This window comes from Pinus tabuliformis, chromosome 6, assembly GCF_031772625.1.
Source record: "Pinus tabuliformis cultivar Carrire ecotype Pingquan chromosome 6, CPIR1, whole genome shotgun sequence".
Taxonomy (NCBI): Eukaryota; Viridiplantae; Streptophyta; class Pinopsida; order Pinales; family Pinaceae; genus Pinus; species Pinus tabuliformis.
Genome location: NC_142292.1, coordinates 2,008,894,819 through 2,009,038,997, shown reverse-complemented (window position 1 = coordinate 2,009,038,997; position 144,179 = coordinate 2,008,894,819). Strand labels below are relative to the sequence as shown.

General features: G+C 40.1%; 1 protein-coding gene across 3 annotated transcripts; it reads left to right on the top strand.

Moving 5' to 3' along the window:
• The first annotated feature begins 36,177 nt into the window (after positions 1 to 36,177).
• On the top strand, positions 36,178 to 133,701 carry LOC149267315 (large ribosomal subunit protein bL19cz-like). Of its 3 annotated transcripts, none has more exons than XM_089432195.1 (7): positions 36,178 to 36,362; positions 36,736 to 36,888; positions 55,281 to 55,362; positions 55,579 to 55,929; positions 56,211 to 56,297; positions 56,510 to 56,643; positions 133,281 to 133,701. In XM_089432195.1, exons 3-7 carry the CDS (start codon positions 55,339 to 55,341, stop codon positions 133,387 to 133,389), a joined length of 705 nt encoding a protein of 234 aa, XP_089288321.1. In that variant the 5' UTR covers positions 36,178 to 36,362; positions 36,736 to 36,888; positions 55,281 to 55,338; the 3' UTR covers positions 133,390 to 133,701. The 3 variants fall into 3 exon arrangements, with proteins under 3 accessions (XP_089288321.1, XP_089288314.1, XP_089288305.1); XM_089432188.1 differs by having other exon boundaries at positions 36,713 to 36,888; XM_089432179.1 differs by lacking the exon at positions 36,736 to 36,888.
• Positions 133,702 to 144,179: the final 10,478 nt, after the last annotated feature.

Here is a 144,179-nt window from a genome sequence, read left to right as displayed (position 1 = left end):
ATAAGGTCATAACATGCATTTTTTATATGGCCTTGCCTTGATGACTGAACCCTACATAGAAGGATGTTTATGTGTTGATTCATTTATTTGATAGATGTCTATAATCTATTATGATTATGCTATATATGTATCACGTTGATTTGATGATAACGCAGACAAGTTATCCTCCTCGAATTATGCTAAGGTACCTTGGTTTATTGTGATTTGGTTTAGTTGACATAATATGCCTTGCAGGAAAGAGATCAATGGCTTGCAAGGTGGTAGACTACATAGAATCTCCCTATGCATCAGATGAGCATGGTGTGGGGAATTATTTTGATTTGGCAGACACATTAAGAAGCTTGCGGGAAGAAATAAGGAGTTGCAAAGTGGACAACGATAAAATCATGCAGGCACAAGAGAAACAAGCAGAGCTGAATGCGATACTACTTTAGAGTTTGTCAGATTTGCAGTGACAGGGACCACTTCGGATCAGCCATGGAAAGAGGACAAAACTCATGGGGCATATGGCAGTAGGTCTCCTAGTAGACACATGTCTTATGGTGGGCACAAGTCGGATAGATCTGACATGATCAGAGATGGAAAGTTGTTGGACACTTCGAATAGGAGAGGTATTAGACATAGGTACTATTCTAGTTCTGGTTCTGATAGACATCATGATCATCATCGTTATCATCCTTACAGGAGGAGTGATAGGGGATACTTGTCGAATGAGTTCAAGAAGGCGAAGCCACCTACCTTTAATGGAGAGATGAAGAAATCACAGGATGCAAAGGCATGGTTGCTTGGTATGAGGAAATTCTTTAGATTGCATGATTATTCAGAAAACATGAAAGCAAGGATAGCCCTTTTCAATCTCAAAGGTAAAGCAGATATTTGGTGGGAAGATGTGAAGAATGTTAAAGGTATTGATGAAGATGATTTGACTTGGAATGCATTTGAAAGGCTCTTCAAGAAGAAGTACTTGTCTGAGAGGTACTATGATGACAGAGCTAAGGAGTTTTATGAGTTTTGGATGGGTTCTATAACAGACGAGGAGTATACTAGCAGATTTGTGGAGCTATTGAGATATGTGCCTTACCTCAAGGAGGAGAAGGCCAAGGTTTAGATATTCATCAGAAGACTTCCAATAGCATATAGAGACCGGATTGAGTTCGATGAGCCTAGGTTGTTGGAGGAGGCCATCTGAAATTTGAAGCATTGTTATGAATAGTCGAGGTGCAAAGTTGAGCCGAAGCGTGACTTGAAAGGAAATGAGACAGCTAAAGGAAAATGGCTACCAAAGCGAGGAAGACCTTAATATGTAGGTGAGAAATAAAATGCAGTTCCTTATAAGGGATTCAATACAACTGAGAAAGGACATGGAGAGCAGCAGGTTAGAGGCAGTGGTAGTGAACCACTGCAGCATTGGATATGTGGTAAGGATCATCGTAAGAAGGATTGTCCACAATATCAGAGTGGTGGTAGACCCCTGATCTACAATGCTTAGGAGGCGCATACAGTTGGTGATGTTGATCGTATCAGTCCTCAGATCTATGCAGTTGTGGACAACATGCAGGAAGATCACTAGGCATCGATCATTAAGATGGATGGTAAGCTTTGTGATCATGTTGTTCCTATTTTGATTGATCCTGGACCTAACTATAGTTATATTAATCCTGACCTGGTGGATAAGTGTGGTTTTAGAAAAGAAGTGCATGCATAATCATGGTTGGTACATTTGGCTACAGGTACAAAGAAGTGAGTTCACCATTGGGTAAGAGCTTGTGCATTTGATTTAAATGGTATACCTACAACATCACATTTGAATGTGTTGTAATTGGGATTGTATAACATGCTTTTGGGTATGGATTAGTTATACCTTCACAAAACCAAGGTGGATTGCTTCGACAAAGCCATTGAGTGCGTGGATGATAGTGGGGAAAAGAGGACTTTGCAGAGAAAAAAGAAGCCTACATCAATGAGTATGGTTACCGCTATGCAGGCTAAGCGTAGTCGTAGAAAAGGTTGTGTGATGTTTGCAGTGCACATTTCTAGTGACAAGGGTAAGGAGGTTGAGGATGCAGATGTGTTGAGTAGGTACCCAATTTTGCAGTAGTTTCAGGATGTATTCCCTGAGGACATTATAGAGTTTCCACCTCACAGGGAGGTAGACTTTTCTATTGAATTAGTGCCAGGGGCGGCTCCAGCATCAAAAGCACCTTATAGGATGAGCACACCTGAGTTGGTAGAGTTGAAGTTGCAGCTAAAGGAGATGTTGGACAAAGGATACATTAGACCTAGTGTATCACCTTGGGGCACGCCAGTGTTGTTCGTAATGAAGAAAGTTGGTACTCTCATATTGTGCATTGATTACAAGCAGTTGAACAAGGTAACGATCAAGAACATGTACCCTTTGACGAGGATTGATGATTTGTTTGATCAGTTGAAGGGAGCAACAATTTTCTCTAAGATCGACCTGAGATCGAGATACCATCAGGTAGGCATTAAGGAAGAGGATATCTTCAAGACTGCGTTCAGGACTAGATATGAGCATTATGAGTTTGTTGTTGTTCCCTTCAGTTTGACTAATGCTCCAACTACATTTATGTGCTTGATGAATAGTGTGTTGCATCCTTATCTAGACAAGTTTGTTATTGTATTCATTGAGGACATACTGGTATATTCTAAAAATGAGGAAGAGCATGCCGAACATTTAGCAACAATGTTGAGTTTGTTAAGAGAGCATCAGTTGTATGCTAAGCTTAGCAAGTGCAGTTTCTTTCAGACTGAGGTACACTTCTTGGGACATGTTGTCTCTAAGGAAGGCATTGCAATGGATCCAAAAAAGATAAGGGCCATCATGGAGTTGGCAGCTCCTAAGAATGTAGACGAGGTGAGATGATTTATGGAATTGGTAGGTTACTATAGGAGGTTCATCATGAACTTCTCACGCATTGCATATCCTATCACATCATTTCAGAGGAAAGGTAAGAAGTTTGAATGGATAGAGGAATGTGAGACTAGTTTTTAGCAGCTTAAGAAATTGTTGACACATGCACTAGAGTTGAAGATTGTGGATCCAGACAAGGAGTTTGTAGTGTGTATAGACGCTTGCAAGAGAGGACTTGGTAAGAAGTTTGAATGGATAGAGGAATGTGAGACTAGTTTCGAGCAGCTTAAGCAACTGTTGACACATGCACCAGTGTTGAAGATTGCGGATCCGAACAAGGAGTTTGTAGTGTGTACCGATGCTTGCAAGAGAGGACTTGGTGGAGTTCTCATGCAAGAAGAACTTGTAGTGTGCTATGAGTCACAGAAACTGAATGACCACTAGCAGAACTACCCAATGCATGATCTTGAGCTAGCAGTGATTATACATGCATTAAAGATGTGGAGGCACTATCTTCTTGGCAGGAGGTTTACATTGATGAGTGATCACAGTGGGTTGAGATATTTATTTGATCAGCCGAATCTGAATGCCAAGCAATCTAGATGGTTGGCTACCCTTAGTGAGTTCGACTTCGAGATCAGATACATCAAAGGGAAGGAGAGCCAAGTTGCAGATGCTCTTAGAAGGAAGGTACAGGTAAATCATATAGAGACTATGAGATCTTATGGGATAGAGTTACAAGATAGGATCTTGCAAGCAGGACAACGAGATGAAAAACACATGGAGATCATGCACAGGTTACAGCAGAGTACAGGTACATGTGATCAGGATGTAGACTATCATCTCATGACATATGGTTTGGTGAGATTCATGGATAGGATCTATGTGCCGAATTGTAGTGAGCTCAAGAAGCTTATCTTGAGGGAGTTTCACGCCAAGCCATACTCAGGTCATCCGGGATATTAGAAGACGTTGACGGCAGTGAAGAAGTTCTACTATTGGCCGAATCTGAAGAAGGAAATGGCAGAGTTCATGGCTAGATGTTTAGATTTTTAGCGAGTCAAGGCAAAATGTAAGAATTCAGGTGGTCTACTACAGCCTATTGCGATTTCGGAATGGAAATGGGAGGTCATTTCCATGGATTTCATCACAGGTCTTCTGAGGACAATCAGGCAACAAGATTCTATTATGGTCATGGTTGACAGGTTGAGCAAGGTAGCTTACTTCATTCCAGTAAAGACTACATATTTAGCCAGTGAGGTAGCACAGGTTTTCATGAAAGAAATAGTGCGACTGCATGGTGTTCCAAAGAAGATTGTGTCGAATAGAGATGTGGAATTCACTTCCAAGTTCTCGAAGGAGCTATTTGCAGGCTTGGGTATGGTGACCTTCAGTACATCTTATCATCCGTAGACATATGGATAGACAAAGAGGGTTAACAGGATTTTGGAGGATATGTTGAGGATGTACGTGATGCACCAACAGAGGAAATGGGAGGATTATCTTCCTTTGGTTGAGTCTATATACAACAATGGTTATCAGGATTCATTGAAGATGAGACCTTTTGAGGCATTGTATGGGCGGAGTTGTAATACTCCTATCCGTTGGAGTAATCCAGTGAACAGGGTAATTATTGGACCGAATATGCTGGCAGACATGGATTGGGAAATGCAGGTTATAAAGAGGAATTTAAAAGCAGCGCAGGAAAGATAAAAGAGCTATGTAGATAGGAACAGGTTGTTCAAGGAGTTTCAAGTTGGGGATCATGTGTATTTGCACATCAAGCCCAAGAAAATCTATTTGAGGATTGGCTCATGTGCCAAGTTGGCACCATGGTATTGTGGACCTTTTGAGATCCTTGAGAGGATTGGACCAATGGCATATCGACTTGCACTTCCTCCAACAGTGAAAGTCCATGATGTTTTCCATATTTCATTGCTTAAGAAGTATATAAAGGATGTTGATCATGTTATTGATTGGTTTGTATTGCAGGTTGAGCAAGAAGGAGAGTTCCAGCCGAAGCCTCAATGCATATTGCAGCGGAAACATCGCATGCTCAGGAACATAGCCATAGAGTAAGTTAAAGTGCGGTGGAAGCACTTTGGGCCTGAAGTAGCTACATGGGAAATGGTGGATCAAATGTGGGCCCTGTATCCTTTATTGTTTGCTGGTTGAGGCAAAGCAGTTGTGGTTTGATGTTGGTATATGTTTGGCATATGTCTTGCTGAAGTTTTGGTATATGTATGTATATATATATGGATGTAAATATTGCCATGAACTAAGTTGTAAAGCTCCAATAAGTGGTATGGGTGTCATATTATTATGGTTGTTATATTGTCATGTTGTCATGATGTTTTGCATTTGAGCAGGTCTTTCATTGTAAATACTACAACGAGCTAAGTTATAAAGCTCCATGGGCAGTATGTTTGCTTTTCAGCGGTTTTGCTGAGGTCATGGTGTGGTTTAACACTAAGGGTAGTGTTCCCCAAGGGGGGTAACAACCCTGGTGAAAATTTCATGTAATACAAGTTAATAAAGGCAAAATAAGACCACGGTTAAGGGACACTTATTCCAAGCTTAGTGTTGGGCAAAGACATCCTAGTGGGCATCACTGTATGTGTGTTTGGGCTAAGGAAAATTGACAAAGGCTAAGGCAAAAAGGAATTTTTGGCATGATTATTTATGAAAATAAAGGAAATTAGGAGAAAAGTAAGGTGAAAGGTCATAGGTTGCATGGAAGGAGGAAATTGAAGGAAAATAATGGAAAATGAAGAAATTAGAGGCCTCATGCATAAAAAGGCTTCTAAGGATCAGGGCATGGCTTTTTTAAATTTCAAGTTTGGAGCTCTCTCATTATTCTCTCTCTCACTCTCTTGGTCACTTAGAGTTTTCTTGGAGCACTTTAACTTTGGATCAAGGAAGGAAAAGCAAGCAAAGGGAAAGGAAGGTAAGCAAGGATCAAGGAAAGGAAAGCAGGATCAAGCAGCTTCAGTAGGAATACTTGCAGGTAGCCTTTTGTATGTGTGATTTCCTAGCTAGTTTGGAAATGCATGGCTTTACATGTTGGTGTATGGTTTTACCGGGTTATGACAGTGGTTTTCAGCCTAGCCTTTCCTTTTTCTGGATGCCATGGTGTTGGGATGTTTATTCAATTTTTTGAGCTTTGGTTTGCCGGATGGATTTCGGAATCCGGGACGGAGGTGGTCTCAAGTTCCATTCCCAAAGGCCTAGGAATCCCTTGACTAGTTTTGGCAGGACACATGATAAATCCTGAGGGAGATGTCTCGGATTAGGGCCTAGTGATCTGGGTTTAGATTGCCGTAAAGGCTGAGAGACAAGGAGATGGAAAATTCCTCAAGGATAGTGATGGATTTCGGATGGCATTCCAAGTTCTATTCAGTTGTGATCGGAGCACCGGTTTTGGTGTGATCACAGTTTGATGAGGGTGGAGGTGGTTTAACCTTTGGATTCCCTTGGTTGTTCTTGGATTAGTTGTTCTATGAGATCCCACATTCATGCTTGGAATATGGCACGGGGGTGACTGGCTGAAAGAGATATTTGGTTCAACCATGTCTATGGTCGGGTGGTACATGGAAGTCTCGAACTTGGTTGGATTTGCCTATGATTAATAAAAGCTAAGTTCTCTTACTTTTGCACTAATTTATATGTGGATTTAATGGTTTTCGTATCTCTAATATTTACATGGTTTTGTTCTGGTTATAAGCATGGTTAAATGATTGGTTCATGTCATGGTTATTTCAGGTATTTACTTGTAACTATTAAATGGATTGTTGCAAGACCTAATTGATTATGTAGTAGTTCAATGGAGAAGGAGGTGATCCTTCTGGTTATGTTTCATAAGTTGTTTCAGTCATTTATTCTCTGTCTTGTATCCTAAACCTGTAGGTTGCACTAATGCCAAGTGTTTGACAGAATGTCAGTCCCAGTTGGGGATGCTTAGGCATAGTCCTAAAGTTAATTTTGAATGATCAACATTGTTATCATGTCTTTAATGAATTCTGAAGGTTGTAGCAAGTTTTGGGTAAAGGTCGGGATTCTAGGCTAGAGAAGTGGCTTAAATCTCGGGGTCTTTGGCACAGAACTAGCAATTCTGGTCCACAGTCACTAGCAAGCATGCCTGTTAGAACGACTTTAGGTTGTTGGTCACTCCCTTGCCCATAACATGAGAGTGACTGTGGCCTAAGAGATCCAGAACAAAAGTGGGACTGAGGGACATGCTATCTGAGTGGCTGACTTGTCTCCTGAGGGTTCTGTTGATGATGTTGGATGATTGTGTGTGATGTTCCGTCTATTCCACTTTCTAGGGTCACATAGGAGGTTGAATCTGATCATAGTAGCCTCTCATCTCATGTTTACCTTGGTTTTCATGGTTACGTTGGGTACTCCTGGGAGGGGATGTTACATCCCCATTGTCATCAACACGCTCAATGGATTTGTCATAACAATCTACCTTGGTTCTATGAATGTATAACCAATCCATGCCCAACAACATATTGTATGAACCCAATGGTAATACATTCAAATGTGTTGCGGTAGGCATACCATTCAAATCAAATGCACAAGCTCTCACCCAATGATGAAATCTCTTCTTCGTAATTGTAGCCAACTACACTAACCAAGACTCTGCATGCAATTCCTTACTCAGACCACACTTATTCACCAAGTCGGGACTAACATAGCTATAACTAGATCCAGGGTCAATAATAATAGAAATAACTTGATCACAAAGATTACCGCCCATTTGAATGATAGATGCCTGATGATCTATCTGTTTGTTATCCAATGCTGCATAGATACATGGAATACTTTGACAAACATCTCCAACAGTCTATGCCTCCTACGCACTGAATATCTTAGGCCTACCATTTTGGTACTATGGACAATCCCTCATGCGATGATCTCCTCCACAAGTTCAACATTGCATGGGCTCCTTATTCCGCTCCTCAAATATGTGTCCCTATCCTCTATCTAATGCATTGAACCTCTTAGGTGGTGCAACATTTTCCTTGTTACCTAAATCCTGTAATATTACTCGCTTCTTGTCCCATTTTCCTTTATTCTTTGCATTACCTCTCTAATTTGGCTTAGTCTCAGTCCTGCGCTTCGATTGTTCATAGCAATGCTTCAGCTTTTGGATGGCCTCTTCTAATGATCTAGGCTCATCAAACTCAATCCTATCTTTAAATGCCATCAGTAACCCACTGGTGAATCTCTGAATCTTGGCCTTCTCCTCCTTGAGGTAAGGCACATACCTCAACAACTCCAAGAACTTGCTAGTGTACTCCTCATTTGTCATGGATCCCATCTTTAGCTCATAAAAATCTTTTGTTTTGTCATCAAAGTATCTTTTCAACCAATACTTCTTCTTGAATAGCCACTCAAACTCATTTCAAGTCAAATCTTCCTCACGTATACCTCTGACATTCTTCACATCTTCCCACCAGATGTTCACTTTACCTTTGAGACTAAATGTAGCCACTCTAGCCTTCATGTTCTTTGAATAGTCATGTAACTTGAATAACTTCTTCATGCCTGGCAACCATGCCTCTGCATCTTGCGATTTCTTTACCTCTCCATCAAAAGTAGGTGCCTTTGATTTCTTAAACTCATTTGTAAAATACCCCTTATCACTCCTCCTGTAAGGATGATAACGATATCGATCATCATGCTTGTCGGAACCAGAACTAGAATGGTACCTATGGCCATCCCTTCTCTTATCTAGAGTATCCAACATTCTGCCATCTCTGACTATGTCATCACTATCCTACCTGTGACCACCATGCAACCTACCGCCATATGCCCCCATTAGTTCTGTCTTCCTGCTCATATTTGATCCGACGTTGTCCCTCTCACTACAAATCTAACAAACTCTGAAGTATGACTGCATTTACCTCTGCTAGCTTTTCCTGTCCCTGTATGATTTTGTCATTACTTTCCTTACAACTCCTTATTTTTTCCTTTAAGCTCCTCAATGTGTCTGCCAAATCAAAAGAGTGCCCCACACCATGCTGCTCATCTAATTCATAGGGAGATTCTATGTAGTTTACCATCTTTCTAGCCATTTGATCTATTTCCTGCAAGGCATATTATGTCATATAAACCAATTCATAATAAATCAACGTAACTTAGTATATTCGGGGAGGATACCTTGTCTGCAAGATCAACAAATCAACGTGATACATGTATAACAAAATCATGACAACATATAGAAATTAATACATAAGAATATGACCATGCAATCGTCATTCTGGCTAGGGTCCAGTCATCAATGCATGACCTCAACAACAACACACACCATGGCCTCATGCACAACAACCACCATCATTATGTCACCATATACTTGACGACATGCAACCATTAACATGCATAAGTGACGCATAACCATCCACACACATGCATAAACACATATGATCAAGCATGAATGAACAATACTTGAAATCAAACTTGCAGGATTGATACATGCAACCACGCATACAAGAATGTAACCAATCATGCAAGAATGTAACCAAGCATACTACAATGATACATATAAGTGACATAAATCGACATGTAACCAGTCATATGATCACGACGTTGCATTCCACCACAACAACCTCAAGTTTCACATGACGACATCACTACAACCATAAACAACACCATGCAAATGCAACAAGCACATGAAATGCAAGTGTGAGATACACACATGCAACTGACATGCATACATGACCAACACATAGCCCATCTAGTTCAAGGGGTGAATCATGCTCTGATACCACTCTGTAACACCCTCCTCCCACATCTACCCAAGCAACCGACCAGCCGGGGTAAACATGCGACAAGAGGCCACTATGATATGATTTGACCTCCTAAGTCACGTTAAGGAAGTGGAACCGACATAAACACACCATACAGACATTCAACATCAGCTACAGGAACCTCAGGAACCAATCCTATACCTTAGACAACTTACCCTCAGATCCCACTGAACTTTTGGACAACTTAAGCCTCAGTCACTCTCATGCTATAGGCATGACAATGACTAGAAATCCAAATTCGCTCTCAGAGGCTTGCTTGCCAGTGACCAAAGACTAAATTTGTCAGTGTTATACTAGTGAATCCAGGATTTGAGCCACATTTTCATGCCCAGAACCCAAGGCACTGCCCAGAATTGAACCATCTCTTCATATTAGTAAAATAACATGGAAATGAAAGTAATAAAGCAAATGCTTGTGTAAGACCTTGATTGGACCCCTACTAGCCATGATAGGCATTTCGTTAAACATATCAGGAATATGTAATATACAGGTGTAAATAACAATTTTGAGCATAGGGGTCTCATACTTAGCTAGGAATCGCTAAGAACCATTGATGCCTCAACACATCAGTTCCATTCCATCCATTAGGTCATAGATACATTGATCATTCAATTACAAGTAGAAATGTGATTAAATCCATACATAGTTGTTGTCATAAAACACATACATAACTAGAATAATAGCAACAAAAATACTCATGAAAGTACAACCATATAGACCACATATAATCCATCAAAATGGTCATAGAAATACAAGGAGAAATAACATTTCATTAATGATGCAAAATCCAAACCTGAGATGGGACTTCCACGTTCCACACGACCGTAGAATGGCTGAGCCAAATCTCTCTTCAGCCACTCACCCACGTGCCATATTCCAAGCATGAATGTGGGATCTCATAGAGCACATCAATCAAAAAACATCCAAGGCTTCCAGAGGCCATCCACCTCAACCCATCAAATAATGATTCGACCTCAAGGCCAGACATCACCAAAACCATCATTAGATGAATCTCTATCCCAGCCATCCAGGGCTCCAGAGCGTTTGTCCAACCAAGGCTCTGGGACTAGTAACTCAACCCACAACTTTTACCGAACTCGAGAGATTTTGTCCAACCAAGTGTTACAGATCCATTTGGGCACATCAATCCCATCATCCAAATCAGTGTTTTAGGGCTCATCAAACCCTAATTTCAGTTTCTACATGCCCTCAACAAGTCACCCCTTTGAATGCCTCCTTCCGAGACAATTTCATGACTTGAAGACATCCAGAAATAGCCTCTAATGGGACTAGCGTAGGTAGGCCCATGTAAGGGTACGCTACAGAGCAGTTAAGTCCATGCCAGGGTGCTCTACAGAGCACTTAGGCTTCCTTTCACCTGCGCTGGGCGAGATTGAGCAAAATTCTCATAGGGTTTGGGGAATATTCTTATCTTTTGGAGTCATCTAGAAGGTTCCCTCACATATCAACTCCTATGAGCTTGAAAATGGATGAGGAATGAGTTAAGGTGCATCCTATCTTCTCATCCCTTCCTCCATGGAACTAATTCTAAGTATGGAAGGCCATTCAATGCCACCATTTATGACAAAACCTCCTTCATCTTCCTATAAATTAACCACTCATCTAAGTGATCAGGTGTTGGACTATGTTGAATTGTAAGGAGATAATGTTGCTATGAGATTTGGCTTTGAAGCAAGTATTGTAATGCTACAAGTTTGTCATGCTTTTTATGTGATGTGGATGGGATCCAAGCTGGAGGAATGGCTTTGAATCAAACACAAATTGTTGTAATTCCTTCTTCTATAAAATAAAGTGTTTGAACCTTTCTCCCATATGTTTGTATTGTTTTATAATGCTTATATGTGTGAAATGTATCTGATTCCATTCACTTATATTCAATAGATCTTTTGCTTTGATCGATTCTTTGTTTTATGTTGTGTTTACAAGTACTTCTCAAGCGTATTAAGTACGAGAAGGAGCGATAGGACCGATACAAAGGAGACGAGAGGAAAGTGGAACTACAAGTAGGTCTTCTCATCCTCTCATCTTATCTATTGCTTATAGGAAAATACTAAAACACTTTAAACTGTTGTTCTAGATATGGTTACTTATCCAGTTGGGCACATCAATCTCATCATCCAGATCAGTGTTTTAAGGCTCATCAAACCCTAATTTCAGTTGCTACATGCCCTAAACAAGTCACCCCTTTGAATGCCTCCTTCCTAGACAATTTCATGACTTGAAGACATCCATAAATAGCCTCTAATGGGACCAGCATAGGTAGGCCCATGTAAGGGTACGCTGCAGAGCAGTTAAGTCCATGCCAAGGTGCTCTGCAGAGCACTTAGGCTTCCTTTCACCTGCGTTGGGCGAGATTGAGTGAAATTCACACAGGGTTTGGGGAATATTCTTATCTTTTGGAGTCATCTAGAAGGTTCCCTCACTTATCAACTCCTATTTGCTCGAAAATGGATGAGGAATGAGTTAAGGTGCATTCTATCCTCTCATCCCTTCCTCCATGGAACTGATTCTAAGTATGGAAGGCCATTCAATGCTACCATTTATGATAAAACCTCCTTCATCTTCCTATAAATTGACCACTCATCTAAGTGATCAGGCGCTGGACTATGTTGAATTATAAGGAGATAATGTTGCTATGAGATTTGGCTTTGAAGCAAGTATTGTAATGCTACAAGTTTGTCATGCTTTTGATGTGATGTGGATGGGATCCAAGCTGGAGGAATGGCTTTGAATCAGACACAAATGGTTGTAATTCCTTCTTCTATTCAATAAAGTGTTTGAACCTTTCTCCCATATGTTTGTATTGTTTTATAATGCTTATATGTGTGAAATGTATCTGATTCCATTCACTTATATTCAATAGATCTTTTGCTTTGATCGATTCTTTGTTTTCTGTTGTGTTTACAGGTACTTCTCAAGCGTATTAAGTATGGGAAGGAGCAATAGGATCGATACAAAGGAGATGAGAGGAAAGCGGAACTACAAGTAGGTCTTCTCATCTTCTCATCTTATCTATTGCTTATAGGAAAAGACTAAAACACTTTAAACTGTTGTTCTAGATATGGCTACTTATCTAGGGAATTAGTATTTATCTGTAGATACCAAATTCTCCAAAACAAATTGGCAACCATACTGGGGAAGATCCTCTTTCCTAGTAGCTTATCCACCTCCTAGGACATCCTTGCAGACCCTACATGTGTTCATTGATTGTAATTCAGCTCTTTGCATTGAAAAATTGGTCAAAACTGTGTCAAATTACCTCTTGAAATGGCTCACTGTCACCAACGCAGGCTTGTGAGGGACACAATGTGCTGCAGAGCACCCCTGGCTTAGGGACAATGCTCTGAAGCGCATTGTCTCCCATTCAGGGCTGTGTTGATCCTCCTAGGGTCAATTTCCCACCTTTGGAAAGTGTTTTTGCCAACTTTTCTCTGTTTGTTTGTTTGTTGATTGATCAATGAATGTTATGTCTCAGAGAACAAGTTTCTATCTCCTTGTCTAGCCCTACTTTGATTTGATTGATTAATGTTTCTTTAATGTTTTCTTTGTCATTATCGATCTATAGTCAAAGTTAGAATATAGTTGATTAATCTTCATTCAAAAGAAAGTGTCGTAAAGTCTTCTTTTCCTTCGAAACAGAACTGTCGTAAAAGTCTTCGTTCTTATGAAAGATTGATTGATTGTATGTGCATATTTCCTTTTGTTCATATTCACATTAAGGAAATCGAAAATAAATACATGCATGTTGCATTGAAAAAGTTTGTGTGTGCTCATAGGAATAGTGTAGGGAAATTGCATTAGTGTTGGGTTGTGTTATATTCTCCCCCCTTCGTTGCGCCGATTGCGTAGCGGGGGGGGGTCACAGGGGGGGCGGCAGCCCCCCCTGTCCGGGGGGTTTGAGGGGGGCGGGTAGCCCCCCTCTACGGGGTCCGGGGCAGCGCCCCGGGAAAATTTTTTTTGGACCCTATATTAGGTTGGGCGAACCTACCTATGGTTTTGTGCATGATTTTCGCACATGGTATTGGACGCGATGGTTTTTCGGTCCATGGTATTGGATGCTTCGGCATGTATAAATATGTATTGTAACATTGAAAGGAACATAATGAAAAATCAAGCTGGTAGTCCCGGTTTTGGGATCTAGGGAAAAATCTCTGTGCATATGTGTTTTATGGGTTATGCTCTCGCATTGTTTATTTTCTTTGTTTAAGAATTCGTATGCAGGTAATTTTTGTACAGGGTTAAAACCTACATTTGGTATCAGAGCTGTTTTGGCTTCAAGGGGACGCCTTTGTTGCTGAGGGGTTTCGCTCGGGCCTGTGGTAGACCCTGTTCAGTGGGAGATCTGCGAGATCGATTCTGGTGGTGAAAGAAGATGGCGAGCAGTGGAAAGATCGAGATTGAGAAGTTCAATGGTCAGAGTTTTGAGTTGTGGAAACTCAAGATGGAGGATCTGTTGGTCGATAAAGATCAGTGGATCGCGGTAGATCCGGGTACTAAACCATCGGGAGTGACCGATGAAGAATGGAAGAAATTGGATCGAAAGGCAAAGAGCACAATACGATTGTGTGTCTCAGATTCAGTATTGCTGAATGTATCAGGGGAAGCTACGGCAAAGGCTTTGTGGGTCAAGTTAGGGACTTTGTACCAATCTAAGTCTCTGGTGAATAAACTGTTCCTGCGGAAAAAGCTGTATAACCTGAGGATGAAAGATGGAGACTCGGTGACAGAGCATCTGAATGCGTTTAATACTGTGGTAAGTCAATTATTATCTGTTGATATTAAAATTTCAGATGAAGATAAGTGCATCAGTCTATTGTGTTCTCTACCAGATTCGTGGGATAGTCTGGTTATTGCAATAGGTAGCAATGCAACTGCTTTGCAGTTTGATGAAATAGTCTCAGCCTTGCTGACGGAGGAGATGAGACGGAAGAATATGGACAACCCGAATGGTGATGCCTTGTCTGTACGAGGAAGGTCCCAGAACAGAAACAAAAATAAGTCATCGAGTGGGAGATCTAAATCTAGAGGGAGATCTAAATCTCCAGGAAAACCTACAAAGGTGGTGTGTTGGAAATGCGGAAAGGAAGGGCACTTCAGAAGGGATTGTAAATCTAAAGCTCCTGATAAAGGAAAGGGATCTGATGATGCTCCTTCTGCAGAGGCGAAAACCACCTCAGATGAAGGTGGGGATGTGTACTTGGCTTCTTCAAGTACACATGTAGATCATGAGGCATGGTTGATTGACTCAGGTGCATCCTTTCACTTCACTCCCCATAGAGAGTGGTTCTGCGAGTATGAGAAATACGATGGTGGTGATGTCTTCTTAGGAGATGATAGGAAGGCTAGAATCATTGGTCAGGGAAAAGTAAAGTTGAAGTTGCAAGGTGGAAGGGTTAGAACACTTCCGGGTGTTCTACATATTCCTGCATTGGCCAGAAATCTGATTTCTGTAAGCAAGTTGGATGATGCAGGTGTAAAGACGGTGTTCGAGAAAGATACCTGCAAGATGGTTCGAGGAGCACTGATATTGATGCAGGGAGTTCGGATTGGAACTCTGTACAAGCTGCAAGGTAGCACTGTTGTTGATGGGTGCAATAGTTCTATGGTTCCTGAAAATGGAGTAGAAAATCTAGTGGTCTCTGGAGAGAAGACCATGTTGTGGCATCAAAGGCTTAGACATATTGGAGAGAAGGGCCTTCGAATACTTCATGGTAAAGGTATGGTAGAAGGTATGAATGATAGCTCTCTGGATTTTGATTTCTGTGAAAATTGTGTGTATGGGAAGCAGAATCGAGTGAGTTTCCCCTCTGGTGCTAAGAGGACGAAACAGATATTAGAGCTTGTGCACAGTGATGTGTTTGGACCTGTGAAGGTTCCATCACTGGGTAAGTCTGTGTACTATGTATCATTCATAGATGACTTCTCAAGGAATACATGGATATATTTCCTTAAGAAGAAATCTGAAGTCTTTGACAGGTTTAAAGAATTTAAGGCTCTGGTGGAAAATCAGACAGAGAAGAAGATAAAGGTGCTAAGGACAGATAATGGTGGAGAATTTTGCAGCAAGGAATTTGAAGAATTTTGTAAGAAGTGTGGTATAGCACGGCAGAAGACTACTCCATATACACCTCAGCAAAATGGAGTCGCAGAAAGAATGAACAAGACGTTGATGGAAAGGGCAAGAAGCATGCTCAGTGGTGCCGGGTCAGGACAGGAATTCTGGGGAGAGGCGGTGGATACTGCACGTTACCTGATCAACAGATCACCCTCATCAGCGTTGGAGGATAAGACTCCACAAGAAGTATGGACTGGTAAGAAACCCTCTCTTTCACATCTGAGGGTATTTGGATGTGATGCATATGTACATGTTCCAAAGGAGAAACGAACCAAGTTGGATAGTAAATCTGAAAAGTGCATCTTTATTGGGTATAAGGATGGTTTAAAGGGTTATAAGCTTTGGAACCCAGTCACACGGAAGGTTGTGTACAGCCGAGATGTGGTGTTCAGAGAGGTAAAAGATGTTATTCAATCTGAAGTCCAACCAAAGGAACCTGAGAAGATAGAGTTTGAGCCAAAGGAGGAAGAATCAGACTCTGCAGTAGAGGAGGAATCAGAAGATGAAGAGCCACAAACTCCGGCTGTGAGAAGATCGGGTCGAGAAAGAAGGCAGCCAGAAAGGTATAGTCCATCTGCTTTCAGTTCAAATTTTGCTTTGTCTGTTACTGATGATGATCCCAGAACTGTGAAGGAAGTAGTGGATTCAGAGGATGGAAAACTCTGGAAAGAGGCCATGGTTGATGAAATGGCATCTATGCAGAAAAATGAGGCTTGGGATCTGGTAGAGTTGCCGGCTGGAAGGAAACCCATTGGCAGCAAATGGGTGTTCAAGAAGAAGACTAATGCAGAAGGAAAGGTGGAGAAATACAAAGCTCAGTTGGTAGCAAAAGGTTATTCCCAGGTGCCGGGAATTGATTTTGGTGATATTTTTTCTCCTGTTGCCAAGGTAGCTTCTATTAGATTACTTTTATCTGTTGCTGTTGCTTTTGATTTTGAGGTAGAACAGATGGATGTGAAGACAGCATTTCTTCACGGGGATTTGGAAGAGGAAATCTACATGAGGCAACCTGAAGGCTTTGCGGTGAAGGGTAAGAAAGAACTGGTATGCAAGTTAAAGAAGTCTCTGTATGGGTTAAAACAGTCACCAAGGATGTGGTATCAGAAATTTGATACATTTATACGGGGACTTGGCTTCACCAGAAGCAAAGCAGATCATTGTGTGTATTTTAAATTAATTGGTGACCGTGTTATTTATCTGGTCTTGTATGTGGATGATATGTTGCTGGTTGGAAATGACAAAGAAATTATCCAGGATTTGAAGACCCAATTGTCCTCCAAATTTGACATGAAAGATCTTGGTGCTGCAAACTATATTTTTGGCATGGAAATTAAAAGAGATCGGGCAAAGAGGAAGCTTTGGTTAAACCAGAGGAAGTATTTCGAGACAATACTGCAGAGGTTTAATATGCAGGATAGTAAACCGGTGAAGGTTCCTATTCCTGTAGGTGTGAGGTTATCTGCTGAACAGTGTCCCAAGACACAAGAAGAGGAAGAGGACATGTCCCGTGTTCCATATGCAAGTGCAGTCGGTAGCCTGATGTATGCAATGGTCTGTACTAGACTAGACATTGCACATGCAGTGGGAGTATTGAGCAGGTTTATGTCAAAACCTGGGAAGGAGCACTGGACAGCAGTGAAGCGGGTTTTCAGGTATTTACGTGGCACTAGTGATTATGGTTTGTGCTACCAAGGAAGACCAGGATTGGACAGAGTGTTGGATATTCATGGTTTTGTTGATGCAGACTGGGCTGGAGATCTGGATCAGAGAAGATCTACAAGTGGGTATGTGTTTAACCTATTTGGAGGTGCAGTGAGTTGGATGAGTAAGAAACAATCTGTAGTGGCACTATCAACTACAGAGGCAGAATACATGGCAACCACTCATGCAAGCAAGGAAGCAGTTTGGTTGCAGAGATTGTGTTCAAGTATGGGGTTAGTACAGGGAGCTATAAGAATAGACTGTGACAGCCAAAGTGCAATTTTCTTGGCAAAGAACCCTGCTTATCATTCAAAGACAAAGCACATTGATGTTCAGTATCACTTTCTGAGGGATATGATAGAAGACAAAAAGGTGTTGCTGGTAAAGGTGGACACTTTGAAGAATACTGCAGATGCATTAACAAAATCTGTGAGCTCTGAGAAGTTCTCTTGGTGTAGAGAAACAATGGGTGTTTCAGGGCTGGAAAAATGACTAAGCTCTCTTGTGGCCCCCTATGGAAAGAAAACAACAAGTGGGAGATTGTTGGGTTGTGTTATATTCTTTCCACGACTAACCTACGTAGTTAAACGGGGGGTTAGAGGGGGGCGGGTAGCCCCCCTCTACGGGGTCCGGGGCAGCGCCCCGGGAAATTTTTTTTTGGACCCTATATTAGGTTGGGCGAACCTACCTATGGTTTTGTGCATGATTTTCGCACATGGTATTGGATGCGATGGTTTTTCGGTCCATGGTATTGGATGCTTCGGCATGTATAAATATGTATTGTAACATTGAAAGGAACATAATGAAAAATCAAGCTGGTAGTCCCGGTTTTGGGATCCAGGGAAAAATATCTGTGCATATGTGTTTTATGGGTTATGCTCTCGCATTGTTTATTTTCTTTGTTTAAGAATTCGTATGCAGGTAATTTCTGTACAGGGTTAAAACCTACAATTAGATTGTGCTCTTTTCTCTTTGTCAAAGATCTAATTGCTTTATCCCTACTATCTAAGGTTTTGATTGTTCAATTGAATGAGAATAATGCTTATCATATTAGTTGCATTTTAGGAATTGCAAACATACATCACGTGGTGAACCTTAAAAGGAAAATTCTAAAGAATATCAACTTAAAATTTATCTGAAATTACCTAATGGAGCATTGTCACCTAACGAAAAACATTTAAAGGTCTAAGCTAGAGACGTGTTTCGGTGTCGTAAAACAAAGCAATTGTCCCTAACTTGTCTATAATACATCCCGAGTGTGAAACATCATTCCACGTATGTGAGTATATCGTTGCTCGTCCACGTACCTTTGGGTATATAGGGCGGTGTTACAGTACATAAAGTATATGGGAATGCTCTCACTGTGCGGTTTTGCATTAGACAATGCTTATACGAATTGGGCCTCCACATAATTTTAGATATATATGGGAGGACAACACTACGTTGTTATCCATCCTTAGATAGCCGAGTCGGCTGCCTTGTACACTATGATACACTGAACACAACATTCGAGGAGATTGCCTGCCCGTACTTCTCGGTTCACCGGGAGGTATTCTGCTATTCACAGTTGCTTGGTAAACATTTTGCCTAGATTATCCATTTTTTTTGTTATGTTACTTTGATTAAAATAAAAGTAATTGACCGCAGATAACATCCTCCACGCTCACTCCTTAGTTGATCTTAGGTTGAAACATATGGCAATAAATCCGAATTCCATCGATCAGGGAATTCCTTTTTATGGGAATCCTAGTCCTTTTCCTCCTTTCAGAAATATTAGTGCTACTTATATGGCTACATTATCCCTACCAGGACTTACCATTGGCTTGCCAGTATGGTTGTTTTCAACCTCCTTGGTTCAAAATGTCGTGATTTATACGCATCAAGAACTCCTCCAACTGGACAAAATCAACTTCCAGTTGACCCTTTGCCTTCTTCCTTGGTTGTTTCTTCCTCCCCTTCTTCCTCTTCGCCTGGTGAAAGTACTAGTACTAGTAACTAAGTGGCTAAGAAGAAGAAGAAAGGGGAGAAGAAGAAGCAAATTCAGTAGAGGGGCAACCAAGCAACCATTGCTTTGAGTGCAACATCTGATGAGAAACCGTCCATCAAGCCTCAGAAAGTTCGATATCCGTGCAAACTTTGTGCGGGAGACCATCTTCTTCGAATTGTTCATGTATTCCTCAGATCTTAAAAGAATGGTCTTCTTTTTCACATCATCTTGTGTCATTAACTTCTTGAGATCATGTTGGTGACACACCATCAACTAGTAGTAGTTCATGGAAAGAAGGGTACAGTTAAGTTTCCCTGTAGGTTATGTGAAGGGAATCACCCCATTCACCTTTGTCCCTATTTGGATGAAGCCAAAAAAGTGTTGGATAATCGTCCTGCTTCTCCGCAATGACTTCCATCTAGTTACAGGAGACTCTCCCTTAATCCTTCACTAGTTGATGAATTGACTGACTCAAATCAACCATCAGTCAAACCCACTCTCTCTGAAAGTGAATCCTATGAGTCTATACCTGACCCAAATCAACAGGTCAAGGAAATAGTTGACCCGATTTCACCTTCAGTTAATCGTACCTTTCCCGAAGAGAGTGAGTATGATACCACTCAAGTTCTTTTCGTTTCTTTAGATTCAAATGAGCTTGCAGGCAATCCTCCTGTTCCATCAAAACAGGAGGAAAATCCCCGCGTTCTAGTAACTCAAGGAGGTAATTCTCCCATTATTTTAGTACCCCCTCCAAGTAGTCTAGGAACTTCCTTTGATTAGAATTGACTGGCAGGGTTTCGTCTTCCTTCTTATGTGCCTTTCCAGATCATAGTACAGGTTTGTAATATGATTGTATCTGGCATTATTATAGATGAAGGTGCATCTGTGAGTATCCTTTCCTCCACTGCTTGGCAAGCACTCGGTTCGCTGTCGCTTGTGCCTATTACCCAGAATCTGTTGGCTTTTAACAGAGGAACCAGTCAACCATTAGGGATCCTTCCTCAGTTACCTATTAATTTGGGAGGAAAAATTGTTTATCTCAATGTGATGGTAGTCCCAGGCCCTTTAGATTACAACTTACTTCTTGGGCGCAATTATGTTTATGACATGGGAGCTATTGTTTCAACACTCTTTCGAGTGATTTGTTTCCCGCATGAAGGCATAATTGTCACTGTTGACCATCTTTCATTTCCCGGTCCAAATATGGCTTCCAGTCAACCATCTTCCCTAAATGGTCCTTTTGTACCAATGGTATCATCCCCGCCACAGGTTAATTATGTGGCAACCCGTTCCATGCCTACATCAACTGACAATCAATTCAGTGATGTTGTACATTATGTACTGGGGGCATTAGAACCAGATCTCAGATTCCTTGCTACGGATCCCTTCCAGAGCATTGTTCTCCCATCTGATGAGAACCTCTTGGAAGTCATGACCTCTTATGGGCTATGAACACAAGGAATGTGAGGATAGTTCCTGGTCTTGTGTCAACCTCATTAAAAAATGAAACAAGGAATATGAGGATAGTTCCTGGTCTTGTGTCAACCTCATTAAAAAATGAAACAAGGAATATGAGGATAGTTCCTTGTCTTGTGTCAACCTCGTTAAAAAATGAAACCAAGGACATGAGGATAGTTCCTTGTCTTGTGTCAACCTCGTTAAAAAATGAAACAAAGGTCATGAGGATAGTTCCTTGTCTTGTGTCAACCTCGTTAAAAAATGAAACCAAGGATATGAGGATAGTTCTTTTACTGTGTCAACCTCGTTAAAAAATGAAACAGGCCAATGAGGATAGTTCTTTTACTGTGTCAACCTCATTAAAAAATGAAACAGGTCACATGAGGATAGTTCCTTGTCTTGTGTCAACCTTGTTAAAAAATGAAACCAAGGATATGAGGATAATTCCTTGTCTTGTGTCAACCTCGTTAAAAAATGAAACCAAGAATATGAGGATAGTTTTTGGTCTTATGTCAACCTCGTTAAAAAATGAAACAAGGAATCTAAGTAGAGTTCCTTGTCTTGTGTCAAGCTCATTAAAAAATGAAACAAGGTCCCTTGGAGCAAAGTTCCAAGTCGATTCTTTGATTAGATCTCGTAAAATCCCAATTGAGTCTTTCACTTGATCTCGTAAAAGAACCTTCATTCCATCCACCTGTTAGCCACGAGTAGTCTACTTAGGTGAATGTAATGAAGCTTAGGGGGCATGCACCTGATGGTAAAGTTAAGTTTCCTTGTAGGTTATGTGACGGGAATCAACCCATTCACCTTTGTCCCTATATGGACGAAGCCAAAAAGGTGTTGGATAACCGTCCTGCTTCACCACAATGACTTCCATCTGGTTACAAGAGACTCTCCCTTTCATCATGCTGGGGGCATGTAAACTAATCTCAAGCATATTTTTTCATTTCAAGCTTGTGTAAAAATGAAACTGAATTCAAGCATAGTTCTTCGTTTTAAGCTTGTGAAAAAATGAAACAGAATCCAAGCATAGTTTTTCGTTTCAAGCTTGTGTAAACATGAAACTAAATCCAAGCATAGTTCCCTATGGTTCAAGCTTGCGTAAAAAATGAACATATTTCTATTTTTAACCCTCATGATTGCCATTCTATCAGCCTCTTTCGTCAAATGAGCATTGGTTGTTTTCATCCCATTGCTACCATCCCTTTGGCCAATCATACACTTTCACTTGGTTGTTTTACCTTTTTGAGGAACAGTTGCAATGAGTGGTCTTATTAGCCAACCTCTTCACATAAATCAACATGTTTTGAGAAGTTCCAACATCACCGGAACTAGTTGCTACCCTAGACAACACTCGTTCCTCAAAATGGAGTCCTCTTTAAGCTCTTTTCAGACTCTCGAAATATGAAAGATTGTCGAGCGCTTGTCCTTTTCAGCTCGTTAACAGATTGGAAACGACATCTACTCAGTATAAGTTTAACCCTTTTCCGGACTGAGATAGATTATTTACGAAAAAGGAATACGTTGACTGAACATGGTCAATAGGTTCTCTCTCGTATTGTTTTACGCTTTTTCGGGCTTGAGAGACAAATCAATGAAAAATAACTTGTGGAGTTTTCTTTTTGTCCCTTTTCAAACTCTCTAAACATGAAAAGGACCGAGTTATCTTTGTCGTTAAACTCGTTAAAACATCAAATAGCGACAAACTTATCCATCTAGACAAGACCGAGTTTCACCTTCGCTAGACTCGTTAAAACATCACATAGCGATGGATTCACCCCGAAGGGTGGAATTATACAACAAGCATATGTTATCCTCCTCAAGCTTGATAAAAATAAAGAGGTACTGGTCAGCAATGACTGGGGAAAATGGGAAAAAGGGGAAAACCACTTTATGGTAGCAGGTCGCTCTTGAACATGACACTTTCACTCCATCATCGTGACTATTTAGGTTGGGTTATTAGCTTGATGGTTATCATACCATTGGTCTATCATACCATCCATTACCTTGTTTTGGGTCAATGCTACCATTTCATTTTAGTGTCACCAACATGTCCAAGAGAAGTCATTCAATCAAAATTCAACCTTTGCAATACCATAAACCTTCATTTCCATGACCGCCATTCCTGAACCTTGTGTCGTCAATCAAATTCCATCTCCAAAATCACTACACTCATTTCGTTTCATTGATGTGGGATACATCAAGGCCCTCCTGTGACGAGTCGCTTCTTGTCGACATCAGCACATTATCCAAGAAGTTGACTTAGAAACACCCTTCCAGTACCTTGAGGCTTGCATGCATCAATGGCAGGTTTCTCGCTTCCGGCAATAGGTTGACATCAATGGCCTTTGACCAAAAGACTTTGTATGGTGTTCGACATCAAATCATCCATTCACACCATGCAAAATGTACTACAGTACCTTGAGGATCATTATCATTATCGATGATTTCTCTCGCGTCTGTTAACAACTTACATCATTGGTTGGTAATCAGATGGTGTCTTCCCATGTTCGACTTCAGATCACATATTCACATGGTTAGACTCGTACTTGAGCGAATGATTGAATGAGATAGAAGACCCCAGATCTAGTTTCATCCATTTGGGCTGCGATTTCAGGAGTACTAAATCATATGTACAATGACTTTACATTGATGGTCATTCTGATCATGGGTCTATATCTATAGACGATTGTTTATGTACATGTAATGAAAGTTTATAAGCTGAGCATGGGTATGCCTTCCCTCAGCAATTCATGTAAAATCAAATATCATGATATATGTATTGTAATTGATGCAGGTCACCTTCCACTTTGATACCTCCTCATCACATCGTAAAGCATTTCATTCGACATTAGCATTTTTACGACTTCATGCTTTAGGGGGGCATTGTTACAGATCCATTTGGGCACATCAATCCCATCATCCAGATCAGTGTTTTAGGACTCATCAAACCCTAATTTCAGTTGCTACATGCCCTAAACAAGTCACCCCTTTGAATGCCTCCTTCCCAGACAGTTTCATGACTTGAAGACATCCAAAAATAACCTCTAAAGGGACCAGCGCAGGTAGGCCCATGTAAGGGTGTGCTACAAAGTAGTTAAGTCCATGCCAGGGTGCTCTGCATATCATTTAGGCTTCCTTTCACCTGTGTTGAGCGAGATTGAGTGAAATTCACATAGGGTTTGGGGAATATTCTTATCTTTTGGAGTCATCTAGAAGGTTCCCTCACTTATCAACTCTTATGAGCTCGAAGATGGATAAGGAATGAGTTAAGGTGCATCCTATCCTCTCATACCTTCCTCCATGGAACTAATTCTAAGTATGGAAGGCCATTCAATGCCACCATTTATGACAAAACCTCCTTCATCTTCCTATAAATTGACCACTCATCTAAGTGATCAGGTGCTGGACTATGTTGAATTGTAAGGAGATAATGTTACTATGAGATTTGGCTTTGAAGCAAGTATTGTAATGCTATAAGTTTGTCATGCTTTTGATGTGATGTGGATGGGATCCAAGCTGGAGGAATGGCTTTGAATCAGACACAAATGGTTGTAGTTCCTTCTTCTATTCAATAAAGTGTTTGAACCTTTCTCCCATATGTTTGTATTGTTTTATAATGCTTATATGTGTGAAATGTATCTGATTACATTCACTTATATTCAATAGATATTTTGCTTTGATCGATTCTTTGTTTTCTGTTGTGTTTACAGGTACTTCTCAAGCGTATTAAGTACAGGAAGGAGCAACAAGATCGATACAAAGGAGACGAGAGGAAAGCAGAACTATAAGTAGGTCTTCTCATCTTATCTATTGCTTATAGGAAAAAACTAAAACAATTTAAACTGTTGTTCTAGATATGGCTACTTATCTAGGGAATTAGTATTTATTCGTAGATACCAAATTCTCCAAAACACCAAGGCTACGGGACTAGTAACTCAACCCACCATGGGCTCCAAAGCATTTTTCCAACCAAGGCTACGAGACTAGTAACTCAACCCAAGTTGATCCAGGGCTCCAGAGCATTTGTCCAACGAAGGCTACGATACTAATAACTCAACCCAAGCTAAGGAAACATGAGAACCAACCAAAAATAAAAAATGAAAGTAAACCCACAATCACGATGGCTATCTAGGAAATGGAAAGGCTAAGTAATCCACTGTTAATCCAGACCATCCTCCATGCCAATGACAGATCACAACCAACAAACCACATGCATATGCCATGCATACCAAAACTAGTGAAAGAAACATACATGCAACTCGGTACCTGCAAGCAAATTTGATGTAGTTGTTGATCCTGATGCCCCCCTGTGCTTTATTTCTCTTTCTTTGCCTTATGCTCCAAGAATCTAAGTATGACACACCCTCCAAGAGTGCTCCAAGAAAACTCTAAGTATCCAAGAGTATGAGAGAGAGAGAGAGAATAATGGGGGAGCTCCAAAATTGAATTAACAAAAGGTTACCAACTGATCCTCATAAGCCTTTTTATGAATGAGGCCTCTATTTTCTTCATTTTCCATTATTTTCCTTCATTTTCCTCCTCACATGCAAATTGTGACCTTTCACCTCCTTTTTCTCCTAATTTCCATTATTTTCATAAATAAATGTGCAAAAATGCCATTTTTCCTTTCCAAAGCCTTAGCCACTGCATTTGCCAATTTCCTTAGCCATAACCAATCATAAGTGATCCCCATCACTAGATTTTGCCCAACATTTAGCTTATAAGTGTCCCATCATCCGTGGTTATTATTTTGCCTTTATTTACTTTTATTACATGAAATTTTCACCAGGGTTGTTACAATCTTTGGGTGAGGTTCCTTTGCATAAGTGATGAATGATGATAAGTGAGTCCCCCAAGATTCTAATATTGTACACTTGTATGGTTATGGCCAGTATCAGACCTTGCAACAATCCATGCATTTTTGCCTCATTGTTTTTCATTTCTCTGAATCCCCATGCATACCTCTTAACTTGATTTCCTTCGGGGTCATAGAACACCACTCCCCCTCCTGCCATCCCTAATAAATAATAATAATTTAAATAACTCTTAATAATTAATAATAATAATAATAATAATAAATTAACTATTAGTAATTAATAAATAATAAAATTCTTAATTACCTGAATTACCCGTATGGAAAATAGCTTGTTGACACTTGTAGGTTGGTGACGACGACATGCACACAGATGAAATGACAACTAAGGAGTATCAACAACAAAGGAAAACACATATAGGACATCAAAAAATATAGTCACAACAAATGACAATAGAACAACATCAAGAAGAGAAAGAAGAAATTGAATGACGAAGAGCACATCAGAGATAATATCAAATAGCATATCGACAAAGAAAGATGCAACAAACAACAACATAACAAGAAGAAGAAGAGGTGAAAGAATAAATTGAATGACATAGAGCAAGCTAAAGAGAATATCAAAGTGCATATCAAGAAAGAAAGGCACGACAAATGATAATAGAACAACAACAACAAGAGATGAAAGAACAAATTGAATGAAAAAGAGCACATCAAAGAGAAATTCAAAGAGCATATTGAGAAAGAAAGGTGCAACTTATCGATTTTGCTAACCTTAGAAATGTGGAAAATGATCAAGTTATGATTTTACTATCAGAAAAGATAAAGTATTACGTGCATTGAATTATGAGATTCATATTGATCCATATTATCTCGGAGTTCAAGTTTATGCAAAGCACTTCAAGAAGTGCCTAAAATTGCAATAGGTGTATCACATTTTATTAAATTTCTTACATTACTAGATATAGACAATGACACTAAATTTGAAATATTGGAAGGGGTTCCAGGGATTGATGATGCATTATATGGCTTACAAACACCTTCTTTTGCAACAAATCCTCCAAATGCACAAAAAGAGATTGATATTATTTGAGATTAGACAAATAAACCTAATGTAGAGGAAAATTACCCAAATGTAGAGGAAGTGCTTAGTTGGCTTGGCATTGACTATGTGACAACCCCGATTATTTTCCACTTATGTATACAATGTAAATATTTGAAGAAAAAAATGGGTTGAGTCAAGGGACACAAATTCCAAAGCTAAGTGGGTTACTTGCTTGGGACATTTTAAAGGATTCCTTACAGTAGGAATCTGAGCTGGTTCATGGTAGCTAATAACTGTGTAAAAGGGTCAATTTGTATTTTCTTATCAGCTAAGAGCAAAGGACAAAATGTGTGCTTCTTACAACAACATACAAGGAATCAGGGACAAGAATTAAAAGGAGAAAATGGGAAAATTGCTAACTCGTAAGGTGTGTAGATCACCCACTGCAACAAACTAACCAACAACAAACAAATATCGGGGACATATAGGTAGGTGGCACCATTTTGATAGATGAAAAGATTTTGAATAAAAGTAATTGTCTTAATGTTGCGCAAGGGATAAAGGGGAAAGGATGATTCAAGTAGGCTGGAAATGTGCAAGGGACAGAGAAAAAAATCATTTGAACAACCTGGTACATGGGGAGAAGTTTGTTCTGAAGTGGGGTGTTGGCTAGAAAGAGGGAGATAAACGTTGATGTAGGGGAGAAATTGACTTTTCAATTGGAAAGAAAGCAAGAGAAATTACTCTCAGGTGGGAAATAATGTCCTCTTGATTCCCTATTAGCCAGAGGGTGGAGATGGTTTTCTCCAAAGGCCCTTGATGGATGGGGTGGAGGGTTTCTCCTTGGATTCCTGAAAGGAGGATTTTTGAAGGCCATTCTTGTTGTGATTATTTTTATAGTGGTATTTGGATTTCCAAGATGGATGAAACCACTATGTTGTGATTTAAAGGGTGGACGTAACAGGTCTTTGGAATCCTTGTGTATTGTTTTTTTCTTAAAGAGTTGAAGGGTGGAGTTGGTAGATCCTCTAGAACCCCTATTTCAACTAGCAGTTGGAGTTTAATCCCTGACCAAGTCCTCTCGGTCTCTGGAATCTAGCTCGGGGGTGAAATCTACAAGTGAGCACTGGCTGCAACTTGTCTATGGTTGGGTGGAGAATCATTGTCCCAGACTCAGTTTCCCAGTCTTAATTTGAGACAAGTGTGCCTCTAGTTTTGTTGGGTCCCTATAATACTAGTGATTACCCCATTACTATTGTAGTTTCATCCCTTATTAATATTGTTGTGCCCCTATTATCCCCATATTGTTATTACTGTGCCCCATAGAATCCCTCTATTGTTATTTTTGTGGCTTTATATTATTATTGTTAGGTCGGCTGGGTTATATTGTGACTCCTTAGACTCCTATATATAGAAAGGAGGTTTTGTCATTTGAATCATCCAAGAATTGTTCATTTATGTAATGTAAAGGAGGTTGCTCCCCAAAGAGGGTGAATTCTAAGGCGTTGATCTATCTTTTCTATCTTTTCTTGAGCTGGTTTCATAACAAGTTTGATCTGTATAATGAACTTCAAGTTATGCTTGATATGATTGTTTACATGTTTTTGGATACTAATATTTTATAATGCTTGTATAATGTTGAATGTGATGGAATTCATAGTTGTTGAGATACTTGAACATAAGACACTTAGATCTATATGTGAATGAGTTGAATGATGATTGGTTGGCTTAACAAGAAACTTTGGGCCTGGAAATTGCTTGGAAGAGAATTTACAACCTTATATTTACTTATGTATATATGTCCTTGTGAAATAAAAGGAAATAATTGTAGGACTGTGAGTTTGAATCCTGAAGCATGCATATGTGTACAACCTTTGTTCCTCTCATATTATGACAAAGCCCATACCTCGCTAATTGTAATGAAAACGTTCCTACACTAGTTATAGGAGGATACACACACACATTTATGTTTATATGCACACACACACACACATATGGAATAGAAGTGATGAGACCTTGTCCCTTACCAACCTTAGTGATTTTATGATTAAGAGACAAGCGATATTAAGATTTCCAAGTCATTATTTAGGCCATGAGACTCATGTCGAGGAAGGAAAGTGTGAGATTTTGTATGAGGGCCAAAGTTAGATCCACCCTAACCGTTTTATTAATTCCCTCTAACGTCCTCTAAGTTGCAAAATTAATTGACTACTCTAGTAACCATTCTTGAGCACCTAAAGGTGTACAATCTAAATAATAAATAGAATATTCTGTAGCATATGAGTAGCCCACCAGGTGCATGCAAAATATGCGCATAAGGTTAAGTCTACTCATTGGGTAGGATGCCAGGTGTTATTGAAGCCTCCACATGTATATATATATACATATATATATATATATATATATATATATATATATATATATATATATATATATATATATATATCTATATATATACATATATGTATGTATATATATAGATATATATATATATATATATATATATATATATATATATATATATATATATATATATATATATATATATATATATATATATATATATATATATATATATATATATATATATGTATATATATATATATATATATATATATATATATATATATATATATATATATATATATATATATATATATATATATAGATAGATAGATATATATATATATATACATATTTGTTGTGAAAATTTCTAGCAATGAAAGAGGCAACAATAATGTTGAGAAATATGATAATGAGGTGTTGAAGAGATGCCCTATTCTTCATCAATATGAAGATGTGTTTCCAAAAAATGTTCCTGGATTACCTCCTCACAAAGAGGTATATTTCTCTATTGAGTTGATGCCTGGAGTAGCACTAACATCCAAGACACCATATAGGACGAGTACTCTTGAATACATTGAACTAAAGCTACAACTTAAAGAGATGCTTGATAAGGGATATATAAGGCCAAGTGTGACCCCATGGGAAGCTCCAATTCTGTTTGTGAAGAGAAAGGATGGTACACTTAGACTATGCATTGATTACAGGTAAAATAAAGTGACCATCAAGAATTGGTATCTGTTACCACATATTGACGACTTATTTGACTAGTTGAGAGAAGCAACAATTTTCTCTAAGATTGATTTGACATGTCAGACTATCACTAATTATGCATCAAGGATGAAGATATCCATAATACTGCATTCTAGACAAGATACAAACATTACGAGTTTGTGGTGGTACCCTTTGAGCTTACTAATGCCCCTGCCACTTTCATGTGTTTAACAAACAATGTGTTGCATCCTTACTTTGACAAATTTGTGATTGTCTTTGTTGATGATATTTTAGTATATTAAAAGACTAAAGAAGAACATGAAAAACATTTAGTTGCAATGCTACAACTGCTAAGGGAACACAAATTTTATGCAAAACTCAGTAAGTGTTATTTCTTCCAACCACAAATACATATTTGGGACACATCATGTCCAAGGAGGGGATACCAGTTGACCCATAAAAGATCAAGGCCATAATGGAGTGGCCAACATCGCAAAAAGTGAATGAGATTAGATCATTCATGGGGTTGGCAGGCTACTACAAAATTTTCATCAAAAACTTCTCCAAGTCAGGCCACCAAATCACTTCCTTGTAGAAGAAAGGAAAGGAATTCGAGTGGACAGTTGAATGTGAAACAAGCTTTGAACAATTGAAACAATTTCTCACTAATGCACCAGTGTTAAGGATTGCAGATCCAAACAAATATTTTGTGGTTTGTACAAATGCCTACAAGGAGGGGCTCGGTGGAGTCTTACTGCAGAAAGGACATGTAGTTTTCTATGAGTCATGGAAGCTAAATGAACACAAAGCAAACTATGTATCTCATGATTTGGAGTTAGCTACCATTATCCATGCATTGAAAATGTGGAGGCATTACCTCCTCGACATAATATTTACACTTATGACAGATCATGGGGGACTCAAATATTTGTTTGATCAACCTAAGTTGAACGCGAGACAAGCTAGATGGTTGGCCATACTTAGCAAGTTTGACTTTGAAATCAAGTACATCAAGGGCAAAAGAAATAGGGTTATTGATGCACGTAGTGGAAGGATTCAATTAAATCACATGGAAACCATAAGTTATTATGGATTGGACCTAGGAGAATAGGCCAAACATGCAGGGAAACATGATGAGAACCATCATTAGATAAAATAATAGCTACAAAAAGATGGCAAGGGTGGAAAGGATGAGGAATATCATCTCACAGATAATGGTCTAGTTAGATTCAAGAATAGAATATATGTGCCAAACAATGATGATTTGAAAAGGATAATAATGAGTGAGTTCCATGTTAAACCATATTTCGACCACTTAGGATACCCAAAGATTCTCATGGACATCAAAAGGTTTTACTATTGGCCTAATTTGGAAAGGGAACTAGCTGATCTTGTTGTTAAATTCATGGAGTACCAGCAAATGAAAGCCGAATGTAAACACCCAACAAGTTTATTACAGCCAATTCCCATTCCAGAATGGAAGTGGAAAGTGATCTCCATAGATTTCATTACTGGTTTACCAAGAACCTCCAGAGAACATGATGCAATCATGGTTGTAATTGACAAGTTGAGCAAAGTGGCTAATTTTGTAGTAGTCAAATCCACTAATTTGACTAGTGAGGTGGCTCAAACTTCATAAAGGAGATTGTGAGGTTGCATGGAGTTCCCAAGAAAATAATCTCAGATAGAGATGTTATTCAAGGTTTTGGAGGGAACTATTTGCAGGCTTGGGGACAAAATTGGCCTTTAGTACAACTTATCATCCCCAGACGAATGCGAAAACAGAGAGGACAAATAGAATCGTTGAAGACATGTTGAGGATGTATGTGATGCACAAGCCAAAGAAGTGGGAAGAGTATCTTCCACTTACAGAGTATCAATACAACAATGGATACCAAGAATCTTTCAAGATGATCCTATTTGAGGCACTTTATGGAAGGATTTGCAATACTCCTATCAATTGGAGTGATCTAGTGAACAAGGTATTTTTTAGGCTTGATGTGCTAAAAGCGATGGGGCAACAAATGAAGATCATCAGGTAGAATTTAAAGGTGGCACAGGACAAGCATAAAAGCTATGCAGACCAACATAGGGCGCGTAAGGAGTTCAAAGTTGGGGAACATGTTTTCTTGAGAATTAGACCCAAGAAAAGTTCCTTGAAGATTGGGTCATGTGTCAAGTTGACACCATAGTTTTGTGGGCCTTTTGAGATGCTTGAAAGAATAGGGCCAATAGGCTGGCCTTACCTCCATGACTAAAATTCCATGATGTTTTCCATGTTTCTTTACTTAAAAGATATGTACAATACCCTAATAATGTGATTGATTGGTCTGTGCTACAGGTGAAACTAGAGGGAGAGTTTTAGCTAGAGCCATTATGCATTCTAGACTTGAGGAACCTCGTGCTCTGGAATCGAGCAATAAAGAAAGTCAAAGTGCAATGGAGGCACTTTGGGCCCAAGGAAGCCACTTGGGAAATGGCTGATTCAATGCATGCATCATATTCTTTTTTATTTGCTGGTTGAAGCAAATGTGTGTAAATTTGTAAATATTGTACAAAGCTGTGTATATAAAGTTCCATAAACAATATGTTTGTTTTTAAGCATGTATTTTGTGTTGTATATAGATAAAGAACACTGAGGATGGTGTCCCCCCAAAGGGAAGGGATTTGTGATAGCCTTGATTATTTTCCATTTATGTATAAAATGTAAATATTTGAAAAAAATGGGCAGAGTCAAGGAGCACAAATTTTAGAGTTGGGGAGGTTACTTGCTTGGGATATTTTAAAGGTTTCCTTACAACAAGAATCTGAGTTGGTTCATGGTAGCTGACAATTGTGTAAAAGGGACAATTTGTGTTTTCTTATTAACTATAAGTAGAGAACAAAATGTGTGCTTATTGCAACAACATACAAGGAATCAAGGATGATAATTAAAAGGAGAAAATGGACAAACTGCTAGCTCATAAGGTGTGTTGGCCACCCACTGCAACAAACTAACCAATAAAAAACAAATTTGGGGGACATATAGGTAGGTGGCATCATTTTGATAGGTTGACAAGATTTTGGCACCGACATAAAGAAATAAACTACCATAAGGAGGGGAAACTGAACATAATTGCATTGAATTATTATCGAGGAAACCTACAGACAAGTAATTTTACAAGTTCCTATCAAGTGGAATGAGTGTATTACCACAAGTTCTCAGTCCCGTGTAAATGGTGGAATACTTAACTAGCTTAGAACTTGAATTAAAATATGGTCATACATCTCATTTGCGCCCCACGTTCTTATCCCTACACCAGTTGCGAGTAATCCTATTTTCACAGATGGTGGAGATTCATTTATAAGATCGACAACTAGGGATAATAGTGCCACCCCCCACCCTGTGCCGTCAGCAAGGGGAGGGGGTGGTGCTATTGAGTTTAGATCGTAAGATAATCTAAATCATGGGGAACCATCAAATGAACACCTTGTAACTGTGAAGCAGATTTGTGATAGCGATGCCCCTCTATGATGTCAGCAAGCAGGGGGGTGGGCTATTGAGTTTAGACTGTTGGATGGTTTAAGTCGCAAAGAACCATCAAATCACCACCTTGGAACCATGACGTGGAACCAAGACAGTAACACCCCCCTTTGTGACGTCAGCAAGGGGAGGGGGGTCGGGTTTTAATTGTAGCCGGTGATTGAGTTGTGGGAAATCAATGGTCATAAACATAGCGGGGCCTTCCCCCTTGTGATGTCAACGATGGGGGGGGGGTCACGCTTTTGATTATAGCCATTGATCGAGTCGTTTAATCTAGTCCGTCGGATGGCGAAGGACGACAAGGGGTGGGTCCACCATTAAATTCATGTGAGCGTTGATAGCTAAAGGCGTAGGTGCTATATATATATATATATGCCACCATTATAGGTAGAGGTATACATATATGTATGAATGATATGACCACATGTGACATGTCACGTAGGCATGCACAACAAGATCCTCAAGAGCCCTCAACCATGTGGCAGTGTAGTGACATGCCACATGGCAGGAAAATTGAGATGGTACAATTGATTTAGTAATACTTTAAAGCACCATAATTTGTAATCTTGGAGTCTAATTGGGACAAAATTTATGCTATTAGAAAAGTCTTGCTGAGACGAAAACGATGGCGACATCCAAACTAAGTTCTATAACATTTGAAGAAGTCAAACAAAAAATTTACCCCATTTCCATAATTGTACCGGGGAAATTGGGTTAGAATAGTAATACACTCCCAAGGGTAAGGGGATGTGTTTATAGGCTCATCTCTAATCAATGAGTATAACACTCTGGGATTATTCAATATGCCATTTCCAACATTGTTCCCAAATGGTGAAGGATATTGGTTGCAAGCACAGAAGAGAAATGCCCATCTTAACCCCATATCTATCAAGCATCGAGAGGGATCAAATCTTCCGAGGTGCAAACTTTTCCTCAAATTTTGCACTAAAAAAAGATGTTTGCACATTGAGAAATTTGATCCTTCTTGAATCTTTTTAGATTTAGGGTTAAGATGGATTTAGACTAGTAATAAAAAAGTGAAAGTTTCAAGTGACACCTTAGCTTAATCCTATACATAAAACTAGAGACTAATATCAATTACACTTTAACCTTTTGTTAAAGAAATCATTAACTTATCTTTATTGCTAATCTTTAAATATATTGATTTATTTTTAATCCTTATTATTAGTCCTCGCCAGGGAAGACTATCAATCGATTTGCCAATTGATCAATATTAATTTAGCATTGACCAATGCAACTTATAGTGTTTAACTTTGAAATATAAATATTTATTTTTCAATATTATTAAAAAAACTATTTTTCAAACATTTGACCATAACTTGAAGGCCTTATTGTAGCCTTTGCACAATATAATGTTATCACATATTTTATGCTATAATTTATGGTTATGATTGCATTATTCATGCATGATTTTTAGATATATGTGTTAGTGATTTTTATTCTTAAGCTTTGAAGGAAAACCATCCAAAAATAAAATCCTTGAAAATAAATCATACTCACCTAAAATACATATTTGCTAGCAATTACTTCTCACTAAAATTTAAGTGACTTTTTGCATAAAAAATGGATAAGAATAAGATGTAAATAAATATATTTACCACGAGTTACTTCCCACCATTATTTATGTTTAATGTGTAGGCTTACTAGTGGTTATTATCCACCATGAATAAGAATAAGATATAAATAAATATATTTACCAGGAGTTATTTTCCACCATTATTCATGTTTCACCAACAAAATTAATTCAAGCAATTAATTTATTCACTTCACATTTCAATTTATTAGTTGCAAGACTATATGATTCGATTTGGGTATTGACAACTATTAATTTAGCATTGACTAATGTAACTTATAATTTTTTATATAATTTTCCTAGAGTTAATTTCTAGGGTATTGACAACTATTAATTTAGCATTGACTAATGTAACTTATAATTTTTTATGCAATTTTCCTAGAGTTAATTTCTAACTTGAGTGGCGGGAACCAAACCGCCTCGCATCATTTGTTATAATTGTTATGAAAAAAATCTCCTTGTGAGACAATTGAGTGGTTAGAATGGGATGCTATCCTCTCCATTACTTGTTATAATTGTTATGTAAAAAATCTCCTTGTGAGACAATTGAGTGGTTAGAATGGGATGTTATCCCCTCCACCTGGGAACCAAACTGCCTTGCATCATTTGTTATAATTGTTATATAAAAAATCTCCTCGTGAGACAATTGAGTGGTTAGAATGGGATGTTATCCCCTTCACCTAGTTTCAAATCTCGCGGAGGACATCTTTGACTCCTTGTGAAAAGGCTCAACGAGTAGGCTACCCTACCTTTGTGGAGTCTAGACTCTTGCTAAGTCATAAATTCTTGGTACTATCTTCGACTTGGCCCAAATTACTCCAACAATTACCATTGCTTTAATGTTATATTCAACTAAAATTTGATCAAATCCGAATCCAAATTGGAGTTGTCTGAGGAATCGTTGAAAGAAGTGGCCAGAATCCGGCCAAAAAGTTTTCAAAAAATCTCACAGTGATAGTATTTGAATTATGTTTTTGGTGGTGAAAATGAATTAAGCGCCATTGAAAAAAATAACTCTGAGAAACTAAAAATCTTGAAATTTGACGATGGTAACCTCGATTTACATAAAAACCCTATCAAATTTTATTAAAATCTTGCCAAAATTTCCATAATACCTCATCCAAATTAGACAATTAGACCCTTCCTTTATTATAAAGCTTAAGATGGTCACAATGTTAAACTAACTGCTATTTCTTGGATTGAAATATGGTAGATTCATTTAGCGTGGATGTTAGTGTGTATATGTCCTGATAGGATAAGGCTGGAGTGGTTTAGTACCCATTTTCATAACTCAATACAGTAGAGAAACCAGCTGGACTGCTGCATCCGATGTTCGTCTGTTTATGAGAGATATACAGGTGAGTTTCGGGTTTCTATTCTTTTGTTACAGTAGGTGTGCAATATTTGTGTTTTAGATTTTCTGTGATGAGCTTTCCTATCAGAGTGCAGCAGATTTTTTTTTTAATGGCGATGTGGGTATTACATAGTTTACATTGATGCTGGATTGTTCTTTACGTGGGATAGCTTGATAATGTGTTTTATTCATCCTCTGTTTTACTGGATTGGCAAATTGGACGTAATCTTTCCTCCCATGGCTCTCTGGGTTCAATCTTGTTCTCGTTGTGCTTTTGGGTTATAGAATATTTGAATTTTCAGGTCTTTTCCAAAGCAATTGCTCTCCGCCAATTTGACTCAGGGCATTTTACAGTTTCCTCTGCCTCTTCTGCCCAGTTTTCTTGCGCGCCTAGTTTGCTGTTGCTAGCATGGGGACTATCTGCTGCTTGCGCAGGAGGGAGCAGAGGTCCAATCCTCTAGGACTTCCACAAGATGGTTGAGCTCTAGCTGCACTTTGCGGGCTTGCAGCCATATCTACGTGAGGCAAGGGTCAGTTTTCGAATCTTATTATGAGGAACCAAACAAAAATGGACCAAAACGAATTTTCTTTCCACAATTCTTAAAGTATGTCACCATATTTCAAAGCTGGCGATTCCAGTGTAATGTGTTTGAAGCTTCCAAGGCAATATTTAAAAAAATGTACCCTTAACCTGCGATACGATGTTCCATCTGCTGAACCTATATCTTTATGTGGAATATGCTAATGGTTAAACCTGGTTGGGAGAGTAATGATTATAGCTTGAGATTACTAAGGGTAAGGTTTCAACTTCAAAAAGATACAAAAAAGTCTGCTGAGAGCATACAACGGGCACCCCACGACAGTAATATGATGAACCCAGAGAATGCAGAAAAGTTTTATCTGGGCATGGGCACGGAAGGGGCTGGAGCTAAAACTGTTTCTGCCAGCTTGTGGGTTATAGGGAGAGGAATTTCCGAATGTGTTGCTTGATTGATCCTAAATTTTTGGCTGAGTAAATTGGGCCTGAATTTAATTCCAATGGATTTGTTAGTGCTTGAAACGAAAGAGCTAATATAATATACAAATTAAATGAAATTAATTTTTTATTAATGTCCACTGATGACCAAAGTAGGTCAACAGGGCTGGGAAGTACTACATACCAAAATGGCAATAAGGGGAGTGAAAAAGTAATTTCCCAAGAGCAAAATAGAATACCTGAAGCTAAAGGAATAAGAAGAAAAACAGTACACATTATAGGGAGTCAGCGATTAATACAACATTCCACCAAGTTTCTGGAGTGTGGCAACGTGAAAGTGGGGAAACACACCCAGGGCACATGTGGAGACACCCCCGAAATTTCATTGAGTATCATGGGGATGTTGATGTCCCTCGCATAGGGGACCCTATCTTTATAATTATATACAAAAATTCAAAAGATATGAAAACATAAAATGATCTAAAGACTAATTGCCAATTGGAGTTCATCAATAATGATTCATCATTGTAAAAATCAAATGAGAAACAGATATACAGAAAGTAGAGTTATTTTACCAAGGCATTAGGCTTTTTATTTTTAAAACTTTTAAAACCTTTTTTTGAAAATATGAAGGAGGATTTTTTCTTCTTCTTTTTTTTTGGGGTGTGGGGTGTGGGTTGGGGGGCCTTGTGAGTTTCACTTTTCGTGGGGGGCTGCCTTGGTACCAGCCCCTTAATGTGAAAGTTCCCTTATTCTTGGTCAAATGTTTCATTTTGCATTTCACAAATTGGGGGATACAGGGAAGCGTTTTGCAGGGTGTCATAGGGATTTGGGGGCGCCTCCTAATGTAAAACTGATATATACAATCTCGAAGTAGTGGAGAGATAGGTTGTAGACACAATTACCAAAATCATTTATATAGGTGGTTTCCTGTTCTCGATACATATTGGTATTAACTTTTGGGGTTACTTTGAAAGTGTTTATGCTTGGGGTGCTTCATGAGATTTGTGGTACATGGTGTATGTTCAACACTTGGATGGTTTGAGATGGATTGGCACACGAGAGATAGTCCTTGATGGATTTACACAATTGAGATAGCTTTTTCAGTGGATGCTTAAGCTTAGATAGTTTTTGAATAGCGTTTTCCCTTACACATTGGAATACTCTGGATAGTTTGGTGGACGCCATTGAGCCCCCATGAATGATCCACTTGCTTGGAGGGAACCCTATATAGGATGAGGAGTGTTGTGCAACTTGTAGGAGGGAATTAGGCTCTAGTTGGTATGTGGCAACTTGGATTCTTGTTTTTAATTGGAGATGGCTCAGGGACTCAGCGCTTCAATTGTATTCTTCTAGGGGCAATTGACCTAGTTGAGTATATTGCTTAGGAGGATCAATGGGATTCATGTAGGCCTGTGATGGAGGGATGTGGATTTGCCTTGCATAGCTACATCACCTTGGTGCCATTATTGTGCATGGTATCACGTTGAAGCACGATACATGATTTTAGAGTGTAGAGTCTCCCTTGTTTTGGTAGACAAATTTTTGTCTTTTGAGTCGCTAGGGTTTCTAGGTCTTCTTGGAGTATCTTAGAACATCTTGGAGGTCTAGGGTTAGGGTTTATTCATTGGATATTGGAGATTAGGGTTTTAAGATAAAACCCTATGATGGAATTGTGAAGAAGAATGAGCAGATGCAAACCAATGTAGTCTTGTAAGTGTTCCCATCTGGCCTTGTACAACCCAATGTTTATGCTTGGGGTCAAGCCATATGAGGACCCCTTCTTCTTAATCGAATGAGCCTTGAAAGCTCTCCAAACAGTGATGTTTCAACCGCTGGAGCAAGTGCCTAAACACAAGGTTAAATAGCTTTCAAGCAAACGCCTTAAGTGGCTTGAAAGCAAAAAGGATTTCCTTCGGCCAATGATACATCACTTGGGTTAACTTATTTGCAAGTCAAAAGATGTCATCCGACCAACGATACTAATCCAGATTGGATCATTATATTATTTATCATCCATCTCAATGCTTCTAGAGTGGAAAAAATGGAGGAATAAGCTCACAAGACCATTTTTACCAGCAAGTCCCAGTTTGGAAAATTGGGATTTGAAACCTTTTGCAAGCAGTTTGAGGCATCAAACAACCTTTTTTTGTAGGGTAAAACTTTGTCTCTTAAGTGCAATGTCCCCTAGTGCTATTCTACATAGTTACCTTTCCAACGGTGCAATAATTGCCTGAATTGAAGTTCGTATGCAAAAGTTATGCCACCTGAAAGTTGACCTTCTTGTCTTGACCACCATGATTTGAGAGGATGCCACGTCAGTCCCCGTTATTCATGGAGAAGGGGCTGGCCATGTGATCACGATGAAGATGACTCTAGAAGAGTCAATATTGTAACTCTAGTTAAGAATTGAAGGGGTCAAACTTAACCACTAGTAGTCTATTGGGCTATGTTATAATCAAGTCACTAGGAGAAAAAGGGATTCCATTCTATTTGAGTGCATTTAGTTCTATATGGGGCCGGAGTAGCCGAGTGTGGATAGGGAGAGAGCAAACAGAGAGGGTTTGTGTAGTGTAGTAGCCCACGGGGCAACAAGTCTCACTTCTTTGTACTTGCATCCATTTCAAATTCAAACAAAGAAAGAGTGGAGTAGCCTCACCTTCTAGTTGGGTTTTCTCTCGAAAGGGTTTCCCATGTCATATTTTGTGTTATTGTTGTTTGTGAATGATTATTCTCTATTTTCAGCATAATTATAATTTGCATGCATACACAATAAACAATAATTAACAAATCTAGAAATCTAAGGAGAAATAAACCCTCTAGTGTAGATTTCAAAATTTCTAATATATTTAGTAGATCTATTGTGACGAATTGTTCAATGGAATACACATTACAATTTATGGATCATATTGCTATTAGAGCAGTTTTCTTTGGGTATAGGGGAGTTGAAGGGGATCCAGATCGGTTAAGTTGAAAGTCACAAAACCCTAGTCCCGATTGACGAATTTGTGAATAACCCTCAAGATCTCGCAAAGGAGAGGTTTGTACAGCTAGAAGTACAAGTTGCATTTATAAAACATAATGTGAGCTTCCTTATGGCCCCTTGATCAATAAGCTCTAGCTATTCGAAGAAGACGGATATTCTAATGCAAAGGTCGAATCAGAGGGGAAATCGACAGATTGGGAAGAATCGAAAGGGAGTCTAAGAAAGAACCTAAAAAGGATCAACCTAGTTCGAATGTTGTGAACCATTCACAATCCCTATTCAAAATGGAAGGGAAGGTTGACATGAGGCCATATCACGGTGAGACTAATGCTCTAAAGTTAAATAGCTGGTTACAACAATTAGAAGTTTATTTTAGTGTTCATCATATAGAGGAAGAACAAAAGATTTTGTTTGCTCGACTGAAATTAGAGGGTCATGCCCTGACCTAGTGAGAAAGCCACACAAAGACCTTGAGGTTGGAGGGAGATCCTCTAGTGACTAAGTGAGAGGATTTCAAAACCCTCTTAAAGTCACAATTTTTACACCGTCGAGTATGTAAAGGGCCAGTGGATCCGATGGTATTACTTTAGGCAGAGACGGGGGTAGAGTGTACAAGGGTACACCACAAAATTTAGAATAATGGCCATAATACTGGGTATGTCACCAAAAGAACCCATACATACTTCTAAAGTATCTAAGAGGTTTACACAACCATTTGTGGAAGCAAGTGATGCTATTTAAGCCTAGATTGGTGGACGAGGCTTGTGTACAGGCACAATACCTAAAGAACATAGGCCTGAAAAAAGGGAAATCAAGTGTATCAAAGCAGAGAGAGCACCAAGAAGCTTTCAAAGAGGAGAAGAAGAAGGGGAGAGTGTTAAAATAGGGAGAGTGTTAAAATTTCTAAGTCTGACACGTCAGAAATTCCTACTGCATTATCTGGTTTATTATCTCCTACTTGTTCTTTCCATTAACAAGTTATTTATAAATATAAATACCGAAATAAACACAAATGCAGCCTCAACACATATACAGATCAACAACTGAAATAACTAAGACAATCACACAAGGGACACTGTTATTTTTTGACAATCATCCCCGGAAAAACCCAATGCGAGAAACTAGTGCAACAGATATGAGGGTTTTATTACTATGCAGTTTCTGAATACAACTAGGGTGCCAGAAATGGCTCACCCTTCAAAGAATTTCCTTGGCAGAAGTACCTCTCCTCGGAGACAGATATTCTGGCTGATCAGCCACCAGATGATCGATCCCACAACAACTACGACAACTCCTTAGCTGGACAGCGAAAGCTGTTCCAAGCTTCTCCACTGCTCTGCGTCACTCTCTAGGGACTGTGTCACCCTCTCAGCTCCAGTCTGCCCCACGAAAATCTCCAGCGCTGCCTCTTGGCCCTGTGTCAACTCTGCTAGCCTCTGCGTCAGCCACTTGGCTCTCTGCGTTAGCCCTCTGGCCCTCTGCGTCACCCACGTTGGCCTCCTCAGCCACTGCGTCAGTCCCAGTTGCCTCTGTGTTAGCCTTCCCAGGCTCTGCACTGTCTCTTTGGCACTATCTCTGCCTCTCTGCTATGTATTCTCGGCCTTCTGCCGAACTGCCCCTCGCTGCAACAGATCACTGGTTCAATTCTCTCAGCAAACCCTACTCCTTAAATCGAACTGACTGATCAATTTGGTGTATCTCCAACTGACCCTCAAGCCTCCTCTTATAATTTTCCTGTTGAGTCTTCAACGGCCGAGATTAAGTCCCTAATCAACAGCTAAGATTAGATTTGGCTTGATCCTTGTCTCTTGGAACCTTCTAACCCAAAATTATATTAATACACATTAATATTTTAATTTTCCTAAGTTTATACTTAGGACCCCATTAAAAATATTAATTATTTTAATATCTCCTCATCCGGGTAGAATTTCTCCAAACAATTTCTGGGTTTTGGAGATCTCATGTGCTTTAGCCTCTCCACCAATTTTCATGGCTAGAGCACATTCGATGCTACCACAAATCAACAGAAAGGACAAAAAGGTGGAAACCAAAACACACCACTGAAAAAATCCCAACTACCACTACAACCACTGTAACATTGACGGTAACATAGAGGAAAACTGTTGGAAGTTGCATCCAAAGCTCAAACCAAAGAACAAAAAGAAGGATACTAAAGAAAAAAAACTCATGGTCACAAATATGAGTAATCAGGTGGAAAGCAACTCGAACGTGGATGAGAAGATTGTCTGCACATCAGTGCAAAAAGGGGTGAATCTGAGTAGCCTTCAACAACAGGAAGAGAACGAAAAAACCAGACTCTTCCATATAAAAATATAGGTTTAAAAGACAAATATTGATGCTTTGTTTGACTCAGGGTCATAGGCAAATCTCATTGCAGTAGAGTTGGTCAACAAATTGGGACTGGAAGTTCATGATCATCCAAGCCCATATCCATTGGGGTGGGTAAATAAGGATGAGGAGATAAAGGTAATCGAACAGTGGAAAATTAGATTTGTTATCAATGTTGATTTTATTGATGAAGTTCTCCTTGATGTATGTGTAGTGGTGTTTAGAAGTCCCTAATACCTATATGTACATGTAGGGTGAAATATTCATGCGAAGATGCAATCAATACTGCCTCATCAAGGATGGGCAATCCTTCATCAACTCACATAAGGGCAAGTCCAAAATTTCACTGGTAAGTGTCAAACAAGCCAAGAAATTGATCAATTCTAGCAAGAAGTATGTTTTATTGTTTTTAAGAGAAAATTAGTTTAAAGAAGAGTTAGTAAGAGTAAAGTATCCTTGGAGAGGTGTACTAAGGAACATTTTTTTTGGAAGAGTTGCTACATGCATAGAAGGGTGTGTTCCGGGATCCTAAAGGGTTATCGCCTAAGAGGGAAGTGAAGCACGAGATCCAGTTGTTGCCAGACTCCTTGTTCGCAAACATTGGGCTTTAGAGGCAGTCCATTATAAAATCAAATGAGGTGAAGAAGCAATTGCAAAAACTACTGGAACAGGGTGTCATTTGACCAAGTACCTCACCATGTGGGTCACCTATCATCATTGTGCCAAAAAAAGGATGGGACTTGGAAAATTTGTATTAATTATAGGACATTAAACAAAATCACACTTAAGAACAAGTACCCCCTGCTCTTGATAGATGAGTTGCTGGATCAATTGCAACAAGTCAAATACCTCACGAAGCTAGGCTTAAAGTCAGGATATCATCAAGTTCGGGTTAGTGAAAAAGATACTTGGAAGACCGCCTTCAAAACCGGGCAAGGTTTCTATAAGTGGTTAGTCATGCCATTTGGCCTATGCAATGCACCAACTACGTTTATGAGGTTAATGAATGAGATACTACACCCTTTTATAGATTCATTTGTTATTGTCTATTTGGATGATATACTGATATATAGTGCTATCTGGGAGGAGCACATCTCACATTTGATGTAGGTTCTAGAGACATTAAAGAAGCACCAACAACTGAAAAATCTCAAGAAGTGTGAGTTTGCAGAATAGGCTTTGGTGTATATGGGGTATGTGATAGGTGGAGGAGAGCTGAACATAAATCTTGGCAAGATGGAGGCCATCATGAAGTGGCAGGTTGCTACTAATGTTTTTGAGGTCATGAATATTGTTGGGGAAGCACAATACTTGAGGAAATTCACAACCTTGCTTTCAATAGTAGCAACACCACTCCATGCTGTAATAATTGTTGAAGTTTCTAAGTTTACTTAGTTTAGAAACCCTTCATGCACTTTTTCTGATTTATTCCTACCTACTTGTTATTTTTCTTTAACAAGTTATTTACAAGGTAAATACTGAAAATAAACACCGGTGCATGCTCTACATATTACAGATCAGCAACTAAAAGAAACAAGAACAAACAGACCACATGACACCAGTATTTTTGGACCAATGTCTCCGGAAAAATCCAATGCGGGAAAACTGGTGCAACTATCTGAGGGTTTTCTTATTAAGCAATATCAGAGTACAATCTGGGTGCTGAAACTGGCCTACCCAACAGAGAATTTCCTTAGCAGCTATACCTCACAATTTGAGAGAAATCTCTTGGCTGAAACTCCGGAAAACCCTTCCGGCAGCTCCTCAGCACAAAACTGCTCTGCAACCCCAGTGTCTGCCCAAACTGGACTGCGTCAGCCCCTCTCTGTCTCATGCTGGCCCTGCATCAGCCCCAGGAGGCCCTGCGTTAGCTCTGGGAGCCTTTGCGTTAATTGCGCTGGCCCCCCTGGTGCTCTGCGCAACACTTGGCTGCCTTTGCGTGGCCCTACATGAGCCCTTGCTGGCTTTGTGTCACCTTCCTTGGCTGCTGCGCTGCTCTCCCGGCACAATCTCTGCCTTCTCTGTTTTTCTGTACTCAATGCCCCTCAGCTGCTCTCCCGATCATTGATTCTATCTCTCTTAGCAAACCTCGCTCTAGAGAATAGAATGACTGATCATCTGGTGTACCTCTCCAAGTGACCCTCAAGCCTCCTCTTATACTTTTCCTGTTGACATCTCAACGGCCGAGATTAAGTCCCTAATTAACGACTAAGATTAGATCTGGCTTGATCCATGTCTTTTGGACCATTCTAACACAGATTCATATTAATACACATTAATATTTTATTTTCCCTAAGTTTAGACTTAGGGATTCCATTAAAATATTAATTATTTTAATATCTTCCGATCTATTTAGAATCTGCCCAAACCCTTTCTGGGTATTGGAGATCTCATGTGCCCCAACCTCTCCACCAAATTTTGTGGCTAGAGCACATCCGATGCTACCCCAAATCAACACTCCCTCTTAGCGAGGACTGTGCTCTAGCAATACTCCTCACTGAGTATTACTCTGATCATCCGGCATCGGTACTTGTGCTGATGCTAGGCCTTCCTGCCCAACATCCTCTGCACTGCTGCCTCCTGTACTGCTGCCCATGGTTCTGCCACTGCCACTGCTGCATTTGTACGACAACTCCCTCTGCATCCGTGCTGCTGTTGGTCCTTCCTCCCAGCACTGCATCTGCACTGCACCTCCTCTCATCATGTTGCATCGTGCTGCCCATTGCTGCACTGCAACTCAGTTACTGAGAAGTAAGTAACTGATCTCCCAACTGACCTCCCTGTTGGGCTAGAAACACCCACTAATGCTGAAGCTCCCTCTGTCGCTGACAAGTGCTCCCTCTCTCTGACCTCTGCGCTACTGCAACAACTCCCTGCATCTCGCATCGTTGCACACCTCTCTGTGCCGTCCTGCACTGGTGCAACACTCCTGTGTCTCTCGCACTGCTGTAGCCTGCTAGCTCTGCGCTGTCTTGGGACTCCTGCACTGTAGCTCTCTCTGCTGCTCCATCCGCATCCGTCTTAACCCACCCAGCCAATCCTGCTACTCCTCGTCAGGGCCCCCGTAGCAAGGTCTAATCTAAGAGGCTGGGTATCTCAAGGATCCTGCCCCTCATCGCCTGTAGTCCACCTGATTATAGCTCGATGTCTCCCCACTTTTGCTCAAGTGGTGCGTGTGCACTCATGGCACAATCATCATCTGTCAAAACGTCCTTCTCTGCCTGTGCTGGCGCTGCCTTAGTCTTGGAAGACTCTTCCTTACTCTTCTTCCTTGGGCACTGGGTCGCATAATGACCCATCTCCCCACAGTGGAAGCACTTGATCTTGGAGAGATCTTTCTTTTTCTGCTTCTCCTGCTTTCCCTTAGATGCTAGGGCCACATCCTCCTCCTCCTGCTTGACCTTGATCCCTTTGCTGCTGCTACCTGTCTTTGACTGCTATCTGATCTCTTCCTGGCGAAGAGCTGCCCACATCTCGTCCCAAGGTAGGAGAGTCCCTCTGCCCAGGATGCTCTGGACAAACACTTCCCACTCTTTTGAGACAGCATTCAGGGTTGTCCTCACCATAAGCTCCTGATCCGGTGTCGCTCCTATAACAGTCAACTAATCTCGGATCTCATTCAGTCCTCCGAGGAAGGAGTCAATCGTTTGACCCTTCTTCATCTGATACGACCTCATCTGGTTCTCGAGCAACATTCTTCTCTGCACAGAAGTATGCTGGTACAGGTTCTTGAGAGCCTCCCACATCTCAACTGCTGTTTCCTTCTCGGCTATATGTGGTACCACATGATCCTTGACCCCGTCAAGGATAATGCACTTGGCCCTCGCCATCGCCTCTTCGTACTTGTCATTATCATTTGGGTCGACTGGGATAGCTATTGTCTTCAAGGCGAAGTTCTTGACACGATTCTTGTCAAGCATTGATAAGATTCTGGCCTTCTAGACTGCGAAGTTCGATGCTCCGTCCAGTCTATCCTGGTCTCTTACCCCGTGTAGTGCCATGATGCTCCTCTACTTCCCTCCTGGAAGTTCTTTGTTCGACTCCTCTGAGTCTCTACTTCCTGTCTGGAAGTTCTCTTCTGGACTCCCTTTGAGTCCTGATTTCCCTCCTGGAAATCCTCCCGCCGCTTGTTGAGATGCCCCCTACTTTGATCGTCTTGTGCAACTGCACTACTGATCCAAGTTCCTCGGCTAGAAACCCTCGGTAACAACTCCTCTGGCTCTGCTTTGTCAGGTACTGTTCTGATTACAATACCTCACCAGCTCCACTCTGCAATATTTCTGCAGCCTTCTAGACTCCAACAACTGCCTCTCTGTGAATTGCGTCAGCCCCTATCTGCCTCATGCTGGTTCTGCGTCACCCCAGATGGGTCTGCGTCAGCCCTGGGATGCCCTGTGTCAGCCCTCTTGCCCTTTGCGTCAACAACACTGGCCTCTCTGAGGCTCTGCTCAACTGTCGGCTTCTTCTGCGTGGCTCTGACTGGCTCTGCGTCACACTTCTTGGTATCTGCGCTGCTAGAAACAACTTCTGTCACTCGGGACAACTGTTTTCTACTACTATTGCTCCGCTCGACTGATGTCTTTTAGTCCTCATGTGATCTGCAATCACGCTCTGATACCATGTTGAAGTTTCTAAGTTTACTTAGTTTAGAAACCCTTCATGCACTTTTTTTGATTTATTCCTACCTACTGGTTATTTTTCTTTAACAAGTTATTTACAAGGTAAACGCTGAAAATAAACACCAGTGCATGCTCAACATATTACAGATCAGCAACTAAAAGAAACAAGAACAAACACACCACATGACACCATTAGTTTTGGACCAATGTCCCCGGAAAAACCCAATGCGGGAAAACTGGTGCAGCTATCTGAGGGTTTTCTTATTAAGCAATATCAGAGTACAATCTGGGTGCTGAAACTAGCCTACTCAATAGAGAATTTCCTTAGCAGCTATACCTCACAGTTTGAGAGAAATCTCCTCGCTGAAACCCTAGAAAACCCTTCCGGCAGCTCCTCAGCACAAAACTGCTCTGCAACCCCAGCATCTGCCCAAACTGGACTGCGTCAGCCCCTCTCTGTCTCACGCTGGCCCTGCGTCAGCCCTAGGAGGCCCTACATTAGCTCTGGGAGCCTCTGCATCAGCTGCGCTGGCCCCTCTGGTGCTCTGCGCAGCACTTGGTTGCCTCTGCATGGCCTTGCGTGAGCCCTTGCTGGCTCTGTGTCACCCTCCTTAGCTGCTGCGTTGCTCTCCCGGCACAATCTCTGCCTTCTCTGTTTCTTTGTACTCAATGCCCCTCAGCTGCTCTCCCAACCACTGATTTTATCTCTCTTAGCAAACCCCGCTCTAGAGAATAGAATGACTGATCATTTGGTGTACCTCTCCAAGTGACCCTCAAGCCTCCTCTTATACATTTCCTGTTGACATCTCAATGGCCGAGATTAAGTCCCTAATCAACGGCTAAGAGTAGATCTGGCTTGATCCATGTCTTTTGGACCATTCTAACACAGATTCATATTAATACACATTAATATTTTATTTTCCCTAAGTTTAGACTTAGGGACTCCATTAAAAATATTAATTATTTTAATATCTCCTGATTTGTTTAGAATCTTCCCAAACCCTTTCTAGGTATTGGAGGTCTCATGTGCCCCAACCTCTCCACCAAATTTTGTGGCTAGAGCACATCTGATGCTACCCCAATCAACAATAATGAATGGCAAGAGTTTCTAGTGGGGAAAGGGTCAATAGAGGGCCTTAGAAGAGTTAAAGAAGAAGATTAGTTAAGCACTACTTCTGGCTTCACCGAACTTGAAGCAACCCTTCAAAGTGGAGACAAGTATGAGTGGGTCTGCTGTGGGAGCAGTCTTGATGCAGGAAGGAAGGCCTGTATGCTACCATTCTGAAGTATTTCATGGGGTAGTTCTCAACTACGTTACCTATGACAAGGAGCTCTATACCCTGGTGCAAGCTGTGTAGAAGTGGAAACACTATTTGATGGAAAGGAGATAGTAAATCACATAGTTCATCAACCACTACAGTACCTACAAGCCCAAAGTAACCTAGAACAGACCAGGCATTACAAGTATCTGATTTTTATAGCAGTTTCATTTAGTGATCAAGTACGAGAAGGGTAGGACAAACAAGTTGACCGACACGCTTTCAAGGTCATTCACATCAAAGATCACAACTTTGGGAACTCTTATGCACATGGAACTTTTCATCCATGATGCATACAGAGAGGTATATATAGACGATGAGGACCTCAAGGAGGTGTTTCAACAATTGCAAAGGTAGAATCATGTGCACGATGGTGACAACACAATTGACGACCATCTCCAGGATGGGTTATTCTGTAAGTTAGATAAGTTATGTGTTCCTAAAGGTGAGTGACTACAACTGATTAGAGAGGCTCACACCTCCAAGGTTACAAGGCATTTTGGTGTAGGGAAGAAAATGGTCAACTTGCAGAGATATGTATATTGGTCCAAGATGCAAGAAGAGGTAGCTAGGTTCATAAGAGGAAGCATGCTTTGTTGTATCAGCAAGCCTAGTAACATGAAATAGGGTTTATATCATCCCTTGCCAGTACCCACTTGTCCTTGGGAACATTTCCATGGACTTTGTGGGAGGTTTACCAACAACTAGGGAGGGACATGACTACCTGTTCATGGTAGTTGATAGGTTCAACAAGATTTGTTTTCTAATGCCCTGTAAAAAGACCATCAGTGGGCAAGAAGTAGGGAACTTATTCTTTGGACATGTCTGGGTGCACTTTGGAATACTGAGGAGCATTGTTTTAGACAGGGACACAAGATTTCTCAGTGCATTTTGGGCTACATTGTGGGAGAAGATGGACACGAAGTTGAAGAGGTCTACATCATTCTATGTAAATATAGATGGGCAAACAAAAGTAGGCAATAGGGTTTTGGTGCAAATTTTGAGGGCATACAATCAAAACCATCCGAAAACCTCGGATAAAATTCTGGTATACATACAACACTCTTATAACAAAGGAGTCCACACTTCTACTGGTAAGTCGCCATTTGGAACTTGTTTTGGATATTTTCCAACTTCAGCTTTGGAAATTGCATATGGGCAACAAGGAGGAGTGAGGGAGGATAAGGGATGCCTGAAGGGCAGAATAATTTGTGGAGAAGATCAAGAAAATCCATCTAAAGTTACAGGAGGCATTGCAGAAGTCACAAGAAAAATACAAGGCTAGGCATGATCAAAACATGACGAAGAAGTCATTCAAGGTGGGAGATAGTGTGTGGTTACAATTGAACAAGGAGAGGCTATAAGGTCGTGGTAAGAATCAAGGGTCTGTGATATGGTGTCCCTTTGAGATACTATAGAAGGTGGGAGATAACATCTATAGACTCAGTTTATGCCTATGTTGCACAAAACTTCTAGGAACTCGACGTTCCAGGCCATACCCATACCCAAAACACCGAAACTTGACGGTCATGTAATCATCTATGGGAGTTAATATAGACTTGGTCTCCTTCTAAATTATCAACTATGGTTCATTTTCCCCTTTTTCTTGCAAGATAATGTGTTATTCACTTATCTCTCTCTCTCTCTCTCTCTCTCTCTATATATATATATATATGATGTTTTAGCTGATGTTTCACTTGACGTTTCCATTTTTGGGAGGTGACGTTTCTAAACAAATCCGTTTTGGAAAACTCCGAAACGTTTCGGCGTTTCGTGCTACTTAGGTCTATGCCCATACATGCTCATTTACTTAGTGTTGAATGTAGAGAATCTGAAATTCTATGAGCCTTTCGTGCTAGATCAGGAAGAGAAACAGGTCCTACCTTTTGTAGAGGATTTGGCACTAGATGCTCAGGCAGAGTTGACAGAGGATACAATTTTGCAGAAGAGGTCTAGAACTATAAGACAAAGGCAACATGGCCTTTGGCAGATTGGGTTGAAAGGACAACTTCCAGGAAAATCTAAATGGTGCACTAGAGAGAAGGTGGAGGAAAAATTTCCTCACATCTTTTAGTAGAAGTTTGGGGACCAAAAGCCTCCCAAAATGGGGAGTTGTGATCTGTATTGGATCATTATATTTTTTGTCATCCATTTTGGTGCTTTTAGAGTAGAAAAAGTGGAGGAATTAACTCACAAGGCCATTTTTACTAGTGGGTCCTAGTTTGGAAAATTGGGGTTTGAAACCTTTCGGAAGTAGTTTGAGGCATCAAACAACATTTTTTGGGGGTAAAACTTTGCTGCTTTGTGTTGTACCTTTAGTGCTATTCTACACATATACCTTTCCAACAATGCAAGAATCGTCTTAATGGGAGTCCGTATGCAAAAGTTATGCCACTTGGAAGTTATCCTTCTTGTAATGACCACCATGATTCGAGAGGATGCCGTGCCAACCCCCATTATTCGTGGAAAAAGGGCTAGCCACATGATCATGATGAAGAAGACTATAAAAGAGTCAATATTGTAACACGAGTTAAGAGTTGAAGGAGTCAAACTTAACCACTAGTAGGCTGTTAGGCTAGGTTATAATTGGGCCATTAGGTGGAAAAGGGGTTCCATTTATTCGAGTGCATTTTGTTCCATAGATGAGCAGAGTAGTAAAGTGAGGATAGGGAGAGAGCAAATAGAGAGGGTTTGTGCACTGTAGCAGCCCATGGGCTAGAGGTCTCAGTTTTGTTTACTTGCATCCATTTCCATTTGGAGAAAGAGTGGGCAACTTCACCTTCCAACTAGGTTTTCTCCTGAAAGGGTTTCTCAGGGCATATCTTGTGTTATTATGGTTTGCGAGTGATTGTTCTATTTGTTCTCTATTTTCTTCATAATTATAATTCACATGCACAGACAATAAGCAATAATTAAGGATCCAAAAATCTGAGGAGAAATAAACCCTCATAGTGTAGATTTCAGATTTTCTAACATAGTTTAGTAGATCTATTGTGACGATTTGTCCAATGGAATATCCATGGTAGTTTATAGATTAGATGCATTGCTTGGCTTAACTGATTTGCAAGTGAAAGATTTCCTACAATTGGCGATATGTTACTTACCTTAAGCGATTTGCGAGCAAAAAACGATTTCCTTGGGCTAGTGATACATTGCTTGGCTCAATCTTTCTTGTAAGTGGTGAAGATCTCCTCAAGCTAGCGATAAATTGCTTGGCTTAATTGATTTTGTTTGCATAAAGATTCCCTCATGCTAACAATACATTTGCTTGGGAAGGTTGATTATGTTTGCAATAAAGATTCCTTCAAGCCAAGAATACATTGCTTAGCAGGGTTGATTATGTTTGCAATAAGGATTCCTTCAAGCCATTGATACGTCACTTGGAAATGTTGATTTGAATGTAGTATGGGTGTGGCTGGCCTCAAGATGAGGGCTTGAGATAGGAAGAGAACACCGCATAGAAGTAAGAATAATCGCGACAAGAGTATCGTAGTTCAAGAAGCGATGAAGGGAGCCATTGCTACAAGAAGTTTTGTTGGATCTAGTGTATCGGAAACTAAAGATTACCTAGATGCAATATAGATATACAATCGACGATAACCCTATAAATGCGATAGATTTAAAGTGACACTGCCAAAACTAAACTTAGAAGCCTAAAGACTATGAGGTTCATAGCCATGAAATTAAAAGGAGTGCACAAGCCGATAAGTCCAATAAAACAAAGAGGAACACGTAAGGTTATGCCTTGATGAATGTGCCCAACACTCGATGACATGGTAGGGTGTGATGCCACTTGCTCTCACTAGAAAGCGATTGACAAAAATAAACTTCTGAGCTAGCATAAGGATAATTTTTTTTTGTGACTTCCATCTCGTTGAGGGTGTCTAGGGGGTTGGGTCTGTTACATTTGGTTTTAGAACATTGTACATAATACTTATGCTATGTAAATATGTGACGTATGTGTGTGATTTTACATTGATGTTGAGTCAAGGGCACTATAGTCATGTAAATTATGTAAACACATGGTACAATTTTGTGTGGTTATCTACAACTCCTAGCAAGAACCCAAGGCCAAGACTTTGCTAATGAGTTTATACATAGCGATGAAGCCACAAGTCTAGATTTGCCTTAATGAGGCCTAATGACAATGATGTAAATATCTGTTTGTAAAGACAGGTAAGTGCCTATTTTCCCTTAGGTAAACTGTTAATATTCTATTGTAAAGTATGTAAAAGATAAAATTTACTGGATGTCTGCAATATATTTGATGAAATCCTTGTGATTGAGTAATTTGAATATTGCTTAAATCCATCTCGTGATTAGGCAATGCGAATATTGGTTAAATTCTATGCCTATCTTGAGTAAATGATTAACTTAGCCAATTGTTATATATTGTAAAGGAGCCAACTCAGTGGTCTCCTTATGATCATGGCCACTATAGGCACTGTAAGTTGAATTGCTTGTAGCTTGATACATACAAAAGCATGCATGTTCCGATCATTACGTGATGTAGAATCCACATTTTTGTTCAAAATTCAAATGTACCTGTGAATTTTAATTTGTAGAGCATACCGTTGGGGTTGAATATTTGGGTTCTTGAGTGTTCCCTCGTTAGAGGCAAAGGGGGGTTGGGTGCATGACATCATTGAATTGTTAGGATATGATATCAATAGCAAATCAGATAGGCTAATTGGATTATATTTCATCCTCTTGTCCATGTTTGTATCCTTCATTTGAACACAGACACAGATATGATAGGCACATGGCCTAATCATGTCCCATTTTAGGGCACGTGTCATGTGAAAAAGGGCTCGCAAGTCACTAAAAAGGTGATCTGCCCCTCGTTTTTTCACATTTTTCTCTTGTAGGTTGGAGCTCTGAGATTTGTTGGTGTACAGTTGAAGCGTTTGTTGCAAATTTGAAGGGATTCCAAGTGCTTGGTAGGTGGATTGTCAAGTAGATTGACAGCTTTTTCCTACAACAATTAGTCATGGGGATCCTTTCTTAGGTTACTTCATCCTCTTGTTGTGAGAGGAATTGGACCATATATGGGAATTTATACAGTTTGATGAAGAATAAACTTGAGTAGTCTAGGGCATAGACAATGGTGTTTGTGCACACCAACCTCCATCTTATTATAGGTAGAGTGGGGAGTGGTGGATGGGAAAGACAATGATGTGTGATGTGTTTCATGATGATACGAGTTTAGACTAGTGTGGAGTTGGCATTAGCTAACTAGGATCTTAATGATCTAGTGCTAGAGCCGGTCACTTTTGATGATTGTGATCCTTTTGAGGGGTCCTCCTCCACACCAGCAGATGCACAGATTGGATTGGGTATAGAGGAGAAGGAGGAGGAGGAGGGAGAGGAAGCAGTGGCAGTGATGCTAATTTTGATGATTTTGACATGGAGGACTATTAATAGTCACAACCTATGAGATTCTTCCATCTATGGTTCTAGTATCTACCCTATTTTGTATTTGCCATTGGCATTCCCACCTATAGTAGCAGTGACTTAGTATCTATGTAATACATTTTGATTTTGATGACTTAATGAAAAAACTGCAGTTTATGGTTCTAATTTCTTGTGTGTTTGTCATTTGATCATCATTGATGTAGCAGTAGTAAGTAGAAAGTAGTTGTATGATTGATGTGTGTAATGTAAATGTTCTAGTTTCTAAGAAAATTGGATTCTTTATGTCTATATTTCATTTTTGTATATATATAAACTAAATATATAATAATAATAATAATCATCATCATCTAATTTTAAGGACATGGCCAGCCAAGCTAGACACAAAATTGGTGTATGAGACCCTCTTGTTTGTGGGACAAAGGTCCCACCTCTGTGCAGCGATTTGACTGCTAAAGTTTACAAAAGTGTACATACTCTACCCTGCTCTGGATTTGAACCTGTGACCTCTTACAATGAGGCACATGTTCTTAACAGTGCCCTTGTCCTGTTTCCAAGCAGGGGGTTCACTGTTTCTCATGTCATACACTCATATTTATGTCCTTCTGTGTCTTGTGTCATCATCTCATGTGACTTAGGTGCTTTGGATAACAATCTCTAGTTGATGTGGTTTTCTATCAGTTTCCAACAAAGTGCTCTTCCTTGTTTGCATCTTTTTTTATCTCATGAAATTATTTGGAAAGGAGAAATGATGGTACGCTCCCTAATCTTCCAGCTTGTATTTAGTGGATTTGGTACTATTCATGATGGTAGAAGACTACCAGTGAAGTGAGGATGATTGTAGGCGTGCAGATAAAAGACTATAATATTGTATGAGTTAGACATCAAAGTGTGGTTAGCCTCATCATTGTCCACATTCATTTATGTTTCAATCACACAATTTATTCAGAGTTTGAACCAACATGTTAAGCAAACATTCTTCATTTTTAAAAATTTGATAGCTTCTCGTCTTTGACAAGTCATCCTCATCATTAAGGTAGTGCAATGCCATTACATTACATTTTCTGTGAAATGCCATTTTTGCATCTAGTTGGTAGATGTATTGACTTCTAGAATATTCATCAGCATATATTTTTATTGATTTGAAACCCATATATCATTTTATCTTTATCTGATATGCATTAATGGTTGGCTGATCTGTTTATATTTTGTCTTTCCTCCCTATTCTCTGATTATTAATTTTTTCCTCTTCTGTGGCAAGGAAATACGAGTTTTTGGTTTACTAGGAGTCTCTTCTATACTGCTGGGGGAGCTTATCAATGGCAGCAAACATACTTCATCAGGTTTTTCCAAACATAATTTTCGTTCATTTCTTTGTGCCACACAACTTGAGAGTTTTGGCATTATTACTAATTTCTTCAAGGAGTCTTAATGCAATGTACGCTGCTATGCTGGATGTAGCTCATACACCAAAGGATAGTTTTATAAGAGTACAACCAAATTTGTACTTTTTATTGTAAAACCGACAGTTCAACTTGGTATATGGTTTTTATCTCTAGGTTCCAGGGTTTGTGCCTAGCAGAGGTGCTTTGCTGTCTTCAAAATCAGAACTAGCTCTCTCTTTCTCATTTTCATCAGCGATGAATTTAAAAGGACGGCCCTTGAAGACATGTGCACCTTTAACTACGACAGTCGTAAGTGGCCGTTGGTGCACGGCATCTTCCTCCACTATCAGAGAGAACAATTTTATCGTTTATGCACAATCGGTTGATGCAGTGCCTGAATTTGAAGAAGAAGGTGGCACACAGAATGAAGTAACTTCTTCAGATGAATCAACTTTGGAAGTATCTGAGGAACAACCTAAACTCCCTTCAAGAAAACCAAGGATCAAACTTGGACAAATCATGGGGGTATGCTTTTTATATAAAGTTTAAATCCTAGCATGTATAAAAATTCATTTCTACTTGAGAGCAAAAATTCCAGCATAATGGGAACTGCATATTTTTTCCTCATTACATTGCACATTGCTCATTGTGTCAATTCCTAAATAAAATCATAAACAACAGCATGTCTGTGTGGCTTGTATCCCAATTTCTCTATGAAAATAACATTTAGTGTTAAACTTCTGTTTGGCTTCTATCCCAATTTTTTGAAAAGAATTATTGATAGAAACATGGCAATGCTCCAATAGATACTACACAAGCAAGCTATTGAAGCCACCGAGAAGGAAAGACCTACTCCCGATGTCAGAACGGGAGATGTTGTAGAACTTCGAGTGGTAAATGATCAAAACTTTTAAATTCTTTAATTTACATTATGAATCATTTCAGCTGGACTCGTAGAAACGGCTTGCGTTTTAGTTCTGGTACTTGAATATCTTGAATTTTTTTGGAGCAAAACAGGGCTAAAAGTGTGTAGTTAGCTCTTTTGCCTTTGTTAGCATTAAGATATGCCTTTGCCACTTTTTAAATTCTCCTAACATAACTGCAGTATGTGCCCGAGACTCGGCGCAGATTTTCTATATATAAGGGTATAGTGATATCAAGGCAAAATGCTGGTATACATACAACTATTCGGGTTAGAAGAATAATTGCTGGTGTTGGCATTGAGATAGTCTTCCCATTGTAAGCATGCTTCTTCGAAAACTTCCTTGCTTATAGTTTTTATCATGGTCGTTTTTTCTTGAATGCAGTGACTAGTTCAATTTTTTAATTTAAATTCAAAAAGAACAATTTATTAAAGATGTCAGATAAGAGGAATAGCTAAAATGTAAGGTATTGGTTAAGATAGAAGTTTCTGTTAAAGCTTTTGATTCTATGACAAATTTACTTTTTTAGAGAAATGGATAGCAAAATTTCTTCTCAAGTGCAGGCATTGTAGTTTCCTCTTCTGTGCATATCTTGGACGTTTTAGTGATAATGGTATCAGAATAAAAAGACACGCAGCATGCCTCTTTGCAATTATATTCAATCCTGATGTATTTCAAATTCAAATAGTAGATGCATGGATTGAGATTTTTTTTTTTTTTTTTTCCATTGCTGGTCAAAACCCTTCTATTAAGACGTCAAAAAATACATCTTGCAGTTCAGATCATCCCTGCTCTCCCGGCTTCACTCTGACTGGATTTGTTAGCCAATAGAGAAATACAAAAACAGAGAAGATATTGCCATGTTTCATATGAACTCCATAGGCAGAAGGGCCTTCCATTCCAAAAAACTAACACCAACAAAAACAGCTAGCAGATGGCATTTACAAAGGAGGATTTGGTGCCTGAGCAGCACCTTGGCTGGCAGGGTGGCCATGACCTTCATGCACATGGAGTCGATATGGGCCAGACGAGCTTCTACTTCATCCAGCCACCCATTGGTTCTGTACTGGCTCCGACGCACCGAGGCGAGACGCTCCAGAATTTCCCCTTGGCTGAACTGGATATCATTAATGTACGCAATAATTTCATTGCGGTCTTCATACCACTGTTCTCACATGACGTCCAGACTAGCCACCAGGTCCTGCAATTGCTCAACAATCAAGGCAAGTGAGGGTGTCTGCACCACCCGACCTGATGATTGGGCGCAGTTGTGAGCAACCTCACCCTCCTCATCGATTCTTCCCTCCTCATCGTCTCTCTCCCTGTCCAATCTGCTGCAGCCACCACCCCGCTGGGCACGACCCCTCTGGTGGTTCATCACTGGAATGTGTGTGCTGCACCAGATATACGGCGAATCTAGGACACCTGATCCACACCCACTCTGCCAACGCGCACAATTCCACCACTTGGGAGGTTGCTCAGCCACCCCATGGATTGAGAATTTATTGAAGCCTTTGGCTTCATTTATCTAGATATGTAATTGAAATTTGTATTAATATCCACTAAAGAACAAAATAGTTCAAGGTTACTAGGATTACACCCAAAATAGTAGCCAAACCAAAGTATAAGGGTGTAAAAGACCTCTCCTCCCAAAAATGAGTTGAAATGGAATGAGAAATGGGTACAAGAGCAGTAGGAAATGAAATGACATAAGCATAGACAAGTAGGTTAACCCAAAGAGGAAAACCTGATAAGTCAAGGAGAGCCGGTAAAGAAGCATAGATTGCACAATTATTCAGTTGCCACAAGAGTGAGTTATCCCACTCATCATCCGAATCAATAGTGCAGATGCCAACATCAAATGCCTTCGGAATAATGTCCTCTGGATAGTGGTCTAGACCAATGAGATCTTGGGAGTACTTGTAGCTGGCATTGGCATGCTTTTGGTGGTGGTTGGTGCTAAAGAAGACAAAGTAACACTCCTAACATCCAAGGTCGAAAAAATTGCGGTGGAAGGGAAGAAACTAATAATGCATCTTTGAGTAGGTGTCATAATCCTCATAGGTTCCCTTGATGTAGCACAATATGGAGCCTCAATTGTGCTGGTCAGAGAATAATGTCAAACAACCCTAGTGTTGCTGAACTGAGTAGCTATGGTATGGTTTCCCCCAGTGCATTCTAGTGGAAGAAAGTGAGTTAATCCAAGTAATATAGGTAGCTATTGTAGAAAAGATTGAAGTAGATGTTACTTGAGAGAAAAGGCCTTCCTAATGTACAATGCAAGGCATTGATAATTGAAGTATCTAAAGAATGACAACAAAGAACGGTTAGAGTTGCTATAAAGACAATGAAATCGCCTCCTAATCTTATAATGGATAGGACATTTAAAAATAAAATGCTTCTCAATTTCAACCACAGTCCTCAATAAAAGAGCAACAAATCTTATTGGCGTAGTCTAACTTATAGATGAAATAGCTTTTTTCACCGAAATTCACCAAAATCCAGAAATACAATTTCAAGATTTTTTGTTATTTAAAATATGTTTTTGAATGCATAAATGGATTCAACACCATGAAAACCCCCTGGGGCACTCGAATTATGCAGATTAAACAATTTAAACTCAAGTTTTAAAAAATCTTTGTCTGATTTTGATCAAAATTAACAGGAAAAAATGTCGTCAAAAAGGCCATTTCGTCTATAAGTTAGACTATGCCAATCTGCTATGCTTTGGGAGATGATCTATCTCAATCCTCATCTTTTGTGAATACACTTATTGCTCAAGGAAAATCAAAGTTCATATAGTAGATGAAATTGAAGTTACTGTAGTTGAACAATAAAACCGTTAGTGACATGGTGGGAGTGCTTGGAGTAAAAGGCCAACTAAGGACTCTGAGGCTTGAGCGGCCTACTGCAGAAAACATGGGTGAATCTCTCTTGCAAATACTCCCTTGATTGTTAGCATTAATTTCTGCCTTTTGTGGGAGGAGGTGGGGAGGGTTGTTGAAAGTGATTGATTAGGGAGGGAGGTGGTTAATTGAAAATATCCACTACCTTAAGAAGTGACCATTCCTTAAAGAATCAACAAGGATGCAAAAATGGACCAAGGGATGAAAGTCTTGAACATACTTCTTTCGGTTGCTCTACTTTGGGAAGATGACTATAAGTGTGAAGGCTGTGTTGAGGAAAAGGGGATATGCACCAAACTCCAGTGTTATGATATATTGGGGTATGGTTCATCTGCACCATATAAGACTCTCCACAAGATTGGGGTATAATATGTTTATAACTACATGAGATTCACAATACATGTTTAAAATATATTTTAGCGTTTGACTTTATCCAAGAACAAGTAATCCTAAAATGCTAAGAATCTATGTTGCACAAGTTTCCTGTCCGCAGATACTTCGGGTACTCAGGGGCAAGTATCTGGTAGAGCCAGAAGCTTTGCCCAAATTTACAGGAGGCGTCAAGTTGGGAAAGACAATATTTAATATATTAAAAATAAAATAAAAATAATTTAATATATCAAAATTTAATATATATTAAAATTAAAATTAAAATAATTATTTAAAAATAGAATAAAATATAATAAGTACATACGAAATTAAAACAAACAATTAACCTACGAGGAAATTAACAAACAATTAACATATGAGGATAGCCGCAAAGGAATTTTGGTCGCGGTCAGATGACGACTCGGCATCGTTATCCTGTCGTTCCAACCAACAGATTTCGGCGGAGCAGGGTTCGGCATTTTGGGATTCACTACTCCTGGAAGATCTGGATAATGGCGAGTCTCTAAAATTAGAGGATTTTCTCCCTTAGATTTGGCTATGGACGATTTTGGGTTTCTCCTTCAGCTGACGGAACACTGGGATTTTCTAAACAAAAATCTGAGTTTCGCATGTCCACTGCAAATTTTCCATGATACCGAAACGTCCAAATCTGTCGAGTGGCAAAACGTGATATCATCTCAGCAAAACAAATCCTCATATTCCTGCTACAATTCATATCACGGCTACCAGTCAATACCTATCATTTCCCTGAGCAAAGCTGGAATATCTTAAGAATAGCGAGGTCGCGGAGCCATGAGAACTGCTGGTAGTGCCATTGACTCGGTGCCCCTTTAGTAGATTGCTCCACCTCCGGAGACGACGGTATGGAACCAATTTCAGATGCGCTTCACCAAAACAATATGCTGTATAGACGATGCACGGTCGTTCGGTTTCGGGGTAGATTCCCAAGAACCCATATATATATATATATATATATATATATATATATATATATATATATGAGCGATCAAATCCCTCACCCTTGCCCCCGCGAAGGGAGGTCTGGTTGCTCCTAGCTCTAGCCAACTCGCCGTGAAATTGATGATTTGGGCTGTTTGTTTGGTCGTGCCAAGGAAACTAGCGGAAAAAAAGTCACGCTCCTGAAATCTCCCCACTCAAGTTCCGAAAACGCTCCAAAGTGCTCGCGGACGCTAACCATAGATAGGGGTAGTAGGAGGGGATGGGAGTTTCCATGATCCCTAAGAACAAATTTTAAAATCTACTCCATGACAAATATTATATCGAAACTATTAAGAGATTAAAATGTTTAACTATATAGATAGGGGTAGTAGGAGGGGGTAGGAGTCTTCATGATCCCGATGAAAACAAAGTTGTGCATTACACTTTGAAATGTGTGTTGGGAGCCCAACAAACAAGGTATATCTCTCCCTATTACACTTTGAAATGTGTGCTGGGAGCCCAACAAACAAGGTATATCTCTCCCTTGGATAAATTATAGAAGTGTAGCTCAAAACCCAAAGAGTTAACTAGCTACTTTGAGATAAGATTTTAGTAGTGCAAGCTAGAAATATTTGTATTTTTTATTTTATAAAATAATAAAAAGAAAAGATTTTAATTTTTATAAATGTGTTGGTCGCTGTAAATGAGAATTAACTTGGCCCAATATTACCTTTACACTTGCCAGGTTGCGAATCATGACTTCCTCTACGCCTGCCTTGCATTTTGGACAAAGTGGGCTTGGAGTCAAGGAGACTAATCGCCCCAATTTTGTCTAAGACAATTCCACAAGTTTTCAAGCTCAAATAGGAACGACTTCTAGCAAAATCTCTTCAAAGTTTGAGTCAACTATGGGGTTGGTTGAGATCTTCACCTAGTTGGAGATGTCCTTGATAAGGATTTATCCAACCACTTGGATCTGATAACACCAATCTCCAACAAAGGAGATAGTGAAGACTAGCACCCTGGTTATCCCTTTCTTGTGACTATATAGCCCCTTGGTGGATCAACCCTCCAACTACGGTGTAACCCGCAATTCCTAATGTCTATTTTTTTAAGAAATATTACTACAAATGCCATGAAGATGATGTATAGAAAAAATTAACTCACACAATACGCAATGTTTGTAAATGGAAAAATTATATTATGGCATAAAATGATCTCATAGTTCAACAATAACCAATAGGAGAGGAAAGGCTAGCTTTATATAATTTATTTAGAAATAGCTAGTTGGACCTCACTCCCAAGAAAATAATTTTTTACTTGTCATTGACAACTCGGAGCCTATAATTTGAAGAAAATAATTTTATTACATGATCAATCCACATGAAGAGTTTGACTTGATTTGATTAGACTTTAAAACTTTAAAAGTGACTCTAAGAGGCAACATTCCCCTTGATTTGGTGTTGGAGAATCACAAAGTGATGAATAACAACCGAAATATGGTAATGTCTAGCTTAGCTTGACTGAGCGGTTAGGAGAAGTGGCTTGACTTGCTTGACTTAGCTTGATTTGGTCCATAGGTGTCTTGAATTGGTTCATAGGAGGCTCGATTTGTTGGAAAGGAGGAAGAATTTGCTTGCAATGGATATTTTTTGTCCACAAAGGGTCCAATGTTCGACTTTTGACTTAAACTAACCCAACATTTCTCTTTTTGACTTCAAATATTCAGAAACTATTGTGGAGTTCCACTATGTTAGTTTTTGTAGCATTGGATGATGTTCTAGTCTCGAAACTTAGTGGAGAGGCTAAAACACAGGAGTTCTCTAAAACCCAGGAATAATTTATGGAAATTCCACGTAGAGATGACTCAATTAAATTAATTGACCATAATTAAAAATTTCCTAAGTCTAACTTAAGAAAAATAACTAAGGAAAAATGGTTAATTAATAGCAAGTAATTGAGAAAGGTGAGAATTCTCTAGAAATTCACACAGATCGACTTGGAGATGATCTCAACCATTGATTATGTTTTAATTGTGGCCGTTGGAGTCCCAACTGGAGATTATAAGAAAATGTTGATGGGTAGATGGAGAACACACCAGTGCAGATACTCAGTGATCTAGACAATTCGATTTTCCAGTGCGGGTGATTCAATAGGAGAAATCAAGTCAGAGATCGAGTAACAGGTGGCAAAGGGGCAGCATAGCAGTATTCCAGAGGAGTTTCCAGTTTCAGAGAGTCAAAAAGAGGAGGCCGAAATTGTTCTTCAGGAAGCAGTGTAGGGACTGCGCAGTTGCTTTAGTAGAGCAGTTCGATTTCGCTGAAGGGAAGGTCGTTTTCAGTTCCAGAGGCCAGGAAGATTTTTCAGAGTACGGGAAAGACATTTTCCCAGTCAGTAGCAGGCAGGACGACTTGATTGGTAGTAGTTTCGGGCTAAGCGTGAGAGGGTCTGCGCAAAGTTGACACAGGGCTTGCGCAGAGGGTTTGGACGACTAGCTTTTCAAAAGCAATCAGGTAAAATCCATTGGAGAGAGGGTAGATCCCTCATTATATTTTTGCCAGTATTTCTCTTGGATAGATTCGCCAGTTTGGCGACATTTTATTGTACTAAAAAATTCTATTGCTGCATAATAATAAAAACCCTCACTACTGCACCGATTTTCCCACATTTGGTTTTTCTGGGGACATTTGTCCAAAAAAATGGTGTCATAATTTGTGTGTGTGTTAGAATTTCTCAATTCCTATTTTTGCTTCCGTAGTATTTAATTTTGTGAAGAAATTGTAGTCTGATTAATTCGTTATAAATCAGTAAACTAATAAATTGAATAATCAGTTAGGAGAATTAATTCAATTGCTACATTTCAAGGAATTTTCATATGGTATCAGAGCATATTTGGCGGATAGGGAAGCTCAGAGGCAAAAGAGGAAAGTTTCGCTGTTTAAAGGGAGTAGCAGGACAAAATTTTCAGGGGTTGTGTAGTGCCTAGCCATGTAGTGGGAATTGCTGGGCAAGGGTTTGATTTTCAGTTGTAGGGTGGCAAAAATTCGACTTGTCCAGAATAGCGATTCCAGTAGGCAAAGGAAGCAGCAACAACTCAGTATTTTCGCTAAGCAAATTTCTTGTCTAGGCATAGAAGGGTTTTGCAGCAGTTTGATAGAGCAGAATCAATGCTGGGTGGAAGAGAAAGTGCACACACAGAGGGAGATTTCTCTTAGAGGGTTTCTAGTTCAGAAATCCAATATTTCCAGTTGCAGCAGGTAGTAGCGGACCATATTTTCTTTCTCCAGAAAGGAGTGCAAATAGCAGAGCTAGCAGCTGAGCAGGAAAAGAGGGAGATTTCCATCCCAATTCGAGTTTTTGTAGAGATGGCCATAGTCGGGTTTAGAGATCAGGATAGGTTGGAGGGAGGATCCAACTATATCATCTAGAAGGCCACGATGTCCTTCCTGCTAGATGAGCAAGGCCTGAAAACCTATGCAGAAAACGTTGTGGCAGTACCTATTGATGCATATCAGCTGAAAGAAAACATGAAAAAAATGGCCAAGGCGAAGCAGATGATCCTGGATGGAGTTCGGGACCATATAGTCTCACACATATCTGGCAAGAATACAACCAAAGAGATGTGGGATGCTCTCTTAGGGCTATATCAGAATCCTTCCAAGCAATGAAAGATGAATCTGAAGGAAAAGCTGAGAAACACTAGGATGCAAAAGGGTGGAGGCATAAATCCCTTTCTCACCAGAATATTCAGGATCAACTTGTAGATGTAGGAGAAGCGCCTCAAGCTATAGAGCTTGTGCGTTTGGCCCTGAACAATTTCTTAGAGGAATGGGAAATCTATCCAAGGCATTTTGGGACGAGATACAGTACTAGGGTGGGACAGGATGTGGTTAGACCTGCAGCAGGAGGATATGAGGTGGTCTCTAGTGAAGAGCTCCATCAGCGACAACAACAGTAAGTGATCGAAAGTTGTGATGGAGGAACACAATGTGGCCCTTGCATTGAAGGGGAAAGAAAAAGGTCCCATTCAGGGACAAGGCTCGTAGGGGGAAAAGAAGAAGAAAAAGGATCTATCTAAGATCAAGTGTTTCAAGTGTGGTGAGTTTGGCCACTATAGTACCTAATGTTCTCAGAGGAAGAAGGACAAGAAGGAGAAGCAGGATCAAGCGACAAAATTCGCAGAGATATACTAGGTGTGCTCCCAGTTGGAGGAACAATTCACCATGTATGCATCTATACCTCCAAGAGTGATGTGGGGCGATATGGAGCTTTAGTCCCAGAGTTGCATATAGATTTTGGCAGGGTCCAGTGAGGCGAGCATCGGATGGTGTTTCCTCATGGATGATTACCCTTGCTACAGGGCCCCACAAATTCAGTAGCAAGAGAATTAGTGTCAGTTGATGTAGTCAGATTCTAGAGTGATAGTTGCAGACTAGTGGCAGTGAGATGTTGAGGAGCACAAGGCAACGTTGATGGAAAAGCAAGAGGCTTAGTAGCAAAGTCAACAACAACACAAATTTCTCAGTGGACAGTGCAGAGGCTAGTAGCAGTGAGAGACTTAGGAGACAATTGCAACACAGACACACAATTGGTTCAATATTTTGGATGCTTCTCAGTTGCAATAGTTGTAGTAGGAGCAAGAACAGTTGAGAGGGAATTGAGTTGCAGTGCATATGCAAAGTTGGCAGTAATATATTTTGTACAGTGTAGTGTCAGCAACATCACAGATGCAACATGGTTTAGCTACAGTCAGTGGTAGATGAATCAGAGTTAGCGCAGTGGTTGATGGACAGTGACGGAGGGAACAACGCAATGACGGAGGGAGCAACACTGTGACTGAGGGAGCAACATAGTCATTTCCAGTAGAGTTTCCTGTCAGACATCAATAGCATGTATGGGAGGATGATGCAGAGATAGGGTGTTGTAGTAGTTCAACACTAGAACACCTTCCTTGCTAAGAGGGAGTGTTAGTTTTTGTAGCATCGAATGGTGTTCTAGTCTCGAAACTTTGTGGAGAGGCTAAAACACAGGAGTTCTCCAAAACCCAGAAATCGTTTATGGAAATTCCACCTAGAGATGGCTCAATTAAATTAATTGACCATAATTAAAAATTTCCTAAGTCTAACTTAGGAAAAATGGTTAATTAATAACAATTAATTGAGAAAGGTGAGAATTCTCTAGAAACTCACACGGATCGACTTGGAGATGATCTCAACCATCGATTAAGTTTTAATCGTGGTCGTTGGAGTCCCAACTGGAGATTATAAGAAGAGGTCGATGGGTAGATGGAGAACACACCAGTGCAGATACTTAGTGATCTAGGCAGTTCAATTTTCCAGTGCAGGTGATTCAATAGGAGAAATCAAGTCAGAGATCGAGTAACAGGTGGCAGAGGGGCAACGTAGCAGTATTTCGAAGGAGTTTCCAGTTCCGGAGAGTCAGAAAGAGGAGAGTAGTTCGATTTGGCTGAAGGGAAGGACTTTTTCAGTTCTAGAGGCAGGGAATATTTTCCAGAGTGTCGGAGAGACATTTTCCCAGTCAACAACAGGAAGGATGACTTGATTGGCAGGAGTTCCGGGCTAAGCGTGAGAGGGTCTGCGCAGAGGTGACGCAAGGTCTGTGCAGAGGGTTTGGATGGCTAGATTTTCAGAGGCAGTCAAGTGTTCGGATTGCTTGGAGAGAGGGTAAAATCCATTTGTATAGTTTTGCCAGTATTTCTCTTGGATAGAATCACCCGTTTGGCGACATTTTATCGTACTCATAAATTCTACTGTTGCATAATAATAAAAACCCTCACTGCTACAATGATTTTCCCACATTGGGTTTTTTCTGGGGACATTTGTCCAAAAATAATGGTTTCATAATTTGTGTGTGTGCCAACATTTCTTAGTTCCTATTTTTGCTTCCGCAGTATTTTATTTTGTGAAGAAATTACAGTGTGATTAATTTGATATTAATCAATAAATTAATAAATTGAATAATCAATTAGGAGAATTAATTCCAGTTGCTGCATTTCAAGGAATTTTCACACACTAGACAATTTGTCACAACAAATTTGATAAAATTATTCTTAAAATCCAAAATCTATGCTATGAGGGTAATTTTCGTTAGACTTCTAGATTTATTAACCTACTGTTTTCATGCATGTAATCTATAAATTGTGAAAAATAGCGGCCATACACAAATACGATCACTCACAATCGTAATAACACAAGATATGATCTAGTAAACCCTTATGAGAGAAAACCCAGCTGGAAGGTGAGGCTGCTTTGCTCTCTCTCTCTTTCTCTAAATGGAAATGGGTGCAAGTACAAAGGAGTGACACTTGTGTTCCTTTGGTTACGACAATGAACAAACCCTCTCTCTTTGCTCTCTCCTTATCTATTCTTAGCCACTCTGCTCATCTATGGAACAAAAATGCACTTGAATAAAATGGAGCCCCTTTACCTCCTAGTGGCTTGGTTATAACACAACCCGATAGCCAACTAGTGGTTAAGTTTGACTTTTTCAACTCTTAAGTAGATTACAATATTGACTCTTCTAGAGTCTTCGTTATCATGATCATGTGGCTAGTTCATTTTCCATCCTTTCGAATCATGGTGGTCAAAACAGGATGGTCAACTTCTAGGTGGAATAACTTTTGCATATAGACTCCGTTTGAGGTCTTTTTTGCGTTGTTGGAAATCTTTTTGAGTGTAGAATAGTGATGGGAGGTGGAATGCTTAAGCGACAAAGTTTTTCCCCCAAAAAATGTTGTTTCATGCCTCAAACAACTTCTGGAAGGTTTCAAACCCCAATTCCTCCGAGGTGGGACCCGCCGGTGAAAATGGTCATGTGAGTTGATTCCTCCAATTTTTCCACTTTGAAAGCATCAAGATGGATGACAAATATGATCCAATCCAGGCCATACCTCCCCATTTTGGGAGGCTTTTGGTCCCCAAAAGCTTTCACTGAATGAAGTGAGGAAATTTTTCCGCTACCTCTCAGGTGTACCATTTTGCCTTTCTTGGAACCTGTCCTTCAACCTAATATGCCAAAGGTCATGCTGTCCCTGTCTTGTAGTCCCATACCTCTTCTGCAAAAGTGTATCCTCTGTCAACCTGAGTATTTGGTGCTAAATCCTCTACAGAAGGTAAAGCTTGTTCCTATTCCTGATCTAGCATGGAAGGCTCATAGAGTTTTAGGTTCTCTACGTTCACAATCAAGTAAATGTGCATGTGTGAGGGTAGATTTAGTCTAAAGGCATTATTTCCCACCTTTTCCAGAATCCAATATCTCAAATGGACCATATCACAGAGCCTTATTTTCTTACTAGGAACCTATAGTCTTTCCTTCTTCAATTGTAACCAAACTTTGTCTCTCACTCCAAATAACTTCTCTGTTCTATGTTGATCACGCCTTGCCTTGTATTTTTCTTGACTTCTATAGTGTCTCCTGTACATGTAGATGGATTTCCTTGATTTTTTCAACAATTTTTCTACTCTTTAGTCATCTCTTGTAAGATACTCCCTCACTCCTAGCTATCCATATGCAATATCTAAAGGTGAAGGTGGCAAATATCCAAAACAAGTTTGAAATGGGGACTTACTAGTAGAAGTGTGGATTGTCCTATTATAAGAGTGCTTTATGCATACCCGATTTTCATCCTAAATGCTTTTGACTGTAACCCCTCAAAAGTTGCACCAAATTCCTGTTGACTACTTTTGTTTTCCCATTTGTCGGTGGATGCAATGCTATAGACCTCTTCAACTTCGTGTCCATCTTCTCCCATAATGTAGTCCAAAATGCATAGAGAAATCTCATCATTTCAAGTTTTCCGATTTGTTTGTGGATGCAATGCTGTAGACCTCTTCAACTACGTGTCCATCTTCTTCCATAATGTAGTCCAAAATGTACAGAGAAATCTCATGCGTCTCTTTGAAACGATGCTCCTTGGGATTCCAAAGTGCACCCAGACCTCTCAAAAGAACAAGTTTGCTGCTTCTTGCTCACTGATGGCCTTTTTAGAAGTCATGGGAATGCACATCTTATTGATCTTTTCAACTGCCATGAATAGGTTGTCATGTCCCTCCTTGGTTGTTGATAAACCTCCCACAAAGTCCATGGAAATGCTTTTTCAAGGATTAGTGGGTACAAGTAAGGGATGGTATAGACTCTGTTTTCTATTACTAGGATTCCTGGTATAGAAGCTAGCTACACCTTCTTGCATCCTGGGCCAGTACACATACCTGTGCAAGTTGGCCACTGTCTTCTCTACACCAAAATGACCCATAACCTTGGAGGTGTGAGACTCCCTCATTAGCTGCAGTCGCCCACCTTTAGGAACACATAACTTGTCCATCCTATGGAGTAACCCATTTTGAAGATGGTAGTCAATTATGTTGTCATGTCGTGCACATGACTTTGGCTTTGCAACAACTGAAACACCTCCTTGAAGTCATTCTCTGTATATGCCTCTTTGTGTGCATCTTGGGTGAAAGGCTCCATGTGCATCTGAGTTCCCAAAGCTATGATCTTTGATGTGGGTGGCCTTAAAAGGATGTCAACAAACTTATTGGTGTTGCCCTTCCTGTACTTGATCACTAAATGAAACTGCTGTGAAAACACCATCCACTTGTAATGCTTTTTTTTTTGTAACTGACTAAAGGCCTGTAGTTATTGTAGTTGTTGGTGATCTATGTGGATTACTGTCTCCTTTCTCATCAGATAATGTTACCACTTTTTCACAGCTTACAACAGAGCATAGACCTCCTTGTCTTATGTAGGGTAGTTAAGAGCAACCCCATGAAATACTTTATAATGGTAGCATATCGACCTTCCTTGCTGCATCAAGACCGCTCCTATAACATTATCACTTGCATTTGTCTCTAGTTTGAAGGGCCATTGTAAGTTTGGTAATGCCGAAACTTGTGCTTTGCTGATTTTCTTTTTCAACTTCTCAGAGGCCCTCTACTAATCCTTTCCCCACCAGAAATTCTTGCCACTTACTGTTATGCCATGGAGTGGTGCTGCTACTGTTGAAAACGAGGCTATGAATTTCCTTTGGTATTGTGCTGCCCTAACAAAAATTCTGACCTCAGAAACATTGGAAGGAACCAACCACTTCATGATTGCCTCCATCTTGGTAGGATCTATCTTTAACTCTCCTCCCCCAATCAACATATTATAAATACACCAAACACTGCTGTGTGAACGCAAACTTCTTGAGATTTGCAAGCAACTGGTGCTTCTTCAATGTCTCTAGCACTTGCATCAAATGTGAGTTGTGTTCCTTCTAGATAGCACTGTATACTGATATATCATCCAAATAAACAATAGCGAATGAATCTATATAAGGGTGCAGTGTATCATTCATTAACCGCCTGAATGTAGCTAGTGCATTGCATAGGCCAAAATGACATAATTAACCTCTCGTAAAAACCTTGTTTGGCTTTGAAGGTGGCCTTCCAAGTATCTTATTCTCTGACTTAAACCTATAGTGATACCCTGACATTATGTCCAACTTGCTGAAGTATTTTGTTTGCTGCAAGTGATCCAACAAATCATCCATCCTGGGCAGGGGGTACCTGTTCTTGAGCATAAGTTTGTTTAATGCCCTATAATGAATACACATCCACCAAGTCCCATCCTTCTTTGGCACAATTATGATGAGTGACCCACATGGTAAGGTACCTGGTTGAATGACAACTTGTTCCAATAGTTGCTGCAACTACTTATTGATCTCATTTGCTTCTATAATGGACTGCCTGTACAACCCAGTGTTTGGCAACATAGGGTTTGGCAATAGTTGGATCTCGTGCTCCACTTCCCTCTTTTGTGGTACCCCTTAAGGTTGCTGGAACACACCTCTGTATGCTTGTAGAAACTCTTCTAGTTGATGTTTTTGTTCCTAGGGATGACTTGGCCCTCATTGACTCTTCTACAAACTGATTTTCTCTTAAGAATAACAAAACATACTTCTTGCTAGAATTGATCCATTTCTTGGTTTGGTTGGTACTTACTAGCGAGATCTTTGACTTTCCCTTGTGTCTGTTTATAATGAAGGATTTTCGATCCTTGATGAGGAGGAATTGGTTGACTCTTCGCATACATCAAGTGGAACTATATCCAACTCTACTTCACCAATAAAATTAACATCGATAGCAAATTTGATTTTGATACCCACCAAAAGTGGGTGACCCCATATGAGAATTTTTTCTCCCATCATCTCTTCCAGTTGGCCAACCAACATTCCCTAACAGCCACTACTAGCTGATGACGATGTGCCATTCATATCTTCGCCACTTGCATCACTCGTATGTTTCTTTACCCATTTGGAAAGAGCACATGTTGGAAGGTGGGCTTCTGATCAAAGGTACTTTATTAATTTTGCAATCGGGCACGCGTGTTTGTATTTGGGTATTTGATGTGGATTATGGGGTAACTTGGAAGAAAGAGGGGTTTTCACCGTGATCTTGTTCCCTCACCTTAAATGGGGGGTTAATCTTTCATCCTAGTCCAGTGGGACCTGCCTTAATGGCCCAATGGGTATGGGAGGGGCACTACTTAGGAAACCTTGATTGAGATAGTGTAGTCCCATCTCTCCCTATTCCTTACTTATCACTTTCCATCTTACATTATAAACTCTACATTCCACCTCCCTTCTTCGGGTTCAAGTGACCATTGGTTCTCTGGGATTTGGCACCATACATCCTCATACCTGTGTAGGGCCAAAAACTTTGCCTTGTGAGGTTGATACAATCAAAAGAATAAGAAAAAGCATATGATGGCCCTAAGCAAAAACAAAAAAGATCAAAATGCAAAAATATGGTTGGGACATACACATTAGCACGTGCGCAAAAGACTAGCATGAGCCCTACCTCACTCATTATGACCATCACCTCGTTCCTAAGCACATGTTGCTCTTCATATTATGAGAAAGAACCCTTGCATGTCCCAACCCTTGATGGGTAATGAGCTACCTCATCATTAAGGGGGTAATAACTGCTATACATCATACAAAGCAAGCTCTAATCCTTTGAGCTACAAGTAGTGATACGAAGAAAAATCAAGAAAAAGTAAAAGGTGTTGGGAATCACAATTACCGTTAGACCAAAACTTGCAGGTATTAGTCAACAATCGCATTGCCAGAGATAAGGATTCACGAGAGGTTGTTAGTCCATGTCAAGAAACACATAGGGAGTGTTAGTTTGCCCGATGTCAAACAATCTTCCCCCCAACGCGAGTCGTGTGAGTATTGGACTCATGACCTATGCTATGATACCACTTGTTGGGAATCACAATTGTTGTTAGACCAAAACTCGCAGGTGTTAGTCAACAATCACATCGCCAGATATAAGGATTCACGAGAGGAGGTTATTCCATGTCGTGAAACACATGGGAAGCGTTGGTTTGTCTAATGTCCAACAAAAGGCGCACAAGAGGGGTGGAAAAGCAAAGGCCAAGTTGGTAACTCATGCATCCACGATTGCTTCCTCCCTGCATCTATACACTCAAGATGAGGAGCCCATCATTGTTGGTCTCTTTGACCATGGCACTTGGCCATGAAGTCTTCTCCCCTCCATTCCATCATCATTCACATGACATCTATCAACTGAAGGGTGGACCAGGGACATGCCACTGCTCCTTGGGGGTTGGAAACACCTAATCCATGTTGCGGGGGAGCGCCTCCCCCCCTTCGAACCCGCTCCCGAAGCGCGCTTCGGGCGGGAGCAGCTAGGGAGCGCGCTCCCAAAATCACTCTCGGACGGGAGCGATTTTCGGGAGCGCGCTCCCTTAAAAAAATTTGCGCTCCCTGGTCTGTTAGGGAGCGACACAGGGAGCGATCGCTCCGGCGCTCCCGGAGCGATTCGAGCCGGGCCGGGAGCGGTTCGGCGGAAAAAAAATCCGCCGGACCCGAAAAAATAAAAAAATTTAGAATTTTTTTTTTGTTTTATAAGCCCAATGGGCCAAAAAAAATTCATTATAACTTCATTGAGCAAGGTTTGGAGCTGGAGCAAGAGCAAAGGAGCGAAGAGCAAGTGCTGAGGAGCGAGGAGCAAGCCTGCAAAGGTAAGTAACTTAGTAATCTAGTTAGTTTAGCTGGTTAGGTAGTTAATTTAGTTAATTTAATTTAGTTGTTTGAGTTTAACTGTTTAAAGATCATGTATTTAAATTAAATTAATTAATCCCAATAAATTAAATTAATTTGCAGATTCAAGAATCAAAACCCTACAAACATCAAACACCATGGACCTGGCGATATTTATTGGCATTTTCCTCTTCCTGGTCCCTTTTATGGTTATTATGGTGCTGGAGAGTAGGAAACGGAGGGGGCCCCAAACTGAAGAGGGGGATGAAGAAGCCGGAGAAAGTCAAATGGGTGAAAACCCCAGTGAGGAGGAGGTGGAGGAGGGTGAACATGACCTTCAAAAAACTAAACGAGACCAAACTCCATTGTGGAAATATGTTCACAGGGCTGAAACAGGGAGAGGGGGTGGAACCACTAAATTTCATTGCCCCCATTGCAACACTGATTACACAGGTTCATACACCCGTGCTAGAAGACACCTCTGCGGGAAAAGGCCATGGGATGGAGAGAAACAAATAGGAATCAAAACTTGTGCAGCGGTGTCAACAGCAGATAGAGCCAAATACATAAGGGAAGAGGAGGAAGCCCAATACAGAACAAAAAGATCAAGGGGTTTCTTTGAACCAAGCTCACAATCACAAAGAACTCCTTCAGCATCCTCCCAAGGCAGTGGATATGGACATGGAGGCACAGGGTCATCATCTTTAAGGCGTAGAACCATATCAGATTTCCTTGATGAGGGGTGTAGGAATGATGTGGATTCAAAAGTTTACAGGTTTCGCTATGCATGTGGGATACCATTCAATGTTCTACGCTCACATTATTGGCACGAAATAGTTTCTGCCATAAATGATGCCCCTAAAGGATACAAGAGCCCTGGGTATGACAAGGCAAGAACTGTTGGCCTTGATCATGAAAAAGCAAAAATATCACATTCTTTGAATAAAATGACAAGTTCTTGGACTGACAATGGGGTGTCCATTGTATCTGATGGATGGACAAATGTAAAAGGCAAGCCATTGATAAGTGTTCTTGCTTGTGTCTGTTAGTGGTCCCATCTTTCTAGCTGCACATGATTACTCAGACAAGTTCAAGACCGCCATCAACATTGCAGAAGCATTACTTGAAACAATTGAGCGTATTGGTCCATACAATGTCATCCAAGTCATCACTGATAATGCTCCTAATTGTAAGGTAGCGGGAGCAATTATTGAGGATAAATACCCGAACATATTTTGGTCTGGATGTTTGGTTCACACATTGAACCTTCTGTTGCATGATATTGTCAAAAACAAAAATGAACAATGCCAATGGACTGGTAATTTGTACAAGAAAGGAAAACAAATGATAAAATTTATTACAAATCATAGCAATACCCATGGCCTTTTCCGCAGTCACTCGAGATTGGAGTTGCTGAAGATTGCGAGGACTAGATTTGGTAGCTATTACCTCACCTTCAGGCGCCTTTTGAAGGTAAGAGAGGCATTAGCTAGCATGGTATCAAGTCCACATTGGCAGGTGTTAAAGGAAAGGGCTACAAATGTAGCTGACATGGCAGGTTTTGAAATGGTGGAGGAGGCCGCTCTTGATGGGCAGTTTTGGACAAGTGTGAAGCAGGTATTGGATTTCACCAAGCCAATTTATCACATGATTCGGTTTGCAGATACAGACAAACCAGTGATTGGCGAGGTGTATGAGCAAATGGATACCATGTTGGGGGAAATAAAAGACATTGTTCATAATAGAGATCCCAACTTGTACAAACTGATTCATGATTGTGTGTGTGAACGGTGGAATAGGCTTAACCTTCCACTACATTGCTTGGCGTATATCCTTACGCCAAAATACTACTCTACATCTTGGTTGGGCCAACCTGCAGCAGGGGGTGGGGTTAGGACCAAACCCCATTTAGATCAAGAGGTAACTAAAGGATATCTGGAAGCATTAGAAAAGTTGGTACCTGACGGGGAGGAATGTGCAGCTGTGCGCCTTGAAATAGGTAGATACTTCAGTGGCACTGGTTTGTATGGTAACTTCCATGCAATGGACGACAAAGATAAATTTGATTCTCTCACATGGTGGGAAACATATGGCGGCCACGGACTTTTGCCAAAATTGGCAAAAAAAGTTCTTTCACTGGTTGTAAATTCTTCTTCTGCAGAGAGGTGTTGGAGCACCTACAGTTATATACATAATGTGAAAAGAAATAGACTCAATGAAAACCGAGCAGAAAGCTTGGTTTATGTGCACTACAACTTGAGGTTGTTGAGTCATTACTGTGATCGGGCTAATGAGGATCCCACATATAAAATTTGGGACAATCACCCAGAGGATGACAATTTGGAGGATGGCATTGTACATATTGAAGAACTAGAAGAGGAACTTGTAAGGGATGAAAATGAAGCAGCAACCATGCCACCTCCACCTCCACCTCCACCATCCAGTAGCAGTGCTCGAGGTCCGAGTATTGTTCCTTTGCTGTCGCCACCTCCATCTACACCCTCGCGTGGAGGTTCTAGTTCTGGTCGTCGGTCTGTGCGGGAGACTCCTAGAAGACCACCATGACCTGCTTATACTCCTGGAGACTCTCGTGGCAAGGGCCACATGTAGATTTACAGTTTACTTGTCTTTTTTAGTTACTATTAGACTTTAGTTTTCATAACTGTTGAGTTTTGAGTCCTTGACTCTTGACTCTTTCATATCATTATGATATTTTTTGTAAACATTATATCACTGTGACAATGAAAATTTGAAGTTTGAAGTTGGGCCTTGGCAATTATAACTCATTGGTAATGATTGTGAATTATGAGTATGATGCTTTGTGAAAGACTAAAGTTGTTTCATGTCATCTCATTATTCATGTTTCATTTTATAAATTTTTAACATTTCATATCATGTTAACAGTTAGAAGTTAGGACTTAGAAATATCTTCGATATTACTTCTTGTAATGGTTAAACTTAGCTTACAAGTACAACTTTGGTGATCAATGATGATAAATGTTATTGAATTTTCAATTCTGAAAGCTTGAAGTTGAAACTTTAATACTGAATTTGATGAATCATGATTTATAAGACTCAATATGTTGCAGTTGTAATATGTATTTTACTAACTTGTGGACATGGTTGATGACGATTATAATTTCTAGATGATTGATGTGATATGGTTCAATGATCAATTTATGTTTTTTTTTATGTTTTTTATGTCTATTTCATCATTCTACATGTTTTTGTTGACATATATGTATCAAAAATTAAAAAATATAAAAAATATATATATTTTTAAAAAATCGCTCCCGGATTCGCTCCCAATCCGGGAGCTTCTGAAAATGGTCGCTCCTGCTCCCGTTTTCGCTCCCGCTCCCAAGTAACATTGCACCTAATAGGGTGGTGTATTAACCATTCCTACCTAGGGAGATAACACCATTGTGAGTTCAAAGCCTTGACTTTGGAAGGGAAGCCTTATTTGAAATGTCAAATTGCCCATTACTTTCAAGCTTGGTCCACTTAGATGCAAAAAGTAATTAAATGTAACTAATGATGTAGTTGTTAGCACTGGATATTGCGTGTAATTGTCAGGTGGTTCCACAACCATGGCTTGGGCAACTTAATTGGGGCCAAGGTCTTCCAGAGGAGCATAGTGACACCCATAGGTGAGCCGCTGAAAGCCATGGGATTCCAAGCAGTAGTAGAGCATCATACATACTCGTGGGCACCTACAACACCTACAACGTTCCAACACTTTGCCCTACATTAATGACTTTTATGGGATGATGCATCTGGACTCAATATGCCCCTAGTCGACTTAGCACTATTAGAGGGATGGCAATTGATCTTGTTGGAAGTAATGCTTCCTTGTAATGTGTGAGTTGTCATTGTGAATCCCTAGGTGTCAATCTAGAAGTAGTGAGTTTCCTATGTGTGAATTGTAATAACTATCTAGATGTGTCGTCGTCAGTGATCTAGATACTATAAAGTAATCCATGAGATCAATAAAATATAACTAGTGTGATTTGTGTTGTGTACAATCGCTCTCGCCCTCTTTCAAATTTCTAACATGGTATCAGAGCCTCTTCTAGCCTGACTCCTTCACGGGAGGGCCAGGAAGATGTAAGAGAATCTTGAGTTTATTGCTATGTAAATTAGAGTAAGAGATTGTGTTGTGTGAGTAAATTATTTTTCGTTTGTAGATTGATTCACCGTATGTTTAAGCGAGACTGGATGTGCTAGGTTTTATAGATTTGTATGTTGAATGCTTGTCAAAGGTTTCATATGCAGCTTGAGCAGAGGTAATTAGAGGAGGTAAAGACGCAAAGTTGCAGCAGGTCGCAGTTAATTTGTTCGAATTTGATTTGACGAAGACTTCAGCTAAAGGAGGTGGGTGCATTGCCTGAACAACTAGGACCTTCACTGTGATCTGCATAATCTGGGTTTTGCAACATAAAACCTATCGCCTGGGGTTCTTGTTGAGGAGACCGTTGACGAGGTAGATCGATCCACGGGGGAATAAAAGCCAGAAGGGGCATGGTTCAATCGTGGCCTGCCAAATCGGGATCAACCCTCAGAATGGGAGGAATGGAACCGATATGCTTTCTGACCAATTGAAGAACCAGATTGCTCAGGCGTATGCCGAGGAATTTCTTGAGACGGTGGATGCAATGAATTGTTGTGTGACACACAATTTGATCGAGCTTGGTGCATCGACCGTGGGAGGACGCTCAAAGTGACTGCTACCAACTTATGTCCTCGATCTGGATGGTGTGATGGTTCTCGCCATCATTTCGGCTTGTCACAACTTGGCTTCACCTCGATTGTAGGCTACAAAGTTGGAAGTTTTCCCATTCTTTACAGAAAGGTGCCCTGCATGAAGTAGGGAGGAGTGAGGTTTAGTATGATGTGCCACACCTACTACAATACTATGGTCTTATCAAACATGCGCTGGAGCAGGAAGGTGAGAAACGTGTGGATGAAGGCGGATGGAATTGATTGTTGGCAACCGTTACAAGGGAGCTGGGGCTCTGTTTAGGGAAACAATACTCCCAATCTAGAGGGACAGACTCTCTCCTTTATCATAACGCAACGCAACAACAAGACACGCACTTCCAACAACGTAATCCCTTCATTAGCAATTCGGCCAGTCCTGTAGAATGCAATGTTGAGAGATGCAGATCTCCCAACGGATTCAAGTTTTCTGATATTGTGTGTTTGAATGTTTGTAGTGTGAGTTAAAGATGTTATGTGTTATTAAAAGAAAGAAAAAGAGTTGTTGGTAGAAATTTTAATGGTGCAGTTTTAGTATGTTATTATGTGCCAAAATCAAATGATGCAGAACCACAAAGAATAGGCCAATTAAATAACATACTAATGTGACTTGTCATGCTCCGGGAGCGTCAATAGAGGTTATTTATACAAGGTCAAGTTGTAGAATTGTCTGCTGAAGACATTCTGTATCTAGAATGCTATCCTAGATAACTGATGAAGGCTGCGGAGGGTCATGGATTCACATATGGTGGTAGTTCCATAGGATGGTTCAGTATCGAGACTGACCCGTTGCGCTCCGGGAGGTTGAGAAGCGTCAATTCTGCAAAGTTCATCAACAATGGTCAGAGGCGGTTACGTTTTAAATGGAGGTCAAGTGACAGCTCAAAGATGTGGTGGTGAAAGAGTGGTGTTTGCGAGATTCCAGAGTGGATGTGGGCGCTGATGATGACCATATCAGACAAATTTGACAAAGATTTATTTATTGTTGTAATGTGAGTTTTTTATATTTTCTACATGTAAGCATTAAGGGAGGGTGTTGGAAGTAATGCTTCCATGTAATGTGTGAGTTGTCATTGTGAGTCCCTAGGTGTCAATCTAGAAGTAGTGAGTTTCCTATGTGTGAGTTGTAATAGCTATCTAGATGTGTCGTTGTCAATGATCTAGATACTATAAATATGTAACCCTTGAGATCAATAAAATATAACTAGTGTGATTTGTGTTGTGTACAATCTCTCTCGCTCTCTTTCAGATTTCTAACAGATCTAGGGCCCAAAGGAGGATGATCTCACACTTTGAGACATGGGAGGGCTAGCACCACCTTGAAAGCCCCTAACTTTGGAGTATAGACAAATATTTTGGCTACCCGGAGATCCGTGAGATCACATTTTGTCCCTAAGATGCAATTTTGGGGGCCCACAAAGAGAGATTGATAGAAATGTGAAGGCCAACCTTTGCATCCTGAGTTTAGAGGGCTTGCACACTTCACTTGGCACCCTTAACCCTCAACGCATGCCCTAAAAGGGCCTACGCATGGATGACATCGACACATTCTTCCTTGCGGCTCACATGCGTGGGAAATCATTTGTGTCTTGTCATTGACTATTAGGTTGGTTTGTGACCTAACTTCTTGTTGCATCATTATTTCATTGTTTTAGGGGCTATTAGGCTAAAATCAACTGTGTGACTCCTCATATAAGTAAAGGAGAGATAATTTGTTGTAAATCATAATCACACACTTGGAGAATTCAACGTCTTGAACTAATTCATCCTTATTGAGGAGAATTCAGATCTATGAATGCATTTTTACATTTGGAGCTGATTTGTTTATCTTTGGAGCTATTCTTTGGATCAAATGGATGGAATCTCTTTGCATGTTATCTTGTAAGTCTACCTATTGTTGAATCTAAGGTTTGCTATTGTGCTCTAATTTGTTGAAAATTTATTCAATGCTATCTAGATGTCACTATATGTTAATTTTAGGTATTTTCTATGCTTAGAGCAATTTATTTCAATTTTCACAGTTAGCTCAATATCTTTTCGAGATTAGCAATCACATCAGCATTAAAGTAAACTGCAGATAGAACATAAACATAAATCGCAGAAAACAAGAGGACACAAGACGTGGCGCTAGCCAGGGACAAACCCCAATGTGGGGAAACCCTTGATCAATTCTTCTTATATGTTCTTCAGTAGTTCAACAGAGAGAGATACTACACATACATCAGAAGTCAACACTTTGACTTGACAAGATAAGAGATCAGAAATCAGAGATATTCACCATGAAGATAACACAATGCAACAGATGATAGGCCTAGAGCAGCTCAACCAATTGCCCAGAATACTGAAGCTTCTAACGCTCTTCCTCCTTTGTTGCTTCACTGATCATGTCAGGTCTGCCCATCTAGCAACTTGTGTAAGTTGAAGGGACTGAAGCATTTCATAGTAGACCTGGACACTGAATAGAGCACAAACACTGTGAGCTACAACATTCTAAATCAACCCCACAGTCCATCTATTGACTGCAGCTTGCCCGCACATATTTACTCCAACGATACCCTACCTTATAGGGTCTGAACGCATACCTTAAGGAGGCCTCCAACTGCTGGCTATGGCCTGCAAACTAGCCCAGCAGTTGGCTGTAACCTTGTCCCTTCATACAGTGATCCAATCAGCCTTTAAGCAACAACCTCATAGTTCCTCCTCATTGGATACTGTTGGCATTATGATTCAAGAGTTGTCCTTGATGGCAACTCACTCAGAGGATGGTACAAGTGCTCAGAGGTTGGTACAAGTGATGGCATCTTAATCAGAAGACAGATCTCAGTACAGCATGCCAAGGAAGCTCATACACGCCGTTTCGTTAAGCCCAAGTCGCGTGTACACGCTAGTTCGATTCATAAAAAGCGCGTGTATGTGGAAAGGTTCCTTTGGTCCATGGTGGTTAGTCCTTGGAAGTTGTGCCTATGATTTCGGACCATTGTGTCTCGACGGGCGTGTCGATCCCTAGTTTTGAAGTTGATGGTATTGTGTTACTATGGTTTTGGCTCTTGGTATTGAGCTAGGCCTAAGACTATATAAGGAGAAGAAGATCATTAGGCAAAATGATCTTTCGACAAGGCTTGAATATCTAAGAGTGAAAGAGATCTGATTTGCAGGTGCTGGGTTGCTTGATCTAAGCCAAGGAGAGATCACATTGGTTGATGGAAGACTAGATCTAAGGATAGATCGGGATCTAATGGTTTGAAATGCACTATCATGATATGGTTGATTATGCTTATTTCTAGATCTGCATATTGTCGCAATGCTATGTTCTGGGTCTAACTAATGTCTGGTACAGCTGCAAATTGAGAAAGTTTATTTTTAGATCTGTACGCAGGTTGGCTTCGGTAAAAGAGCGTGTATACGCGGGTTTGGCTCCTTGAAGTAGCGTATATCTTTTGAAGCTTGTTTTTGGGTTTACAGTGGGGTCTGACAGTTATTGCAGAGTTCTGTAGTCTGCTCTGTGTTCTGATAACTGGTGATTGACAGGGTTCAGTGGTTCAGTGATTCAGAGTTTGGTTGTTTTATGCTTCAATGATCTGTTGTGGAAATTGAATGAATTGTGGTCTTCAGATTGTAATGTTGTGCTTCAGGAATATTCAAGTCTGAAAATGTATGAAAGGTGATACCTGAAGAAAAGAAGATTGTAGGTCAGCACCTACGTACTAGTATCTTGGCTAGTACAAGAACAAAGGGGGTTGGAGCTCCCTTCCAAGGAAGTTTGGAGAACGAGAGAAGGTTGTAGCCTTCTGCAGGTTGTAGCCTGCGTACTGGTATAAGGCTGCACCAGTACAAAAGATTGTAAACTGAAGTTTCTTAAAGAAAGATAGAGATAACTTGCAGCAGGTGGTTTTCACCCACATTGGGTTTCCACCTTATATCTTGGTGTTCATGTGTGTGACTTTTGATCCGTTCTGTTATACTGCATCTGCTTACTGTTAATGTGCTGAATAATGTCCTGATGAACTTAACTGAAGAATAAGCTAACTAAGTTATGAGTTTTCTGCTTATACGCTGTTTTATTTAGTCACAGTAGCGTGTACACGCTGTTTTACTTAACTGAAGTAGCGTATATGTTTCTGAGCATTGAAAAGGTTTGATTGATCTGATAATACTGATTCACCCCCCCTCTCAGTATTATTTCCAACAATTGGTATCAGAGCAGGTCCTTCAGAGAAGCTTGATCGCTTGAAGGTAGATCATTCATCATGAGCAACTACGAGAAAGAAGCATCAATCAGGCCACCGGTTTTTGATGGAACAAATTTCAATTATTGGAAGGTAAGAGTTACTGCATATCTTCAATCTCTTGGTACAGAAGTTTGGAACATTGTAGAAACAGGCTATGCTTTTCCTTCAGCTACTCCTACAGATCCAGCTGAGAAAAAGACATATGAAACAAATGCAAAAGCAGTCAGTACTCTATTAGGAAGTATATCCCAAACAGAATTCATGAAGGTCATGCACTTCAAATCAGCAAAAGAGATATGGGACAAAATGATCACTAGCTATGAAGGAGATGAACAGGTAAAGCAAGCTAAACTTCAAACTCTCAGGATTCAATATGAGACTCTCAAGATGTATAATGATGAAAGTGTGGCTAATTATTTTCTTCGGGTAGATGAGATTGTTAATTGTATGAAAAATTTGGGTGAAGAAATAAAAGAGACTATAGTAGTTCAAAGATTCTAAGATCATTATCCCCCAAGTTTGAATCTAAAGTATCTGCAATAGAAGAAAAGGAAAATCTCAAAGTTCTCACTATGTCTCAGCTACATGGAATTCTAACTGCTTATGAAATGAGAAAGGGAGGTCCATCAGACAGAAGGGAAGCTGCTTTTAAGGCATCAGGAAAAGAAGATTACTATGAAGCAAGCCATGTTCCAGAAGAAGAGGAAGAAGAATCAAATTTTGTCAGAAATCTTCAAAGGGGTGCTGGAAGGTTCAGAGGTAAGCTACCTTTCAAATGCTTTGCTTGTGGAAGAGTAGGTCATTATGCTGCAAAATGTCCTAATAAGGATAAAGGAAAAGAACCTGCTAGATGGAATAAGAAACAAAGTGCAAATAAGAAAAGCTACTACACCCATGAAGATAGTGATGGCTTATCAAACAGTGATGAAGATGAACAAGGTAATAAATATAAGCTATTAATGGCATTTGAAGATGATGATTATGAGGATGCTGTAGATGTGGATAATCTCTATAATGAAATTACTAGACTCAAGAGATGCATAGAAGAAAAGAGTGTGATCATTGATACTTTGCAATTTCAAATTGATGAAAAGGAAAAACATCTTGAAAAACTAGAAGGTGAAATTGTTGGTCTCAGAAAAGAAATTGAGAAAACAAAAGCTATTAATCTTAAGTTTGTCAAAGGATCTGAAACTTTGGATGAGATTATCAATGTGCAGCGGTCTCCTCTAAACAAGACAGGTTTGGGCTATAATGGAGAAACCTCTCAAGCATCCACCTCAAAAAGTTATCTTGATGCAGCAAGAAGAAATGAGCAGAAGAACAATGAAGATAATCAGGTAAAGCAGGGACGAATTACAAACAGAAACTATCAGGGACAATCCTTCTTAAGGGTGAACAAAAGCTACAACCAACCACAGGTAAAATCTTCTCAGTTTGGCACAAGAATAGATGAAAATAGAAATTACAATCAGTTGGCTGGTAGATTCAATAACCGCAGAAGCTTCTTCAATGGACAATGCTTTTCTTGCCATAACTTTGGTCACAAAGCAGCTCAATGTGTTGCATATAAAACAATCATGACTAGGGAAGCTCAAAAACAAAGAAGTATGACAGGGATTACAAAGAGGACCTATAACAACTTTTCGGTTCTTGAAAATGAAGTTGAATGTTCTATTTGCAATAATTTTGGTCATAAAGAATCTGAATGCAGGAGCAGGTTTCAGGAGAAAAAGGAACAAGCCACGAGCACCAAAAAATGGAGAATAAAAGAACCTCAGACAGAAAGATGTGGGATAGCGTTTTATGCAGAAGGACAGGAAAATCTATGGTACATTGACAGTGGATGTTCGAAACATATGACAGGTGATAAAGAAAAACTTGAATCTTATTCTACTTTAGAAAAGGGAAAGAAAGTTTCTTTTGGAAATGATACTCCTGCAACTATAAAAGGAAAAGGTATTGCTCCTTTGAAAGAAAAGGTCAAGGCTGGAAATGTTTTGTATGTTGATGGATTGAAGCATAATCTTCTAAGTGTCAGCCAGATGTGTGATCAAAAAACCGAGGTTATTTTCAGATCGAATGGATGTCTTGTTCGTGATCTTGATACAGGTAAAACAGTTCTCAAAGGCAAAAGAACTCCAAATAATCTGTACATATTTGAAGAAGGACAACAACAATGCTATCTTAGCAAGGATGAAGAGCACTGGTTATGGCATCGAAGGTTGGGACATCTAAGCTTCTCACAAATAAGGAAAGCATGCAAATATCAGGCAGTTCGCGATCTTCCAGATATCAAAATTCCAGACAACACCATATGCAAATCTTGTCAGTTTGGAAAGCAAACCAGAACTAACTTTCCAGAAAAGGAAGGATCAGCTAGCTTGCCTCTTGAGCTAGTCCATACAGATGTATGTGGTCCATTTAGGAAAAGGACACCTCGAGGAGAAGAATATCTGATATTATTCATTGATGATTTCTCAAGGTTTGTTTGGTTAGGGCTTATGAAGCACAAAGATGAAGCATTCGAAAAATTCAAATCCTTCAAAGCATTGGCTGAAAATGAATCAGGACACAAAATTAAGTGCCTCAGATCTGACAGAGGTGGGGAGTTCACATCAAATGAATTTTTCGATTTCTGCGATGAACATGGGATAAGAAGAGAATTCTCTACAGCTAGAACTCCTCAGCAAAATGGGGTTGTGGAAAGAATGAACAGAACTATCCAACAAATGGCTCGTGCTATGCTCGATGAATCAGGTACTCCTGCAACCTTCTGGGGTGAAGCTGCACATGCTGCTGTTATCATTCTTAACAAAACAAATGTCCGAGTAAACAGCACTCAAACACCTCATGAGCTTTGGAGTGGTAAAACTCCTTCCGTGAAGCATTTCAAAATCTTTGGGAGCAAATGTTATATTAAGAATACTGATGAGCAACTTGGCAAACTTGAACCTAGAGCAGATGAGGGCATTCTTCTTGGTTATTCTCCACATAGCAAAGCATACAAGTGCTACAATAAAAGACTTGGCAGAATTGTTGACAGTATTGATATAGTGGTTGATGAGAAGGGATATATTCCTAGGCAAGTTCATCATGAAGACATTGAAGAAGATGAAGGTTACTCTCAAAGGCGAAATGATGAAGAAGAAGAATCTCAAGAAGAACCAGAGGAGCAGACAAGAATAGAAGAGAAGACTCCATCCAGATATGTCCAAAAGAATCATCCAGAAACTCAGATTGTGGGGCAGAAAGAAGCAGGAGTACAAACAAGAAGGACACTTGCAGAAGCTTCAAGCTACTTGGCTCTACTCTCCTCCATTGAACCACAAAATGTGAAAGAAGCATGCAAAGATGAATGTTGGGTCAAAGCAATGGATGAAGAACTTGAGCAAATCGAAAGGAACAACACTTGGGAATTAGTTCCTAGACCAAAAGATAAGAATGTAATAGGAACAAAATGGGTCTTCAAGAATAAGTTAAATGAAAATGGAGAAGTAATTAGAAACAAGGCCAGACTTGTTTGTAAAGGGTATGCACAGCAAGAAGGAATAGATTTTGAAGAGACCTTTGCTCCTGTGGCAAGACTAGAGGCCATCCGAATGTTCCTTGCTCTCTCAAGCTTTCAAAACTTCAAGGTATTTCAAATGGACGTGAAATCAGCCTTCCTGAATGGAGACTTAGAAGAAGAAGTATATATTGAGCAGCCAGATGGGTTCATTCTTGGAAATGATCCAAACCTTGTATGCAGATTGAAAAAGGCACTCTATGGGCTCAAACAAGCTCCAAGGGCTTGGTACTATCGGTTGGACAAATATCTTCACCAACAAGGCTTTTCAAAAGGATCAGCAGATAGCAATCTCTATATAAAAGTTGAAAATAACAAATTGCTAATTCTTGTTGTTTATGTAGATGATATTATTTTTGGCAGCAATGAAGAGACCATGAGTCAAAACTTTGCCTTGGTTATGCAGAAAGAATTCGAAATGTCACTTCTTGGAGAATTGACATATTTTCTTGGATTGCAAATCCAACAAAATGAAGGAGGTATCTTCTTGTCTCAAACCAAATACCTCAAGCAGATCTTGAAGAAGTATGGCATGGAAGAGTCAAAACCAGTATGTACACCCATGGTTACAGGATGCAGCCTCAGTGCAAATGATGAATCAGCAGCAGTTCACCAACCCACTTATAGATCCATGATTGGGAGTTTGCTTTATTTGACAGGTACTCGACCAGATATTACACATGCAGTAGGAATGGTTGGAAGATTTCAAGCCAACCCAAAGGAAACTCATCTTCAGGCAGTCAAAAGAATCTTCAAATATCTTCAAGGGACCCAAAACTATGGCTTATGGTATCCTAGAAATACTGATCTCACTCTTCATGCTTACACAGATGCAGATTGGGCTGGAAGTGTGGATGATAGGAAAAGCACAAGTGGAGGTGCTTTCTTCATGGGTTCCAGATTAGTATCTTGGTTCAGCAAGAAACAAAGTTCGATTGCCTTATCTACAGCTGAAGCAGAATATGTGGCTGCAGCATCTTGTTGCACACAACTTCTTTGGATGATGCAGACCTTGCAGGACTTTCAAATCACTTGCACTCCACCTGTCTCTATCTTATGTGATAATACAAGTGCAATCAGCATTTCAAAGAATCCTGTCATGCACTCAAAGACCAAGCACATACCAATCAAGTACCATTTTCTTCGGGAACAAGTGCTTGAGCAGAAGGTCAAGTTGGAGTATGTTCCTTCTAAGGAGCAAGTTGCTGATATTCTCACAAAACCACTGCCCAGGGAAACTTTTGAATATCTCAGACAAAAGCTGGGAGTAGTTGATGCTTCATCCTGTTGTTGAAGATTGTTTGTTCTACAGAAAAGTTGGTATACGCAGGTTACGGAAGGGATATGAGCGTATACACGCGGATTTATGGTGGGTAAGTCGCGTGTATGCTGGACGCTTGTTGCAGAAAGAATATCCGCGTACATACGCTGTTTTATACAGGATAAAACGCGTATATGAAGTTCTGAACAGCAAGGGAAAACTCTGAAGTTCTGAAAAGCAATAGGAATGTCAGAATTCTTCAGGCACAGTTTCAGGGAGTGCAACAGGCACAGGTTCAGGGGGAGCAGCTCAAAAGTCTCATAAAGCATTGTTGGCATTCAGATGTTTTGGTTGTTGGTTTCAGGAGAAGGAGCTCAGAAAGAAATTCTGGTTGCTGATCTAACAAGATGTTTATCAGATGCTGCTGGTGTCTTTCCTAAGTCTTGGTCTAGATCTGTTGTCTCTATGTCATGTATCTCTCTTGTCATATCTCTTTTATGGTGTCAAGGTCATGTAACGGCCTATGTTGGTTTCCCCACTATGCCTGGGATGAATGCTGTAATATAATTGGTTGTTTCTGATATGTCCCCTCTTGGTAGGGAGTATGGATGTATGTATTGAGTCTTTTGGTGATAGGAAGGTCCCTTATGGTGTATAAATCTTGGTTCTTGTTGAAGAACATCTTTTTCAGATCTGGCCTACTGTCAGGGGGAGCACGAGTCAGCACAGCCAAGCAGAGGTATCAGCATGTCCTCAGGGGGAGCACAGCCCTTTGCTCTTGATGTCAAAGGGGGAGAGTGACTTGGTGTGGTGGTTGCCATCAAGTCCAAAGGGGGAGATTGTTGGCATTATGATTCAAGTGTTGTCCTTGATGGCAACTCACTCAGAGGATGGTACAAGTGCTCAGAGGTTGGTACAAGTGATGGCATCTTAATCAGAAGACAGATCTCAGTACAGCATGCCAAGGAAGCTCATACACGCCGTTTCGTTAAGCCCAAGTCGCGTGTACACGCTAGTTCGATTCATAAAAAGCGCGTGTATGTGGAAAGGTTCCTTTGGTCCATGGTGGTTAGTCCTTGGAAGTTGTGCCTATGATTTCGGACCATTGTGTCTCGACGGGCGTGTCGATCCCTAGTTTTGAAGTTGATGGTATTGTGTTACTATGGTTTTGGCTCTTGGTATTGAGCTAGGCCTAAGACTATATAAGGAGAAGAAGATCATTAGGCAAAATCATCTTTCGACAAGGGCTTGAATATCTAAGAGTGAAAGAGATCTGATTTGCAGGTGCTGGGTTGCTTGATCTAAGCCAAGGAGAGATCACATTGGTTGATGGAAGACTAGATCTAAGGATAGATCGGGATCTAATGGTTTGAAATGCACTATCATGATATGGTTGATTATGCTTATTTCTAGATCTGCATATTGTCGCAATGCTATGTTCTGGGTCTAACTAATGTCTGGTACAGCTGCAAATTGAGAAAGTTTATTTTTAGATCTGTACGCAGGTTGGCTTCGGTAAAAGAGCGTGTATACGCGGGTTTGGCTCCTTGAAGTAGCGTATATCTTTTGAAGCTTGTTTTTGGGTTTACAGTGGGGTCTGACAGTTATTGCAGAGTTCTGTAGTCTGCTCTGTGTTCTGATAACTGGTGATTGACAGGGTTCAGTGGTTCAGTGATTCAGAGTTTGGTTGTTTTATGCTTCAATGATCTGTTGTGGAAATTGAATGAATTGTGGTCTTCAGATTGTAATGTTGTGCTTCAGGAATATTCAAGTCTGAAAATGTATGAAAGGTGATACCTGAAGAAAAGAAGATTGTAGGTCAGCACCTACGTACTAGTATCTTGGCTAGTACAAGAACAAAGGGGGTTGGAGCTCCCTTCCAAGGAAGTTTGGAGAACGAGAGAAGGTTGTAGCCTTCTGCAGGTTGTAGCCTGCGTACTGGTATAAGGCTGCACCAGTACAAAAGATTGTAAACTGAAGTTTCTTAAAGAAAGATAGAGATAACTTGCAGCAGGTGGTTTTCACCCACATTGGGTTTCCACCTTATATCTTGGTGTTCATGTGTGTGACTTTTGATCCGTTCTGTTATACTGCATCTGCTTACTGTTAATGTGCTGAATAATGTCCTGATGAACTTAACTGAAGAATAAGCTAACTAAGTTATGAGTTTTCTGCTTATACGCTGTTTTATTTAGTCACAGTAGCGTGTACACGCTGTTTTACTTAACTGAAGTAGCGTATATGTTTCTGAGCATTGAAAAGGTTTGATTGATCTGATAATACTGATTCACCCCCCCTCTCAGTATTATTTCCAACAGATACTCTTGCCCAACATATCATACCCAAACATGGCCCTGCTATCACCTTTAGCAACAACAGCTACGTGATTGTGTAAGGCTTCTTTTTGGACAACAACCAACTGTTAGTACTGCCTATGACCATCCTCCTAAAGCTGCGGATCATCCTCTAGCTGTGAAACAGCAAGTAAGGGCTTCCTAGAACAATCATCCTCAATTGCGGATTGAGGCCTTTAATGATAGCGTATTTAAGACACCTTATTACAGCGAACAAGGGCTTCTTTGTCACCCTTCACTGCGTATTAAGGTCACCTATTCTTGATAGCATTTAGGGCTTATGACTGTGCTTTGAAACAATAGTTAGGGCATCTCCCTTTAGCCCTACGTTTAGATTTCTTCCTAACTGTTTGAGGGCTTCATTATGACAGCGTAATTCATCTCCCTTTTGCCTGCGACCAGATCTCCTCACTGCACTTCCAGCGTATAGGACTCTTCTCCTAGAGTCTCCATTATGACAGCGTATTAGAACCTTTAAGGATTGCAGATTAGGAGCTCCATAGACACCAAATCAAGGTTCTCTTCTTGCTGCGTTTGAGGGTCTCTTGAGACAACAAATTAGGGTCCCTTCATGACCTGTGGCTAGGGCTCCCTCTAGGATTCCTTAGATTTGTGTTGAAGCTCCCTTAGACTAGAGAGCCTTTCCTTGGCTGCGTTGAGGGCTTACACTTCACTGCCCTTCTTGACTGTGGCTAGGGCATGTCCAAGACTTCTCCTTTAGGGCTGCATAGAAGGCATCTCCTCTAGACCTCCCCTTCCACCAAAAGCCCAAACAAGTGGAGAGTGAGATCACAAGAGATGAGTATTAAATGACTTGAAGACCTCTCCTATTTATACTAAAACATTGAGCACAAGTGGGGTTTATTTGGTTGCTGGCCGACCTTGACGAATTGTCCCATAACACTAATAAATTCATATCTCCATGAATACTTATCGGAATCGAATGATCTTTAGATCAATCCTACACCTCTTGATGAGAGGGATCCAAGAAAAATATCAGCTACCATTAATAAGATGACCCACATGGAGTTTGGCCCTAGTTTCCAATTTTAACACTATATGCATGCATTACTTATGATTCTATGAATAATGTGAATGAATATCCTAGTGGTGAACTTTTACTATCTCTCCCATGATTTTTTTTTATCCATTGCGTAGATAATTGCTTGAATTTTGGTGCTAGGGCATCAATAATTTAGCCTCCTTAGAAACTTTTTAGCTATTCTATCAAGTCATAGACTCCATACTCCTAAGGAACAAAGCACGGGTCCATTTTGTTGGTGATCAAACACACTTCTTATCCATAAACTCTTCTTTCTTAATTAGGCCTAATTAAGGCCAAGCACACTAACTAGGGCTTGGTGTGAATCCCTAGGAAAGGCGTATTTTTGGAATTGAAGAGCCTAAACATCAAGAGAATTACATTTGCCACAAAATCTACTCTTTTGGTTGACATCCACTTCAATTTTGTCCATAAATTCCTTTGTCGTAGTTGTTTTGTTAAAATTATGCAACTGCAGTCAAATTCTACTTTGGATAGCTCACATGATGGAGATAACGATTGCATTGAATTTTTCTTTTCAAGAGGACCAAAATCGACCTAAAGATCACTTTATTTGGACCAGGAGAAGTTGGTTTTTGAATTTATTTATTTACTCATGTATATTGGATTAGGTCGGCCCTATGCACATATACAATTGGACATGTCAACCTCAACATCAAGTGGACCCTCATGAAAGCCTATAAATAGAAGAGACCTCAAGCTCATTTGGACACAATCATCAAGCACTCTCTTCTCTCTTCTATTGTTTGGTTTACACAGGTCTGATAGAGAAAAGCTTGCGCAAAAGGTCTGAAGCTATAGGGTTGAAGCTCGCACGTGTCTAGGGTATCTGTTTCCCGGATGCACGCTCGTAACTAAGGTTTTTCGTCTCTGGACACTGGCACAGAGTGGTCTAGATAGTGCCCGGGAAGTCTCGGATGCACGCACAGAGTGCCTCAGGGAGTGCTCGGGAGGCTAGGGTTTTCGCAATGAAGTTTGGCCCCGGACGCCCGCATGCCGTTCAACTGGGAGTGTCCAGGTCTGTCCCAGATGCCCGCACAGAGTGTCTATGGGAGCATCCGGGACCAAAAGATCAGTTATCAGTATGCAGCAGTGTTCAACACAGTGACAACAATATCCAACAGTAGACTACAGTCAGTGACAGTGCATTACAATGCTTAGAATATGGGTCTTTGAGTATAAGCATGTTTAAGGTCATGTTATGGATGTTATAGTTATTTTGTTGCATAGATGAAGATATGAATCAATGTACTCTCTTTTGTTGAATCATTTGATGACAATTTAAGAAGAAGAAGAATTTTGCAAGGGATTTCCCCAAAGTGGGTTTTGCCTTGGTCTTCGACCAATCCTGGTGTCTCTATGTGTGCATGCTTTTCTTCTATTATTCCTTTATGCTCCGCTGCATTGATGATGATGATATTGTTCTTTCTACATAGTTGCACATGTTGATGTATAATGATGTAAATCTGAATAATGTTATAATGATATGGGGTGAACTTAATGTGTTAACGAAGAAACGCAATTATCAAAGCAAAGGACAAAGTAGCTCTATGAAAAATTAATAGTTTTCCCTAGGGTAAACCCTAGTTTGGTCTTGATTTAACTTAGGGGCTTGTTTAAGGGTTTCATGTGCCTTGATCTTGCAGATATACATTGTTGGAAATCCCTTCTCCTTGTTTTGACCTTTGGCTATCCCAACACTCAATCGACTAATCAAGCCCTAGGTATCATTTTTGGGATTCAACTGCGTTAAGTAAGTCATTCACGTATGACCATTTCCATGAGAGGTAGTCATAAGTGACTAATTTCTCATGATTTGAATAGTTCACTTAGCACTCATTGCATCGGGTGATGCTCACAGGGGTGAAGAAGTGGGATTGAAACTGGTGAAATAAATCACATAGCGTCAATCATCACTTCCGGGGCTTGCACCCGGTAACCAGGACTTCCCGGGAGGTCACCCATCCCAGATCTCCTCTGGCTCAAGCGCGCTTAACTGTGGAGTTTTCCCCACAATCAAGCCAACTTAGCTTGCTGCCCCATTTGCAAAACCTTAGCAAGTATTGTGCCTCATGAACCATTCAAGTAGAGATCCCTTCACTCTTTTTGAATTTAAGTATAGGGGGTTTACGCAGTGCATTATATTAGATATCATTTTTGGGATTCAACTGCGTTAAGTAAGTCATTCATGTATGACCATTTCCATGAGAGGTAGTCGTAAGTGACTAATTTCTCATGATTTGAATAGTTCACTTAGCACTCATTGCATCGGGTGATGCTCACAGGGGTGAAGAAGTGGGATTGAAACTGGTGAAATAAATCACATAGCATCAATCATCACTTCCGGGGCTTGCACCTGGTAACCAGGACTTCCCGGGAGGTCACCCATCCCAGATCTCCTCTGGCTCAAGCGCGCTTAATTGTGGAGTTTTCCCCACAATCAAGCCCACTTAGCTTTCTGCCCCATTTGCAAAACCTTAGCAAGTATTGTGCCTCATGAACAATTCAAGTAGAGATCCCTTCACTCTTTTTGAATTTAAGTATAGGGGGTTTATGCATTGCATTATGACTAATTTCTCATGATTTGAATAGTTCACTTAGCACTCATTGCATTGGGTGATGCTCACAGGGGTGAAGAAGTGGGATTGAAACTGGTGAAATAAATCACATAGCGTCAATCATCACTTCCGGGGCTTGCACCCGGTAACCAGGACTTCCCGGGAGGTCACCCATCCCAGATCTCCTCTAGCTCAAGCGCGCTTAACTGTGAGTTTTCCCTATCATAGTCTCGTGGGATCTCCTTGATTGGCTACTAGCTTTAAGAGTGGCGTTACATGGGAAACCTTGATTTTGGTTGTGTGGTCCCGCTTCCTGATACCATATATCTCACTCCCCTCTGCTCATTATAAGCTTTCCACATTCTTCCATCTGGGTCCACATTTGTTCATTGGGTCCACAAGGTGTTAGCCTTCCCCTCCCTTTGTCCACACCTTGGGCTGACCATGGAACGATGCCCCGGAGGTTGATGCAGCTAAAAAGAAAGATAAAAGCATAATATGGCCACATACAACAAGAAATATACCACAAATGCAAAAGCTGGTCGGACAATAAGATTTAACATGTGGGCAAAAGCCAAACATGAGCTCCACCCCCTATCATTATGGCCATCACCTTGGCTCCTAGGGCCCCTATGAGTGCTCCTTGCATCATTAAGGAACTTGTGATTGTCCCAACCCCTGGTGGACGATGAACTGCCCTACTTTAAGGGGGTAATCACTACTATATCTTACACATCACGCTCTTATCCCCTTGAGCCTAAAGCAGTAAAATGAAGAAAAATCAATAAAAGGCAAATGGAGAAGGGTGGAAAAATAAAGGTTGGGGTAATTCATGTACCATGATTTATCCCTCCTTACATTCATGCACCCAAGGTATGGGCCTCCCTCATCATAGCTACCCTTGTACCATGGCAAGTGGCTTGGAGCCTTTCCTTTTGCCCCCACCCCGTTCATTCACTATTTCACATGACACTTGCAATTTGATGGATGTACCATGGACCTATCATTCCCTTGGAGGCTGAAACCATCTAATAGGGCCTTGCATTAACCTCTCTTGTCGAGGAAGACAACACCAATACATGTTCAAAGCCCATTTGGAAGGGAAAGCCATTGTGAAGTGTCCACTTCCGACCTTGATTAGCAAGCTTATTTACTCAATTGCACTAATGAATTATTGTATTGGAAAGTGAGGAGACGCATTGGTTCTTATACATGATTGCAGGTGGGTTTTCATCTTGGACTTGGTCTCCCTATACGGGATCCAAACGCTTTAGAGGATGACAATGGCATTTGTAGGGTGTGCATTGAGAGCTATGGGCCTCTAGCCATGTAGAGCATTGATTGCCATGCCATGGGTTTCTTTAGCACCACCACTTCCTTATTCGTGCCCTAGTTATATAGAGATGATGATGCACTTGGACCACGTTGCCCAACTGACCACACATTGCACCCGACACTTGGAAGCTGATCCAGGGCGCAAAGGAGGTTATTTCTTCTCTAGGGAAACATGGGAGGGCATGTGTCATCTTCTACCCTCATTGATGGAGCATCGACTTGAGCTTGAGCCATTTGGAGACACAAGAGACCCATTTGGAGCCCACAATGCCCAAATTGGTGTTTGGAGATGTTTTGCAGCATTTGGAGGGCATTCCCCTCTTATTCATCATTTTTGATGCCCTCTCTTTCATCATCAGCACATGAGGCTTGAACGCTGCTCTTCTAGGCCTTCACGTCAGCCTTGTTTGGGCTTAAGAAGGCTTGTTCGCTTTACCTTTTGAGCTATCATGGTTTGCTTGTAACCATGGGTGGATTACTAGACATTTTAGGTTGGAGGGGCTTTGTCTTCTCATTTTTGAACTCATAACTCATCTATAAATAGATGAGACCAAGTCTCATTCTATCTATCATCACTTGGATCTTCAATCTCTCTCTTGAGAATTTCGGACTTGCAGTTAGAGGACGAATTTGGATGTTATTGATGAACTATGATGTTTGGATAATTTCGCTATCATTCTTGGAGCTTCTCTTTGGCATTTTTGTGGATGGATATATTCTTCATTGTCTTGTAAGTGCTTTTTAATGCTATATTTCTGATTTGGTGAATGTCTAATGCATGGAATATTTTCTAATGGTTATTAATGTGCCCTAATTGATGAAAAATTGTTTGAAGCATTGAAACTATTGGAAATTTTGCATGTGTTACTCATAAGATAATGAATGAATGAATGTTCCTAGAGGATTAATTGCATTTGCATCCTTGAAACTCCATAACAAGTGTCATTGAAGTATAAAAGTCTAGATTAACCATGTAGTTGCCTCCATAAGGGATAGCGAAGCTACTTCTTTAGGCCTCCTTGAAGAGTGAGTTGCCATATCTTGGTTTATCCTTGACTCCAATTCTCCCAATAGTCAGGCACTTGATCTTGGACCCTTGGTGATCACATCCTACTAAAAAATCACACATCTTCTCACCTTTTTCTTTGTCCCTTTAAGGATAGGTAGGTCCCTCTAGGGCTTGGTGCGAATTCCAATAGAGGAAAAAATTTCAAATTCCATTTGGATAAAATTCTTTTTAAGTTTCTCCTCTAGGCATCCTCAAGTTTTGAAAGAATGTCGACGATGACCCCTCCATAAAATTGATGCCCTAGCCTTCGCACCAAGTAGGAACTCTAGAAGCTAATCCTTCAAATTGGGGAGTTTTTCAAGGCTTGTGCTATAGTGCTTGTTGAAGTATATCATTCATAACCTTTTCTCTTGTCTACCTTGATTGTGGATGAACTCATACATCATCAAATATCTCAACCCTAGGTCTCATGCAACCTTTCTTTCAAGGGGTTTTTCTTGGAAAGTCTACCTAACTTCTCCCAAAGCTCACACTTTCATTGAACCTTTCCGTTGAATGAGTCACCTTGCCTCACTCCAAGCCTATCATAGACATATTAATCACAAGTGAGGGACACTGGGACTCCTCCCATCGGTGAAAATCCGAGAAGAGAAGGGGACTTAGGTTGTGGTGATAGTGGGCCTTTGCCCCAAAGTCTTGTTGTGCCCTCTAGCTTTTGCCTCCCTACAAGGCTTGCTATTTTGTGCAACAACAATACCCTAACCTTAGAATACCTATTAGGTGACCTTTTCACATACCCAAATTCCTCTTATCAATGAAAATTCATAAAGAACAGGGGGTTTTGGTTGTGGTGATAGTGGGGCACTACCCCATTGTTGTCACTTGATCTAGTGTTACCCTGGTAGGGTGCACCTCTCCAAGGCTTGCTAGATTTTGCGGCAATGGATTCTACACTATTTGGTTACCTTTATCTTTGCCTCCTTGTTGACCCATCCCAATGGATAGGGGATAGGATGGTCATGAGTTTTTAATCCCTGTTTCTTGACTAGATTTGTTTCTACAAGATTTGCCTACAATCCTAAGTGTAATAGAGCATCACTTTTTGTCTTCCTGACTTGTATTTTTGTATGGAAGAGTCTGGTCATTTCCTTTTCTTCTTGTTGTTGAAGGCTACTCATATTCACCCCCGTTTTGCAATGATATATGGACAATCGTCTCATCCACGTCCGAGCCACTTTCCACCTAATTACTCAAATCAGTGGCCATGAGATTTTTCTTCTTAGCATTTTTCTTTTGGTTCTTTAGGTTGAGATCTGGGTGCAACTTCTAGCACTTCTCCTCTATATGACCATCAAATTTACAGTGGTTGCAGTGGTTGTTGGGATCTTTGCACTGGTGTGCTGTGGCTGCGGTCTTTTTGTCTTTTCTCCCTTTCACTTCTGTTCCTTAGAAGTATCCTGCTGCTCCTTTTGCTTTGACCCACTTGATTTCCCTTTCTTTTGACCTATGTTCTCCAGGTATTGTTCCTATACACAAGCCGCAGTGACTGTTATGGGTTTGAACAACATCACTTGTTTCCATAGATGGCTGTATAGGCTCCCCAAATACTTGAGATCTATGTCTAGGTTCTTTGGGGAGACATTGATCATTATTGCCATTTTCCTAAATTCGATGGTGTTCTCCTTTACACTCTGCCTGAAGTAATGCCATCGGATCCATTGGGCCTCTACATACCTGATAGGGTAGACATGGGACTTAAAAAGAGTTTGAAATCCTCCCACTTAGTCACTGGAGGATCCCCTTGTGGCCTTAGTGTGTCTATATGGATTTCCCACCAAGTCAGGGCATGGTCCTCTAGTTTCAAATGGACAAAACAATTTTTTTGTTTTTCCTCCATGTGATGAACGCTAAAATAAAATTTTGATTGTTGCAACCAATGATTTAATTTCAAAGCGTCAATCTCACCTTGATATCGCTTGATGTCGACCTTCACTTCCACCTTGAATAGGGATTGTGAATGGTTCACAACACTTGAAATGGGTTGTTCTCTTTTAGGTTCTTTCTTAAGACTCTCTTTGGTTCTTCTCGATCCCTCGATTTCCCCTTTGATTTGACCTTTGAGTTGGAACTTGTTAATTTTTGCAACTACGATCAAATTCCACCTTGGACAACTCAAATGACTGAGATGATGATTGCATTAGATTCCTCTTTTCGAGAGGACCAAAATCGACCTAAAGATCACCCAATTTGGTCAAGCGAAAGTTGAGTTATGAATTATTTTATTCATACATGTATTATGGAATGGGTTGGCCCTAACCACATGAGTAACTGCTTGGGTCAGTCTTAATCCGAATTGAACCCTCAGGAAAGCCTATAAATAGAAGATACCTCAAGATCATTTGTACACATCTTCTCTTCTCTTTTGTCTTGGTTCACATAGGTTTGACGGAAGGAGTTCCATCAAGGGTCCGAAATCACAGGCGGAAGGTTCGCTCTGGGTTAGGGTCTTCTGGATCTCGGACGCTAGTATAGAACAGGGCATTCTGGTCCCCGGATGCTGGCACATAAGCCTATGAGAGCGACCAGATACCCTTGGACACTGGCACAAAGGCTTGTGGGAGCGACTATGGTTTCAGAGACAAATCTGGAGGTATTGGTCCCCGGTTGCTTGCACATAATGGTCCAAAGAGCGACTAGGTTGTCCTGGACACATGTGTTATCACTCAGGTTGTCCTTAAGCTCCTTTAAAGGATACGGCCGAGGTAACCACAAACCAATCTTTGGATTGCAAGTCCTAGCCTACCTGCAATCAGAGAGGGCTCTCTCTTTCTGATTTAGCTTTATTGATGATGATTTTAGGCTAGTTTTTGAGTTCAGGGGTTTTGTTTAAGTTTTGGTGGGAAGGATGATGCTTTCAAGTAGAGAGGCAAAGCATAGTGTGGTAAGTTTCAAACCATTGGGCATGGAGTCATGGGGTAAGACTGCTGGTGCGTTTTCTTGGTCACAAGAGGAATGAGGAGCAAGGTAGATGCTCATGAAACAATACTCAAGCTAAATGGAGATGGATTGAAGGCTAAGGAATGAGAGGCAACAAAGAATCTCTCAATCAGGTTAGCAGAGGGAAGATGAATGAGCTCTATCTAGGAGCAGCTAAGAATTCTTAGATAACAATCATTCATATGTGAAATAGATCAAACATGAGCCATAAAAGAATTCATATTTATGCCTAAATCAAGAGGAAAACATTAAAAAGCCACAGAAACTGAGCATAGAGTGCAGCTAAGCAAATTCTAAACCAATCCTTTGTTCTGTGACTTGAGCATATATGAAATTGAAATAACAGAGGTTAGGAACACTTATTGATTCATATAGCAGCACAAGAATTCCATCATTCACTCTTTGGAACCATTAACAACACATCAAACAGTCCATTCTCCAAGCTTGTAAGCAGTCTTTGATTATAGAAAATATTAGATATACAGTGCGAGTCTCTCCTCGAGTACATTAACCAACCACCACCCTTCAAACAGTGCAGAGGGTGGTATATAAAGAAAAATAGCTACAGACCTCCCTTGAACAGGTGTCAAGGGGGAAAATATCTCAAAAATATCTCTCAAAACAGATCAAAGAGATCTGTGCAGTCATTGTCACTGAAACTAATCTATGCTGGAAATAAATGCATAAAACATATTAAAACAGCTGCGCTGGGGCAGCTGGCATCTCAAGTCATGTAAACAAGGGCTGCGCATGAGGCCGCAGCCTCTAAAATGAGTGTAGAGAGGTCTTTGAGTCGTGTGCTGGCCTCATGGCCATAACTGTAAGTTTGGGAGCCATAACGGCTTAATGATGCTTTGCTGAATCTGCTGGGGCCCTTCTGTTTTCATCTGCTTCGGAAGATTTTGACTGATACTCTCTGCCGCTTCCCTGATACTCTTTGCCGCTTCTGGATCTTTCTTGGTTTCAAAAATGCTCTAAACTGTCACATCATCTCATTAGTGGCCGTTATTTGGCCCAAGTACCTGCTGCGAGGCGCTTTGTTACTTCTGGGTGGTTATCGGCCCTTGGCCGACTCAAAATGCTTTAGCAACACTTAAAATCACGAACTGGATGAGTAAAGGGTCATTGAAGGCCTTCCGAGGTGAAAACCTTGCGTTTGGAGCTAATCTGGGCCTGGGGCGATCGAAATTGATTAAAGAATAACTCTGTTCCCTTGACGAAGAGGCGCACGCGGCATATATATGAATAATATGAAAAATAGCCCCTTTTCCTTTATAACAGGCAAAATGCCCATTTTACAAGCAAAAATCGCGAAAAATATGGGCGGGCGCGGCACTGTTCATTAGATTAAATGTTGGCCGTTGGATCCGGCGCGGGCCGATCCAACGGCTGGCGCTAAATCGCATCAGGGCGGACCATTGGTCCCAACACATAAAACCTCTGATGGAGCGATATAGCTTGCGGACCCGAAATGCCTTTCAAAACTGCCCTTTATAAATTATCGGCTCCGGAATATCGGAGACCTCCCTTTTCGCTGTGCCCGGGGACCTTACAGACCCGAAAGCTTTTACAAACCCGCCCTGATAATATTTCGGCTCCGCCATATCGGAGCCAAACATAAGGGGTGATCGCCGATCAAACATGGGCCGTTGATTTGGTGAAGGCGATGGACGGCAGAGATTACGTTGGCATTTCGCTATCGGCGGGGTCATGGGGCTGCCACATAGAAATGCCGAAACCCATCGGACCCGAAATGCCTTTGCAAGCCCTTTATTATTTTGAAATCGGGTCCGGCCCGGGCTTTCGGCAATGCAACATAGAGTAAACACATCTTATCGCCCGACCTCCGACAGCGATATCGCATCGGAGGGGGACCAAATAGATCCTTTTCTCATCGGAGCATGCATTTTATTAAAATGCAAAGGAAAAATGAATTCGGAGGGGTAGCCTTTGGTGTTTCGGATGGATTCTAAGGCATCGGAAGGGGTCCGATAGCCAAAAAGGGAGAATTTTGTCATTTTTTGAAGGTTTTTCATGGTTTTTGTATTCTTATGCCTTGGAAGGAGCCCAAAGGCACTTGGGAGGATTTCAATGGATTTGAGAAGGATTTTAGGCCTTTAAAAGGGTTTGTGCCTTGGAAAAGGTAGAAACAAGGCCAAAAGATGGTTTTTTATACATATGAAGGGAATTTATGCTTTGTGAAGGAATCAAAAAGCATTAGAGGGGTTTTATGGAGTGATGAAGGGCTTTATGCATCGGAAGGAGTCCGAAATGCATCTGGAAGATGGTTAGAGGGGGCAGTGTGGGTTCTTGCTGAGTTTTTGATAAACTTAGCAATTCCCAAGGATGTATATGGTTATTTTTCAACCAGGGGGAAGGGATAAGTATACAGGGGAGTTATATACATAGTTTTAGTAGGGGAAGGGGAAATAGATAGGGAATTACATAATAAATTTAGTAGTGAATATGATAATGATAAGGAAAAGCGCTAAGAATGATGTCTTAGACTCTTAGGCTATCAATGGGGGAAAATGACTGATAAAAGAAGTGTGAACATTCCTTGAGTGAAGTAGATCTCCACCAAGGCAAATGATATAGAGAATGATGAATCTAATAGGTATCAAGCAGATCTTGACCTCTTTAGGGGAAGTTAGTGAGTGATTTGGGGAAAGAGGAAGAAGGGGAAGTTAGTCATGCCTCGCTTGAAGTCCTCCAACTGAACAACTGCCTTCAACTTGTGATATGATAGATATAACACTTGACAATATGAAATGGATCACAAGCCATGATTCTGCAACCACAAAGCTACCTACCCGACCTACTCACCTAGCATTTTCTCTTCTTTTGGTTTGGGTGCACTTGAACTAGCATACCCAGCTTTTCATTCTTTCTTGTTGCTTGTGCTCCTATCTACTTCTACACTTATTTCAGCCAGGGGCTCAGATTAAGCTGTTGAGCACCCTTGTTTCTCTACCTAACTACAAATCTACCAAGATTAAGCTGTTTGGACAGATGTTCATTCTCTATATTCTACAACATGAAATTGAAACCCAGGGAAGCCAAGATTAAGCTGTTTGGCCTTCCCATGCTTGAAAACTGATCAAAATGGATTACTCATCAAGACTGGAACAAAGCAGTGGCATTTAGATTAGCTCACTTTCACGGATACTTCTCTGGCCATCTGTATCAAATATGGAGCATTGCAGCAAGCAAAGTATGACATATTTGGCATGTAAAAATGTCGATCATGAAAGATGATTAACCTGCTGCAGCAGGAGGCTAACAACATGCACAGTAACTTTAAGGGAGCGACCAAGGGTTTTAAGTGTGTTTCACCCCTGTCGCAAGCATAGAGTCTTCATGAGAGCGACTGAGTAGTCACAGTCACCCTCACACAGTATCCAAGAGAGCGACCATGGAGTTTCGGTCACACACATACAGTGTTGATGAGAGCGACCAAAGTTCAGATCTAGGGTTTGCCATCTTGGCTTTAGTTGACTTAAGTGATTTGGTAGATCTGGGTTTCTCTCTGCTGTTATATAGATCTGTAGATTTGTAGATCTAACTTGTTAGTATCCGCTGCAAACATATTTATTGGGTTCATTGACAACGATAGCAGTGCTCATTAGTGTTCGACATAGTGACAACAGTATATAGCAGTTGACATTAGTTTGTGACAACACATTACAATCATCAGTATGAGGGTTTTAATTCCTAACATGATTAGATCTGTTTCATGGATATCATTATTGTTTTGCTGCATAGATAAAGTTATGGATCATTGTACTCTCTTTTGCTGCATCATTTGATGACGATCTAAGAAGAAGATTTTCAAGGGCTTTCCTCAAAGTGGGTTTTGCCCTGGTCTCGGACCAATCTTGGTGTCTCTATGTGTGTGCATGCTTTCTTCTACTGTTCTTTTTATATTCCGCTGCATTGATGATGATGGTGATGTTGTTTCTTTTTATGTAATTGCATATGCTGATGTATAATGGTGTAGATCTAAATAATGTAATGATGATATGGGGTGAACTTAATGTATTAATGATTAAATGCAATTATCAAAGAAAAGAACAATGTCACCCAAAGAAAATTTAATCAATTCCAATCTTGTTCGCTACGCTGCCATAAGGAGGTTCATATTACGGTTGATTTTTGCAACCTGCTCGTCCAACCTTGAGAACCTCTCCTCTATCGGATCTTGAGGGTTATTAATAGATTCATCAACCATGACTGGGGTTTTACGACTTTTTGCTTAAATTGATTTGGATTCTTTACTACTTCCCACAAAATATGCAAAGACATTTTCTTTGATACCAATATGATTTGTAAATTGATGTGGATATTCCAATGGCTAGTTCGTCACAACAAATCTAATAAAATTATTCTTAAAATCCAAAATCTATGTCACGAGGATTATTTTCCTTAGACTCTTGGATTGATTAAGTTACTATTTTCATGCATGCAATATATAGAATGCGGAAAATAGAGAATAGGCACACACCATCAATCATAGCCATAATAACTCAAGATCTGATCTGGGAAACCATTATGGGAGAAAGCCTGACTGGAAGGTAAGGATGCTTTGCTCTCTCTTTGTTTGAATGGAAATAGATGCAAGTACAAAGGAGTGAGACTTGTGGCCCGTAGGTTGCTATAGTGCACAATCCTCTCTATTTGCTGTCTTTCTATCCACTCAGATACTTTGGTAATATATGGAACAAAAATGCACTTGAAGAGATGGAACCCCTTTTCCTCCTAGTGGTCCGGTTATAACACAACCCGATAGTCAACAAGTGGTTAAGTTTGACTCCTTCAACTTTTAACTAGAGTTACAATATTCTCTTCTAGATTTTTCTTCATCATGATCATGTGGCTAGCCCCTTTTCCATGAATAAGGGGGGTTGACGGTGCATCCTCTCGAATCGTGGTGGTAAAAACAAGAAGATCAACTTTCGAGTGGGATAACTTTTGCATACGAACTTCATTTGAGGTCTTTCTTGCACCATTGGGAAGGTATCTAATTGTAGAATAGTGTTAGCGGTGTGGTGCTTAAGTGGCAAAGTTTTGTCCCCAAGAAACATTGTTTAATGCATCAAACTACTTGTGGAAGGTTTTAGACCCTAGTTTGCCAAATTGGGACTTGTCAATAAAAATGGTCCTAATAACAGAGTCCTCCAGTTTTTCCACTCTAAAAGCATCAAGATGGATGACAAATGATATGATACAATTCGAATCATCAAACGACTAGTGGGAGGGGGTCAAATTGCTTCGTGGAGATGGATCTTCAACACCCTTGCTCTTTTTCACTTGATGGCTTGACTAACTTTGGAATTTTGACTATCTGCAATGGTCTTTTATCTCCTAGCAACTAGATTGTTCTTTGTAACATCCCGCTTGATCCCCATGTGGCACTATGGAGGGTGTCACCTTGCATGGAAACTAGATCTCCAACGTTCTAGAGAATTTGAGGATTCTGCCACTTGGGTTTTGTCCATCTATTCTTTTAGATAACTTTTGACCTAAAGATTGTCTCTTCATGTCATGTTTTTCCCTTGTTTTTCCACTTGGAAGCTAATTGCGTCACTTAGCCACCTTTGACTACAATTCTTTGGATGATGCCTTCACCTTTTGTAAAAATTTCCATGTGGCATGTCATCCACATTTTATTTTGAGTAGTTTGAGACCTTGTTGACTTTTTGACCTTGGGATTGCATGTATCGAGAAACATGAACTACTGAGAATTGTGCGATTACCATGTTGAGAATTGTCTGATAAATATTGCACCAGAGCCAAGGATGCATACAAACCCCATGACACACGACTATTTGGTAAGACATAGGTGTGCATGACATGGGCTAGATTGGCCCTACAACTACAATCATCCCTACATAATCAAAGGCTCCCATAAACCATGAGTCCCAGTGTGATCCACTTTAAGTTCTCCAATCCTATTTAGTACGAAAGGAGCTAAGAAAGGGGACCAAAGGGACCAACCACGACCAACCATAATAGACTTGGGATACCTTAATAAAAAATCTCACGTGGCCTACAAGGCTTTAATTGCATTGTTTGGACTTACAATGGTGTTATGAAAGGCAAGTAAAGATCATATGTAACCTTGTTGAAATGAGGGGTAACATGACTCAATGCTAATTATTAAGTCTATGGTGAACAAAGCATCCATATGAGAAATCAAAGTCAATTCTATCATTATCAAGATCAAGAATTTAATCAATTATTTCGAGCAAGTATTTTTTTCATATAAAACGAGATATAAATGGTGAGGCTTGTTGCCCACCATTTTGTGGGTGATATCCTCAGGAGAAAATTTTTCACCAAGATGGTCCTCAGCCGATAGCCAGTTACTCCTTGCATCCACCAACTAGCTCATTGTGCCACTTCTCTGCCACCTGAGCTAGCCATTTGGTCCCTCACCCATTTGTCATGATTGTATGTTTGAAGGTGGGCCTCCCAAACCTAAAGGTATGTCTTGTCATTTGGTAATTGAGTATTGTAGTTTACTTATCATGGAGACTTTTGGGCATGGATTAATGGGGGTATTCAACAGAAAGAGTGGGCTAGGTCTGTGCTCTTGTCTCCTAGACTTCTTTTGGATGTTAACCTTGAACCCTAGTCCTGTGGGATCTCTTTTACTGATCTTTGGGCTTTAGGGATGGTACTTCATGGGAAACCCTGATTTTGGATGTGTGCTTCCTCTCCCTCATCCACATATATCACTCCCCTTCTGCTCATTATAACCCCATCCATCATTCCTCCCACTTGGGTCTACATTCCTCCACTGGATCCACATAGGGTTAGCCTCCCATTCCCCTTGCCCACGCCTTGGTTCGGGCCTGGAACGATGCACCAGAGGTTGATGCAGCTCAAAAGAAAAGTAAAAGCATAATTGGCCACATTTAACAAGAAAATGTACTGCAAAATGCAAAAGATGGCCAGGACACACATTTAGCGCATGGGAAAAAGCCGATACATGAGCTCTACCCCATTCTCATGGCCATCACCTTGGTTCCTGTAGGTCCTAGATGAGCCTCTTTTATCATTCAGGAACCCATGATTGTCCCAACCCCTAGTGGGCAATTAACCGCCCCACCTCAAAGGGGGTATCCACTGCTATACCTTACATATCATGATTTTACTCCTTGAGCCCCGAGCAGTTAAACCAAAGAAAAATCATAAAAGGCAAAAGGCAAATGAAGAAGGGTGGAAAAATCAAGGCCGAGGTGACTCATGTACCACGATTGCTCCCTCTTATACATTATATGCCCAAGTGTGGGCTTCCCCTTTATTAGCTACCCTTGAACCTTGGCATGTGACCCAGGAATCAGGATTGCCCCCTCCATCCCCGCCTCCGCACCATCACTTTATCACATTCCACCACCATTTGAAAGATGTACCTTGGACATATCATCCCCTTTAAAAGTAGAAACCACCTAATAGGGGACTTGGTTAAACCCCCTTGGAGCTTGGAGACATTAACACATGCCATTATGAAGTGCCCACTTGTTGTCCATGGTTTGTAAGCTCTTTAACTCGATTTCTTTTAATGACTTAGTGTACTGGAAGACAAGGGGACGCATTGGATCTTATATAGGATTATAGATGGTCTCTATTTTGGGTTTGGTTTCGCTGTACAAGGTCCTAACCCTTTAGAGGGCTACATTGGCACATGTAGGGTGTGTGTAGAGAGCCATGGGTCTCCACAACAGTAGAAAACATTCCACAGATCCCCAAAGATGTTTAGATATTGGTCGAGTTTCATCTATTGGAAGAGGAAGATGCACCTGGTTCACCATGCCCAACCGACCCCACAGTTGTATCATGCACTTGGCAGATGACCCAAGACTTGTACACTAATGTGGCATCACTTACATTATCATTTGAACCCTTACAGATGGTCTATATGCATCTTCGATCTACTTGGAGACCCATGAGGTTACTTGTGTACCCCCACACCCATTAGGAGCATCATAGGTTTATTATTTGGAGAACAAGGGGCCAACCCCTTGTCCACTACTTTTGGGAGTTCTATTCATCATTATGGCTCTTATGGACTTCATCAAGATTATTAGAAGGCCAAACGACATGTATTATAGATCATTGGGCCCCTTAAGAGGTTTACTCCTTTGGTTTATGAGCTTGTTTGGTGGGCTTGTCACCAAAAGTTAGTTATTTTGCACATTATTTTATTTTAGGGGCTAATGTAGGCCTAATTAGCTAAATCGAACTCATTAGAGGTGTATAAATAGAAGTGATGAGGATTCATTTTAGCATCATCACTTGGATTTGGAACTTGTATCTCTTTAGAGATTTTTGCTATCCTTCTTGGAGGACGAATTTTTGGAGCATGGAATGAATTTTGATGTTTGGATAATTTTCATATGTCTTGGAGCTTCTTGATGGCAAGTTTTTGGATGGTTGGATATATTCTTATACATGTGAGTACATTTTAAATCTATTCTTTCTTTCTAATTTTTCACATACATTGTTGCTGGGATTTCGTTATACTAGGTCTTATTTGCTGCATCTCTTATGCAAATTGTGGAATTTTTTTTTTTTGTATAGTGAATGCTTCATGTATGGGCCATGTATAATGAATGAATGTTCCTAGGGATGTTTCATTACTGAAATTTATCTTGATAAGCCAATTATCTTGCAAAACGAAGTATAAAGTCTTTGACGTTGCTTTTGTTGCTGCCCTAGTGCCAAGCAAAGTTGTCTTTGAGGCCTCCTTGACCTAGAAAATTTGAAGGTCCATAGTCATAATTCTACTTAACTCCATTTCTCCCCAAAGGATTAGGCACTGGTCCACCCAAAGGTGATCATCTTAAACCTTTCTCATCCAACTTCCTCTCCTTCTAGGCCTAGCCCATTAGGTCTCCTAGGGCATCATTTATTTTGCAAACCACCCATAAAAAAAGTTTGATCTCTTGGCCCCTACTACACTGGTGTGTCTCCTAGGTGCCCTCCAATTTTGAAGAAATTTCGACGGTGGTATTTTGAGATATCTCAAGCCCTAGCCTCGAGATTGAATCTTGCCCTTGGTTTCCTTAGGCTAGAAGCCTCATTGGGACCCTCACATTGTCTTGCATTAAAAATTCTTTTTTTGGTTCCTTTCCCCTTCTAGAATAGGTCAAGCATATCTTTGGTTGTTGCCAAACCCTACCCCTCGGGTCCACTTGGCCCCGTGTGGTCCCATACATTATCAAGGATAATTCTTTAAGGATCACTGGGAATCCAAGCTTTCACAAGAATTTCAAGGCCTAGGAACCTCTGTTATAAGATACATACCCTAAACCTAACCTTGAAATTTTCCTTAAGCCCTTCCTTGAGAGCTTTAAACCTTGCCTCCAATGCAAACAAGCCACATATTTGAGCCTCTCTTGGGAATAGGCTTCTAGGATCACCCCTCACCCTATCATTGGTCTATCTATTTAGTGATCCTCATCATAATGGGTCTCCTCCCATCAGTGAAACTCCGTAAAGAGCTGGGAGCCTTAGCTGAGGTGACAGTGGGCTATTGCTCCATTTGTTGCCCTTAGCCTAGTTGTGGCCTTTCAAGGCTCCCCTTTTAGGATCCCCGCTAGTTTGAGCGGTAATAAGGTTCACTATTTGGCCAAGGTGGTCTCCACCCTATAGCCTGGGGTTTTGATTAAAACCGAAGAATTTTGTCGTTGTCCAATACCTTGATGCAAATGGATTTCAGTAGCCTCTACCTAGCATGCTTCACAAGGCACACTCTTTAAGTGACCAACTGGATCCTCTACAGTTTAAACGATATGACATGGTTTCCATATATACTTCACTTGCCTCAATTTGGCTTGTGTGTGCTTATTCAATGTAAAGCATTAGGCTCCTGCAGGATATCTGGGAATATTCAATGACAACAGTAAATACTTCTCTTTACTTCAACCCAAATCACCCTGTAGCCCAAGATAATAAATACCATACAAGTGTACTTCAATACCAACAATTTACAACCCTTAAGGGTCCAAGCATATAGCAGATCTGAAAATTTTAATTACAATAGGTTATAATAGCAACAAATCTGCTTCATTATCTTACGGTTACATGTTAAATCACTTAACCAGTTCAGCTATATGTTATTTCAAATCAGCATGAACAACAAGGGCTGAAATCTACTCAGTCATGAAGTTAATAGAAGTTGAAAATCAAATTCTTTAGTGCACAATATTTGGTTAGCTAGAAAAACCATAGGAAAACCTCAACTGCCATTTGCTCTTAGCTAAGAATCACTCCTCATCCACCAACGATTGTTAGCTAAGAATCACTCCTATGCAACGTCGGTCACTCCACTAAGGATTTTTACCAAGCTAGCGTCTACACCGACAAGTTATCCTTGGTACATGCAAGACACTTCCTTCTCTTCTTTTCCTCAACAAGTGTAACAAAAGCACTAGGGTTCCAAATGCCACGAAACCTCAGTCTTCTTTTCTCATAGGAACTATGATATATAATGCTATCTTTACCTCCCTAGGGTTTATCACAAACTATAATGCTTTGCCTCCTTAGGATGGAAATTTAACCCTAGAACTTACCTTGAGTTTCCTCCAAGAACCCTAGTGTTCCATGAAAAGGAATGATAACACAATGAAGAGTACACAAGAGAGAGAGAGAGAGAGAGAGAGAGAGAGAGAGAGAGTAGTGTGCTCCACCTCTCACATCTCTAAAACAAGTGTGTCAATGAATAAATGAATGAACTCTCTCCTTCCTCTATTTATATGAGGGATAAGGGAGGCTAACAATATAAATTGGACTTAGTCCACTACAAGCAAACCTAGCTAGTCAAAAAGTAGGTCCACATGTTGAGTGTTTCCACTCCAAATGTCAAGATCCATGGTGAAGACATCCTTTCCAAGGTAGGAGTGCTTCATGGGATGTATCCAACACTTTTCCTCCAAAGGCCTCATGATGCTCCAACACTTTTAAGCCATGTGCTCCTCTGAGTCTGCACCACCTACATTAATAGTGTCTCAACCCAAGCATCCTCAAGTCAAGTACATGCCTCCATGTAAGCAAACAAGTGTGCCCATGCCATCGGAGGCCTAATGCTCTTCTCCAAGTTGCCGAACACTCCACCTCCCAAGCAAGCAACCAACCTCCATGTGGCCATCATGAAGAATGTTACCCAACTCCAAACATTCAAATGCTCCAAGGAAGAATGCCACACAAACATCACGACAAGGTCTGGCAATCTATGAGCAAGCCAACTCCAATGTGTTAATTCCATAATGTTACAACCAATGGTCATCCATAAACCATGCACCATAGATTACATGAAACACCCTTAGGCATGCTGTAAACACTTTTAAAATAACTCCGAAAGGGGAAGTGTCGACATGAGCTTTGTTGATGTTGACAAATTAAATATTTGACTTAGAGAAATTTCTTTATGTGCTTCATTGTTAAATTTGGAATAACTAATAATGTTGTTGGTTCCAATTCAAAATCGGTTTGTGGACAACTCACTAAAAAGCAAAGAACCCAAGACTTCTTGTAGGCGATTGTTCACATGAAAGCTAGCAGGCCTGGTGCAAAGCCTCATTGGGCAGGGCCTAACCTTATGGCAACAAGAGAAAGGGTTGCCACTATCACCTCAACAATCTTTCACTTGCTCTTTAGTGGATTTAAACCACAAGGGAGGTTCCCCCCTATAAAGATACTCTAATACTAGGGTCCAAGGTGATGAGTAAAAGGTCTATTGTTGGGTAGAGCATTGACAAGGGCTAAGATGACCCATGTATTCTATAAAATAGTTCAAATACTCTACACTTAGACCAAGAAGTAGGCTGCTATATGTTAGAGCTTGTAAAATATGCAATGATGGGGCATTCAATGTCATGTAGCAGCCCAAAGAAAAGATATTAAAATGATTTTCAACAACGAAGGAGCAAGATCTTCCAATAGAGGCTAGGTTTAGACTAAGAAATATTTATGGCTGTTAGGTATGCATAAGCAACAGTAAAGAGAGTGATGTTAGCCCTATTTAGGTGGTATAGACCATGTAATATGCTAGATTTTGCCTTTAGATAATTTATAGATGCAATTCCTAAACTTTGAGCCACAAACATCCACTGAAATCACACTTATATGCATAAACTTACCCTAGAAACCCTAACGGCTGCCCTGGCCATTTGGGAGAGAGAAGAAATAGATGATTTTTAGCTAATTTTATGGACGATCAACACACTTTAGATCAATGCCTTATTCAACTAGGGTTGAGTGGAGCCTTAAGGGCAAAATTCAGGGGAAGGAAATTGATGTAGTAAGGGGTGATGTCTAGGGCATCCACTCCTAAAACCCTAGTTATCGCTCTTGTGAACAATTTACAGGCAATAACGAAGCAAAATTTCAGCAATGATGAAGCATGTAGTCATGGCACAATAGAAACCCTACTTTAAACATTAAGCATGCAAAATATCAATAATAAGACAATAAACTTAAAAAATCCTCCACAAAAGGTGCTTCTTTCAATCCTAGAACAATGTCTCCACGCAAAAATCACATCCACAAGAAATTCACATCAATAAAGATCATATTGTTGGAAATACTTGGGGGGGGTGAATCTGTGTTTCACTTTTTTTCTTACAATTTAGTATCAATTCCATTGACCCCAATAACATCACATCAAAGGAACACAAGATATATATGAACAATATATTTATATGACTAGGGAAGCTAGAACTTTTGGTTTACCAACTATAATTGGAAGGGCTACAACCCCAAGATAATTACCAACCACTATTAGAAGGAACTACAACCCCTGGTTTACCAACATCCATTGCAAGGAGGCGACAATCTCCTGAAAAAAGCTACAACTTCCTTCCCTAGCACCACCCTGCCACCCTATAGAATAAAAGACAAAATAAACATTTCTTGGGTTTCCATACCAGGGACAATGACCCAATTACAACAACATTCAAACCTTGGTTATTTACAACTTCATTACTGCCCCTCTGTCATGTCCAACTTGCATGCTGCATTAACGCATACTGTCAGTAGTTCAACAATAAAAATGCATACCTCAGATCATTAATACAGGTGCCCTTACTATGCCTTTGATTTGCCTTACAAGTTCTTCAAGGTTTGCTTAAAACTCTGCTCCAGAACTTCGTTAGAGGGCTGCTTCAAGCTTGCTTCAAGACATGGTCCGCTCCACACTTTGGCATCAAAGTCTATAACCTCAGGGTTGACTTCAGATTTAGCTCTGTCACACGGCCGAAATAAGGTGCCTCAGAAGGCCTGATAAGGCCTCAGAACATGCTTGTGATTTACCACAGAAACTTGGATCAATCCAGCGAATTTATCCTTCTTGCAGGTTCAAATCTTCCTCAAACTTAATGCCTCAGATCTGATTTGAAACAAGGATTTGAGTTGCCACAAGTATTCCCTAGAAGTCAGCTTGCATTCTTGCCTTAGGAGAGCTTGAGTCAATGACAAAAAATGACCTCAGAAAAGACCTCTGAATGTGCCTCAGGAGGGTCGAAACAAGTGCCTTAGAAGGGTTACTGTTTAGGCCTTAGGAAAGGCCGAAGTTTTCCTCAGGTACAGGTCTGAATTTGGGCCTCAGGGAACCCGAATTGGGCCTCAGGAACTTGCCCTAAACAGGGCCGAAAACTTGCCTTCAAATGGAAACACGAAATTCTGCCAGCAATGCTTCAAATAGAAGATGAAATAAGATTGAAAATCTTACCAGAATTGTCTTGAGGAAGTTTCAAAACTTTCACAGCAATGTCCAATACTCCAAGCTTGCTCCAGATGATCTTGACTTTCTTCAAATATGTCTTTAGGGCTTAACCTGTGTAGAAGAGTAGAAGATCTGTGATGATTCAATGCTTCTTGTTCTGCCTTTTAGATGCCATGACTAGGGCATATATATACACATTGAAGGGTGCCCTTTTTTAGGGTTGACCTGACCAAAATAATATTTTTCTTATTTGAAAGCCACGTCTAATTAGGAGCCAACTTGAAGGAATTAGGGCTGACTTGGCGCAGGAGGCATAGGCCACCCAATTCTTATTTTTTTCTCTTTCATTAAGCTCCTTTCAAAGTAGTCTTGGACATACGGACTTATGACAATTTGAATTACAATTTTTGACCTCCTTCTAGGGAAGATATTAAGGCCAAAACTTTGTGGGGCAGAAGCTGGTGCTAAACACATTCATTTGTGGCATCAAACTTCAAACTTGAATACCTCTCCAACCAGGAGGACCCACAAAGTGTGTCACCTATCAAATGAAATGGCATGACAAGGGCTACTAATCTATGTTAGTTTTTGTAGCATTGGAAGTGTGCTAGTCTCGAAACTTTGTGGAGAGGTTAAAACACATGAGATCTCTAAAACCCATAAATCGTTTCTGAAAATTCCACCTAGAGATGACTCAATTAGATTATTAGCCGATTTTTTAAATATTTCCTAAGACTAAACTTATGGAATATGGTTAATTAATCAATATTAATTGAAATAAGGTGAGCATTCTCTAGAAACTTACATGGATCGACAGGGAATTAATCTGGGCCCTTGATTAAGTTTTAATCTTGGTCGTTGGTGCTCCAACAAAGGATTATAAGAAGAAGTCGATGGGTAGATGGTGAACACACTTGTGGAGTTCGATTTCTAGAGAGCAACAACAGTTGTTGGAAAGCCAGAGAAGGAAGCAGAGACAGTGAGGGGTAGGGATAGTGAGTCCAGAGGAAAGTTTTTCCAGATCTGGAGAGTCAGCTACAGGAGGGTTGAGTTTCCCCAATGAAGTTGCGCAGAGGCAATGCAGAAGAAGCTTTAGAGGTAGAGTTTGATTTCGCCAGACAGAGGGTCGATTCAATTGATGGAGGCCGGGAAGATTTCCAGAAGGTGCCAGCGAATCATTCTCGGAGGCTAGATTGGGCAGGCGACTTGATCAATTGCAGTTGCAGGCAGAGTGTTCTAGTGCCTTCGCAGGTTTGACGTAGAGGTTGACACAGGGGTTTCGTGGAGCCCATTTAGAGCCAGTTTCAGAGCTAGATCAGTGTCAGGTTAGTCAAAATTCATCTCACTAATTTTTTGTGGCCAGTTTCTCTTGTAATGGATTGCCAGTTTGTGCATCCAGATTGTACTCAAAATTTCACTGCTACAAATAATAAAACCCTTAGTTGCTGCACTGGTTTTCCCAAGTTGGGTTTTTTCGAGGACATTTGTCCAAAAATAATAGTGTCATATTTTTATATGTGTGCGCTAGATTTTCTCAGATTCCAGCGCTATTTTCTTCCGCAGTATTTGTTTGTGAAAATTGTGGTGTGAATTAATTTGTATTTTCCGTAGCAAACTCCAAATAAATTAACAATTAGGAAAATAATTTCTAGTTGCTGTGATAGATTGAAAACTTCACATGGTATCAAAGCGTGAGTGATCAGCGGGGAAGCTCAGTAGTGGAGGGGAGAATTTCGCTGTTCAAAGGGAGCAACAGGCTGAAATTCCTAGAGGCTGCGTAGTTCATTGATAGACAGACCGAATTGCTAGGGCATACATTCGATTTTCAGTTGCAGGTTGGCAGCAAAGTCGAGTTACCCGGGATAGTGATTCTAGCAGTCAAAGGGGAGTAGTAGCAGCTCAAATTTTCACCAAGCAAATTCCTTGGTTGGACGCAGAGGGTTTTGTAGCAGTAGAATCAACATTGGATGGAAGATAAATTGCACACACAATGGGAGGTAGCATCTAGCAGATCTGCACATTCCAAGATGGAGTGTGAGTAGTAGAGCAGCAGCCGAGCAGAGGAAGAGGGAGTTTCCAGATCAGATTCAGATATGGCCACAACAGGGCTTAGAGATCAGGATAGGTTGGATGGAGCTTCCAACTATGTCATCTGGAAGGCTAGGATGTCCTTCCTTCTAGATGAATATGGCCTGAAAGCCTACATAGATAATGTGGTGGCAGTTCCCCAGGATGTGGATCAGCTCAAAGAATATAGGAAGGAGATGGCGAGGGCGAAGCGGTTGATCTTGGATGGAGTTCGAGATCATATAGTCTCACATGTGGCAGGCAAAGGAACTTCTAGGGACTTGTGGGTAGCTCTCTCTACGCTATATCAAGGTACTTTCGAGCAGAGGAATATGTTCATGGAAGAAAAGCTGAGATGCATCAGGACGCAGAAGGGGGAAGGCATAAATCCCTTCCTCACTAGGATTCAGGAGTTCCGAGATCAGTTTGCAGTAGTTGGGGTAGCGCCTCAACCATCATAGCTAGTACGGTTGGCACTGAACAGTGTCTCAGAGGATTGACAAGTCTCTGTCTAAAGTATATTGGGCAGAGACACGCTACTTAGATGGAACAGGATGTGGTCTGCTTTGCAGTAGGAGGAAATGAGGCGAGCTTTGCTTAAGAGCTCCATTAGTGGTAGCAGTAGTAGCGGATTGAAGAGTGTGAAGGAGGAGGAGAATGTGGCCCTAGCATCGAAGGGTCCCAGTTAGGGATAGGGGGAGCAGAAGAAGAAGAAGAAGAAGAAGAAGAAGAAGAAGAAGGATCTGTCAAAGGTCAAGTGCTTCAGGTGTGGTGAGTTCGGTCACTATAGTATGCAATGTCCCCTCGGGAAGAAGGACAAGCAGGAGAAGCAGGACTAACATGCAACATTCGCGAAAATAGACAAGGTTTCCTCTAGACTAGAGGAAGATTTTTCTATGTTCGTAGATATACCTCTAGGATGAGGTGGGGTGATTTGGTGTTGTAGTCCTAGAGAGCTACAAAGAGTGGGCATGATACTTGAGGAGTCCACCTCATAGGATCATTACTTGGCTACCTCACCCATAGTATTCAGTAGCTGATGGATCAGTGGCAGTTGATGTAGTCATTACCAAAGTGACAGTTGCAGACTAGTAGAAGTTAGATGCTGAGGAGCATAGTGCAGTGTTGACAGCAGAGCAGGTGGCTCAGTGCAGAGTTAGCAACAACGCAGATTCTTCTGTGAGAGTGCAGAGGCTATTAGTAGTCAAGACTCAGGGGATAGATGCATTATACTGAACACAATTGATTCAGTATTTTGGATGCTTCTTAGTTGCAGTGGTTGTAGTTGCGGCAACAACAGATGAGAGGGAGTTGTAGTGCAGATGTAGTAGTTGGCAGCAGTATAGCAGTGTCAACAACAACACAAATGCAACATCAAAGTCGCTCAGTGGTTGGTGGGTAGCAGTAGCCAGACATTAACAGCGTGGCAAGAGATGACACAGAGACAGAGTGTTGTGACAGGGTGTGCAGCACTAGAACACAATCCTTGCTAAGAGGGAGTGTTAGTTTTTGTAGCATCAAAAATGTTCTAGTCTTGAAACTTTGTGGAAAGGCTGAAACGCATGAGATCTCCAAAACCCAGAAATAGTTTATGGAAATTCTACCTAAAGATGGCTCAATTAGATTATTAGCCGTTTTTTAAAATATTTCCTAAGTCTAAACTTAGGGAATATGGTTAATTAATCAATATTAATTGAAATAAGGTGATAATTCTCTAGAAACTCACATGGATCGACAGGGAATTAATCGGGGCCTTTGATTAAGTTTTAATCTTGGCCGTTGGTGCTCCAACAGAGGATTATAAGAAGAAGTCAATGGGCAGATGGAGAACACACTTGTGGAGTTTGATTTCCTTGGCAGTTCGATTTCCGGAGAGCGACAATAGTTGCTGGAAAGCTAGAGAAGGAAGTAGAGATAATGAGGGGCATGGATAGTGAGTCTGGCGGAAAGATTTTCCAGATCCAGAGAGTTAGCTACAGGAGGGTTGAGTATCCTCAGTGAGGCTACGCAGAGGCAATGCTGAAGTTTCAGAGGTAGAGTTCGATTTGGCTAGACAGAGGGTCGATTCAGTTGCTGGAGGCCGGGAAGATTTTCAAAAGGTGCTGGTGAGTCATTCTTAGAGGCTGGATTGGGTAAATGTCTTTGATCAGTTGCAGTTCCAGGCAGAGCGTTCTAGTGCCTGCGCAGGTTTGATGCAGGGGTTTCGTGGAGCCCATTCAGAGCCAGTGTCAGAGTTGGATTAGTGTTGGGTGAGACAAAATTTGTCTCACTAATTTTTTTTGGCCAGTTTCCCCTGTAGTGGATTGCTAGTTTGTGCATTTAGATTGTACTTAGAATTTCACTGCTGCATAATAATAAAACCCTCAGCTGTTGCACCGGTTTTCCCAAGTTGGGTTTTTCGGAGACATTTGTCCAAAAAGTACAGTGTCATATTTTTATGTGTGCGCTAGATTTTCTCAGATTCCAGCGCTATTTTTCTTTCGCAGGATTTGTTTGTGAAAATCATAGTGTGAATTATTTGGTATTTGCTGTAGCAAACTGCAAATAAATTAGCAATTAGTAAAATAATTTCCAGTTGTTGTGATAGATTGAAAATTTCACAATCTAGAGGGTCTTTGTACCCAAGTTCACTTGATTTGTGCACACAAATCATTGAACAAATGCTGGCCCATTCACCCTTTGACATCAATGACAATTCTTCCAACACACATTTGCCCATAGTAGTAAAAAAGAGTAGCTCCCACTTTCTTGGAGAGGAAAATAATTCAATGTGTGATGATGAACAAATGAAATAAGGGTAGGCTCTATTTATATGAGACCTATCCCACTCATTTTTACAATATTAGAACTAAAGAAGCCTTATTGACAAGTTTACTTTTAAGTGTTCCACAAGAAAGAGGCTACAATCCAACCTCATAGCTCAAAAACATAACAAAAAAGGCCATAAATGCCCACAAGTGTGGGAGAAAACCTTCCTCAAGCAGGACGTCATCCTCCAAATGAAATCCAAATGCCAAAAATAAGTGTCATATGGGCTTAATGAGTTATCCATACTCGAAGATGTAGCTCCTAGATCACAGGCATGTCTTCGAAGTGCCTCTATGCCAACATGTCATTTCCATGGTGCTCATCACCCTCAAAAGAGTAAGAGAGTGACATGGCACTCTCTAACTCAAGTGTTGGGGCTCCAAAGTGATGTGTAAGCCCTCCCCTGTTATCACAAGGGTGATCATCATCTTGGCTCCGAAACAGGTGATGCTCATCAACAATGTCAAGGCTAGCTTGGGGGCATCCTGGGTCCATTAGGCACATCATCAACATCTTCAACACCAATCTTCATGGGAGAAAGTGGGGCAGCAGACTGCACAGTCATTGGAATGCCTGCGTGTGTGACACAAAGAGGCCTAGGGTTGACGCAGAGAGGCAGGAGCTGACGCAGTAGCTCTGGGAGCTGCGTAGAGGCCAGTAAGCTTGACACCGAGATCAGGAGAAGTGGTGGAGAATTTGTTATTTGTTGGGTAAGCCAGTTTGGCACCCAATTGTACTAAAGAATTGCTAAATAATGAAATCCTCCTCTGCTGCATTGGTTCCCGCATTGGGTTTTTCCGGGGACATTAGTCCAAAATATCTGTGTTGATATGTTGATTCTTGTGCATGTGTTCATTTTTGTATTATGTTGTGATATTTGAAACAAAAATTATTTTAATGTTTAGTGAAGGGTTTTTCTTAAATAACTTATTGGCAAATAAGTAGGTAAAATAAATCAATTGTTGCAGTGATAGAATTTTCACATGGTATCAGAGCGAGTAATTAGAGACAGGAAGGGAAAATCAATTATGAGTCGAGACCATGATGCAGAGGCATCTACATTAGGAGACACACATAGATTTTCAGAAAATTGCACAAGAGACAGTAACTTCGATTTCTCTATGTTGGTTTCCAGGCTAGAAGAAGAAGTGGCTTGTGTGACGAGCTCTGCATCATCAGAGGTATGGTATATAGACAGTGGAGCCTCTTGGCATATGACGGGAATCCAAGAATGTTTCTCAGATTATCAGCAGGAGAGGATGAACTTTCAATTCACCATGGGGAACAAGGTAAAGTGTACTCCAGTAGGGAGGGGTACCATAGTTTTTCAAACAGAAACAGGAGAGCGTTTTCGTGCTACCAATGTGCTGCATGTACCAGGATTGGGGATGAACTTACTTTCCGTGTCGCAACTTCAAGGCAAAGGCTATGACGTTTTCTTCATCAAGGAGAAAGTATACGTCAAACACTCGAGTTGGAAAAAGAAGGTGCAAATCGGGATCCAAAAGTAACATGCTGTACATATTACAACTAGAATCACCAATGGCACTAATAGGCAGTCACAGAGACAACGATTTGAACCAACTATGGCACAGAAAAATGGGACATTTGCACCATGGGGCTCTGAAGATTCTCAAAAACACTGTGACAGGAGTTCCATATCTTAGTACGAAACGAGATGATGTGCTCTGGGAAAGTATGCTAAGGCAACATTTCCCAGAAGTAAAAACAGGGCTAAGAATGTACTAGGAATGATACATCAGATATTTGCAGACCTATGTCCACTAAAGCTCCTAGTGGTGCCGAGTACTTCCTCACCTTCACTGATGATCACTCAAGGAAAACTTGGATTTTTTTTCTGAAAACCAAGGATGAAGTTTTTTGTCGATTCAAAGAGTTGAAGGCTTTGGTGGAGAATCTGTTTGGGAAGAAAATAAAATTTTTACGCTTAGATAATGGTGGAGAGTGTGTTGATAAGGACTTCATTGATTTTTGCGCTAAGGAGGGCATCATAAGAGAGTGGACAACTCCTTGCAATCTGGAGCAGAATGGAGTAGCAGAAAGAAAGAACAAGACTATTGTAGAAGCAACTAGGGCCATGATTTATGATCAAGATATGCCAAAATTCCTATGGGTAGAAGCATGCAACACAACAGTCTATGTTCAGAATAGAACTCCTCATTGGGCATTGGGCAAGATTACTCCAGATAAAGTCTTCACAGGGAAGACGCTTGAAGTCAGTGATTTCAGGATATTTGGGAGCTTAGCATATTGCCGCATACCCAAGGAAAAGAAGAAGAAGCTGGATCAAATTGCAGAGAAAGGATATCTAGTGGGATATAGCAAGAATGCTAAGGCATATAGAATCTATCTTCCAGAGAGCAGGAAGGTAGTAGTTCGACGAGACGTGAAGTTCATGGAGGACAGGGCTTTCAGAAAATCTCGAGAAATGCCTTCCGAGGAGCAGTCAAAAGAGGAGTCATTGGTCAAACCTCTTCAAGCAACGGAAGTAAAGAATTCTTCCTTGGATCAGGAAGAATCACAGGATGAGGAGGTGCCAACAGAAGCACCTGCTGGCAAAGGAAGAACAAGCAGGGAACTTCGTCAAATTTTGCGAGATGTAGAGGACTTCATCGCTGCACCAAGGAACAATAAGAGGGAGCGAAAATAGCCAGATAGATATCAAGCATTAGTAGCTCAGGATGTGGAGCCTGCCAATTTTCAGGAGGCAGCTCAACATCAGGTTTGGCTGGATGCGATGGTAGAGGAGTACAACTCCATAATGGTGAACGATGTTTGGGAGGTAGTGCCAAGGCCTCAAGACAGATCAGTGGTAGGTTCGAGATGGATCTACAAGATTAAATACGCTGTAGACGACAATGTTGAGAAATACAAAGCCAGGTTTGTGGCAAAGGGGTATGCTCAGAAGGAAGGAATTGACTACGAAGAAACCTTCGCCCCGGTAGCTAGGTATACATCTATTAGAACCTTGATATCTCTTGCAACATAGATGGGGTGGGAGATTCATCAGATGGATGTCAAAACGTCATTTCTGAATGGGATGATAGAAGTAGAGGTATACATTGAACAACCAGAGGGCTTTGAGACACATGAGAAGAAGTCTCATATATGCAGATTGAAGAAAGCCTTGTATGGGCTGAAACAGACACCTAAAGCATGGTATGGTCGAATTGATGGCTACTTGCAAAAGATGGGATTTGTCAAGAGTGACGGAGATCCAAATCTCTACTATCTGGTTGTAGAGAATTGTCAGGCCAGGCAGTAACTCCATAAGGCAAAAATGATTCGATTGTTGTATTCCATCAGGTAGGTCTTCATTATATACATGAGGGAGAGACTGTTCAGTTCGTCTCCCGATGACTGTTCATATTTCCTATTTATCTATTTACATAAATTCACCCAATCACAAGGATTAGGTGTCAACATTCCCCCCCTTAATTTGAAGGGATGTTGGTGAGTCCAAGCATCATTCTGAATCGTTCAAGCTTTCCTCTTCCAAGTGCTTTGGTGAAGATGTCTGTAATTTGCTCATTTGTGGAACAATGACGAAGATGGATTGTTTTGGCCTCAACATGATGTCGAATCAGATGATATTTAGTATTTATGTGCTTTGTTCGATCATGGAACTTTGGGTTCTTGGCCAACTTTATTGCAGAGGTATTGTCAATCATGAGTGGAGTTGATTGTCCTTGTTTTACCTGCAAATCTTCAAGAATTTTCCTGAGCCACACAATTTCTTTTGTTGCTTCAGCTGCTGCCACGTATTCTGCTTCTGTTGTGGAATCTGTTGGAACTGATTGTTTGCGTGATCTCCAGGGGACAGCTCCTGTTCCAAGACTCGTAGCATATCCTGAAGTTTATACCCCAGTTTCTTTGTCTCCATCGAAGTCTGAATCAGAGTATCCAATCAAGTTGAAGTCATCCACCTGCGTGTACTTGATTCCAAAGTCTTGAGTTCCCTTCAAGTACCTTAAAACTCTTTTTGCAGCAGACCAATGTACCTCGCAAGGCTTTTGCATAAACCTGGAGAGGATTCCAACAACAAACGAAATGTCTGGTCTGGTAGTAGTTAGGTAGTTGAGACTTCCTACAAGCTGTCTATACTTTGTTGCATCCTCAAATTCTTTTCCTTCAATAGATGTGAGATTTAAGTTTTGTTCCATTGGAGTAGTAAGAGGATTGCATTCTGTCATGCCAAACCTGTTCAACAGATCTCCAATGTATTTCTTTTGAGAAAGAAATATGGACTTTGGATGTTGGGTTACTTCAATGCCAAGATAGTAATGAACATAGCCCAAATCAGTCATTTCAAAACTTTTCCCCAATTCCTTCTTTATGGATGCAATGTAGCTTTCATTGTTCCCTGTCATCAAAAGATCATCTACATATACCACAAGATATACAACTGTTTTGCCAACTTTCTTGACAAATAAAGTTGCATCATCAAGATAAAAGTGTTTAAAATTGAGTTTCAGAAGATGCTCAGTTAGTTTTTCATACCAGGCTCGCGGTGCTTGTTTGAGGCCATACAAGGACTTCACAAGTTTACATACTTTATGTTCATGTCCTTTCACAGCAAATCCTTTAGGCTGGGACATAAAAACATTCTCTTTTAGATCTCCATTCAAGAAAGCAGTTTTTACATCCATTTGATGGACTTTCCAACCGTTCTGAGCTGCTAGTGCAAAGAGAGTCCGGATGGCAGCCCATTTTGTTGTGGGGGCAAAAGTCTCCTCATAATCGACCCCTTCCTTCTATGCAAAACCTTTTGCCACAAGCCTAGCTTTGTGCTTGTCAAGTGAGCCATCAGCTTTATACTTGTTCTTGTAGATCCACTTGCAGCCAATTGGTTTGGTTCCTAATGGAGGATCAACCAGCGTCCAAGTGCCGTTCTTTATGAGGGCATCATACTCCTTTTGCATCGCTTCTTTCCATTCATCATGAGAAGCAGCTTTTTTGAAGGAAGTTGGTTCAAAATCTGTAGACAAGTTCAATTCACAATCATAAGAAACATCCATATCAACAGGTGAATTAGAGTCATCTACATCACCTCCATTTTTCCGGTTTGAATTTCTGGTTCCTGTCTTTCCAACTTCATCAGGATGAACACTTTCAAGTGTCTTTGTCACCCACTTTGGGGGACCTTTTTTAGATGGTCCAGGCTGCTCCGTTGATTGAGTTGGGACTGAATCAAGATTGAGTCTCCCAATTCTATCAATTACATCACTTAAAACATCATCCGTTGCTGGAGTTTCATGCGGGGAAGAGTGTTCTTCAGAAGAAGATTCCACATGTTGATCTAGTATAGGAATCCCCCCTTCAAGATGTGGAATCTGATTATCAAATTCTTGAAATGATTTTGCTTTTGCGAATCTATCCAAGCGATCAAGTTGCCGCTCAACAACATTGTCAGTTTTGGATGATTCAAGAAAAATTACATCTCTAGATACAACAAACTTCTTATTTACTTCATCATAGAGGCGGTATGCTTTGGAGGTGTTTGAATACTCCAGGAAGATACACTTGCGACTTCTAGCACCAAGTTTGTTTCTATGTACCTTTGGTATCAAGGCATAACAGGTGGAACCAAAGACGCTGAGATGCTTTACCGAAGGAACATGTCCATACCACATTTCATAAGGAGTCTTGTTTCTAATAGCATTAGATGGACATGTATTCTTTATATATGCAGCACATAGAACAACATCAGCCCAAAACATTATCTTTACATTCTTGAAGAAGAGCATGGATCGTACCATATTTAAGATTGTCCTATTCATTCTTTCAGCTACACCATTCTGTTGGGGATTATAAGGCACAGTTGTTTGATTTTTGATCCCATGTTGGCAAAGATAGTTTTCAAATTCATTTGATGTGTATTCTTTTCCATTATGAGTGCGAATAGACCCAATATGAGATTGTGCATCATTTTCAATCCATTTATGAAAATTCTTGAATGTTTGAAAAGCATCAGATTTGTTCTTCAATAAATAAACCCAACACATTCTGGTGTAGTCATCAATAAATGTCATGATATATTTATTTCCATTTGCAGAGGGAACAGGGATTGGACCACATAAATCTGAATGAATGAGTTCAAGTTTTCTATGTGCTCTTGAATGTGAGTCATGAAAAAACTGTTTGCTATGCTTTCCTAGAATGCAAGCATCACATTGCTTAAGCTTCCTAGGAATTGTAGGCAAACTAGCAACACCATTTTTCTTCAAGCGGAGACTGTCATAGTTCAAATGTCCAAATCTAGCATGCCATAATAAACTTGATGGAAGTGTACCTTCTTCATGATGAGAATTGTATGAGAAATGTTGTGCATGAGCAGAGGTTCCTTGCAGCTTGATAAGCCTTTCTTCTTCTATTCCCCTCATGACAAGTGAGTGGTCAGATGCTTTTCTTACCTCAAGCTTGCCATCAAACATGTGAATGGAGTGACCTTGCTGGCGGATGTGGATCAAGGACAACAAGTTTCTCTTGAGCTGTGGGAGATATAGAACATGATGCAGAAGAAAGTTTGGAAGACCAAGCAATTTAAGCCTGATTGTGCCAAGCCCTGATGGCTTGATTTTTGATTGATCTGCAAAGTATACTGCTCCATCAACATTGTCAGTGAAATCTTCAAAAAAATCTTTTCTATGAGTCGTGGCAGGTTGCTCCTGAATCAAGCAACCAATCATTTTTCTAAGAAGCAAGTGAAGCATTAAATAAATCTTCATTTAGTCCAGTGTTACATTGTGCCACAACATAGTGAGCGGATTCAGGTGCTTTACCTTTGTCTGTGTCATCAGTTTTACCTTTTTGTTTGTTTCTTTGCTGCTCAATTTTGTCCCATGGTAGCTTGCATGTAGAGGCATCATGTGATCCATTTCTTTTGCAGCGTATGCAGTGCAAATCTGCCTTTTCTCCTTGAGAATGTCTACCCCCCCGCCTCTGAAATATCTTTCTCTTCCTCTTCGACCACCTCTTCCTCTTGTAGAATCTTGAGCAGGATGCTTTTCTTTATGAGCAAGGCACACAACCTCTTCAGAAGATTCAGGGGCTGCCTTCTTTCCAAAAGCTTTCTCTCTTTCAACAAACTTTTTCATAAGAGAGTCAAAGGTTATATCTTTGAGATTTCCATTTGCTTGCAATGACTCAAGATAATTGGAGTAAGTAGGATAAAGTGCCTTGAGAAAAGCAATAAGAGGAATATCCAATTCAACCTTAGTGGATTTGATATCATGCATTATAGACTTTACTTCAGATGCAAGAGTAAGAGGATCATTTTTTGCAGTTCAAGAGTGAAGAGTTTAATCATGAGTTGAACAACTTCAAGTGTAGAATGTGAGTCATAGAGTTCTTTCAGCTTTTGTAAGGCTTCAAAGGCAGTTGAATATGACGAAATATGGCGACTCACCTCTTCATTTATAGATGCTGCAATTAATGCATAAGCTTTGTTGTTCTTGTTTTCCCAAATGACGAGCTCTTTGTCTGATGTAGGCTATACTGGTTCATTGTCTCCTTCTCCAACACACACTCCTTTCCACAACTCATTGAAAATGAGGGTGTGTTTTATCATCCGGGACCATTCAGGATAGTTCTCCTTGCCAGTGAGAACTATTCCCACCATGGATATGATTGAATGCATTCTGTAAAGAGAAATTATTTCTGCTGATAGAAAAATACTTCCGCCAATATACAATAAAATTGTACTCAAAAGGGCATTCTCAAAAGATTTCAAATCTCTTCCTTATATACCAATATGGACGCCAATACCATGCAGTCAACGTACCAAAAATAAGGGGCTCAATACAATTCCATGTGTTAAACAGAGTTTAGAGTACACATTTTACATGTCAAAAAGTCTTCAAGTATATACCAAAAAAACTTCAAAGTATATGCCAAAGATAATGATATCATCTCAAACACAGAAAAAACACATGAATTTTATGTGTTTAGATTAGCAAATCCCTGAAATAAAGCTCACTTCGCTACCCTAAACAAATGCACAACAAATGCACTACTCCACAGACGGCGCCAGAGAAAATTTGTGATCAGATGGGAGAGCACAGCCTTCAATCTTCAATAGTGGCTCTCTCACTCACATATATATACCATCCAAAAAACTTTCGAATATCCTTCTTCCTCACGTGACATTTCTGATTAATCAAGGCAGCAGATTACAATATTTTTCGAAGGTCCCAACGCTGCTTATGCCTTTATTCTTTACCTCCTTTTTAGTTTCAAATGGCCACCCACGCAATGTTCGTGACTTAAGACCGTTTTATCAGCAGGAATTTCAGACCTTCGGGAAGCTGGATCTGCTCCCGCATTTTTCACATATTCTGTTTATTCTTGTCAAGCACGCGCACTTAAAGCTTTGCACATGGAAAGATTAAACAGAGCTCTTGGACATGCTTGGACAGATACAAGTTCAATATCGTTTCCAGGCCAGCTGCAGCAGAGCGCTCGTCGTCCAAGGCACAACAAAGGAAGCAGCAAAAGAGCAGATCGAAGCAGCGTTATGTGGAAGGCTTCAAAGCATTATTCACGCAGCATATACCAGTGTTAAAAATCCCGGAGCAGCGTATATATATTGAAACAACGTTTATATTGAGCATTGATTTAAATGTGTAAAGATTACCCAAGAAACAACGTTTTCCTGTATCGTTAGAACCTTGGCTGAGCGAATTCAAGACTTCTAACTTCGCATTTCAAGGTCTCGGCAGCTCCTGCTCCACGCTCACCGCACCAGCGTTCCTCAAACGGACTGCATGGACTCACAATAATGGCGGAGGAGATGGCTTTCAGTGAATAAGTATGGCAGAAAATGTTATGGCAGAAAACGTTTGTGGACAGTCGCAGATAATGCAGCGTTTAGACCTGACCATTATGTCAGGCTGAAAATATGGAATATGGCAGACGGAAGGCGCAGGCAGTGTCAGGAGCAGCTAATTGTATGGAGGAGCAGTGCAGGTATATGGAGAGCAGACAAGGGAGTTACAAGGGACATAAAAGCTAAAAAGAAGCTGGCTCTGATGCCATGTTAGGCCAGGCAGTAACTCCATAAGGCAAAAATGATTCGGCTGTTGTATTCCATCAGATAGGTCTTCATTATATACATGAGGGAGAGACTGTTCAGTTCGTTTCCCGATGACTGTTCATATTTTCTATTTATCTATTTACGTAAATTCACCCAATCACAAGGATTAGGTGTCAACAAGAATGAGCCTCTAATCTTAGTATTGTATGTGGATGATCTCTTCTTGACAGGATCATCCAGGCTGATCGGGGACTGCAAGAAGAATCTAGCCACGAAATTCGACATGAAGGATTTGGGACGAATGCATTATTTCCTAGGGTTGGAAGTTTGGCAGCAAAAGGGGGAGATCTTCCTTGGGCAAGGGAGATATGCTACAGAAATCCTGAAGAGATTCAGGATGGAGGACTGTAGACCCATGGCTACTCCTATGATCACCATTGGAAGAAGATTGATGCATCAGAAGACAAGGGTGTTGATCCCACCTTATACAGGCAACTAATAGGGTCCCTAATGTATCTAGTCAATACCAGGCTAGACATTTGCTACGTTGTCAACACCCTCAGTCAGTTAATGGTGGAGTCGAAGAGGGCGCACTGGGTAGCAGCCAAACATGTTCTCAGGTATTTATAGGGAGCAATCGATTATGGACTCTTGTACACCAGGAGTAAGGATATCAGATTGAGTGGATTTACTGATGCAGATTGGGCTGGAAGTTCAGTGGATCGGAAAAGTACATCTGGGTACTGTTTTAACATTGGATCAGGAATGACCTCCTGGTGCAGTAGGAAACAAAAATCCGTGGCTCTGAGCTCAGCACAACTTCGTGTGAGGTCATATGGCTTAGAAAACTGCTTGTGAACCTATTCAGAAGAAAGATGGAGGCGACCAAGATCATGTGCGATAATCAAAGTTGCATCAAGGTCTTTGAGAATCTAGTGTTTCACGATCGGTCAAAGCATATTGATATCCGGTGTCACTTTGTCAGAGACTGTGTCCAACAAGGAGCTGTACAGTTGAGCTACACTCCTACAGGAGAATAGGTGGCAGACATCCTCACCAAGGCCCTTGGAAGAACAAAGTTTGATTATTTCAGGGAAAAGATGGGGATGATAAAGAATCCATTTCAGTAGCAGAAATGGGGTGATGTTGCAGTGTAGTAGCAGTCAGCAGTAGCACGATGAAACATGGCGAGAAGAGATTGTAGTGCAGATGCAGTGTTGGGAAGGACTACCAGTAGTATGGATGCAGAGGGAGTTGTAGTGTTGGGAGAAAGGACTAGCAACAAGAAGGATGCATAGGGAGTTGCTGTACGGATGCAGTAGTGGCAGAGGCAGAGCCATAGGCAGCAGTACAGGATGCAACAATGCAAAAGATGTTGGGTAGGGAGGCCTAGCATTAGCACAGGTACCGGTGTCGTATAGTCAGAGTAATTTTCAATATAGAATATTACTAGAGCACAATCCTCGTTAAGAGGGCGTGTTGATTTGGGGTAGCATCGGATGTGCTCTAGCCATGAAATTTGGTGGAGAGGCTAAAGCACATGAGATCTCCAAGACCTAGAAATGGTTTGGGCAGATTCTAACTGGTTTAAGAGATATTAAACTAATTAATATTTTTAATGGAGTTCCTAAGTCTAAACTTAGGAAAAATAAAATATTAACGGGTATTAATATAAAACTGGGTTAGAAGGTTCCAAAAGTCACGGATCAAGTCAAATCTAATCTTAGCCGTTGATTAGAGATTTAATCTCGACTGTTGAAGGACCAACAGGAAAAGTGTAAGAAGAGGCTTGAGGGTCAGTTGGAGAACACACCGAGGGAGACCAGTCAGTTCTTTTTTTGGAGCGGGGTTAGCTGAGAAATTCAAACTAGTGGTCTGGAGAGCCGTAGGAGGCAGCGGGTACGAAACAGAGAGTCGGGAACAACACCAGAAGATCAACGCAGAGGTTGTAGAGGCAGACGCAGAGCCTCTCAGGCAGACACAGAGGTAGCACACTAGTGGAAGGCATGCGTGTGTGACGCAGAGAGGCCCACAACTGACACAATAGCTGTGGGAGCTACGTAGAGGCCAGTAAGCCTGACGCTGAGATCAGGAGAAGTGTTGGAGAATTTGTTCTCCATTGGGTAAGCCAGTTTGGCACCCAGTTGTACTGAAGAATTGCTGAATAATAAAATCCTCCTTTGTTGCACTGGTTTTTCCGCATTGGGTTTTTCCGAGGACATTAGTCCAAAATATCTATCTTGATGTGTTGATTCTTTTGCATGTGTTTGTTTTTGTATTATGGTGTGATATCTGCAACATAATTTATTTTAATGTTTATTGAAAGGTTTTTCATAAATAACTTATTGGCAAATAAGTAGGTAAAATAAATCAGTTGTTGCAGTGATAGAATTTTCACAGATTTGTGCCTTAATCATAGGAGCCAGGACGAGTTTCTTCTTTGGCATGCTCGAGCTCCTAAAAAATAGGAGTCCAAGACGAGTTATGAAGCAATTAACCAATGTGTTAAAATAAAAGGTCGAGTTATTTGTCTTCTAGTGTGAGTTGTATTGGGAATAGGATGAAGAGTTTGAGTTAGCCTCCTAAATTTTAGGAAGGACGAGTTAACACTAGCAGTGAGCCTTTGTTAACTTGTGAACCACCAGTTCGACTTACCTAATATATAACTCACTAATTTTAACCATTCAAATTGTCTTTAAAAGGAGGAATGAAGGCACAAGTTTAATCAATGTTTTAGTGAGCATGAGTTGGTGAGACCAAGCAATAGGAAGCATGAGTTTGTGCGTGGAGCTTGTGAGAGAAAGAGAATGAGACTAGGTGAGGCTTGTGGGAGTTTCAAGAAGGATGAGTTGGGTTAGGAAGCAGGGATCAAGATGCAAGTAAGGGTGTTTTTTAGTGTAAACAGAGAGAACATGGTTTTTCTCCATTGAAACTTTATTGTATTGTAAAAGATCCATTGTTCAACCTTCTTCAATAGAATTCTCAATAACAAGTAGAGCGTTTTACTAGTTAAGTTCCCTATACAATTCTGTGTTGTTGAATTTTGTAATTGTGCTTTTATATCTGTTCCTATTCCTCTGCATCTAGTAGAGAAATTATGTGTTTATGCGAGAAGAAATTTTATTTCAGATTGCTCATATTAGTAGATCAAAATTTCGTGGAATTTCTACATGTGTGTGGAAATGGTGGCAACGGATTGGGAATGACTTCTGGGTAGGGTGCCATAGCCAAGTGACCAAGTAATGGTGGTCCAATATCCTGAATGTATAGATGTAAGGAGGGAGCAATCGTGGAGGCATGAGTTACCCCTTTCCTCGGCCTACTTTTTTCACCACTTTTGGTGTGCCTTTTACTTCATTATGATTTGCTTTGATTTGAGTGCATAGCTTAGGATCCCAAGTGTGCTTTGTGAGATTTAGCATTTAATACCCCTTAATGACAAGTCAATTTATCACTTATTAAGGTTGGGACAATAAAAAGGTTCCTTTTATAGATGGAGCATTAGTGCTCGAGGAACTAGGTGATGGCCAATGAGGGTGATAGAGTTCATGCTAGGTTTTTGCCCCTGTGCTAATCAAATGTCCCCCCCATATTTTGTTTTTTATGTTTTTATTTTTTTGTGGCTTTCTTACGCTTTTAACTTTCTTTTAGCTGCGTCAACCTCTAGGGAAAATTTTTTCGGCCCAGAATGAAGGATGCGAATGAAGGGGTGCCGATCCCCATGACCAATGACCACCAACTTGAAAAAAAGAGATGAAATAATGGGAAAGATGGAAATTGGTAAGTATGGGATACCATGGACACACTACTTCAATCGAAGCCTTCGCAGTCTTGTCCTTCCTAAAACCCTAAGGCCTTAGAGGAGGTCCCACTAGACTAGAGTCAAAGACCAACCTCCCAAGTGAAGTGATGGAACAAGAAATTAGTCGAGATCGGTTAATTTATTCAGATCACCCCTTGATTCATATTAGTATGCCTGAAATATTAAAAACACATGATTACAAAATGGTTAAAGTACTTGCCAATGGATGACCCACCTTCATTCAAGGAATGCCAGATGGGAGAGAGAAGTGGAGGATCCTGGCATCATGTCTTGTGCAGATCAGTAGGGCTGCTGGCTGGCTAGCTGTCCAAGGAGGAGAAAAGTTTTCTCCCTTGGGTTACCCACTTTTTGGTGGGTAACAGTAACCTTCCAACACATCTTCCATCCAAAGCTCAATGGAATCAAAATGAAAACTTGTATTTTGTCAAGGATTAGACTCGAAACCAAGTGTGGAAATAAAATCAGATTTTGAAATCATCACCAAAGTAAAAAAATTCCCATGATGTTCAGAAATAGCAACTGCAATTATCGGCTAATCATTGCTGGAACAATCATCTCCTTTTGTTGGAAAGGTTGTCTTTCCACTGTAAGGATATTTCAGCTTTAAATCAAAACAAAATCTGAGGAAAGTCAGTATTTTAGTTTCTAAACTTTGCACTCTATGAGATATACAATCAAAGGAAAGAGGCGTATCTTTGGTAATTTAGGAGCCTCATTAATTCCTTCATTCCAAAGATCTTCATTTGATTCTTTTTTAATCTGCGGGAAAAAAAGCATATGAAATCATCATCCTAATCATCAGAATTATCACTTCACACTGAATCCTCTGTAGAATCAGAGGAATTTTGTAGTTTTACAGAAAAATCATCACCCTCATTAGGGTCTTCCCAATAGTCTCTGCAATCTTGCTAGAAAACATGTAATGAATCAGTATTACCTACAGGGAAACACTTCTACTGTACCCTGACATCATGCTCCAGGGTCGTTAGAAACAATTTGGAAGAAAAAGCATACTAAAATCATCTTCCTAATCATCATAATTATCACTTCACACTGAATCCTCCGTAGAATCAGAGGATATTGTAGTTTTAGAACAATCTTTGGAAAAATCACCCTCATTAGGGTCTTCCCAATGGTTTCCAAAATCTTCTAGAAAATATGTAATGAATCAATATTACCTATAGGGAAACACTTATACCATACCCAGATATCACGCTGTGGGGTCATTAGAAACAACTTCATCAACACTTCTTCATGTATAGCATTGAAATGGTTAACAAATTTATCAAAATCACTAAGGTGTTAGTTGAAATACCATAACCATGAAACTTTGGAAGTTAATCACACAGGTTTCCACTAAGGAGTGGAATTAGGTACCCAGGTATGAGAGTAAAATCCAGAGGGGCATGCCGCATATTTGTCTAATGCCATTTGTCTAGGTTAATGGATCCCTCAGGATGCAGTCAGCTGAGAAGTTTGATCATTAAACCAACTATTGCTCATTGCTGCTTTATGTTTCTCTTTATTGCAGAATTTGGGTTTGAGTTGGTTTCTATCAATTCTCTTGCTATTTATTGTGAACCTTAACAGTTTGGAGCTTTTTGTTAGCTTCCTCAAGTTCATCAATGATTGCTTTATGTCACATCCTCCTGATTGCAACAATCTTCCTACCATATCCATGCCGAGTCTCAACCTAGGCATGGGTTTCAATTAGTTTGAATGGCATTCACAAAGTTGGGATGATGAAAGTGGGAGAGACATTGAGAATAAAATGGGACTTCTGGATGTGCATCTTGTTTGCACCCCACAAAATAGCAAAGGAGATTTCTTGATGATCTAGCAAAGTTGCCTCCCTAATCACTTAAACAGATTTGGCACCACTGCAATTAAAGAAAAATGTGTTATGTTCCAAGAGCACGGCTCTATTAGGCTGCTTCAGTACTATTTCTTGATCTTAGGTTATTCTAGGTAAACCATAGCTCAAAAGTGTGATTCGTTCTGTACTTGTTGGGGTCAGACATGCGTAATCTGGCCTTAAAAAGTTAAATCCACTCTAGGCTAGTCTGCCCCGTCTAGTAATCTGCACATGAAGCAGGCCTTGCTTAACTTCCACTGCATCAACCATGTTGAAATCAACACAGATGAGCCAATGGGCTACAAGCATGATATCGACCAGCCTTGTCCAAACCACAACTGTCTCTCTCGATCTTTTCGCATGTAGATGTTGGCCAACCCTAGAATGTGGCCATCCAAGTTCAACAATATCCAAATCAGTGTTTGTGTATTCTTGGTCTGAAACAATGGCTGTAGATTAAAGAATTGGCACCACCATAATTCCAATACCACCTCTTTCCTTTTCATGATTAGTAACATAATCAATAGTACCTGGTTAGATGAAGCACATTGCCGTTAATGACAAAAAAACAGTGATTTTAAGTTTTAACCTCATTCATGCACAAGATAGCAAGGGAGGCGATTACACTAAGGAAACGAATGAAACTCTCTTGCACAAATTTGTTAGAGCTCTTACATTCAAGAGACAACTTTCATGCTTAACAAAGGGTTGGACATCCATATATTCTTGCCCCTCTGACTGGTGTATGATACCAGAAGCATTCTTCATTGAAGGGAAGTACAAAATCATCTAGTTTTGTTGCTGAGGATACCTGAGATACTCCTTCATGGCTCTTTTGGCCTACAAGTGCAACACTGAAAGAGGAAACATGGCCCTCCAGCTACCACTCTGATGATTGACATAGGAAGAGACTGACAGGCTTGTTACCTGTCATCACATGTTTGGAAAGTGCAGGCCCAGGACTGTTAGTCGGTTTAGCCTCCTACACTTCAGGTGTTTGGCTTTACTTGGGTTGCTAGGATGACTTTGAGGATCAATCTGTCATCGGCCAAGGCGTTGTCATCTTGACTCTCATATACCAAAAAATGATGAACAAGGGGAGTATCGACTTTGACCATAAGTAGAAAGTCCTTGATGCAATGGTTGGGATGTCGACATCTAAAACAAGCATTGGGCAGTTTGATGTACATGACATGTTGACTCCAAACTTTGCCCCCAACGTGGATGTAGACAATCTCCTTCAGGTCCTTTCCTAGGTTAACCCTAATGCATACTTGACATTGTGGTCCAGGGTTAAAAGGCCTAATTAGTTTGTGACAGATGAAACCCCTGACAGGAGCAGAAATCTGCACCAGGAACTCCCAAAATTACTTGGAAGCCCAAAAAGCTTAACCTAAACAGGGAAGGACAGTTGAGTGGTTTGTTTTGCAGAGAAATATCACCACTGTTTCAGCATAGCCAAGGGCCCTGAGCGAGAATGTCAGGACTCAGCACAGTGGGTTTTCTCTTAAAAAGAGATCAAGGAATAACTCTCTGTCAGGTTATGGGTGGCTGAACTGTGCCAATTGTAAGCCTCCCAGACTTCCTTTACCCAGGGATTTATGATGGTCTTGGGTGGGATCTAGCTCCACAAAATAGTCCAACAAAGTAAAGTGTTTGAATTTATCACAGAGAACAAAATGTTCGTTATGGCCAATATCATCAGGAATTCCATTCTCATGAATGTTATTACCTTTGTCGATTTTGTCGAAGAATAAAATGAAAGAAGATAAATTAGAAGATGTAGAAAGAAAAGTAAACAATAAAATAGAAGAAGAGGGAAAATGTAGAATTGCAAACAGGATGATTTTTTCCCCAACAAAGTTAAATTTTTGACATTGGTATGATTTGAATCTTAATCAATATACGTTTGTTTTCTAAATACTTTCTTTGATGCTATCTGTTTGAATTGATTATGCAACTATTTTTATTGGATGGTTTATAATTATTTTTTCATTCAAGTAATAGTTTTGATTCATGAATTTTTGTAAGTGTCTTTATTTTCTGTAGTACCTAGTGGTATCTTTAATGTGGCAGTGATTTTCAATTCGAGACCTAGATGTAGGAAATTGATTGCGTTTGTTTTCAACTGGCTTATTCTTAAGGTCATGGCTGTATTTTTTTTTCTGGTTTGTTTCAGATACTCGCCAAACCTTAAAGAAATTAAGGTTGTGAAACACAGGAAAGTTCGGAGAGCAAGACTGTATTACCTAAGAGAAAAACTCCCGAGGTTTTCAACCTTCAAATAATGATTCTAGGACTTCAAAATCTGACTCCATTCATTGTTATGAATGCTAGTTGCTTATGTAGGTAATTCGATGATTGACCAATATATGTAAAAGGAAGGTGGCAAATGTGGGCATTGCAAATGTTGGCCACCATATGTTATACAAATTTTTGGGACATCATTGTTTGAAGTTTATTTTTTTAAATTTTATTTTATGTTATTTTTTGAATCAAACCCATACATGTGACCAACAAATTACATGAATTTCTTTACATCTTATTTTGTATGGCACTCTCTGTTTGATGAATGACAAGATATTTTTCCTTATTAGTTATGAACGTGGAATAAAAATCCTTCCGTTTTAGAAGCTGAGGAAGAGGTTTTGATTTCTTTTTTCTCTTTGATATTTGTACATACTTCTTCTGCTCCTTGTTCTTATCTCTGTTCATTGTACACATTTTATGTCTAATACCAAGACATGTTCTCAACAAAAAGTGTGCAACAATATCCTAAACGAAGGATATAGAGAAGACCTTCCCTATTGTGTGTCGGATTCAAACTGAGTGGTAAAACCTAAATGATGAAGTTAGCAAATACATCTTTGACTCTGGCAATTCATAGCTATTTAGACTTCCAAGTTATATATGTAGGTTATACGGGAATTCCTTGTTCATTATTCTCTCCGTGTAGATTTATTCATTTTTTTTGATCTACATGTCCAGCGCAATATTGTAAACAGAGAGTCCCAGGGTAAGTAAAAACAAATAAAGAAACAATCCAAGAATTTTATGTAAGTAAAAACAAAATCAAGAACCAATCCAAGAATTAAAAGTTTGAGTTTCAGGGTAAGTAAAAACAAAATCAACAATCAATCCAAAAATTTTAAGTTGTGTATTATTTTGCTACTGAGAACGTTTGTTATGTTCTGTCTTCAAGGGCCTCATTCCATGAGGTATTTCAGAAACAAATACACGCAAAATAAATCTTTATCCTCGTGAAAAGATGTACTATGTACTGCATTATTTGTGTAAAACCTTGATAAGGTCAACATATAGGTTAACGAACTAGTATGTTTTTATCGGGTCTATAATGTTTTCTTTTGCATAGATTCCTCCCATTAATTTATGATTTCTTTTCCTTAGATAGTGTTAAGTACTTCTGTGTTTTTATTTTTTTCATAGATTCCTATCATTTAAATTATGATATTATTATCCTTAGTGATAGTATTTAATTGTTTTGTGAATGTTTTAGTTTTGATTGCAAGTATCACCATGAATGATTTTTTTAAGAGAAACATCTGAAGTGATAGTGAAGATTGTATGGTAATCACGTTGAAAAATCTCAAATCCTATGCACCAAGATCCCTATTATTCATTTTAATAAAGCGTTTTCAGTGTTAGCTAGATATACCCAATTAAAAAATCTTGTTATTTCAGTGGGCACACATTTATTTTGTAGATATATAAAGTTCATAAGGAAGTGGTATGTGCATATGACCCTTGAACGATTCTATTTCTGGGTTATGGATAATGGATAGAAGGTTAAATTGCAAAGCATTTGTCTTTAGGATGGGCTATATATAAGTTGGTTGTGGCAATTATGCGTGGCTAGGTATGAGGATTTTGCAAAGTCAGTTTGAGTTGATTTCTATTCCCCATATATAAAAGTTGGTAATGGAAATTATGTGTAATTAGCTATGGAGATTTGCTCCTTGTGTTTGCATGCATGTAGATTCAAGGTTTCTTATTGGTCAATGCAGAAGAAATTCAATAGTTTACCAATCAAATAGTTCTAGGATGATTTATCATGACAACAATCCATGGATTCATAAAAGCATATTGAACCTTACCAATTTGAAGCCTTTTTTTTTCAGTTACACCCTTAGAAATTTATAAATTAATTTTTTTTTAATGAATTGAAGACTTCTTTTGCATAATGATCTTATTATCAAAATGTAAATTCTCAATGTTCATACCACCTCATTATAATTGTACAAAAGATTGATTAATGAAATATATGAATTGAGAAATACACATATTTTGTTACTTGAATTGAAAACATATTCCATGACAATATTAATATATTATAATATTCATACTCTTCACAAAATGTAGGTTTATCAACAAACCACAACATTGTGCAACAATGATATATATATATATATATATATATATATTATTTTTATTATCAACAAACCACAACATTGTGCAACAATGATATATATATATATATATATATATGAGCAAACAAAATGGTCTCTCCTCTTTCATTTCTAAGTCAATCGACACTATTACATCAAGAGTAGTGAAGTTGCTAATTTAAATGTGGTTATGCCACTACAACGAGTTAATATTGAACATTTAGGGGTTGGTCGTGTCTACTTAATTTGAACATGCATTATCATGGCTCAGAAGTGCTCCAAGTTGTGACTTGACCACATCTTATCAAGCCATACTACAAACAAAGCAATTGGGTGGGCTATGATCCACTTATGTATGTGCAAGGGGTGTAATGTATATATTAGATGTTTGACCATTATTTTGCATGACAACCTTAAGGAGATAGAAATGCCCTCATAAGAATTGAATGTTGGCTATTGGTGAAAACCCTAGCATTCCTCACTAATGGAACAAACATGTGTGTGTGTGTGTGTGTGAGAGAGAGAGAGAGAGAGAGAGAGAGAGAGAGAGAGAGAGAGAGATGTTTGACTTAGTTACCCCCAGGGAAACCTTAAGGACGTAGAAATATCCTCGTGAGAATTGAACCTTGGTCACTAGTGAAAATACTATTAGTACTCATTAGTAAACCAAATTCAACTTGGGGGCGGTGGGGGAGCGCACACACACAAAGTAAACTTGAAAAACGAAGTATTGTACTTGGTTGGTTAGTGAGTTGTAGCAATAAAACAATTATTAAGCTAATTGACATGTAAAGAAATATGGGAAACTAAACTATATAGTTATAGGAAGTACTTGGCCAGAGAGGGGGCCCTACTACCTTAGGTGAGGCATTGGTTATAAGAGTAGCAAAATGCAAAGTAACCACCATGAAAAGATGAAATGGAAATGAAACACAAACTTATATCAAGAATTCAAAATACAAGTTACAAGCAAAGCTTTTCTCTATTTTTCTCTATCCTTGCTTGTTCCAATGCTTGTGTAAAATAGTGTTTTTATACATATTACTTGCTATCTTAAATTATCTAGGAAATTGAGGGACAACCATGATAATCTTCATATTCCTAGGTTGTTTCCCTCTTTTACAATGATTTCTAAAAAAAAACAAAATAAAAAACAATGTTGAATTTCTCGGCTATGCGATAAGTGGTAGATGGGTTTCTTTCCTAATGTGGTAAACTTCTCTCCATTGAACGATCCTTGACCTCTGTTGCTTTCCTTTGTTGGGTACACAAGTAGTTGGGCATCAATTGTTGGCAATTTGAGGTTAACCAACCATTGAGCTATGTTCGTTGCTCGAGAGTTGCAACAATTATATCCAACAACTAATTGTCAGCGTGTTATAGCAACAATTTCCAGGTAAGTTGTAGCATAAATCCTTAGGTGAGTTGCATCATTAGTGTCAAGTGAGTTGTAACATCATACCTTAGGTGAATTGCAACATTGGCCTTAAGGTGAATTGCAGTGCAGGATGAGCATGCTGTAGCACCAAGCAAAGCATGTTGCAAGATTGGTTTTAGGGTGTGTTGCAACATAAACATTATAATGGTGTTGCAACAATGTGCTTGAGGTAGTTGCAACAACACAAGGGTGTTGTAGCATTGGGTGTTGTTGAGGTTGCGACAACCTATGGGAGTTGTGGCAACACAAGGGTGTTGCAACACTTGCGTTATAAGGATATGATATTGTCATTGCAACATGTAGGTGTTGCAGTAACACTCGCTATATTGTAACATTTGTATAAGCACAACTTGCCTAATGTATATTCTCATAATTTTCCACAAGTTAGCTCAAAGAGGTAAATTCTTCGCTAAATACACGAGACTAACATTAAAATGACATAATCAAAAGATAATTGTACTTTGATCCAAAATTGTTAGAAAAAAGGGTGATGAAATGAGATAGAAATGGAAAAAGGTGTGCAAGAAGGTATTGGATAGGTGATAAAAAGATACCATGTTGGGCACCTGTAAGGAGGATTTGTGGTAAATCCTATATTTGCAAGCAAATGGCCCCTCTCCTAAGGGTAATTGAGACAAATAAAAAGAAAAGTAAAAGAGGTTGAGTTCAACTAGTGAGGAGAGCTCAAATGTTATAAGATTAGAGGTTGGACGATGAAAATGGTCATGGTAAATGAGAAGGAAAACCTCTTCTATTTATAACAAAATGGTTGCTAGATTTGATGAGGTTAACTATTGAAAAATAATGGTTAATGACTTTTACTTGGGTAACTAATGCAAAAATAATGATTTTATTAGGTTAATGAAAATAATCCATAAATCAATGATCTATTAGACTATTTCCATTTTAGTTAGAAATAATTAATAAATAAATATTTTATTAAATTATTTCCAATTGAAAGGGTAAAATAGTTGGAAATAATTCATAAATAAATGATTTATTAAATTATTTCTATAAGAATAAATAAAATGAGTGAAAACAATTATATTATCTTCACATAAATGGGTGAAATTATGAGAATAACATAAAATTAATGAATTTATGGGTTATTCTCATGTACATGGGTAACTTTACAAAAATAACTTGGGAAAATCTTTTCCTTGGACTATTTTCTTAGGTGAAAGTGGATTTTAATATGCAAAACCCATACTAACTTGACGTATTTCAATCAACCTAGTGATTTTCACTGGGTGATCACTTTTTTTGTTGTATTAGATTGCTCCCTAATCATATGACTGAAATACATTATGGTTTTCTTTCACTAGACATGAGAGGTTGTCATGGAGAAAGAGAGGGATTTCGCTGTAAGGATTCGAACCACTCATGGAGAAGGTTGTTATCACTCACCAAGCAAGCGTCTCAAAGTGGGTGTACATGATTTCAATGACACAGGGGAGGCATACCCATACCCTGTAAGATATCCTAGTAAAAAGAATAATGATGCACCCAACAAAGTGGGTATGAGCAAAATAATATATAGTGCATCAATATGCTGAGATTAATGGGCCAAGATATAGTGCAACGATATAAATAATCCCATATACATGTGCTTGGAGAAAAAGGGCCTAGACTAATATAACAACTAATGGTGATTTAGGTACATAGGACCAAATGCCCCCTTGCTAAGCAGGAGGGTGTAAAAACCCTAGTGAAAATTCCATGTAATAAAAGTTAATAAAGACAAATTAATAACCACGGTTATGGGACACTTAATCCAAGCTAAATGTTGGGCAAGACATCTTAGTGTGGGTGTTCATTTGGTTTATTATGGCTAAGGAAATTGGCAAAGGCAATGGAAAAGGCTTTGGAAAGACAAAATGACATTAATTGACATTTTATTTATGAAAATAAAGGAAATTAGGAGAAAAAGAAGGTGAAAGGTCACAGGTTGCACATGAGGACAAAAATGAAAGAAAATAATGGAAAATGAAGAAAATAGAGGCCTCATTAATAAAAAGGCTTCTGAGGATCAGTTGGTACCTTTTGTTAGTTCAATTTTGGAGCTCTCTCTACTCTCTCTCTCTCACACTCTTGGACACTTAGATTTTTCTTGGAGAACTTCAACATTGGATCAAGAAAAGCAAAGAAGGCAAGAGGAAGCAAAGATCAAGCAAGGAAGAGAAAGATCTAGCAGCTACAACGAGATTATTTGTAGGTATCAATTTGCATGTGTGATTTCCTTGCTATATTTAGCATGCATGGTAATGCATATGTGTTCTTGGTTCCCTTGCTATCATAGGCTTGGGTTTTTCCAGGTGTGACAATGTTTTTCAGCCTAGCCTTTCCATTTTCGGATAACCATGGTGTGGTGGGTTCTTTCGTATGTGGTTGAGTTGGATTGCCGAATGGACTCAAAGCTGAGTGGGGTGGTCCCATGATTATTCACAAGGCCTAGGAATCTCGATATGGGATACATGGTAAAGCCTGAATGTGAACACTTTGATTGAGCCTAGGAATCCCTTGACTGGTGAATGGCGGGATACATGGTAAAACCCAGAGGGTGGAGACCTCGTAGGCCTAGGAATACCTTGGATGGTAATGGCGGGATACATGGTAAAGATGAGAGGTTGGGGCAGACAAATCCCTCACGGTGTAGGTGGAGAGATCTGGTGGCATCCATGCTTGTTTTTGGCTTATTGATCTAGTGATGATTGTGGTAAAGCCTGGTATTGTATGTTTATTGTTTATGGCCTAGTGATTCGGTGGGGATTGCGGTAAAGCTTGGTTCAATTGTTGAGGGGGAGGTGGCGTAGCCTCGGGAAGTCCTGGTTGCTTTTGGCTATAAGTCCCACATTCATGCTTGGAATATGGCATGGGGTGGGGTGATTAGCTGAAAGACAGATTTGGTTTAACCAATCTATGGTCGGGTAGTACGTGGAAGTCCTGAACCTAGTTGGTCTAATCATTCATTAATAAGAACTAATTCTCCTTGGTATTTTATGAACAAATATACTGGTTCATATGAGGCATTTATGGTTGATGCATCCTTGTTATTTCTGCTAGTTATACGCTGATTATGAACATGTTTTATGATAGTGATGATGTATGGATCTCATCATGTTTTGATTTGTAAACGAATGTACAATGAATATATGACCTAATAGATGATAATGTAGCTAATGTGATAAGGCATCGATGCTTTTAGTGACTCTCAGATACGTATGAGACCCTTATGCTCAAATATGTTGTTATGACTTGTAGAATGCATATTTGTGACATGTTTGACGAAATGTTTGTCATGGCTAGTAGGGTTCTAGCCATTTTTTTAATTATTTTTAGTTGTATCATTGTTTCAATGATACTTTTCATTCTTGAAAGTTTCATGTAGTTCTTGGAAATGGCCCGAGTCCTGACCTGAAAAAGTAGCATAGAATCCTGGGTCACAGGCTCAGAACTAGATGAAAAAGGCCCCAATCGCTTGCATGCCCATGCTGTGAGAGCGACTGGAGGGCCCCAGTCGCATGCATGCCCATGTCATGGGAGCGACTGAGGCTCTAGGGCAGTGAAGTGTCAAGTTGTCGCAGGGGTTGATCACCTGGAAGGGTTGATTGGCTCTTTTAGGTTCCATGGTATGTGCAAAATGTCATATTGGTTGTGTTGTGTCAGTTTCATTTCCTTAAGGTGACCTAGGAGGTTGAATCATATCATAGTAGCCTCTCGTCACATGTCTATCCTAGGAGACTGATTAACTTGGGTAAACGTGGGAGGAGGGCGTTACAAGGGGTCAATACAATCGGAGAAATCCTACTGAACAGGAAGGGTCTCTAAAGATATGAATAATCCAATTAATGGGAGGCATGTTGTGGTATTTGAGAATGACAAAAAATGAGCTGGTCAAATCTACCTAACTACATATGAGGCTCGATCATACAAGATTGAGGGTTAGGCATGCAGGGGATTACTTGAAGGGAAACCTCCTCCTGAGATCTGAGAACAACTCACACATGTCTAGTGGATATGGTACAATCATTTGAAGAAGTGGATTTGATGTAGGAGCATCTTAGCAGAAATTTATTTCACCCAAGTGAATAATTCCTTTTTTGTAGTTTTTTGTAAATTGTGATATTTAACCTAGGAGAATCTGTGTTAGTTTGGAGGTTATGCTAAAGTGACGTTAAGGGACATATTAAAAATTATATTAGGTGATTGGCATTATCTTCTAGAATAGGGACAACTGTAGGAATATAAGAAGGATGTTAGATACAACCTCCATTTTGTATTAGAGATATTTTGTTTAGGCTAGGGAGGACTAACTGAAGAAGGTAGATAAGAAAAGATACATTGCATCCTAAGTGGTTGTCGGCCCTGTGTAATGTATTGGAATAAATTTGTGTGATTGCCTGATTGTGCATAATTTAATGTCGGTTTGGATTATCTTTATTCATTGTGTTCTTGGTCTGTGTTAATATTATGTGAGGAGAGGAGATAATTGAACTCCCTCATATTGACCACTTTATGTGCATTTAAAAACACCATCATGGTAGGGATCTCTCGTTGAAGGATCAATAGTTGCAAGTGTCCTAAGTATAGAAGGATATATTGAAATTAGTTGAGTAGTTGTGGTTAGTTCGGGTTTTGTAGGTTTTGGGTTCTCACAAAGGGAATAAGCCTACATAGACATTGAGATACATTTTATTCCATAGAGTCAGAGCATGAGGTTCGGTTCATAGTATTAAGTATCGACCCAACATGATGCAGGTGCATAGACCGAGCACAAGATGTGAGAGTCTGGACAAGAGAAAACCTATGTGATGGGATGGTCACATGGTAATGTTGGGAGGAGTTTTTAAATGTTTTGTAATAAATTGTAAATATTTACATTAGGAAGTGAATTTTGAATTTTAGAAATAAGATGGAGAAGTTATTTTCTAATGTAAATATAGTTTTCAACTTCCCGTATTTTGTGGGGAAGGGGAAACTACTCATCCTTTGCGACTCTTGGTTGTCATAGTTCGTTTCTTTTGGGAAAAAAAGGATAAGATCCCGAGTAAGGAGAAGAGAGAGGGAGAGAAGAGAGGAACTTGTTGTTTCTCTATGTAACTACAGTTTTGAGGTTTTTGTAGATGTCTGTACCTTTCTTTTTTTTGGTAGGTGAGCACCCACGGGGGATTTGAACCAGTGACCTATTGCAAGGAGTGCCTTAACAATGCACCCATTCACCGTCAATCCAAAGCCCCGTGGGCTAAATATGTCTGTACCTTCAATCTGTGTGAACGGAAGGTATTTCTGTGTGAATGGCGTAGTAAATAGAAATGCTGGGATGTAAGTTGTGTAACCATTAAATGAATCGAAGTTCTGTAGTTACCCTGAATTATTTCCTGTTGTGAACTATTAGTAATTCATAATTTTTTTATTTGTGCGTTGATATTGGTCATTTTATGAAAGCTTGTGACTTGTTCAGTTGATTTATATTAAGAATGTGAATCTTGTAGGTTAGTCGTTTTGATTTGTTCATGTATCTTGTTTGTTCTTGTTAAAATGATCTCAAAACCCACATAGGAATGTACCATGGTGTCCATGAGTAGGAATATGAGGTATTTATAGTAAACTAGTCATTTTGAAAGTCTGTAGCTTGTCGAACTGATTTATATAAAAACATTCAAACCCTGGTGGCTTCGATTATTGTGTTTTGCCCATTTGCGTTTTGACTCTTGTTTGTCAGCTTTAAATCCCACAAAGGAAGGTGTCTCTGCGTTCTAGGTTAGTGATTGCGTGGGTTCGTGTGATGTGAATCCCATCAACAAACACATAGCACTTTGTTTTTGGCTTTTTTTAATACAGTGCAAACCCCTTTGTGTTTGGTTTTTTCTGACTATCAAATTCGAACCAACGTTTCATCCTTGGGGAAAAAGGCAAAGAAAATCGTATATTGTATTGAGGATCCATTCAAGGCCGTGAAGGGTTGATTTTGAAAAGAGTCTAGTCGTTTCAACGTTCCCGAAAACCAAAATGCAAAATTTTAATGGGTGCTACAAAATAATTTTGTAGCGACTGCATAAAAGTTTTCGGGACTACGTGTTCGATTTTTAAATGTCAGTTTGGCTTGCCCATTGTACCATTTTTTAAATGGAAACATATGTAATTGGAATCATCAAATGAGGTGTGAAAAAGAGTGGAAGGTGAGAGAAAAATCTCTCGTGGAATTTATCAAAGTAAATCCATATTCTTGAGTTGACTGCATATGTTAATGTTTCATGAAATACTATTGAATAAGATGTAAATACAAAGATGTGAGTGGAATAGCTTGGGGTTATTGGCAGCTGGGGTGATCCGGACTCCGTCAAGTGGTATCAGAGCCACGTAAAGCTTTTAGCTTTACAACTCTTACAGAAAAATATAGGAAGCTGTTGGAGGAAGAAGAGTTTACAACAGATTAAGGTAATCTTTGTTTTCAAATTAAATTGAATTGAGGTTTGCTGATTGTGAGGTGTTGTGCAAACATAGTGGAGGATGTCTACCTTGAAGTAGAACAAATTGACTTAGGAAGCAATCAAGAGGAAGAATGGTGTTGATTTAAAGAACAAGAAGGTTTGAAACAACAAAGGGATGATAACAATAAGAAGAATTCTGCAACAATAGTTGTGTGTTCAAGTGAAGATTGAACAAGGAGGTAATGGTCTTTTGTTTTTAGTTAATTGTGGATTAATTACTGATTACAAGTAGTAGTGATGAATGTTTGCAGTTGAGGATGATGGCAAGGAACCTTGTAGTAGAAAGTGAGGAAGAACAACAAAGTTCTCATAGGAAGAAGGTGAGTAAATTGCATGCAGAAGCCAGAAGAGCAGAGAGTGCTCAGATGAATATTCCAAAGGAAGGAGTCAACAGAAATACTGGGATAAGACTAGGCATGGAAGAGCTTAGTATGGTATTTAGAAATAGGTTGATGGAGTTAGCTTGTTGCAATGGATTGTTTGCATCTTGCCGTGAGCAGGAAGAAGCTCATGGAAGAAGGAGATTTGTGACTATTGAGAGTCATAGTAAAGTTCTAGAGAGAAGCCTTAATAGATCAAGTAAGGATAAACTTGATAGAGAAGTAGTTGAAATCAAATTACAACTAGAGATTTTGAGAGCACTGCTACAAAAAGATGAGGAAGACCAAGGTTACAAATCGACTCTCTGAAAGAAAGTAAAATGGAATTTGTTGCAGGTGAAGCTGAGACAAAGATCAAATGCT

Excerpts from the sequence above, each read along its gene's own strand:
- LOC149267315 (XM_089432179.1), top strand. The coding sequence starts at position 55,339 with ATGGCAGCAAACATACTTCATCAG. Across the intron at positions 55,363-55,578 it reads CAGCAAACATACTTCATCAG|GTTCCAGGGTTTGTGCCTAG; the intron begins GTTTTTCCAAAC and ends TTTTATCTCTAG. Across the intron at positions 56,644-133,280 it reads ATTGAGATAGTCTTCCCATT|ATACTCGCCAAACCTTAAAG; the intron begins GTAAGCATGCTT and ends GGTTTGTTTCAG.